Raw genomic sequence first — 115,044 nt, 5'->3', positions numbered from 1 at the left:
GAACAGACCCTGCCCTGCTGTGCCCTACTAGCGCTGCTGGGGCCGGTCTCCATGGCAACCCTGCCCCTGGGCTGCCATGGCACCACCACTGCTGGGGTCAGCATGGAAACCTGCCACAGTGAAATGGGCAGGGGCTGCTGGGAAATGGTGCCTGGCCACCAGCTGGATCCACAAGTTCTCCCACCCCTGGTCTAAAGAGAAACGCTTCTTGGGAAAGAATGGGGACCATGGACAGGAGCCATCTCTGAGGGGGCATTCGCAGGGTAGGAGATACTGCAGAGGGATGAGGTGGTGGTGGGGTGATCTCAGCTGAAGGATTAAGGAGGCTGTGTGGTCTGAATTAGCTGTCATCTTAGATTGCAGTCAGAGAGAACTGATCTCAGGACAACGATATATAAGGCTGCCCTCACATGAATGCCAGAAAAGCCTTCAGCCAATTGCAGCAGACACTGGTGGATGCACTCAATCCACATGGCATCAACCTTTGTGTACCGCCAATTGAAGAATTATTTATCGAGGGCTGTAATGTAAATAGGGTCTATCTAACAGAGCAAAATTCTTCCTTAGTCAGTCCCTAGAGATAGCTAAAAAGACTGTAACAAACAGCAAAATATCCCTTCTGCATAGGGCTTTCCTGGCGACAAAATTGTATTTGTGTTTAAATGTGATTGCAGAAATTGAAGTTAGCTGACACGGCTGGCCATGGCTGACTGGTAGGTGGACATCAGACCAAACTGTATTCTGCATTGTGTCAGCTAATCATGATTACTAACACAATACAAAACATGCTCGGCATCATTTCAGCTAACTCAACTCTTAGCAAACATATTCACATGCAGTAAGTTTTTCCAGTGAAAACAAATCCCCAGCGGAGTTAAAGTTCCTGGCACTTTAACACATGACCCCCCTAAACCCATCCCCAGAACCTTCACCATATTTCACACCAGAGGAAGAGACTTTGGGAGATCTAGGTGTAGCTCCTCAATTACCCTCCATGTGATTAAGGATTCCCTCTCAGTACCGAGGCAAAATAATTTGCATTTTTTAATTAGGACAAGTTCTAGAAAATACTATTAATTTTCCAATAACAGAATGAACCTCTGCAAAGAACTGCTAAGATGAAGTGTCTCCAAACATGCACACGCAATTTTACAGCCTCAAGCTGGTAATCTTTAAACCTTCCTTCCCATCCTGTGCACCAAGTACTTTGATACATATGTTTTAATTCTTTGAACTGTGCATAATCATAACTGATATTTTTATTTTAATTATTGACTGCTGCTTGTTGTATTTTTGCAATGCAAACTGAAGCTGGCCAAAAACATAGTTTAGTTTTCTTGTTCTTCTGCTGTCCTACATTTAAGCTACTGGAACGAAGGAGTAGAGTTTTACTGCTGTCATTTTCTATTTATATGTTTTACTTGATAAAAGTGATAGAGTCAGATTACCAAAGTGTACAGTGCAAGTTTTATTTGGTTTGCTGATTTTGCCTGGCCTTTTGTATTGGCAAGGAAAAAAAATGTTTATTAGAAATTTAAAGACCACACTTGCTTAGAATAACATCAAGCTGTGTACACATATATTTTTCTTTATTATATATTTGTAGCCTGGAAGGACTACTCTTCCCAGAGTACTGTTCTATATTCTCTATCTAGACAGAAATTGAGATGAAATGGTGACTGCTGGGACCTGTAGTCTGTGAAGGTATAAGAGCTGTAATAAAAGGGGCAGCTGCATGCCTCATTATACAACTTCCTCAGCACTGGATAATTTAACAAAGGTGAAGAATTATACAAAGATTTGTGTTCCTCTACATTGAATGATGAACTTCAGTAAATTAAGGGAAACAGCCTTAAAGCTACTTTTTTCTGTCTCGTTGTAGTTTCTGCTAAGAAATGTTTTCAGTCCCATTCCTGCCTAACTTCCTGCCATTTTTTCCCTATAAATGATATCTAATGAGAATATTTAACATACTAGAGAGCTAAGTCAGTCCCTATCTTTACTACAAAACCAGAATTCACTACCTACCAATGATGAGGGGGAATTGGTCCTGCTGATTTACTGGGACTGTAGAATTAGGAAGCTAGCACTTGTGTTAGTTAGGTTTAGGGCTGTTCTCTTGTCAATAAGTGTGATTAAGTATGTTGGCTACTAGGCTCATATGACAATTCAAATGAGTTTTAGAGCCATCTGAAGATTCCCCTTGTTAAAGACCCCTTATTCTGTGTCAACCTGGTTGAATCCCTGGGTGTCGGTATTGTCCAGTATTTTTTCTCATCCAGTGTTAGTAAGACTTGGCATCCTGGTTACATTTTTTATTCTCAAGCTGGTAATCTTTTCATTTTTTAGTGGATGCATTCAAACTGTTAAAAAAAAGGAAATCAGAGGTCTCAGATGTGGGATCACATTTTTTTTAGAAGGGCAATTTAGGACAAATAGTAACTATAATGTTAACATCATTCAAATCTGTTGATTCATAAATAACTGAGCTAAGCTTAGTCCAGGGACTCATATGGAAACTGCACTATAGGTCAGCAAATACAGGGTCTATTTTTGTAGCTTTCTTTTAGTAATAAATCCTTCTTTCTCTTCCAGCCTGCCAGTAGTGGGTGGCAGGGATGAGAAATACTGTGGTTGAAATTACACTGCATTCCAGAACCTTAGCATTAAAACCTATATGCTTTGGGTGCCAATACGAGACATTTGCATTTCCCTATATGACCTGTTAGGTCATTGTGAGAAATAAATGGGTTTTTTGCAGATCAAATCTAGAAGGTTGATGGCTATCAAAAAGTATGCCCCCGTCTTGCAACAAGCCTAGTTGTCTTCTTCTCAAAGGCCTAGAAGGTGATGATGTAGACCTGAGATTTTTTTTTTAAACTGCCTTCTGGTCATTCAGCAATATTTGCATAACTCTTCAATGCTTCTCTTACCATGCACTAGGACATCATATTATCAACATCTGGACTCTTTAAGTTTACATTGCAGTGTCCCTTTTGTATCCTTTTCACTACATCGTCTTACAGACACAGTCAGACTTCCGGATCTGGAGAGGTCCCTTTCCCTGCACAGAGGTTCAGACTGGATGTGGAACCCCTCATAAGTAACTGAGCCTGCTATGCCACGTGAGGTTGGATACAGTTTGCAGTTGTGAATCATCACCGGAGATCACTGTAGTTAGTTCTGGTTTCTGATATGAGTTCTGCAAGCCACTCACAATAGCTTCTGCATCATAGTGAACTTCTGGAAAACTTCAGTGATTAACAGGATCCTTTGACAAGCTGCCAGAAACCACTAAGAATTTCCCAGGTGCATATTTTACAGTAGGTTTAAATCACCTTGGCATCCAGGCAGCATTATGTCTAGAACTTTATATTAATGATATATGTGGCTTGTAGCATTATGCACCAGAAGTTACTGGGACCCTGTGAATATTATCTGTATCACCCATGCTTGTACGCTTGCCAAATATCCTCTATAAGGGTGTACCTAGTCATGGAATCTAAAAGCCATCTGGAACTATGCAGTACAGGCTTCCAGTCATCTCAGTCTAATTGCAGGAGCACCCTAGCAAGATCACATCTACAGGCATCTGCTGAAATAGCAGCACACTTGAAAACTTTACAGAATGCCTGCCCTGGGGATGTGGTTAATAGATTGTTAGGTCGTCAAAGGCATGCACTTGTGTTTTTTCCCCAGATCCAAATGGAGAGCTGAATCCAGGGGAGTGTAATGGCTTGGTTGCACCCCCACCCACCCCACTTCCACAGTCAGGATCATGTGCCAGCGGCTCCATTTCCCCATGCCTGTGTCCTCTGTGGTGCCTGAGGTACAGCTGGAGTCCTGGCCTGGAGTGGGACACCCAAGGTGACAAAACAGAGAGCAGGTGAGGAAGTAGGAGGACCCACTTACTGCCACTACTGTCCCCAGCTGACCTAGAAGTCAGGGATGCCCCAGAACCACTTCTTCCCTGCTCCAGCTGAGGGCTGCAGGCAACAGCTGCATGGAGTGCTGGGTCAGTGGCAGTGGGCAGGTCCCTGCTCCCTCCCCCTCCACCGGTCCGGCTGGGGGAGCAGCTGAGCAGAGTGCCAGGCAGGCCTGGGGACAGTGTCAGTAGGTGATACACCCTTTCAGGTGCTCTTGCTCATTGCCTAGCCCTGGGGGTCCCTTGCAGTCCCAGAGCAGGCACTGAAGTGGAGGGTTGCCCACTGACCCTTGGGTTAGGGTCAGCATTAGGGATTCGTGCCAGGGTGGGATACGCGTGCTCTGAGGACTGTGCATTAGCAAGGGGATTCAGGTCTGGGGAAGAGTCACAGCACCTGCTCAGAAGTAGGATTAGGAGTCAGCGAGACTCACGGATACAAGGGACCGGGTGTCTAATTCCCTTGGGACCCTCAGACCAATCCTACCCCATGACACAGAGTGTTCAATACCCAGGTGCTGCTGATTTCCATGACAGCTCCAACCAGCACTTGACTGGGCACTTGGGTGATGTTGCTGGAAGAGGAAGGTAAAAGTTCCTGTCTGTGTGGAAAGTGATCCCGAGGGAAGGATGCTCCACAATCAGTCCTGAGGAAGAAGCAGAGACTGGACGGCTCCAAAGAGACACTAGGACTGCTCTGGGGCTGGATCAGTGCCTAGCTTTGCTGTGAAGAGGAGGTAGAAGGAGAGTAAAGCTTGGGGTTCTGCTGTGAGGCAGGAGGCCTGGCCTCAGATCCCAGCCCTGCAGCACACCCATGGGGTAGGACCTCAGGGTGAGCCTCTCTGGGTCTCTGCACTCTTCCCAGCTGAGCAAGGGAGAGCCCCCCAGAGTAGGAATCAGTAATTTTCTTCTACCCAGTGGGGGGGTCTTTCCCTCCTCCCCCACAAAGCTTAAATACCAGCTTTATGCAGACATAGCAGTGAGTTAATATGCCATTTTATCTCAAGATTTATTTCAGTCCCAAGTTATTTTCTCTCTCTTTTACTCCCACCATTAGATCACACCTTGCTACAAACATTTGCCATCTAAAGCTCGCACATGTTCTGCTACAGCTTGGGAAAGTCACTGCGCTGGTGGCCCTATATCAAACAAGGCTGATGATGTTTCTAAGGAAGGCATTTTAATGAAGGGCCTTAAAAGAGTTTTTAGTCAGTGATGGAGTCGAAGGCTAAATGGAAACCAGCCCGGCCCCAAGAAGATGAGTGCATTAACATCACACAATGCATCTCCAGCAGCTCTGACTAGATACCAGCTACAGGAATGGGCTGCGTGGGGGCTGGGTTCAGCAGCAGCAGGAAAGTGGGTCTCCCTTCCTGCCCGGACTCTTGGGGGCAGAGGCAGGAAAGGAGAAGCCCTTCTGCCTATAGCTTCTGCTGCTGCCCCTGCCCCCAGCTGAGCCTGGCCCCCCACAGCCCAGCTGGTGGGGCAGGGGTGGCACTGATGCTTTCCCCACTCCTGAGACAGCAGGGAAAGCAGACGTGGCAGGCGGAGGAGTGGGGAAGGAGAGGGGATGCAATGTGCCTCTGAGCACACAGGGGGGTTTATTACCTACTTTGGGGACTTAAGTCCTCTGAGGTTCCCTCTGAGAAGTCTGCCATAACAATGTGGGGGGCGGGGGGCACAGGAGTTCAGCCACCCCTAACATTTTGGCCACCCTGAGTGAAGGTCTGCCCTTCAATGCTATTTTTAAAATGCAAATCTTTTAATTTTGTTTTTACAAAAAATCCAAAGTGGATTTGAACTCCAAGAGGACTTGAAAAACCAATCATAATACCCAGACTAAGACTATTCAGTCTGAAACAACATGTGCACTGTTTCAGTAGGAAAATTTTAATTCACATTTTTAATAGTGAACAAGAATTTAGGTATGACGTTAATGAGCTATTCCCTGTCATTGCAGTGGCAGTGGCAGGGCAGTGGCAGTACCCTTGTCTCCCCTGCATTTACCTTACCTGTGGCATGCTGTAGGATGTTCTTGGTGTTTTCGGATATTGTTATTGAAACAAATGTGTAACTGGAAGGGGTATAGACAAGCATTGAGATAACACTGTACCCTTCCTCAGGTCTAAGGAGGGATAACCTTTATTTCAAAGGTAGTGAAGTGCTTTATGCTGGTTCTATCTGGCTCCTGCTGGGTTTTTTTGTTTATCAGTCACCATTACCAATCATTTTCACTGTAATATATACATATATATCCCCACACCCCCGTCCGCACGCGCACGCGCGCACACACACACACACACACGAAGCCATATATGAACATATTGAATGGTTGAATGGTATTAATTCAGCCAGTAGAAAATTTTTGTATAAAGTGACAGAGACTCAGTATGCATTATTCTTGATAGCATTTCCTGAGCTCAACATTCTTATTACTAGTATTTGGATAACTAAGGAATATTAAGTTAACCAAGTTTAGGAATACTATATTGAAAAGTCAGGTAGCAATAGCAGAACCAGAAGATAACTTGCTTACTATTCAAACTTTAGGCAGCTTTCAAGTACTTACAGAGGTTGGGTTCAGTTCAGAGCAGGATGGTACTTCATGATGGTACCCTGCCTCTGAGATGCAAAGGAAGATGTTTGCCAAGACTATCAGAATTCTCAGCTGTCAGGAATGAACATTTGTAATGTCTGTCAGTCCAGCTGGTAGAAGGCTTGTTTGATTCAGAAGACTTTTTCACTACCAGGTCATGGTAGAAGAGCTTTGCAGAAGAGAACGTGTTCTACCAGTTCAAGCTTTAGGCCTTACGTCCCATATTTTCTTGCATACAGCACACCCCTGCATATAATACATGCCTGGTTTTTCAAAAACAGCATGAAGAAGAGACAATCTTCCTTGTAGTAACCGGGTGCATCTAGACGAGATCTTTACTGCAGTTGCCTAATTAGCTCCATAGTAAACATCTCAGCGTCTACATGTGCAGTGTTATTAGGACGGAGTAAACTGAATAACTCCACCTTAGGCTAGTACTTGTAAATACAAGTACCGGCCTATGGTGGAGTTTCTTACTCCATGGCAATGCACATGTAGATGCTAACAGGGCTGGCTGGAGTATGAGGGCGCTTCAGTACAGGGGCTGCCTGCTTGGCTAGCCCCACACTGGAGCACCTTTGTGCCCCAGCCAGCCCCTCTGCAGCACATTGAGCCAGGTTGGAGCAGCCCTGGGCTGGTAGGCTGATCTCTGGGTCCCCTGCCAGCCAGGGATGCTGGACCTTGGCTCAACATGCTGAGGTCCTGGGCACACATTCCAATATAGCACCTGGGAGCAACAAACTCTGATGTGAACTGCGCCAGAGTTTATTGCTGTGAATTAATTGCATGTGTAAATGTGCCCACTGAGTAGCAGTGGCTTGAGTGCCAAGCCTGCTCCAAGCCTGCTGCCAGCCCTGTGCACTGGATGGGGCCTGTAGACTGACCATATGCACTGGGTCTGGGTCCATGTGCTGAATGTGACCCCATGCGCTTGGTCTAGCCCCATCCACTGACCTGATTTGGCACATGAGGCCATGGCATCCAGCTAGGGGGCTTCCAATGGGTTGAGAAACTTGCCAGCTTTGGGAGGCACAGCAATTAATGCTGCCCCTGCTCCCCCATCACCACATTTCCGGGCCTGTGGTGGGCCATATTTCTCACAAATAACACGCCCCACAATTTTCACCAGCTAGTTTTGAGGGAGAGGTGTGGTTTATATGTGAAAAAATACAATAATTCATCTGATGGTTACTATGTGCCAGAAATCAGAGTTTATATAAGCCATTGATTTTACTTATTATCTGGAGTTGGTGCACAAGTGCCTGGATTATATGTTCATTGAAATATTCTCACTTCAGTGGTTCAGAATCAAGTCTTTGGTCATTATCATCCTTGAGGGTGTAATAAGGTTGTAGTCCAAGCCAGTTTTTTTGGAAGCCCTGCTACTACTGTCATTCTATTTAGGCAAAAAATTAACTCTGTTGATTCTTCTTCAGACAAAGATAAAAGTATTTGTGAGAAATCATTGGCACATAATAACACTTCTGATTGAGTCATCAAAACCTTATTACATTCTCATCTTCTTTTATGTGAGTTAATTTTAAACCAAGAGATTGAAATTTTATAAAAATTAGAATTCCCCAAAGAGTACTGATGAGTTCAGAGAAGAGGGTAGGACTTTACCTTGTTAAATAAAGTTTCTTGTATGACTAGTTTTCTTCTTTGAATGCTGATTCTGATTGTTATCTTTGTAATTTTGTAACAGATTTGTTTTTACTGCATTTATGTAAATCTAATAAATCACTTCTATTTAATGTGGAGCTTGTTAGCTCCAACCCAGCTAATGAGACCATTTTTTAAATTAAATAGTTAACTAGAGATGAAATAATATTTGGAGAACTTTGAAATCTGAGCCTTCTTTGACATCCACTAAGTAGCTGATGGGCTGCACCAAAATTTCTCCACACTCTTGAATTTAGGGAGTGTTCATAACCTGGGACTGGGTGTTGCCACCTGAGACCTTCTTTAGTTACAACATTGCTAAGGTTAAAATTAGGTTTGGTGATTTTGCGCTGGTCGGTATGACCACCTCAGGAAATAAAGGCAATGTTAATGTCTGTTGGCAGACAGGCCACAGTAGACAGAAAGTGGGTGTTGGGTCAAATTGATATGTATAGGACTTCTTTGAAAAGAACAACTCCAGCACATTGGATTCTTGGCATAGTTATTTTCTCCTTTTGTTTCCTCTCCTGTTCTCTTTCTCATGTAATAAATATGCTGTGCAACCTGCATGATTAAGTGTTTGTGTTTCTTTGGGGATAGAGTGGAACAAAATACTAGCAAAGCACAAATGGAAAGTGCTTATGGAAACAGTACAAAGTCAATAGACCAGGATGAGGTGATTTATCAGATGAGGAAACCCTCATAACCCAGGACGTATTATTCCAGGTTCTGAACCAAGCCATTTTACAGAAACAGACAATCTTATAATGAAGTACACCATATATTCCACTGCTTCTAGCCACATGGGCTACACCCCTTAGAAAGAACCTGATTCTCCGCAAAGAACAGGTCGTGATAGTTGTCTCTCCTCATGAAATTTCAACCAGGCCATTATATGAGAAGACTAAGAAACTCCTGAAAGACATCGGACTGTATTTCCCACACCTTGGAAGCCATCTCTTGCAGAAGGCCAATATGGACAAAGAAATCCAGCATCAACTTAAATTTGCAAGTGCAGCCTTCAGATGCTTGAGGAAATAGGTGTTTGAAGATCTCAATATCCGATCCAAAACCAAGCTCAAGATTTATCAAGCAGTCATGATCCCCATCTCAGAGCTGAGATATGGACAACATACAGGAGTCACTTCAAGTCACTGGAGAAATACCATCCACGCTTTCTGCAGAAGACCTTTTGAATCTGGTGGGAAGACAAATGCACTAATATTAGCATTCTCTTGCAAGCAAACATCATGAGCATTGAAGCGATGATCATCCAACATAAACTTCACTGGGCCAGCCACATCATCTAGATGGTTGACTCCAGACACCCAAAGCAAGTTATATTCTCCCAGCTCAGTCAAGATGTACGCTCAAGAGGAGAGTAGAAAAAGGACTTCAAGAGCGTTCTCAAGGCCAACTTGAAAAAATGTGACATCAACATCAGCTCATGGAACACTATTGCCAAGGACTGTCCCAAATGGAGGAAGAGTCTGCTGCAAGGATCTCAGTACTTTGACACCTTACAACAGGAGATGGAAAAGCAGGAGTGGCAGAAACAGTGTGTTGTGGACCAGATTAAGAATCCAGAGCCACCCACCATGTGCAGAAATGTGTGCCCAAGTTGCAGCAGAATCTGTTGATCCTGGATACATCTTCTGACACACAGATAAAGCAATCATGGAAGACAATCATCCTCAACTGTGTGGGATTGCATAAATATATATATATATATAAAATAACTGTTCCCTTGCAGTGGTTTATTCCCTTGCAGTGGTTATTATTAACATTCAAAACCAATTTGATCATTCTTTTAAGAAGATCAACCTGGGGCAAAAGTTTTTTGTCTTCTCAGTGGTGACACGTAGGGGGTGCACAGGGGGTGCACGTGCACCCCATGAAAGCAGTGGTGCCCCCCCTAACAGCCAGTGTTCCCAGGCAGGGGACAGTGCGGGTGCCCTCCACGAGGGTGCTAGCCGGGGGGTGGGGGCAGCAAGAGAAGCAGTTCCCCCACAGCCGATTGCGCTCACCCAGAAGTGGCAGCAGTGCACCAGCAGGTCTGCGGGATTGGCTGCAGAAGGATTCTCCCCCCACCCCAGTCTGTGGGATTGGCTGTGGGGGGACCCCCACCCTGGGTTGCTGACTGTCCGCTGGGGGGGGGGGGCAAGTGCCCCCCCCGACTCAGGAGGCACCAGTTGCCCGTGTGTCTTATAAAGACATAAAAGAAATAATTACATTAGAAAAGTGAAGTATTGATAACGTTGGAAATCTCCATCCCCTGAGAACTAGACCAAAAACTCAACACACTGGACAAAGCTGCCTTTGGATAGCTCAATTTATAGTCACTGCATATGATGCCTGCACTTGAAAGGAGCAGTTGGAACTGGATCCTTCCTAAAAATGAAAGGCTCTTTACTGATATGAGAGGGAAAATACAAATGGTAATAAAAGTACAACCTTAACAGCAAAGCAATTCATATCTTTAAAATACAAAGCAGACACTAGATACTGCATGCAGTTACTCTCACACTCTTGTTCAGTTTAGTGTGAATAAAGGGGAAAGCTGGAAAGCTTCTATCTCTTCTTCTGACTGCAAAAGTAACTTGTAATAATAACTGTGGGGAGGGGAGGGACTCATTAATGCAACTTGATAACATGAGCTATTAAACTAGATTTCAGTAACTTTTCTGGAAGCATCTCTTATAGGGCCAATTTCACTGTCCTCCTGAGGTCAGCCCTAGTGCTGCTGTTGATTCCAGTGCAGCTGGATCAGGACAGCTTTTTACACTGGGCTGGGGAAAACATTAACACTGCCAAGATGATTTTCATTACTAGGGTCTGGGTCAGTTCTTGAACAATCAGATAGTCAACCAGCAGTGCTGCCTATCCTATGCTTTTATTTAAACACCCCTGGAAAACATGATTAAATGCTTGTCTGCTTTTGAGCTGAGTAAAGTGATTTTTTTGCATAATTAAAAACCTCAGCAAGTTCTTTTATTCACTTCATGAGAAGCATAGCCTTGCTATTTTATGCATCTCTCCTTAACCTATTGAACTTGGCATGTAGGCTCCTGGAGAGCCTGCTCCATCTTTGCTGCAAGCTACAGCAGCCTTGAGTCACTTTAACTTGTTTCAGTTGCAACAGCCCCCCAGAGACCATGCAATGAGCACAGGCTCATAGAAGCAAAAGGTGTTCCAACCCCATCCCTGCTCATCACCTGCCCCTTGCATACTTAGTGGAGTCAGGAATATCTGACATAAGGTTTTCTATCCCTAAATTGGCTGTTTAAGACAACGCCCTGCCTTTTTCGCCTGCATCTGGTACCCATACTTCATATCATTATTTCCTTACCTCTCTACCTCCTTCAAAATATATATTTGTACCTACACAGGCCCACTCATGGGCAGATCTAGGATTTCAAAAAGTGGGGTGTGGCTGATGAGACTGGAATAATGGGGATACTCCCCCCATCTCTCCCCAGGCAGATCACACAGTAGCAGCATCTGCTGGGAGCTTTTATGAGTCCCCAAAGCAGGTATGACTCCCCTGCCCCCTCCTCCCTGGCTCTGGGCACCCCTTCCCTGCCCCTCCCCAGCAGAAGTTGCCTCTGGGTGCCTGAAGGAGGGGCCTGCACTGTCCCTGGCTGGCCCAGGGCAGGAGAAGTCCCAGAGCTGTTCCTGTTGTAAGGTGCCAGACTCAGTCAGGGACAATTGTGGTGTGAGCAAGTGCCCCTTTCAGCACCTGCTCCCTGCCCAGACCCCCTGTGCATCTCCCACTGACTGGGAGCAGGCACTGGAAGGGGAGACCATGCACTGATGTCAACACCCCTAACCCTGCCTGGCACCCTGCATGGCTGCTCCCCACAACTGGAGCCCCCAGTCAGCAGCGTAAACCTGGGAGACAGGGTACAGGTACCCACTTGCTGCTGCTGAGCCCAGCAACTCATGCAGCTGCTGCCACAGCCCCTGGCTAGAGTGGGGCACGCGTGGCGTAGGGCTTCTACCACCCCCCATCAACTGGGGACAGCGGTGGCAGGGGAAGATCCCCCCTTCCTCACCTGCTTCCTGCTTAGTCTCCTGGGTATTCCCCATCAGCCCAGGGCTCAAGCCATGCCTCTGACTCTGCAAGGAACAAAAAGCATCTGCAGCTGATGGACCCTGGAGTCACTAGCAGGTGATTTACACTGTTGAAGGGGGTGCAACCATGCCACTGCACCCCACCCCACCCCGATCCACCCCTGAGCCCACTGCCCCAGTGCATATTCCTGTCTCTTGTTGGCATATGCAGAGGAAGTCATAGTTTCATAGTTTCAAGGGTCAGAAGGGACCTGAAGAGATCATCAAGTCCAACCCCCAAAGTCAGAAAACTTTGAGAACCTGCCTATAATCCCATAATAATATGTGGGATGACAATCTCAGACCCTGTTCAGAACACGATTGGCTTCTTGCCTGAGAAATCCAATAAATTCACAGCTTTCATTCCCTTCAGTTCATTATGCTGCTGAGTATTGTTTTTAAAAAGGCCCTACTGTTCACACATCAGAAGTGATCTTTCTAAGTTAACTCTGGGAGCGAAACTCCTGTAGACTGAACGTAGGGATATTTCTGTTGAAATCCATCACCTGATTTGTGCTCTCGCATGGACACGCCAGCAGAGGGTGCACAAGTTAGCTAATGAACCACATTCTCAGATTTGTGCTGACATTATTGACCATGCTGGTGCACAAAAAAGGAAGTAAACAGGAAAGCCGCATGGATTTAGTGTTCCAGCTGAAACAAAGGGGAATAAATCAATGAAAATGAAAGGAAGAAAAAAAAAGCTGGCCAGGAGAGAGACTTTATTAACAGACTTTGAGAAAAGCATTACTAACAAAGTTGTTAGTAATTGTTGATTTTTTTTCAATTCACAAAAATATCATACATGTTAGACATTGAAAAGGTATTTTAGTCATCTAATTCTGTCCCTGCCTTCCCTCAGCCCCTAGAGGATTGCTCCTGTCACGTATCAGTTCACGTGATCAGTTTTAAATGGCTAAAGAGGAGGTTTCCACGACTTCCTATGGAAAATTATTAACAGTCTTGGCACTGTTATATATTATTCTTTGTATATTCACTAGAGGATCAAATTGCATTATATTATGCCTCCTGGTACTTGTAAAATGAGACCGTTCTGGAGAACTCCTGAGGTCTCCAATCAGTGAGTTTTCCTCTGAACTCGGAATTGAATTAATTACTGCTATACTCATTTTTGAGATGAGAAAACTGATGCACAAGAAAGTCTCTCCATTGACTCTAATGATCAGTGATCCCTTAGCAATCTGCTCTGTTACAAGCAAACTGTACCTTCAAACGTGGGAATCAACCTATGCATCTTAATTCTCAGATGACAGTGATGACTGGTTATTATTACTCCATATGGTTACCTATTGTAAGAGGAGGGTGAAATTATGTTCTCTCATGCCATTCCAAAGACGATTTAGTTCAGTAGTTCCCGAGTGTTACAGACAAAAGGACTGCTGTGAGCCTTTACCATTCCTTGTGGATCACCCCATGCTCTTATCCCCAAACCTTTGATTAAAAAGGGGCGTGGGTGGAGTTTGCGCTACCCATGAACTACTTACCATGGCCTCGCGCACCGTGCAGGGTCTCTAGATCACAATACACTAGATATCTGCGCTCTAGTCTATTACTCATGGTAAGTTTCCTGAGAAAACGCTCATCTGACTTTTGTAAATTGACCCATTCACATACTCCACTAAAGAATCGTAAAGAATTCCTTGGCAATGTTGTGACACAAGCAAAAATCTGTTATCATCAGAGGATGTTTTATGCAATGAACTTATACTCTGTCCTTTTCATATTTATATAAACACAGATGGTTTAGTTACAGCCATAATGTAAACTGAAGACAGTGTGTTATGAACGGAAAATGTATGATGTCACTTCAGAGCTTCTGGTTTCCATCACTTTATGAGTCATAAACATACCTGATCTTTATATAAATTGTCCATCTTTTTAGATGCTTAGAATTTTCCTGGATATTTTTATTTTTCTATGACTAGGGCTACACGTGTATGTTATGCCAATAAACTGGGAACATTGTTGAAGGCATTGTGGTCTGAAGAAATAGTTTCATAGTTTCATATTTAGTAGGGTTGGAAGGGACCTCAGCAGATCATCAAGTCCGACCCCCTGCCATGGCAGGAAAGAGTACTGGGGTCAAACGACCCCAGCAAGATGTTCACCTAACCTCCTTTTAAAACCCCCCAGGGTAGGGGCCAGCAACACTTCTCTTGGAAGCTGGTTCCAGACCCTAGCCGCCCTGACCGTGAAGTCGCGCCTCCTGATATCTAACCTAAACCTACCCTCTGCCAGCTTGTGACCGTTATTCCTGGTCACTCCTGGCAGTGCTCGGGGGAACAGGGACTCCCCCAACGCCTGCTGGTCCCCCCTGACTAGTTTGTAACAGGCCACAAGATCCCCCCTCAGCCTTCTCTTGTGGAGGCTGAACAGGTTCAGGTCCCATCGCCTCTCCTCACAGGGCCTGCCCTGCTGCCCCCTGATCATGCGAGTGGCCTCCTCTGGACCCTCTCCATGCTGCCCACATCCCTCCTGAAGTGCGGCACCCAGAACTGGACGCAGTACTCCAGCTGCGGCCTGACCAGTGCCCCATGGAGGGGGAGGATCACCTCCTTGGACCTGCTCGAGATGCATCTGTGGATGCATGACAAGGTGCGGTTGGCCTTCCTGACCGCATCCCCACACTGCCGGCCCATGGTCATCTTGGCATCAGTGATGACTCCAAGATCCTTTTCTGCCTCTGCCCTGACAAGAAGGGAGTTCCCCAACCTGTAGGTATGCTGCTGGTTCTTCCTCCCCAGGTGCAGCACCTTGCACTTGTTGGTGTTGAATCCCATCCTGTTCTCATCCGCCCACCCCTGTAACCTGTCCAGGTCTAATTGCAGCCTATTCCTCCCTTCTAGCGTGCCCACATCCCCCCACATCTTAGTGTAATCAGAAAATTTGAACAGGGTGCTTTTTACCCCCTCGTCCAAGTCGCTGATGAAGATGTTGAACAGTGTGGGCCCAAGGACCGAGCCCTGGGGGACCCCACTATGAAATCCAGCCTGTACCTTCAAGCAATTTTAATTTCACTTTAGGGTGAAATTTGCCATTCAGATGACTTCCATAAAGCATATGCATTGCTTAAGTCCCATATAAACCCTCCAATAGAGCTTAAAGGAGATTTAAGATGTTCATAACCCTTGTAGATGTCTTCTGCATAGGGATCAGTTTCCTCTCAGTGAGCCCCCAACAACTTCATATTAAAAACACATTCAATCATCAATTATACAGGACTAGTAAGATAGGACCAAAAGCATGTCAAGTCCTTTAGAAAGAAGAAGAAGGACAGCATCCCTGCTCCAAGCAGTTTGCAATTTAAATGAAACAATATACAGGCAAAGCGTGGAGGAAAAGGCAAGGGAATAAGCAGTGGCCGGGCACATCTATGCATGCGCTTTAATGAACAGTAGCTTATTTTAATGCTCATTAAAGGGTGCGTCGACACATGACGATACATTGTCATAGCAACATGCTATGGTGACGTAGCATCTGCAGGTGTCTACACATGACTAACAGCTACTTTACTGTAGCACCGTGCTCACCAGGTGAGCAGTGTAGTGTGTCACTGCAGCAAAGTAGCTGCTAAAAATAATCGTGCGCCATGCAAACGGTACAATATGGGCTGTTACTGCTCTGTGACTTAGTACTTTGTTTTGGCTATCCTTTTTGCAGTTCCTTTTGGCAGTAACAATGTCGCCATAGTGACATATGTAGACATACCCAAAGCACAACTAAAAAAAGTGCTATTTAGTTAATGCGCATTAAAACAGGCTAATGTGCATTAAGCATCACTTAAAAACCATGCTCTTTAGTTAATGCAATTTAAAACAGACTCATGCACGTTTTCCTAGTACCTCACAATGGAGGGCATTTATACACGCGGTCCGGGAATGGGGGAGTGGGGCACTTTATTTAGAGCAGCTTTGAGAGCCGCTCTAGTTAAAGCACCCAGAACATCTCATGTATCAGTGTCCCTGTGCTGAAAAATGGCAGCAGGAGACTCCAGCAGACTCAATTAATTGAGTCTGCTCTGACACACTATAATTACAGCATGTCAGAGCAGCCACGCTGCATGTATATAGGCACATGGCGGTACTAGATTTAATGCACATTTACTAAACCACGATAATGCACATGTGGATACGCCTGGCATGTATCTCCCTTACGAAGCACTTAACACTGTAGTTTCCCTGGCTGGCTCCTTTTGTGGTTGGTACATTTTTGCATTACTACTTTTTGTATATCAGTTTTATATTTTGTCACTTAGCAGGGATTTGTATTTTGTTTTTTTTATACTGGGGAATAAAAATGAAGGAGAATGGCCTGTGCACAGCATTGCACCAGTTTAATTAAAACTTTGATTAGTTAAGCCTGTGCAAACCCTCATGGGGATACTTAGTCTGGTGTAAAAGTGACTTTTTTGGTATTGATTAAGTTGATTGGAAACAAAACAGTTTAAACTAAGGGTGTCCATCAGGAGCCTTTAGCTGGTTAATTATAGTGGTTTCAAATTGACTAAAGTTAAACCTAAGCTCTGTTGACTGTAGTAGGGCACTAGGGTGCCTGCTACTGATAGTAGTAATATGGGCTCAGCTGCCACTCACCAGGGCAGCACAGGTGGGTTGCTAAGACAACCAAGTGGGTCAGCTGACCAGAAGGGGGCAGGGCCTGGCCTTTATAAACAGCAAGGCGGAGGCTAGAGCCAGTCCCCCGCTGGCAGTCTGAGGAGTGGGAGCTCTGCTAGGGCAAGCAGGGTCAGCTCAGTAAGGAAGCTGGATGGCTTGAGCAGTGTTGGCATGGTCATATGGGGTGGAGAGGACCCTGATGGATATGGATGAAGGATAGCCAGGTTGGCTTAAGATTTGTGTTATGGCCAAGGGGCTTTGTGTCTTCTGTTTTTGGTTGTGTATAAGACCGGAGGACTGGGTGAGGCTGTAGGGGTGGAGGAGGCCTCATAGGAGCTCCCCAGCAGTGGGGGGGGGGGTTCCTAGTGCCTGAGAGGGTGCTGTGTTTTGGGGTGTCCTGACCCCAGCCCCAGTGTGGGTGATTATTGGGAGGAGCCCAGTGTGGGCACTGGTGAAAGGCCCCAGTGGGGCACAAGACCCAGGAAAGGGTCTGGGGGCCAGGTAAGGCTGAGGCTGCCTGAGCCCCAATTGGGAGAAACCCAGTGGGCGTAGGACCTGAGGAAGGGGTCTGGGGCCAGGTAAGGCCGAGGCCACCTGAGCCCCGATTTGCAGGGAGCGCGAGCAAGGCCCCAGCGCGGGCAGGGCCCAGAGTGGGCGGCGGTATAAGGGCAAGGGTCCGGTGCAGGCTACAAGAGCTGTGGGAGACAGGCCCCAGTGTGGGCGAGAGCCCGGGAGACGGGCCCCGGTGTGACGAGGGCCGTGAGAGAAGCAAGGGGGCACCTGTGAGGGCGCAGGCAGGCAATTGGACAGAGCTCCGGTACAGCAAGGCAGGCACCATGCCAAGGAGGGCAGGAAGGCAGCCTCCCTTTGATATTTACCAGCAAGATGTGGTGGGTGAGAGAGGGTGCATTCGGGACCTGATTTGGCACGGTAGGTAAGGGCACTAGGGGAGGTCATGTCAATGTGGCAGGGATGACCTAGGGGTGCCAACTCCTAACTGATTTTAGGTAAACTAGGGCAAGTTCTCTGTGTAGACAAGTCCAAAGGATTTTGGGACAAGTATGAACACCATGTGCCCCCAGAGGCTGGGGGGGCACGGCAAGCTCCCACAGGTGGTGGTGGCGCTGTTGGTGGCAGGAGCATGGTGGTGGGAAGGAGGGAGCTCGCGCAGGCAGCTACAGTGCTGTCAGCAGCGGGGGGTGGGGGGGTGGCGAGCACTGACCAGTGGCTGGCGACCACCTGCAGATGCCGCTGGCAGCATTGGCAACAGCAAGTAGTGATCGCGGATGCTTGCAGATGACGCCAGTGGTGTCAGCAGTGAGGTAGCGAGCAACGACCACCCCCAGGCACCGCCGGCACTGTCAGCAGCCCCTTTATGCTGGGGGTGCACAACCATGCTCAGGGGGTACACATGCACCCACATGTCCCCATTGGCAAGGCGTAGGGGGTGCAAGGAAGGAGTTGAAGAAAGAGAGGATGGAGGCCTGGTAGACTAAGCAAACAAACAGAAAGGTGGGGTTGTGTGGGAAAAAGATAGGGAGAAGGTAGGTTGTCACATAAGTCGGGTGGGGCAAAGTGGTATTGGAGGTAATTAAAGGATGAGGGCAGAGAAGGACAGGTAGAGCTCACCTGGGTAGGTTATTGAACCCTAGCACCAGAGGGAAGTAATTATTTCCCTCTGTTCTGCGCTGATGAGACCAAATCTGGTGTACTCTGTTCGGTTTTGGGTCCCCCACTACAGACAGGATGTGGACAAATTAGAGAGAGTTCACTGAAGGGCAATAAAAATGGTTCAGGGGCTGGGGGACATGAATTATGAGGACAGGTGGAGGGAACTGGGCTTATTTAGTCTGGAGAATACAAGATTTGATAGCAGGATAGGAGATTTGATAGCAACCTTCAGCTCCCTGCAGGGTGGTACAAAGAGGCTGGAGCTGGACTGTTTTCAGTGGTGGCAGATGACAGAACAAGGAGCAATGGGCTCCAGTTGCAGCAAGGGGAGTTTAGGTTGCCCATGAAGAAAAACTGTATCACTAGGAGGGTAGTACAGCACTGGAACAGGTTACCCAGAGAAGTGGGGGAATCTCCATTCCTGGAGGTTTTTAAGGTCCAGTTCAATAAAGCCCTGGCTGGGATGCTATAGTTGGGGCTGGTCCTGCTTTGAGCAGGGGGTAGGACTAGATGTGACCTCCTGAGGTCCCTTCCAACCTGAATTTTCTGTGATTCTAAATTTAAACCTGCTCCCACTGAAGTCACTAGCAAAACTCCCATTGACTTCAATGACAGCAGCGCTGTACCCCAAATCAACCCCTGAAAAATAAGTTATTCCTTCAGGGGACCCCAAATGAGCATCAGCTAGCTGTAGTGTGTTTCAGTTTTAATTATTTCCTAAAAATGCTAATGGGGCCACAGCTTAATTACAAAACTGAGCATTTATTAACTTTATAATCTGTAGTTGATGTTGATTATTAAAAATAAAGACCAAATGCCTCAAGGTCTGGCTAGATATCTTATTACAAAAGTGTGTGTGTGTGTGTGTGTGTGTGTGTGTTCCTAGCAACACTACAACAGTAAAGCATAGGTAACATAGCAAACCTAACAGCACTAAGGCAATATTGGCCTCTTTCCCCATTGGCTCTTGCTTTCAGATGGACTTGGTCTAAAATTATATGTATTCTTAATCTAAGCAACGATATTTTCTCCTTGGATAAACTGCTCTGTTTTCATCACAATACTATGAGGAAATACAGGACTGCTCTACTTGCTCGATACCCACTTTAATCTTGGTGATCCTGTCAAAATACAGGAAATAGATGGCAAGCTTGATTTGCACCGTATAAACTAACCAAAGTGTGCGCGTGCCTACCTCATCTGCCTGTGCTATATCACAAGCTTTTCTGGGCTGGAGCTGACTTCAGCAGCTGCTGTGAAAGGACATGCACAAAGCTGCGTAATAAGGAGAAAGAAATGTGAATACAAAAGCAGAAGGGAGGGGAAGGGAGAGGGGAGCAGCGTTGGGAGAGGCAAGCAATAATCCCATCTGAATGAAAGGAGTCACAAAAGCGAATCCAGGTAATTGGATAAGAATCCCATAGTCCCTGTTTACACCGATTTTAACACAAAGCAAGATGAGTTCTCAAACTTGTGTTGCCACAGGCACAGAGCTGGATTAACCCTTTAGTGGGCAAACTCTTGTGGGCAGGATATGGGGTGAGGAGCAAGTGGCACCAGCAGGACCAGGGGGTTGTGGATCGGGAGTTAGGAGCACCAGCACAGCTGGGGGGGGGCGGGCTGTGGCTTGGGTGTGAGGGGCAACAGCATGGGCAGGGGGAGGGCACCGGCATATCAGTGCTGCTCAGTGCCACAGAGTGGGGAGGGGGGGACAGTCGCAGCTGGACCCACATCCTGGTGAGCAAAGGAGGTGGCGGGAGCTCTGATTTTCTGATTAAAAAAACTAAAACCAAACACCAAAATCCAGTAAAGCTTCTGTTAACCAGCATCTTATAAGCCGGCATGCTCAATTAACTGGTATGCTGACTTGTAAGATAAAGTAAAACCAGAAGTGCCCACCATGGCACTTCTGGCTTCTCCAAGCCCCCACGGCTTGGGGCGAAGCGACCTGCGCTGCCGAGCCCCCACGACCCCAGGGCATAACAGGCTGTGCAGGGCCCACTTCCCTGTCCCGCAGGGCCCGCAGGCTGCAGGAGGGGTGGAGGGAGAAGCGGTGGCCCAGGCCACTCAGTTAGCCGGCATATTTTGTTATTTGGCATCCTCCATTCCCAGGGGATGCCAGATAACAGAGCTTTTACTGTATATAGGTATTTAGAATTCATTTTATTATAATGATTGAGGCACTGGTAGGCTTTCATGTTGCTTTAAAATTGTAAATATATCAATAAAACTTTGTGTTCAACTGATACCTATATGTATAGTGGTGTTTCATTTTAATCACAGAAAAACACGGATTTTGAAATCAGAGAATCTGTGATTTTTAAACAGAGGAAACCAGGTTCTCTTGTTATGACAACAGAAGTAGAACAGAAAACCAGATTGCATTTATTTAGGCATCTGGCTGTAGGTGTCAATAAAGCTAGCGATTTATATTGATATCACAGGATAATAATGTAAGTTATGACAATGCAGCTTTTATTCCTGCACGATTTTGTAGCAGTACAAGCGTAGCAAAACCGCTGCACTTTTAATCCTGCTTCATTCAGTGTCAAAGCTAGTCGATTTAGTTCATTTGCACAGCTACAGGATTGTGCAAATGTAAGTCAGATCGTAACTAGGGACCTACTGAATTTGGTGCGGCTGCCCCCAGATTTTGCAATCTGAGTGTAATGCCGTTTTCACGGAAAAGCACGGTGGGCCTCCAGACCTCTGACTGGCCAAGGAGCCCCAGAAGTCCTACCCCTCCATGGAGACTGGCAGATGTCTGGGGAGGGGTGGAACTGCAGGAGCTTCTCGGCCCATCAGAGTTGTGGGGGAGGCCGCCGTGTTCAGCTACGAAAATCTTCCCTACCCCCATGCTTCAGGACGCCAGGGCTTTCCACCCTTTTCTGTTTTTGTATCTCTCTTATTTTTTCCCCCAGTTGCTGCCGATTTCATGTCTCTCCATGGTCCCTGCATATTTTTGCAGGGACCAGCCTTTTTCATGGGTACCAGTTGAACTTGCCATTTCTGCAAGCATTGCAAAATCGCAAATCCGGCTGGTCCCGAATAGTAACAGCTGATGTGCGCTCTCCCTCCCCTTTTAAAGCAGCTAAAATGTACATTTGTCTGTTCCCTCTGATTTAACTATGAATTGCCAAGTCTCAGTACCATGGTTTGAAAATCCTGGGTCTTTTTATTTACTGTGTTCCATTTACCAAGCAAAGCATTAATCAGAAGAAACTATTTCACAAAGTCTTGCTCTGTTACCATAGCAGCCAGTATTGCTTGAGATAGTCAAATTAATATTTTCATGTATTTATACAACAGCATATCTAGGGACAGCCTTTGAAAAGTGAGAAAATGAAAAAAAACAACAACAGTGGATCTGGGAAAGAATATAGAATGCCGTATCATCAGCTCCTAACTCAGAGTGTTATGATTATGGCTATAGGAACTCTGCTAAAACCATCTGTATTTAAGAAATATGTACTCTTTTATGCACCAAAATTAGCTCTACTTTGATATACTATGTGCAATGATACTCTTTACCAGTACAGAAATATTTATATATGACAGTGGAGTATACTTACTCATTTCTTTTGAGCAGCTGAACATTAGATATGTTGGGTGTTGTTCTGGTCTGGTTGTCTGCATGGCCAGTGGGTCATCCACATGATATCTTTGGCACTTATATACAGGGTGGAAATCTATTCCTGGACGCATATTCCTGGCCACTTAAGATGACTATGTACGCTCCTGGGAATAGGCACTAGCCATAAAATGGAGGAGGGGAGCCTTGCCATCTTCTGCTCCCAATAGCTAAGTAGTTGCAGATCTTCAAATAATGATTGGGATCTGAAGAATTTTGTGCCCTATCCCAAAAATTGTGCATCCCACCATGCCAGACATGCAAGGCAGGATGTGCAATGTTTGGGATGGGACTTAAAAGTCCTCAGGACCCAATCACACCACTACAAGGCTGCAGATTGGGCAGGAGGTAGCTCTGTCCTGGACTCTGTGATAGCCCTGTCCCTGATCCCCATGCAGAGGTGATGCATAAGTGTTGACAGTGGGGTGCACAACTCAACAGTTGCTGGCCCCACTTGCCGAGCACTGGCTCTGACCAGGCTCCAGCCCCACGCCTGGTGGTCAGTGCAGAAGTTGCACCACTGATGCTGCCACCCCCCACTACTGCCAGGCCCCATTTCTGGCTGGGCTGCAGCCCTGTGCCCCACCATCAATGCAGAAATCTGGGGGGGCACATGCCTTCCCCCTCCCGACCTGTCACCTGTGTCCCCATGCTTAGAAAAGGGTAGCCCTGTGTCTCAGTTCAGGACTTAGAGCTACTCCCAACCCAATCTTCTGATCCCTAGGACCCAGGGCTGTTGAGGGCCCATGCAGACAATCAGATGACTGTTAGCCCTGATCCCAAACAGTGTCAGGTCCTGTTCCAGATCTGGGGCTGTCCAGGGTTGATGCTGACAATCACCTTATTGCCCTCATGTTATGATCACCCTTTTTGCCCTCCCCCAGAGGGAATGAGAGGAACAGGAAAACAAAGCAAAGTTCTTGAGGACCAAACTTAACCAAACTTTTATTTGAACAATATAGCAATGCCCCCATTGTCAGTAAACCATTGGGGTGCAGCTCAGTTGAGTGAGGAAGCCTCACTTTCTGCTGGGAGGGCCTGGTGAGGAGGTACCAGTTATAACAGGATGCCCTCCAGGGGTGGCCATGAAGCTCCTGGAGTCCCTTCGCCCTCACCCACTCTTGTCTCTGTGGGCAGTCACCCCTTCATTTGCCCATCATGCCTTTATGTCTTTGCTTTATATAAGGGAGGCTGCCCCAGGGCTTCCCCAGTCTGCTGTCTTTCTAATGACCACCAGGTGTCTGTGGTCATTTCCTTATGGGTTCATTGCGTGGCTCCATCTTTCCCTACACCACACCCCATGCCTCTCAGATGTCATCACTCACTGATATTCTCTTTCTACACTCTCAGCCCTGCTCCAGACTGTCAGACCTTCAGGTCCCACACTCAGTCTGCCTTGGGTTCTTGGACCCCCTGGTCCCTCACTCAGCCCTTCTCTGGGCACTCAGACCCCTTGATCTCTCACTTAGCCCCTCTCTGGGCTCACTGGGCCCACATTCAGCCCCACTCTGGGCTTCTGGACCCGTTGGTCCCACTTATAGCCTCTTTCTGGGCTCTGACCCCCTAAATGGTCTCCTAGGGACCTCTGCCACCCCTTAGTCCCTTCCCAAACCTCAAAACTGCTGCTGGCTTTACTCTCCACTTTGGCATTCTGGAGTAGCAGCCATCCTGCTTAAGAGATGTTCCCTCAGCAGCCTCCAGAATTTTACTGTCTGTTCAACTCAGGGTCTGGGCTTACATCTTGTCTAAGCCCAGCCCTCTCCTAGTCAGGTGGGGCTCTCATTAGCCCCCTCCCTCCTTACCACCTGCAGGCTGCTTTTCCCGCTGCCTCTCCTTTTAAACTGCCAGACATACTAAGTGTCCTGCCACACCAGTTGCAGCCTGAGCTTCCTTCTTCTCAGGAACCAACTTCCTGCTTGACATTACTTACCTAATGCAATGAGAACATAATGTTGGACCTAAGGTCCACAACCTATCCAATAAAATAAAATATAACATAATGAACAGCCAATCAGAGAGCATGCACAAGGGTTCATTAAGTCACAGATGTTAGAGTCGGATGGGACCTCAGTAGGTCATCGAGTCCGACCCCCTGCCCTGGGCAGGAAAGAGCACTTGGGTCAGACACCCCCAGCTAGGTGCTTGTCCAATCTCCTCTTGAAGACCCCCAGGGTAGGGGAGAGCACCACCTCCCTTGGAAGCCTGTTCCAGATTCTGGCAACCCTTACTGTGAAGAAATTCTTTCTGATGTTCAACCTAAATCTGATGTCTGTCAATTTGTGGCCATTGTTCCTAGTTACTCCAGGGGGTGCCCTTGTAAACAGAACATCTCCTATTCCCTGCTGTTCCCCCCACCCCCGATGAATTTACAGGCAGCCACAAGATCACCTCTCAGCCTTCTCTTGTGAAGGCTGAAGAGATCTAGGTCTCTCAGTCTCTCCTTGTAGGGCCTTGCCTGCAGGCCTCTGACCACATGAGTAGCCTCCTCCAAACGCTCTCAATATTCTCCGCATCCCTCTTGAAGTGCGGCACCCAGAACTGGATGCAGTACTCGGAGTGTGGCCTGACCAGTGCCACATACAAGGGAAGCATGACCTCCCTGGACCTGTTCATCACGCATCTGCTAATGCATGATAAAGTGTGGTTAGCCATGTTGATCACTTCATCACATTGACAACTCATGTTCGTCTTGGAGTCACCTATGCTCCAAGATCCCTTTTTGCTGCTGTGCTACTGAGAAAGTGATCCCCCAGCCTGGAAGTGTGTTGGTGGGGTGGGGGGGTGGGGGTTGCCCAGCACTTTGCACTTGTCTTTGTTGAACTGCATCCTATTTCGTTCTGCCCATTTTTCCAACTTGTCCAGATCTGCCCGGATCCGTTCCCTACCTTCTGCTGTGTTAATTTGCCCCATAATTTGGTATCATCTGTGAACTTGGACAGGGTGCTCTCCACATCCTCGTCCAAGTCACTGATGAAGACGTTGAATAGCGCCAGTCAGAGGACCGAGCCTTGCAGGACTCCACTGCCCGCATCTTTCCAGGTCGATATTGACCCATTCACCACCACTCTCCAGGTGCGATCCCTAAGCCAATTTGCCACCCACCTGACTGTGTAATCATCTACATCACAGCCTGTCAGTTTATTTACAAGAACAGAATGAGACACCATATCAAAGGCCTTCTTAAAGTCTAGGCAGATGACATCTACCTCAACTCCTGCATCTAAGCATTTTGTAACCTGGTCAAAAAAAACAAACAAGGTTAGTCAGGCAGGATCTACCTGCAATGAATCTGTGCTGATTTCCTTTCAGCATTTTTTCCCCTGCTGGGCTCCCACAAATGTGGTCCTTAATGATTTTTTCCAGAGTTTTCCCAAGGATAGAGATGAGACTAACTGGTCTATAGTTTCCTGATTCCTCCTTCTTCCCCTTCTTGAAAATAGGGACCACATTGGCCCTTTTCCAATCCTCTGGTACCATGAGTGCTCAAACAGCCGTGCCAGCAGCTCTGCTATGACACTGGCCAATTCCTTCAGCACCCTTGGATGAAGTTCATCTTGGCCCGCTGATTTGAACACATCCAGCCCCTCCAAGTGCCCCTTCACAAAGTCTGCGCTAACAGTTGGTGGACTGGTGTCCCTCCTGTGTCTATGTATGGTCCAATTGGGAGATTTGTCTTGGTCTGTGTCTAGGAATACAGATGCAAAGAACTCATTGAAGAGCTCATCTTTGTCCCCTGTCTCTGTCACCAATTGCTCTAGTTTGCCCTGTAGGGGTCCTATGCTACCCTGCACCTTCCTTTTGCTTCCTATATACCTGAAAAAAGATTTTTTGTTGTCCTTAATTTTTGCCGCCCCCCTAAGTTCTAATCCTGCTTTGGCCTTCCTAACTGATTCCCTGAAAGTGCAAACCAGGGAGGTATACTCCTCCTTGGTAGCTACCACCTGTTTCCACGGTCTGTGTACCTCTTTTTTGCTCTTAGGCTTTCCTGGACTTCCCTATTCAGCCAAGATGACTTCTTGGCCCCTTTGCCCCTTTTTATGTTCAATGGGATTGTCTCCTTCTGAGCCCGTAGGCTCACTCCCTTGAGGAACGAACCCCCCCCCCCTTCCTGGACCCCCATTTCACCAATGCTCTTGAGCTTTATGAAATAGTTTCTTCTTAGTTAGCCTCACTAACTAATCTCCTGAGCACACTGAAGTTAGCCTTTCTGAAGTCTAGCACTTCAGCCCTGCTGGTTAGTTTACCCACCCTTCACCGGATAGTGAATTCAATCAATTGGTGGTCACTATCCCCTAGGTTACCTTGTACCTGCAGATTCCCCACCAGGTCATCACTGTAGCTAACACCAAGTCCAGCAAGGCGTTTCCCCTTATGGGATTGTATACCTCCTGCATTGGGTGGAGGTCGTGTATGCAGGTTAAGAACCTACATAAGCAGTTAGATTTGGCCCACTGCTTCTCCCAGCAGATGTCAGGGTAGTTTAGGTCATCCATGACAACCATATCTCTTGACCATATAGTCTCTGAGAGCTGTCTGGAGAATTCTAGGTCCAGCTCATCCTCCTGGTGTGGCGGTCTATAGTAGACCCCCACTACCAAGTCCCTTTCCCCCCAACCCCTTGTACCTAACCCTCGGTACCTCAGTTTGCCCCTGCTCTGATCCCGTCTTGATTATGGAGGATGTATGTTGTTCCTTAACATAGAGAGCAACCCCTGCTTTTTCCCCCCGCTTTTTCCCCCCTCTATTCCATCTGTACGACTGGTAACCCTCAATGCCTACTGCCCAATCGTGAGTAGGGTTAGTTTACATGCCCAGACTATCCATACCCCTCCCCTCCCCAGGAGGTGAGAAGGACACTTATGTGACCTATTTAACTAACAGAATGCACAATACAACCTAGGATGTAACTTAAGACAGACAGATACAGAGCACTGCCCTAGAGGCTTATACGCACACACACAGGGGCCTTTTCCTGGGCCCAAGAGCATCTCAGGTGCAGCCTGCCAGGAGGGTCTCCTGACACCTTACACCCATCAACCCCAAACAGCCCCAGTCCAGTCTGGTTTTGGATCTGAGGCTGTCTTCAGCTAATGTCAACAATCAATTGATTGTTGTATTGGTGGGACAGCCCCATCTGGAACACAACACATGCCATACAATATTTACATACAACAAATTTAAGATGCCACATAAACCAGCCACAAAATGCTCTACATTACATGTGGAGCACCTTTGTGGCTGGTTTGCCATTTTATGGTGCTATAAGTTGGCTGAACATATGGAATGTTGTGATTTATGGCACAGTTAATATGTTAACACGCCATAATGCCTGCCAATGTTTGGCCTAGGCCCAAAAATATAGTCAGACAAAAGAAGACTGGAAAGCCATGAGTTCTAGTTGACCTCCTCTGGTGGACTTTAAACTAAGCTCATCGGGGGATAGGGATCCACAGGAGCAAGAGATAACTCAACCAGGTGTAGGACCTGCCTAGGTAAGAGCTCAGGTATATACCAAGGGGCCAGCTGTCTCTCAGGAAGGGGGGGTGCCCAGGGCTCCCACAGGGGGGTTAAGGTGTCTCTTCACTAATGCAAGAAGCATGGGGAACAAGTAGGAGGAGCTTTCTCTCCTGCTTGCAAGTAGTAAAATCGACCTGGTTGGCTTAGTGGAGACATGGTGGGATGAAACTTTTGACTAGGCAGTAGACATAGAGGGCTATAGGTTGTTTAGAAGAGATAGGAAGGGAAAAAAAGGTGTGGGGGGGTTGTGCTCTATGTTAGGGAACAGTATACCAGTTCCACCTTCCAAGTGGGACCAGAGGAAGGTTTAACTGAGACCCTGTGGGTCAAACTTCAAGAAGGGCAGGGGGAAAGGGATCTGGTGGTAGGGGTTTACTACAGGTCACCACATCAGTAGGAAAAGCTGGATCTGGAATTCTCCAGGCAGCTGGGGGAGGCCATGCATGCAAAGGATGTTGTGCTCATGGGTGATATAAATTACCCTGACATCAACTGGGAGGAGCAGTCAGCCAGGTCTAGCCACTCACGAAGGTTCCTGACGTGTGTACAGGACCTACACCTCGTGCAGGAGGTACTCGTCCCCACTAGGCAAAACGCCATACTGGATCTGGTGTTAGCCTCTAGGGACAACCTGGTGGGGGAGGTGCTAGTACAAGGGAGGCTAGGGGACAGTGATCACGAAATGATTCAGTTTGCTATTCAGAGAAAGGTGGGGAGGGTAACTAGCACAGTGCAAATGCTTGACTTTAGGAAAGCCAACTTTGATGTGCTCAGGGCAGTAGTCAGGGAGGCACTCGGAGCCTAGAGAGTAGCTAATATGGGGGTCCAGGAAAGGTGGTCCTTCCTCAAGGGGCTATCCTTGGGGCGCAGCAGGACGCAATTCCTCTATGCAGGAAAGCGGGAAAAGGGTCCAAGAAACCTTCATGGCTGAGCATGGATATCCAGGCTGGCCTGAAGGCAAAGAAAAAAGCGTACTGGCAGTGGAAGCAGGGGGCAGGGACAAAGGAGGAGTATACCTCCCTGACCCGAGCTTGTAGGGATTTGGTGAGGAAGGCTAAAGCAGCACTGGAGCTTAGATTAGCTTCTGGGATTAAGGATAACAAAAAGTCCTTTTTATCATAGAATCATAGAATCAGTGAGTCGGAAGGGACCTAGACAGATCATCGACTCTGACCCCCTGCCATGGGCAGGAAGGAGCACTGGGGGTGGCAGGGGTCATAAGACCCCAGCCAGGTGCCTGTCCAGTCTCCTCTTGAAGATCTCCAGGGAAGGTGAGAGCACCACTTCTCTGGGAAGCCTATTCCAGGCTCTGGCCACTCTTACAGTGAAGTAGTTCTTCCTAATATCTAACCTAAAAGTATAGGTATATAGGTAGCAAGAAGAAGTGCCGGGGTAACACTGGACCCCTACGGGGCAGGGCAGGGCAGGGCAGGGCAGGGCAGGGCAGGGCAGTTGGTGACGGACGCGCGAGAGAAGGCACAACTCTTCAACAAGTTCTTTGCCTCCGTGTTCCTGTCCGCTGACAATGGGGTGCTCTCAGCGTAGAGAGGCCCAGGAAGGATGCAAGTCCCCCGACTGTTAGTTCAGACCTAGTTAAGGACTACCTGGAGGGCTTAGATGTGTCCAAGTCAGTGGGCCTGGATGACCTTCATCCGGGAGTGCTGAGGAAATTGGCTGGTGTCATTGCAGAGCCATTGGCATGGCTGTTCGAGGACACCTGATGCTCAGGCCAAGTCCTTGAGGACTGGAAAAGGGCCAATGTGGTCCCTATTTTCAAGAAGGGGAGGAAGGAAGAGCCTGGCAACTACAGGCCAGTCAGCCTCACTTCTATCCTGGGGAAGGTCTTTGAAAAAATTATCAAGGCCCACATTTGTGAGAGCCCTGCAGGGGAAGAGATGTTGAGGGGCAACCAGCATGGGTTCGTGCAAGGCCGATCCTGCCTGACTAACCTGGTCTCTTTCTATGACCAGGTAACAAAGAGCTTAGATGGGAAGGAGGAAGTCGATGTCATCTTCTTGGACTTCCAGAAGGCCTTCGACACAGTGTCCCACCCAACTCTGGTGGGCAAGCTGAGGGGCTGCGGCATTGGTGAATGCACGGTCACATAGGTGGCAAACTGGTTCCAGGGGCGAACCCGGAGGGTGGTGGTGGACGGGTTGATGTCGACCCGGGAGGGTGTGGGCAGCGGAGTCCCCCAGGCTCAGTCCTTGGGCCGGTGCTGTTCAACATCTTCATTAGCGACCTGGACGAGGGGGTGGAGAGCACCCTGTTCAAGTTCGCTGATGACACCAAGCTGTGGGGTGAAGTGAACACACCGGGAGGCAGGGACCGCATCCAGGCAGACCTGGATAGGTTGGAGAAGTGGGCAGATCTGAACAGGATGCGGTTCAACAAGGACAAGTGCAGGGTGCTGCACCTGGGGAGAGGGAACCAGCATTATGGTTATAGGTTAGGGGCTGCCCCTCTCAGCAGCACAGAGGCAGAGAGGGATCTTGGAGTCAGGATTGACTCCAGGATGAATATGAGTCACCAATGTGACGAAGCAAATAGGCAGAGCCAACTGCACCCTATCATACATCAACGGGGGCATCACTAACAGGTCCAGAGAGGTCTTGCTCCCCCTCTACGCGGCGCTGGTCAGGCCGCAGCTGGAGTCCTGTGTCCAGGTCCAGATGCCACACTTCAGAAAGGACGTGGAGAATGTGGAGAGGGTCCAGAGGAGGCCACTCGTATGGCTGAGGGCCTCCATGGCCAGCCCTATGAGGAGAGGCTGAGGGACCTGAATCTCTTCAGTCTCCGCAAGAGGGGACTGAGGGGGGATCTTGTGGCTGCCTACAACTTTATCAGGGGCCAGCAGCAGGGACTCAGGGAAAGTCTGTTCACCAGGGCCCCCCTTGGAGTCACCAGGAACAATGGCCACAAGCTGAGGGAGGAGAGGTTTAGGTTAGATATTAGGAAGAACTACTTCACTGTAAGGGTGGCCAGAGCCTGGAACAGGCTTCCCAGAGAGGTGGTGCTCTCACCTTCCCTGGAAATCTTCAAGAGGAGACTGGACAGGCACCTGGCTGGGGTCTTATGACCCCTGCCCCCCCAGTGCTCCTTCCTGCCCATGGCAGGGGGTCGGAGTCGATGATCTGTCTAGGTCCCTCCCGATGCATTGACTCTGTGATTCTATGATTCTAGATCCCTCCCAGAGAAGGTGCAAAGCTGAATGTATCTGACTTCCCGGCATCATGTTCAAACCAACATGCCACAAGTCAGGCATTACCCAGCCCCTTCTCTGAAGTCTCTTTTGAAGCTGACTGCCTGGGCAGCTACAAGAGGGAGGTATGCAGGAGATATCTGAGACCAGGAGGAACAGAAAGTATCAGAGGGTATATGGCTCAATGAGCTGGCTCTTGGCCTAGCAGGGAAGGGCCTTGGTCCTAACCTGGCCCCTCCCCATGAGACAGAAGCATCCCTCCCCCTTAGATAACATTACATGGCTAGAAGGGATGTTCGTACATAGCTGGGAACATGTACAGCCAACATGCAGCCTACTGCACACACCTAATCTGCATGCATATGTAGTCGTCTACATACTACATAGGTTTGTAGACATTTTTCCTTCCCCATTTAGCAGTATTAATAACCTCATAAAGAAATTATCCATGAGTAAAAAGCATGGCTAGAGAGGTTATATTATCCAGACAAACCACAAGGCCTTGAATACTATGTAATAATTTCAAAACAAAAATTAATACACAGAAAACAATTATCTAACAAAACCCACCGTGCATTTTTTACTTATTTCTTTAATAGCATGAACCAATTTGGCTCCATTTTGCTTAGATTCTTTCCTTCCATTATTGCCATTAGTGAACTTTTCTAATACAGCATGTTATTGTGTTATTTTTATCTTGACCTTCATTAATTATCTGCTGTTGCAGAGCCAGCAGGGGGAGCTCACTAGTTCACCCCAGCCATGTGGGATGTAGCATGTGCAACACAAGTTGCTATTTGTCATTCTATTTTCCCAAGCTTGCACTAAATTCCCTGTCTTTCTGATGCTTTTTCCTGCCACACTTCTGGGTTCTTTGTGAAGTCATTAATATGTGCCTACAGGGCACATCTAGACATGACCCCCACAGCACAGTTGTTACTGTACCACCATTTATTATGTGCTTTGCCATTACTCCACTGTCCCAGCAGTGCACAGTTATTTTTAGCAGCTACATCACCATAGTGACACGTTGTAGCAAGGTAGCTCATTGCTATTACAATGTAGCATTGGAGTCACAGTTTGTGCCCACCGATGTTACATAGCCGTAGTCATGAGCTATGTCACTGTAGTGTGTCCCTACGGTGATGTAATGTCAGATGTAGATGTGCCCACTGATCTCTAAAGTGCTTGGTGCACCCTGTGCAGAGTTGCCAAATTCCTGTAAATTTATGAATGCTCCATAAAATCAAGCCTAAAAACACGTGTCAGTAAAATCTGTAAGAAAATTATGCCATCTGTAAAAGCAAGACGCCAGCAGAGCTTCAGTCAAGTTCCCTGGTCAGAAAAAATCTGGACATAGATGGAGCACAGCATTTCCACCTGGTGTCTGAGCAGAAGCACAGCACCCTAAAGGGAGCTCTTCCCAGGGCTTTGTCAGTTGTGGGATTCTCCACAGCTTTCTGTCCCTCCTCCCAAACGATGTGCTCTTGCCTCTTCTGCATCCCCTTTGCCCGTAATATCTCATTTCTCATAGGTAGGCAATCAGTTGCCGTTCATTGGGATAGAGAAGATGGGCTGGTGAGGGTAAAGCTAGGGTGCTGAGGGGGGAAGCATGGTGTGGTGTGTTATTATGGAGTATCAGGGTCTGGGAATGAGTAGGAGATACCTGGTGGGGTGGGGGAGAATGATATAAAACCACATCAGGCACAGTTGCCACCCCCACCTTTTTTCTTTTACTGACCATCTGCAAAACTTTTTACTAGTGACTAATTATTTTTATTGTGTTAGATATTAAACCCTTAAATTTGAATGCAGGGTCTGGTGAAGGGTTACATTTACATTATGTAAAACACATGTTGGTAAAAAAGTTTGACTGTTAGTAAAAACCTTGTAGATTGTCAGTAAAACATCTTACATTGGGTTGGCAACCCTGACCTTGTCCAACAGAATTGTCACATTGGTGACATTCAGCCTGACTTAGGATGCCTCCTGGCTTCCATCCTTGTTAATGTTTTTCAGTGTTATGTGTCATGGTCTGTGAACATTAGTTCCATATGGGTGTCATTGTCCAGGGCTAGACCATTTGTCCCTCAGCATGCTGCCATCTTGTGCACAGTAAGCCACTACATTATGGATACCCAAATTAATAACATCAATTTCTTGAGCTGAAGGAAAAAAAGAACCAGCATGAGATTTGCAAAGGAATTAAGGTGCCTGAAATGGGATGTAAGCGCCTGAATGAGCTCCACCGAAAACCTTGCCTAACTTGTGTAGGCACTTGAGATCCTGCAGGCTCCTACATTTGCTGGCAAACTGACCTTAGGCACCTAAAATTCTGCTATGACACAGGCCAGAGGTACCATTATCTTGGCTGAGCTGAGTCTCTAGATATCAGTATCTGAGCTCAGGTCATTTGTGATTTACAAAGTAAGGGTATTTATACATGTGCTTCAGGAGTAGGGGCTGGTGGAGGTGGTTTAATTAGAGCAGCTCTGAGAGCCACTGTCAGCAAAGCACCCAGAGTGTCACCTGTATCAGTGTCCCTGCACTCAAAAATGGTGGCGGGGGCACTTTAACTAAAATTTGTCGATCAAGCTTTAGTTAAAGTGCTCCTGCTGCTATTTTTCAGCATGGGGACGCTGATACACATGCTACTGGAGTCTGCTGGAGTGCAGTAATTACCACGCTTCAGCAGACTTGATTAATCAAGTCTGCTCCAAAGCGCCTATACACATGCTGCCTTGCTGCATGTGTATAGGCGCCATAAGTGGCTCTGTGCATTGGTTCCCTGGCAGACCCAGATAAGCAGGTATTCTCCATGCACACATAACATTGACTGACAGCTTGGAGTGCAGCACCCAGAGTCACTATTATTGGGAAACAGTGGTGGCAGTTCCCACCTTTTACACAATGGCCTAATAGTGCTCACTCAAGAAGTGGGACACCTGGACTCAAGGCCTTCTTCAGCCTCGGGGGGCTTATCCCCAACATCCCTGCCAAATGCCTAACAGCAGGCTAAGGCCTACGTTGTGCTGAGGTCACCCTCACTCCTTCCTGTTGAAGCTGGCCTGCTCTATACATTGATTCAATTTTATCCCTGTCCCAAGGACTGATTATGTGTTTTATCAGATGTATAATGTTGCCCTCAGCCCAGCCTCATCCATAATCTTGGCTTGGGTATGTCTGGAGGTTCCTGGCCCGAGGGTCTTGCCCCTCTACTCAGGGTCAGACCAGTGCCATATTTGGGGTCAAGAATAAATTTTACTTCATGGTCAGATTGGCATGCACTGTGTGGGGTTTTGCTGCTTTCTGTAGTGGGGGACAGAGAGCGTGGCCCCCTCCCTGGGATCTCTTGAGCATATTTTAACAACCTTTTATAGAAGCAAGACATTGGCTGATGTGGTCCCCCTCTTTACCTGTGGCAGGTTTGGGGGTTATGTCCTGTGTCGTGTCAGGGTTAATGGTAGTTTTCCAAAGAGTTTAGATGATGGATTGTACAAGGTGGCTTGGATAAGGGGTTGGACTAGATGACCTCTGGAGGTCCCTTCCAACCCTATTTCTCTATGATTTCTATGATTTCCCTGGGACATAGGAGATGCCTGTTTGGATTCCTTCAGGCTGGGGAGAATATGGACTCTAGGTCTCACTTTCATGATGAAAACTTTAACCATTAAGTTATTTGGCAAAATGGATCACAACTTAGATGTGCGAGTCTAAGAGGCAGTTTCACACAAGTGCCTAACACTCTGCAGGGAGGTGCTGAGAAGCACCCAAAAGCCATCTAAAGTCTGAGAAAGAGGTGAGATTTCAACACACTCCTCTCTTCAATGCTTCCTTTTGGCTGACAGAGGCATCTCCCTGCTTAGTGCACAGAGTTGTGAAACTTTATTCTAGGTGTCTAACTCTGTTTAGAACCAGTATCTACTCTTCTGCACACAGCTATGTACCACGCTACCAGCCGTTGTACAGTATTTTGAGTGGTGGTGGTGCTCCTAATTTAAAAGGGAGCAAGTGTTTGTCTCTTTGTCCTAAAACTGTATGCTTCCTTCCACTCCAGGCATTAAGTGAGGGATGCCTTTGCTGAGCTGTGAACCTGCTACTCTTCCTTACTATTTCTTCATTTACAATATGATATTTTGTGGATGGCCCAGTCGGGTTTCAGTCTCTGTTGTCTGCCTCTACAAATAATCCCTGGATCACAGCCGTTGCAATCCAAGTACAGGACAAGAGATGGCAGGTGGGCACAGCAAACAGCTGTGGTCAGCCAAAGAAAAGAATGAGGAATGAATGTGCCCTAAGCTCCTTTTAAATCCCTACTAAGACCCACTTCCATTCTGAGTTTCCAAAGAAATTAGTCTATTTGTGATGTGGCTTCAGGGCTACTTAAACACAGGTACTGTCTACCAAAACAAACAAGGAAAATATATTGATAGCAAATTTTCATGCCTCTTTTCTACCTTTGTCTTATAATTTTTGTAGAGTGCAAGTACTTTAGGGGACGGACTGTGTTTTCCTATGTTTGGTCAGCACCTAGCACAACGTGGGCCCAACCATGAAAATTTATACCAGTTGTGAGTGCAGGTGGGGAAGGTGTTTCGTTCCATGCCCCCCATCTCATTTCCCACTGCAGAAGATTTAGAAAGAGCAGCAGTGGGCACATCTGCACGTGAAGTTAATGTGCCACAATAAACTCCAGCGCATAGTGCGCTGGAGTTTATTGCTCCTAGGCACTGCAGGGTTTTTTGGTTTTTTTTCAAATTTTATGTATCCCAGGCCAAATTAGCCAAAATTAATTCCAAATCCAAGAGTCCAGAACCAGAAGTGAACCCACTACCAGTACACATCCTCCACCCCCATCTGGGGCCTCAGATGTTTCCCAAAACTTTGGTGGGCATCCTACTTCCAGGCCCATGCCCAGAGGCTTGGAGTTCGGATGTCTCCAAGTTTCACTTGCCCTCAGCCGTAAGGCCCCAGGAGCAGGCTAGGGAGGAGTCTCCCATTTCCGCAAAGTGGGCAGAAAGCCAAGATTAACTATGCATTACCTACACAGGTACTATCCCATGCCACCAGAGTGGTCTTTCCTGGGTTTGACCAGGAAGCCCTTGTGGTGATCACAGTATTTCCCCTAGGCAAGCATAAACTATGCTTGATCTGAGCCTTCAAGAGGCCGTGAAGACCACTATGTGTAATCTTAGCCTAAGAAAGGCCAAGACGTGCACCTGGGATTGCAGCATGTCGAGCCAGGTCGGAGCAGCCCCAGCTGACAGGGCGTCTGGGGGGTCAGCCTGCCAGCCCCGGCTTGCTCCGACTGGGCTCAGCGCGCTGCAGAGGGGCTGGCTGGGGCACGAGGGTGATGGGGACAGAGTTAGCCTGCAGGCAGCCCCCGCACTGAAGCACCCTCGTGCCCCAGCCAGCTCCATCAGCGTCTACGTGTGCACCGCTGCACGCTGAAGAACGCAGCCGTAGGACAATACTTGTTTTTATGAGTACTAACCTACTGCCGAGTTATTTAATTGACTGTGGCCTAATAGGGCTGCACGTGTAGATGCCAAGACTTGACCGAGGAGCTAATGAGGCAGCTCTGCAGTAAACGTCTTGTGTAGACGCTCCCACAGAGGCCAGAATTTTCAGACCCACGTGTATAAAATCAGGCAATTGATTCAATGAAGAGAAATCTAAATCAAAGCAATCTGATTTCCAGCAATGCTGCAATTGTGTTCTGCAACTGTCTGGCATCCCTTGATTTAACAGTCTAACTTAAGTATCCAAACTTCCCTGCCTACATATGGCTCTAAAAACCAGAAATGAGGGCACAGGGAGGCGGGCCCGCGACTTGCACCTAGTATTCCCGCCTGGATACGGGGTGTAGGCGAGCCCCCAAACCAGTGGGACTGGGAGGGAGGAGACTACCCTGGTTATAGCTTATGGACTTCTTGAAACACGGTTTCGAGCCTGGCAGGTCAATAGTGGACAGGACGGGAGGTGCCGCGGCCGGCTGGACGTCCTTGGACACGAGGGTGACTTGCGTGGGGAGCTGCTGGTGTGGAGCAAGTGGGTGGAAACCCTGGGGCTGGGCTTCTCGGCCTCTCCTGGGCCAAGACGGAGCGCAGGAGGAAGCAGCTGAAGTCCCGGCCCGGAGAGCCTGGGCTGGCGGGTGGCGGCTGCCTGTGGCTCCTGTCGCTCCCGAGTCCCGCGGCTTGGGGCGGCGGCGAAGCCCCCGGGGCGGCTGCAGGGACGGGCCCGCACCACCCACCCGGCTGCGCCATCCACGTGATTTGACCCAAAACACGAAACCTACCATTACTTTTTTTAACAGCCCCCGGGGCGGCGGGGCGGGGCGGGGCCGAGGGGCGGGGCCAGGCGGCGGCGCTAGAAAAGCGGCGGGAGCGGAGGCGGCGCGGCCGTGGCGGCCATGGCCTGGGACTGCGGCTGGGGCTGCGTCGTGGCCCCGCTGCTGGGCGCCGCCGCGCTGCTGTGGCTGGCGCTGCGCTGGCTGCGGGCCGACGGCGACCTGACCCTGCTGTGGGCCGACTGGCGGGGCCGGCGCCCAGGTAACGCGGCCCGGGGGCGGCCCCCCGCGCTTCTCCTCACGGCTGCCCGAGGGGTGCCCGCAGCGCCTGTGGGGCCTCTCACCCCTGGGTGCTGAGCCGTCGCCCCCTTGTGGGGTCCCAAACCCCTGCCCCCCATACATGGTGCCCCCCGGGGTGCTGAGCCCGGCCCCCCCGTGTCCCATGCCTGCTGTTCCTAACCCGAGCGCGTGCAGGGTTTAACCACGAGGCTGTCTGCCACATCCGCCCCAAAGCGTTTTTTCCTCCTCCTCTGCTTTGCGGCCTCCACGTTGGGCTGCCAGGGGCCCCATCCCATCACCGCTGTGGCGCCCTGGAGCCCGGGCTGCTTTTGCGTCCGAACGGGAGCGTGCTGCGCCTTCAGGCTAGGTGCAGACGTTCAAAAAGCCCATGGTGGAATCGGTCTCAGTTGCGCCGTTTTCTGTAAGCAGCGTAATTTAGGCAGTGAACGCATCGTGCATTTATCTGTGGGGGTGGGTTCTGCCATGTCTAGACCAGTCTGTGCGCCACTTGTGTGTGGCGGGTACAGACTGGCTTCCAGTCGGTGGTAGTGGTGGAAGAGTGGTGTCAGTACCTGGCCTGTGCTGGAGGCTGCCAAGGGGGAAATGGTGCTCAGACCCAGCTCGCTTTCCCGTCCCGCGTCCGCTCTCCACCCCTGTGATCTGACCCAGTTGATGGCCGTTCATATGGCAGTTGCTGCATCCCTCTCCTTGGCTGACTGCTGTTGGGGTTTCCATAGTTTTCTGTAGCTTCACAGGACCTTCATTTTCTGTCTTCCAAAGCGCGTAGGCTGTCGAAACGGCCTGTCTGCTCTTGAGGAGGTCCGACCAACATAGTCTCAGTTATTTGATTAGAAATGACTTTTTCTGCAGGCCTTTGTAGGAAGCTCTGGTATCACAAACTTGCTTTTCCAAAAAGACTCGGAAGGTAATGGGAATGCAGTCTAGTTCCTGGGGCAACAAGCTGATTACTTGAGACCTCAGTTTGGCAGACAGCTCCGCATGCTTTACAAAGGAAAGCTTGTGCTTTGCAATTATCTTAGTTGGTCTGTAAGGTGCATATCTACCCTGAGTGTGCAGAGCCCACCAAAGACAGGAGTACTACAGGGGCAGAAAATACTGCTGTTTGGCGTGTCTTGCAGGTGCATGGCCTATAAAGATAAGAGACAAGATGCCACTGGTGAGTAGAGAAGTAAAGGTCAAACTGATGATTCAGGAAGAGAATTGCAGGTGATTTAACAGTAATTTGTTTAACTTCAGGTTCGCTTTGCCTACTATTAAAGACTTCTTTAAGGATAAAGGACACGCCCCATTTCAACATGAACCAAGGTCTCTTTCCTGCTGTAAACATCCACATTAGTATGTACATCAGGCATGTTTCAGCTTTGAGGAATTTGTCCAAAGGCAAAATAATGGTCCACTCCCATAAGTGAATATTTTTGGGGGTATATAATTTAAATACCTGGATGCATGAATAATCAGGGAAACAAAAGGGGCCCGTCTTTTCGGAGCTCCTGAGACTTCTCTGGGTGTACTGATGAACAGACTCTCTGGCTCTGACAGGAGTTGCAGTGTGCAGGATCTAGGAAAACTCAAGGGGAAGGAGGAGGACCTGGGAAACTATAGACCAGTTAGCCTTACCTAGATCCTAGGCAAGCTGTTTGAGAAAATTATGCTGGCACACATCCAGGAGGGGCCAGCAGGGGACTGCATGCTTAGGGGCAACCAACATGGGTTCATCAGTGGCAGGTCCTGTCAGACCAACCTGGTGGCCTTTTATGATCGGATAACTAAATTATTAGATGCAGGGGTAGCAGTGAACATAGTCTTCCTGGATTTCTGGAAGGCTTTTGACACTGTCTCTCACCCCGTTCTCATTAAGAGACTGGGGGGCTGTGGTGTCGACACGTACCCAGTCAAATGGGTCGCCAACTGGCTGGAGGGCCGCACCCAGAGAGTGGTGGTGGATGGGTCCTTCTCAGCCTGGAAGGACGTGGGCAGTGGGGTCCCCCAGGGCTCGGTCCTTGGGCCCGCACTGTTCAACTTCTTCACTTGGATGAGGGGGTACAAAGCACCCTGTTCAAATTTGCTGATGACACTAAGATGTGGGGGGATGTGGGCACGCTAGAAGGAAGCAACAGGCTACAATCGGACCTAGACAGGTTACAGGGGTGGGTGAATGAGAATAGGATGGGATTCAACACTGACAAGTGCAAGGTGCTGCACCTGGGGAGGAACAACCAGCACCATACCTACAGGTTAGGGAACTCCCCTCTTGTCAGCACTGAGGTGGAAAAGGATCTTGGAGTCATCATTGACTCCAAGATGACCATGGGCCGGCAGTGTGGGGACACGGTCAGGAAGGCCAACTGCACCTTGTCATGTATCCATAGATGCATCTTGAGCAGGTCCAGGGAGGTGATCCTCCCCCTCTATGCGGCACTGGTCAGGCCGCAGCTGGAGGACTGCGTCCAGTTCTGGGTGCCACACTTCAAGAGGGATGTGGGCAGCATGGAGAGGGTCCAGAGGAGGCCACTTGAATGGTCAGGGGGCAGCAGGGCAGGCCCTGTGAGGAGAGGCTGCAGGACCTGAACCTGTTCAGCCTCCACAAGAGAAGGCTGAGGGGGGATCTAGTGGCCTGTTACAAACTAGTCAGAGGGGACCAGCAGGCATTGGGGGAGTCCCAGTTCCTCCGAGCACTCCCAGGAGTGACCAGGAATAACGGGCACAAGCTGGCAGAGGGGAGATTCAAGCTAGACATCAGGAGGCACTACTTCATGGTCAGGGCGGCTAGGGTTTGGAACCAACTTCCAAGAGAAGTGGTGCAGGCTCCTACCCTGGGGGTTTTTAAGAGGAGCTTAGATGAACACCTTGCTGGAGTCGTTTGACCCCAGTACTCTTTCCTGCCATGGCAGGGGGTCGGACTAGATGATCTACTTGGGCCCCTTCCAACCCTAGAAACTATGAAACTAAGGTTTTTTGCACCCTACATACAACTTTGAGGCTTAACTCTAAGGCTGCAAAATGCTGTATATCTGATCTGATGTGGTATGAAAATTGACTAGAAACACTGAAGCACAAAACTTTACTTGCCTAATAACACTGATTTTTAAATTATTTTAAACGCTAGAGCGATATTGCACATACTATGCTTGTTTATCCCACTGGGGAGGTGTTTTGTGGATCTTTCTTCTATTTCAGCTGGCAGAGGCCAGGAGCCAGTTACAGCTCCCTGCTAGACAAGCCTAGCCCTTCAGTTCAAGCTGTAGCAGCTCATTCTCTTCATCCTGGGAGTCTCCAGTTCAGTCCCCAGTCTGTTGTCCCAAACGGTAGCTGTAACTAGAGGTGCACCGATACATCAGTCCATATCGTATTGGCACTGATAAAAGGAAAATTGACATTATCAGCAATTGACCTTTTTTTGGCTGATGTGGCTAATAATGTCACCGATTTTTTTTTAAATGCCTTGTGCCTCTTTTAAGCTACTAGCTCTCATTTGGTAGTATCAGTGGCTCAACTACTGACTCAAGTCTGTGTGCTTTCTTTTTGGAAAGCACACGCTCTGTTTTTGATGCTGGAAACAGTCATGTATTAGATTACATGAAGGTCTGATCTACTTAGAAATGTTCTACTAGAAAAATGTACTGTATGACGTGTATAGCCCTGTGTTTGAAATATCACACCACAGATTTAAAAAAACATTCATTTTTGTATTTCCACTAGATTTATGAAAAGCAGAACTTTTGGCTGCATGCTTCTCTCTGATATTAAGCCAGGCAACAAATGCAATGTCAACATAAAATGCATAGTTCTTCTACAGTAAAGTCCGTTCAGTAATGATGCCTGTATGTTTAAAAGGATTTGGAATGTACAAGGAAAAGCTGTGAGAAGAGATAATGGGGAAGAGGGGCAACCCCTTTTCTAGCTGGAGGGACAAGGTTTTTTTGGGGTAAATCTGATAGCTTTTATTAGACCAACTCAGATAGCTGGAAAAACTCTTCTTTGCAACCTTTTTGGGTGTAAATGCCCTTCGTCAGACTGGGGAAGCCTCTGCAGTTGATGAACACTTTTCCTGGATGAAAGAATAGTTTTGGTGGATATATTGTCACTTTCCGTGAGTAATTTGGATTACAACTCAACGTGTATAACCTATGAGAGGGGAAACCAGATGCAAGGGACAACTATGACTGTCACACTTAAGATATGACTATGCAACTTTAGAGCCATCAGGGTTGGGGTGGGTGGAGGTGTGTTGCAGTGCTGTGCCTCTGGCATTCCCCTCCTCCCCACACTGTGCAGATGCCCTTGCTTAGCAGCAGACTTCCTGGGACCCTTGAGATGGGCAGGAGGTAGAAGCCAGAGGAGGGAGGGAGAGTCCAGAGACCCCCAGGGGAAGCAGCAGTTGGAGCAGTGGGGGAATTGGTACATGGGTGGGAGCCTGTGGGCTGCAGATTGGACAGCCCTAACTAAACAGATGTACACTCCATCTTGGTCTGTAGTCTTTGAGGCATTTAGGAGCTGTTCTGCTCCTGAAGCTTGCCAGGTTGAATCACTAAAATGTGCATGGAACAGGCTATGCTGAGACCTTCGCCCAAATAGTTGTAAACTGTAGCATGTAGATATCTGTTGCCAGCTTCTTCCTTCCTATCCCTCTTTTTATCAAGGAGCCATCATCTAGCAGAAACAAGAACTTAACCCTGGGTAGTGGGAAAGACTAATGCAAAACACAGTCCAATAAACTGACTTTTAGGCTCTCTGTCCTGCTAAAAGTTCAGAAGTCTCTTTGTGCATCTCTCTCTACCCCACCTTTTGTCAAATGTTTTGCTAAAGTCAAGGAGTATCAGACACTGCTCTCTTCTCATCCATGAAGCCCATCACTTTCTCATAGGAGGAGATCAGGTAGGTCAGGCATGACTTGCTATAGATCAGGATGTCAAATTTGCCCTGGTCTGGATCCAGATGGAGGGGGGGGCTCCTCCCAGGGTGGATCCATAGGGCCAGTGGAAGAAGTGGTGATCCAGGGGACTGGTGAGGTGTCCGGTAAGGGCAGGAGCAGTGGCAGAGGTCTGGGTAACAGAGCGGGGAGAATCTGGCAGTGGTGGGGTCTCGCAAGTGCAGGGCAAGCAAGGTCTTCATCTGCACAGCTCTTGCACGTCCATTTCTGCTGGTCGCCATTCAGGGATTCTGAATTCTGCAGCAGCCTTGCCCCTAGGTTCTGTTAGTTTTGCAGGCTGGATGGCAGGGCTCTTCTGGTCCTATTTGGCCTCCAGGCCATATGTTTGTGACAGCCCTACTGTCCCCATATGTTTGGCAGCCCTACTGGTGCTGCCTGTTCCTTGGTCTTCTCCAGGTGCCTAGAAATAGATGCTTTAATGATCTGTTCTGTGATCTGTCGGGGTACTGAGATCAGACTGACCAGTCTGTAGTTGCACTTTCATAAAGATGGGCACTACATTTGCCCTTTTCTAGTCATCCACGACCTCGCCCAATCTCCCTGAATGCTCAAAAATGATAGCTAGTGGCTGTGTCTACATGAGATGCTGACTGCACAGTTGTTACTATGCAGTCATTTAGTACTTGTAGACGCAGGTACTAAATATCACTGAACAGCTTTTAGGTGATGTTGACAGCAGCGAATCATAACTACTGCTCAGTAGTGTTGCGACGAACTTTGTGCCATGTGACAGTACTGAGCCACAGTAACGAGCTACCATTCAGTCAGTGTCTCATGTAGATGCGGCTTGTGGCTCTGAAGTTGCCTCGGCTAACTCCTTGAGTATCCTAGGGTGCATCCCATCTGGCCCTGCTGACATAAGCAGGCAGTTTCTCTAAGCAACCCTTAACCTGTTCTTCTACTACTGCTAGGCTGCTTATCTCCTCCCTTACCTTTGCTGTCATTTTGCATTTCTCATCTGGTAGCTGCTTTATGTGGGAAGACTGAAGGAAAAAAGTCATTAAATACTTCAGCCTTCTCTGCATTACCAGTTACTAGATTGCCTTCTGCATTCAGGAAGTGTTCTCCATTTTCTTTCATCTCCCTCTTGCTTCTGACATATCTGTATAATGCTTTATCATTGCTTTCTATATCTGTGGCTAGTTGCATCTCGCTTCTTGCCTTGACCCTCCTGACATGTGTTTGCCCCCTGTGTGCCTCTGCAATACTCTGACTTACTTTTTGTAAGATCCCATTTAGAGTTTTCAGCTTGCTGAAGAGCTCAGTTTAGCCAGTTCAGCCTCCTCCTGTGCTGCTTTTGCATCAGCATAGCTTGCTCCTCCATCCATAATCTGGCCTCCAAGGTACATCCAGTCTCCTGGACCTATTTTTCCCTTTCAGACGTGCCTTCCATGGGATTCAGTGCACCAATTCTCCAAGTTTGTCATCTTTTATGAAGTCCAGTGTCTCTGTTCTGATGCTCTTTCCTTCCCTGAGGATCTTGAACTTTCATTTCATGGTTGTTGTCATCAAAGTTACCTTCCACCTTCATATTTTAGAAACAATTCTTCCCTATTTCTGTATAACAAACATAGCTATTGGAGGAAAGAGACCTTCCTGTAGCAGGCAGTGATTAATTATCCTTCAGGTCTTTCAAACTGCTTGAAAATCCCTATCTATCCTAATATAGGGAGTGCAACATCATTTAAGATGCCCTTGGCACCTGGCATGATCCAGAAGGCAGGCAGCTGAGTTTTTAAGTGTCTAATCCTTTAAGTATTGTGCAGTCATTCTCAAGTGTGGGGCAGATAAACGGTGCCATCTGAAGGCTGCAGAGTCACGGAGTACTTTGTCTTGGCTGTCAGCTGAAAGATAAAGTGACAGGTCTCCTACCAGTCACAGAGGAGGAAATGTAACTTCAGCAACCAAAATCAGCGTCTGGAAACAGCGGTCCAAATCCTTGTTCCCTCTGCATGCCTCAGTTTTTTGGCACCCTGGTTTTGATTGCAGTATTGCCCAGCATGCTCAGTAATGCTGCATTGTTTCCATGCGGCCTCCTAGGTGTACACAGAGGGGTGGCAGGTCCCAGAATTGTACCTGAGCAAAAATCATGGCTGGTGGAAGGAGGAGAAGGTCTCTTCTTGGGCCAGTGGCATACTGGTTAGGGGATTATGCCTGGGGTAAGAGGGGTTATAAGCTTCCCACTGCCCAGAGGGGGTTTGAACCTGCTTCTCAGCCAAGAACTGGAGCCACTGGGTTATGGACAGGCAGTGTCAGTCTTGTCTCCAGCCCTTCTCTCGAAGCTGACCCACTGGGCAGCCCAGAGAGGAAGATATGTGGGGTCAGGAGGAAGTGAATTGGTGTTGCCCTAGAAGGGAAGAACATGGGATCTGGGCCTCTTCCTTCTGGGGCAGGAACTTTTCCCAGTGCATATAAGATGCAGTGAGCTGGCTTCAAGGAGAGAGCTGGGCAGTGCCTGGCACAGGCTGTGGCTAGGGCACTTTGGGAAGCAGGAGATGCAGGTTGAAATCCCATCTGGGTGAGGTAAGCCCAGAACCCAGGTCACCCACTCCTTGGGCAAGTCCCTCGCCGCAGGGCTGAAAGGTGGGAGGGCTCTTTGTTCTCTTCCCCTAGTTGGCAGGCCCATGTGGAGGGTGGGTCTGTTTTGCCACAGGATGAAATAGGCTCCCAATGGCGTCAGTGCCAAAAACTGCAGTTCAGCAGCGACTTAAGTTTGGCTGCGTTTCATGAAATAGGATTTAGCCCAGCATGTCCAGGAGAACTCCCAAGCTCCTAAGTTACCAGGACTGCGGGAAAGCAGGTTTGTCAGAGGCCCCATGTCACAGAAAATATGTTGGTTGGGGCTAACTCAGTGTTTTCTACTATTCTCCCTTGCCTGCTTGGGGTTAACTTCAGCCAGCTGTTTTTCATTCCACTGCTGGATTTTTGCGTGGCTGACTCACCCCTGAGCCAGCAATTTGTTGATGGCTTTTTTTTTTGTCCAAGTGGGGAATGAAGCTTTCTGCTGTCTATGCATTGATATAGGAGACCTTGCTCTATCATCTATGGGGCCAGTAGCACTTGCCATAAAGGTTCTTTAATGCAGCTCATTAACCCACAGTGTAAAATGCTAGGCACTGCATAACTTGAAATGCAGGTTACAATTTTTCCATGCCTGGTGTCTCCCTCAGGCTGGCTTTCTTTTTCCCCCCCTTCCCTGCTCTGGAAAATATTCGGCTTTAAACTTTTACACTCCTACTAGAGAAGAAAATATGTGCTTTGCCCATGTCAGAAATAAGAAAACTTTTGATGCCTTTTTCTGTGGAGCAGCTCTGCTTACCCCACACTTTGGAGGAGAAGCTTGGTATGTAGCAATAGGTGGGGAGGGCCTGTGTCTTATTCAAACTTGGCTAATAGAGTTTGAAAAATTGTAGTGTGCACATGCTCAGGAGGGATCTCTTAGTCTGGCAGCCAAAAATATGTGAAGATCCCACCCTTGCTAAACAGCTGCAGCTGTAGCTGTGGGCTGCTGGCTGGAAGGCTGGGTGACCTGACCTATGCTCCTACTGACACTTTCCCCATATCCCTAGCCAGCCAGCCTCAGCTGCAGAGGGGAAGGAAGACGTATGAAGAAACTAGAGCTGGACCTGCTGGGGTGGGGTGGAAAGCTGGAACTAGGAGTTGTGCTCACAGGGGGAGAGGGGACAAAAAGCAGGGGTGTGGATGGGTTTGGCACTAGAGACCAGAGGTTTTTTGGAGTGAGAACTGGATAAAAAGCCAAGCAGGGCAACTGAGATTAGCTGAAAGAAAAAACTGGGAAGGGGTGAAAAGCTTATGATGTGGGGCAAGGAACTGGAGGTGAGGATGTGGGAGACTGGGTCATGTGGGGAAAGGGGTAGAAGAGCCTGTGCCCACTAGTGCCCATTCCAGATGTGGAAAGAACCCAGGAGTTGGGCCTCACCATTTCCCTGCTCTCAGTAATGAATTATTAAAGCCACTGGCAGAGTCTCTGCTCTTCTTTCCAGTGCTGGCCCACATGGAAGATGACAAGCTATTATTGCTTCAGGCTCTTCTGTTGGCCCAAGTGTGTGTGTGTGTGTGTGGTGCATCTAACAGTATGTGATTATGCAGCTAAAGGTCATCATCCTGCACACATGCCAGTAGGTGACTTAATTGTGGCATTTCCTTATTTTGAAGCATTTGATTTGGTATCTTCGTAGTGTTCTCCTAATGAAGATTGTTTTTGGAGCTGGGGTTTTTGTTTGTTTGTTTTTTGGATGCAAGATGACATGGAGCCCCTGATAAGTGGTCTCTGAGCAGAGGAGGTGTCCTTATTTCCTGAATGCAGTCCCAAATGAAGGATCTCTTCACCTTGAGTGTGTTTTTGTTTTGAAACTTCTATTATGACATCAGAGCAGAATAATGGCACAGCGTGGCCAATAATATCAATATCCAGTCAGATGTAGGAACAGACGGTCTTCTCTTAATAGATAAGGGCAGGTCATCCATCAGTATAAAAATGGCACTCCATTCCATGGCCTGGTGATAAATGTGTGCCCCAAGATCTGGGTACTTGTGGCTGTAACTGGAGATGAACCAAGTCTCTCTCAGTCACTCGCTCACTCACAGACGTGTGCACGCACGTGTGTGTGCGTGCACGCCCAAAAAAAAAGTTTGCTCAGAAAATGGAGGTTGGCTGCCAAGCTGGGTTAGTTAGCTTATTTGGTATGGGCTATCTCATTGCATCCTCCTGGGTAGGTGGTAGAAGTTGTTCTGCTTAATGCCATGAAAGGTATGGGCCCGAGTTGTGCATTGGGGCTCAGATCTTAGTACTTCAAGGGTGTCTTTCCTAGATTTTCTAAGTTTCTGTCCTGTAGCTTTGTTTGCTGAGAGGGATGAGGTAGAACACCCTAAGTAGCTCCACATTGAAAAGAACTGTTGAAAGAACAATAACTTGGCACAGTTATTTGATGAAAATCTAAGAAATGTAAAGTCCACATTGCATGTGCAGTCCTCTCTTGCCCTCTACATATGAGCTGTAACTAGGGGTGACTATACATTCCTCTTTGCCCAAAATGGTCCTGGATTTCAAAGGCCAGTCTTTGCCAGATGTTGAAATTTTTAAAATGAGTCCTGGAATTGCTGAGGCCTGGGGCACAGTCTGGCAGGGAAGTAGAGCAGCATGGTGCACTAGGCAGCTCTGCCTCCGCGCCAGACCGCACCTGTGCCCCTGCCCACCGGCCTCTGCCACTGCCTGCAGCAGCAGCACCACTGACTTCGGGGAGCCAGGGGGGAAAAGGGGCAGTGTCCCAGATGTCCCCAACTTCTTCCTAGTCACCCTAGCTGTAACAGAATTCACTTATACTGTAATTCTAACATGACACCTCATCTTACTTTAAAGACTAATAATAGCCTGGATTAATATTGGATTTATTGTGCCTCTGATCTGCATATTGGGGCATTGGTGCAAAGTACTTGGAAGGTGGATTTAAAAATCATATTTAGGGAGGAAGGTTTGCATATTTTGGTCTTGCCTAACTTCTGATTCTTCTGCAGACCTCAGCAGGGTAGGATTGTCTTAATCTACTTGCAAGAGAAAGCAAAGGAAGGAAATGCTCTCCTCCAGCTTGGTTAAAGAGTCAGAGGCCACGTCTTCACAGGCAGCTCATCTCTGGGTGGAGTTCATTTGGTGGGGGACAACTACTGTTCATTAACTGCATTGTCAAAAAAAATCTTAGTGGAGATGAGGCATTTCTGCTTTATTTTTGAAGCCAAGTATAGAGCTGACTGCACAGAGGTGTCTTGCAGTAAATGCTGCAAAGGTTTGTCTCTGTTTAGAGCTTTATAGGAAATAACTGATTTTCATGACCATTTGCTGGCTGTACAACCCAATAGAAACCAGAAAAAACCCTTGCCACTGAAGTCTAAGGCCTGACACAACCACTCTTTTTCTCTCTTCAGTTTCCCAAAAATTCAAGTCCTTTGAGCTAGGTAAGTTCCTCTGATATATGCCTGGCTTATCGGAGGCAAACGCTCCTTGCAAGTGTATTTACTCAGTTCTTGCTGGTTATCATACCAGGCAACCCACCCAGTCCACAGTGACTTTTGTGAAGGCCATCTGTCGCATGTTGTTCCACCATCCCAGTTAAACTGGTTTTATGAAGCTCTTTGGTGAACTTTACAAAGGACATCCATTCTGTGGTGGACTTCCACATTTATAGTGGCAAGATGCACGTTTTTGTCCCCAATATCGATCCTTCTTTCTGAAAACTTCTCCTATTTTATGGAAGATCAGCTATTAGCAGATAATAGAGCTTCTGTCATGGTTGAAAATGGACAGACCCTCAATAAACAATAAAATGGTCAGTGCTCCCTACCAAAGGCTTTTTGAATGGTTAAACTGCCTCTTCTTTTGGGCATACCGCTTCCAGTCAGCTAGGTTTAACTTTTGTGTACTGTGAATCAGATGGTCAGCTGCTGTTAATCAGAACAGCTCCAGGGAAACCAATACCAGTTGAGGTTGTCTTGACATGGGGAAGAAAAAGAATGTCAGCGTTTACCAAACTCCTGCAGTATCAGACTGGAGACCATGTATAAGCGATGTTTCGGGATGTTTTGAGTGAAACCAAGTGCTGTGAGTAAAGTTCTGGTCTTTAATGTGTGTAAAGCACAGTGTTCAGCTATAAACAAGGGCGGAAACCATACTTAAAAAGTGTCTTGGGCTTTAACATTCTTATCTATACTATCCAGTGCTGAGTATAAATGGAGGGTGGAAGTAGAGTTAAAAACACTTTTACAGTCCTGATAATTTTGTGGGAGTTTTGTTCCATAGATGCAGTTCATACAAAAACCCGTGTCGGACCCCCTTGTTTGGTTTTGCATGTTGAGTTCAGGATGGCCTTTATCAGACTTTCGTCAGATAAGATGGTTGGAGTCTTGGGAAACAGAAATCTAGGACCTCTTCTCATTGCTCCCTCGCATAAGATTGTGTAGCAAATCCTTATCCCTGCTATTGGGGGAATTATGTTAGTAAGACTTGCTGAAGTCTTATTGGGAATATGATCCTACTGTTTGAAAGGCTACTTTTGTTAAGAGAGTGAAGTTCTTCCAAAAGGGTTGTATATTCAACTTTCTCTATACAGGAAGCTGCAAAATGCTGTGGCAAGAAGCACTTCCTAAACTGTAAATAAGGATTACATGTGAAATCTGTAACTAAAAATGGCATTTGAGTTGCCTCCCATGACTCCCTTGCAACCTATTAAGAGGCAGGAGAGTACAGGCTCAACACTGAATCCTAAGGCAGTGTCCATTCCTTGTTGCCAGCCAAATGACCCCAAAAGACACCTTCTTAATTATCTTTCTAATAACATTTCTTGGACAGGAACTGCAATGCAATGTATTATAATGCAGTGATACAGACATAGTATATAGCATCAGTACAAAATAACTGATGCACCTGGGACTAGATTTTTATTAGAAATAGACCTACCGGTATCTGTCATCCTTTCTCTAAGGTATGGTCACCTCTATAACCACAGCAGCATTGGGCACCTATACATTAGGGCTGTGTGAAGCTTCAGTCCTCTGATTCGATTCGGTAGCTGAATCTCTGAATCAAATCAGAGGACCCTTTTAATCTCTCTGAATCAATTCAGACATGGAAATGGCTTTAAATGTGTGGGGGTTTTTGTTTTTGTTTTGTTTTGTTTTTTTCTACGTGCCTCTAGGTAGCACAAGCTCATGAGTGCTGTGATGCTGGGGTCCATCAAGCATCCCAAAAAAGCGTGGGGGGAGAGGGGTTCCCAGTGCACTCGGCAGCAGACCCGGAAGTAGACCAGAAGCACTTCCAGTGCATCATTTACTTCAAAGAGGATCTCTTTTAGCCTCATCTCTTCCCATATAGTACCTTTGCTATTAGAACAGTTATACCATCCTACTCTTCTCCCATGCTTATATAGTAAATTAAACCACTTTTAAAAGAGCAATGCTTGTTCAGGAAAACAATTCATTTGGGCTAAAACGCACAGGTTGTCACAACTGCTGCTTGGTTCCCCTTACACTAAACCCTGCGCTATCTGCAGTGGTTCCTCGGGGGGGGGGGGGTGTCCTTCTAGATTTTTAAACTACCCAAAACAATTAGGGAAGCGGGGCCTAGGGATATCTCTTTAAAAATTCTACAAGGGATATCAAGGGTATTGTTCTCACTTTATATGTATAGCTTTTAACATAATTTGTTTTATGCAATTACTTTATTTTAAAAGATGCTTGGCTTTTATTCCTGTTCCTTTCTGTGAAATGAAAGGGGAAAAGGTGAGAAGGCACACTTAACTACACTGTAAGCCAGTGGCTCCACATTCAGGGAAGTTTTTGGAGGGGTGCCTGGAGTCTAAAAAGGTTGAGAATCACTGCTTTAGACTAACTGATGCAGGGAGGCTGAGCTGTCATAGGCAATTACCTACTTGGCATTCGTTGCTTATGAAAAAATATGGCTCTGACACAGTCTCTGAGGTGCCAGCCTGCCTTGTCTTCTGCCTGGCTTCAGACTAATATGGCTAACTACCTTTTTCAAGCACTTTGTCATAGCCAACTGTCCTGTATTATGCTGTTTTAAGCTTTCTTGCTGCAGGGTTATACCACAATAGTTAATGGTTAACACCATTATGACTGTAACTCGGTGGGTTTGGGGTTTTTTTTCATTTTAAACACTGCTTAAAAATTAACCATTAAGCTTTTCTGAGTAAGAACACTTGTACTAAAGCAAATGAGGTGTTGCATACCTGAACTGCAAAACTTTTCTTTTTTTTTTTTTTAGTCCAAGTTCTTTATAGAAAGCAAAACCCAGTAGATCGAAGCACTTGGCATCGATACAGTACCTCAATATTGGCAGACTATTGCCTTGCCTCAGCTGGCTTTCATTGTGGAAGGCATGCCTCCTGAACAGGCCCCGGGAATTGATTTTAAGTAGCTTTTGAGATGGGAGCTATGATCAGTAGGACAGAAATGGGATTCATTTGCAGTAGCGAAGGGGTGGAAAACAGAAGTGCATCCATGTTGGGAGGACAAATGTAATGTCCTTTCCCCTTCAAATAGTGTTAATTAGACTTTAAAAAGTGGTGTGCTGTAGAATGAATTGTGTACCCATTATAGCTAATAAAAGGAGTTTTGAGCTGGGGCATATTGGGATTACATATCATAAAGAACATTATGGTGCAGCCTTTAGATTTGTGAGTAGGAGGGAGCAGTGGTGAAGGTGTCTTGCTACAGCTCCAGGAGCATTCATTGAAACTCTGCTCTGCCTTCCTGCCAAAGGCTGTCCCCCAGTCAACCCAGCAAGCAAGGACCTGGTCACTTGGGCTGGGACATTTTGCTGGGGCTGGATGTGGTACTAGTCAACAGTCCTTTGTATGCTATTGGCTACAGAAACTAGCATGCCTTAGCCATCTGTGCTGGCTCGATGGGCCACTAATGGCCCATCTAAACATTGCTGTACAGGGACGTGGCTATAGCACCATGCTTTAGTACTTTCTTTTGGAAGTACTAAAGCAGGGTGCAGTACAGGTGATGTACTGTGCAGTGTGTGGTTGGATTTCACTGCTATGTTGTCATAGTGCCACTATACTGGGAGAGCACACTGCTGCGGTAACATAGCTGATGATCATGTTTAGGCCCACATGATCACTATATCACTGTAGTGTGCTGTACAGCAATGTAGTACAACGCTATGGCAATGTGTAGATACTTCCTAAGTATAGGAAGAGTTTCAATCAGTGTGTGCAAAAGGGCAAAATCTTAAGGTTGTGTGTACTCTTTTAAGCGCTTCTCTCTGTAACTTGAACATAGGGCTGTAATTTGAAAAAAGACTATTGCAATGTTCCGTGTTTGGGGGGGGGTTGGTAATTTTAAAGTTTATTCATTTTTGTGCAGTCTGCTCACAGTTAATTTACTGGGGAGCTTCAGTGGGTTTGAACAGTTGCAACTCGAACACAATGAACACACCTGTCTGAAGGTGTAACCCAGCTCATGGGTCTACTTCTGCTGCATTGACCCTCCAGACAAGAATTGGTTTGCTGTTTTCAGATGATCCCTTTCCAGAATGAGATCGCACTTCTGTTTCAAAGAAGCCCCTGTTAGTGAAACTGGGACAATTTAACTCGAGTCTTTACCTGTGTAATATCTGTGTGGCTAAAAACTATTGCAGTGCCCTGTTCAGTGCCTGCTCGTAGAGATGCCAGGGAGCGTCTGTCAGGTCCTGAGTGGTGGAGTCCTGTATCCACCAACACCAAACAGTTGCTAGCAGCACATGACAGATGTGAATCAGTGTCTAATGTGCTGCTGGAAGGCACATAGATGCTGTGGGGACCAGCCTGGTATAAGAACTTCCAGAGGACAGGAGGCTGATGGCCAGCTCATGCCCAGTGGGTTTTCCTATGACTTGTGAATATCCCATTCATTCAGCAGCATCTCTGGATGCTGGAATATTTCTGAAAACTTGGCCTTGAAGGCCGGATTCTGGTGCTCCTTTACGTGACCTAGTAAAACTCCTCTCATTGACTTCAGTAGCTGAGGAGTAAGCAACTGAACGGTGCAGGGCTCCTGGCTGCATCAGATTCAGACTGAGGCAGGTAAACTCCCACCCTGCCTACATTGAGTAGCCTCCTTTGGCCAGTTTTTTTTTGTCTCTATAGATATGAAAAGAGGATCCAGGATTAGGAAGAAATTATTAGCCTGAAGTGTCCAGTTGGCCTTTTCTTCCGTTCTGTGCTGTCACTTGTAGAGCCTGCCTTTTGATGTTTCCAAGAGCTTTTTTTGCTGCTTGCTTCTGAGTTCACTCTTGTCCTTGGAAGCCGTTCATGAATAGACCTGCCCAAAACAGGTTCCTAGAGGCAAGTTTTGTTATCGGGTACAAAAATATTGATGTTTAGCCCCAGTGGCCTTTGAACATCCTGTTCAAACTATAAAGAAAACGGGACAAATGTCACAGCTGCTTTGGACACCCCCCCCCCACTCCCTTTTTTTCACCCCCACCATAACTGTTATAGAAAAATTCAGCAGCTTATCCTAAACCTCAAACATTGTTTTTGTGAATGTCTAGCCCCTGAGTTTATTCTGTTGTGGGTTTTTTTCTAATTTTTTTGCCAGAAAAAGAGCTGCCTGGCAAGGTTGTCTGGGTGACCGGAGCCTCAAGTGGAATCGGAGAGGAGTTGGCCTACCAGCTAGCAAAGATAGGAGCTCTGTTGGCTTTGTCTGCAAGAAGACAGGATGAACTGGAAAGGGTGAAGAAGAGGTGTCTGGGTATGTATTCTTTATACTCCTGATCTTTTGTGACTCCTGCCATGGTAGCGTTGCCATACCAAGGTCAATACTTGCATCAGGAATACATTCCATAATCAAATTGGAAGTGGTTTTTCTATATTGACCTCAGCAACATTCCTGCTCAGAGCAGGGAAGTTGGACTTGATGATCTGTCTAGGTCTTTTCCAGCCCTTAATTTTGACTATTTCTATGTTACAACTTGATAGCTGATCTCTAACTTGTTATATATTCCTAGGACTTTTTGTTTGTTGGTTTTTTTTGGGTGGGTGTTTTTGTTTTTTGTGTGTGTTTTTGTTTTTTTAATAAGGAAGCTTCTTCTGAAGGTGGCAGTGTTATCACAGCAGTAAATTTAGGCACACAGTAAGATCAAATCTATAACTGTTGTACAACTAGCTTTCGGGTACTTCAGCAATACCTGGTATGATTGGAAGCTAGTTGTAAGTACTGGTTCCAAAACGACTGAATATTTGACCAGTCTTACCAGGATTCTTTCTAGCCAGGTCTCTAAATCTGAGACACTGACCAGTATGAGGGGGGGAAAAACAGATGGGATTGGGAGAGAGGCCCTTTGAAGGAAAATATAGCAATTGAGCCTGATTATCTCCCCCACTCCATTCTGGCTCCTACAAGTGGTACATATAAAGAGTCTGTTCTCCCATCCTGCTGTGTGTGGTTTCTACTTCATGGCCTTCCTAGTGCCAAAAATAATTGGTTAGATCTTGCTAGAGGAGTAGCAGAATGAAATGGATTAGATTCTTGTGTGACTGCAGTGTTACCTGTAGTGTTGTGCACAGCAGGTAAGCTTTGGCATTGCTGTCAAGAACTACATTAACTTTTCATTTCTGCAAAAATAAATAAGAAATTTTTCAGGTTGGCTGTGCTTGGATTAATGGGGCCACATGACTTTTAGGAGTCTTAGCCAAATTACAGCAAAATCAGTCTCAAATGATTCTGAAGATTTCCTGTTTGTGATTAGGCAGAGAGTTTGCTCTTCTCAGCTAGCAATTGGACATAATCATGCCTTGACTGCAGTTAATATTTGACTGATCACTTTCATTAATCAAATACCATTTAATAATCTGATGAAAATCAGTTAATTGCAGATCTGTGGAAGCAAATCTTAAACAGGCCTTTACATGTATTATGTGTAGTTTAGTTGCAAATGTTCCTACTTGTTTTTTTTTATTTTTATTTTTTTCTTTTGTTCCCCTTGTACCTACCAAGGTCATTTATAACCCTTATTTTTCCTGCCATTTCTCAGTACCAGTAGTCAGTGCATTTTTTTTTTCCGCTCAAACCGATAAAAGGAACTCCTCTTTGGCTCTAATTTTATATTCCTTCCTATCTGTTTCCCCTCTGTGGTGGACTTTAAAAACAATACTTGTGTTGACATTTCACATGGAGTAACAGCCTGGGAATAACCAGGACTTGTTTGAAAAGGGAATCTGTAGATATGGATACCATGAGAGAGGCTCCCTGGGCCAGCAATGCCAGCTGGAAGTAGGGTCCACAAAGACACCCCATAGTCCAAAGCAGCTCTGGATTTGCGAAGCTGTCCCTCTAGTTCTGTGGTCGGTGTAGGTGGGGTGCTGAAACTGTTCTGGGCAATAATGATCTAATTGGACATGGGATCCTTCAATCAAGTGGTTTCACAAGTGACATGTAGAACTGTACCCTTGGTTGGTATAAATCAGCAGAGCTCCTCAGACTGCCTCACTGGTCGTCTGTAGCTGAAGACTAGGTCTGCGTGGGTTTGTAAAACTACCCTGAAATGAGATTAAATATTACTCCTGAGAATCAAGAATAGTGGATTGAAGCAAAGCGAACTTGCTCCTCCCTGGCATATGTGGTACTTGCAGCTCAGTCCCAGGCAGTGAGTTGGGCAACCGCTTGCAAAATAGTATTTAAATACTATGGAGCAGCTGAGGGTGGGCTGCCTGCTTGCCAAGTGAGGGTCTGCAACAAAATAAGCTATTGGTTTGATAAAGCAGTTGGCATAAGAAGAGCCAAGAGCAACTGCAGGAGGTGGGTTGGAACCCCAAATCGGAGCAGCGCTTAATACAAACCTGAGGCTCTTTGCCAATGTGTAAACAGACTCTGTCACCCTTGGGGAAGCTTCAGTGCTGTGTTCCCCAGCCTGGCACGTGTAGTGCAGGAGTGGGTTTGTGGAGCATGCTGGAGAGCTGCATTCCCAGCAATGCTGCGGAAGTTGTGGAGGCGTAGTGTTACTTGGAACAACTTTGTTTTGAAATGGATAGCTCGGGATTATATTATATTTTGGCTCTGCACAGTGGAAGGATTGGCCAAGAGGGAACTATAGCTCTAACGAGCTGTTAAAAATCAGTGGTAAGTTCTTGCCAGTAGCCTGAGATGAGACTTAAGTTATAATAATGGGCACTTAAGAGAGAGGCAGTGTAGCTGCTGGTTTTGAATGGTCTGGCCAGAAATGCCCAGAAATATTTAACTAAGGCTCTTCTTGGCGTATATTTCTGCTTTGCTTGATCTCCTGTGGACCCTGTATATGGCACATCCTGCAGACAGACTTGCAAAAGGGGCTCCTGTTCAGGGAGTCTCCTTGGTGCCAGGTTTGCTCACCTACAGCAGATTTCTGCATGAAATGGATGAGTTCCCCATCTGTGAGCTTGCTGTCGCTGCTGGATTCTAGGCAAGCTTTGCAAATATCTCTCTTGCATGGGACTGGATGGGGCCTTCTGGGGCTTCATGCCTAACCCAAGCCTTCGCTGGCAGCATCACTGTATACTCTTGTTCACAGATGTATCAAGCTGGACCTTTAAAACTATATGCATTTCTTGATCCAGCCTGTTTGAGATCCTCCTTTTCTCTGATGCTTAATACTCCCCTTCTCTTTTTCAGCCTAACCTTACTCCTAACCAGTCTGTATCCATGTCTGTCTCATGCCAGCTGGGTAGCTAGCACTTAAAACCAAAACAAAAACTCTACTGCAAAGACAATTTTTAAAGCCACACAGGAGTTTAGGCAGTAGCTGACTTGCAATCTATATTACAGATGGGTGCAAGGGATAAAATTTGGATCTGGAGCCTATATTACAGTCTTAAGTCTGTGGCTTCAGAGCGTAGTAAGCTACATTGCATTTACTGCCTATTAAGACTGTTTCCAGAGTAGCTGGTGGGCTGCAAGTTCACACCTAACCTTAGTCTACACTAGCTTCTCAATGGAGATGCACACCCATTGCTTTGTGGAACTGTTACACCTGGAATACTCCAATGCTTCCTTAAAGAGGAAATGAGTTTGGACTGCACTTACAGGGGAGGCTGCTGTAGGGAGCTGGGGAATTTGAAGTTTTAGAGGAAGTCAAAAAGAAATACTTGAGGGAGGTTGGGTACCAGAAGCTGGCTACATTTAAAGCTTGCTAGGGTGACTATGTACCTTGCTGCAGAAAGCAGTATAGACTCATGAAGGAGACCTATGGGGCAGTTAAAGAAATGTTCAGACTTGGAAATGAGGAAGAAGTTGTTGGACTAGTTGAGGAGTAGGGGGGATGGAGGAAGGAAGAGATGCAGAGTTGGAGTCATGGAGACCTTGAGCTCCTGAGTAGAAGAACCTTGGATTCCAAATCCAGTTCTTTCTGAAAGCTACACAAAATGCCACCTTCCTATTCCACACACTCCTCCAGGTCAGATATGCTTGTAGTAACAAAATGAAATATTTGCTGTCTCTTCTTGCTCTTATTTTCTAATGCAGCCAAATGAATCATGGTCCCTAACTCTGCAATCAACAGCAGAAGTGGTCAAAGTTCTGCCTGGTTGCTCCTGCCCACACCTATTGCAGGCAGGGCAATAGCATATGTGTTTTTAGGAATGTAGTCTAGCCCACAAACTTTCTGATGTGGAATGGAAAAACCCAGTTGGGTGCTACCAACAGTAATTTTACAATGCACAAAATGGGGGTTATTGCCTAGTGGGTTATTACTCCAAGTGCACAAACACTCTTGCAACCTTTGCCACAAATGCTACTCATGCAATTCAGGAGCCTGTACTAAGGGCATAACTGGTTCAATACTGTTTGTCCAGCACTGTGAAAACAAGGTTTAGCTCTGTCTGGATATAGGATAAATACAGATGTAATCATTAACAAATCATGTTGCAGCCCTGGACTTTTGAACTGAAGAGTGCTGTTGAGGGAAGAAAAGATCCATGCATCTGCTATGTCCAAGAAACCTGGCTGAGACTATCCAGGATCCAAATAAGATGTTAAAGGAGCATGTGGTGGTGTCTAATTCAAAACACTTCATTCTCCCATCTTAATTTGTGTTTTTTATCTTCTCAGTGTTTCCCAAGCAGCAAGGGCAACAGGTAATTATTTGGGACGCCAGACTCAGTACCACACTTGGACAGGTCAGTTGTTCAAAACCACTAGAACAGCTAAACCTTGGCATGAACACATGCACTGATGGCATCTGGCTCTGATTTAATATGCTGTTAGATTTGGAGGACTTCATAAAAGAAGGAAAACGGATATCCAATGTAATACTTCATCTTATGAGAGGGTGTTAAACCTTTTATAAATCCCTTTCTCCAATGGTACTGTATTGGATCACCATAAAAATATATTGTCAACAGAAAAGGTGACTTGACAGCAAATGAAGGCCTGGCAATGGAAGATGGCCAGGTCCAGCTGATGGAACTGCATAGACTAGTAGGTCCATCCTGAGGTCTCTGAGCTGGCCTGGAAAAAAAACTTTGGCCAGGTCTACACTAAATCCTTCAGCTGCCAAACTGCATGGCTTGAAGTGTTTGCCTGCTTGTCATACTTGCCATGGATGTGACACTTTCACCACTGAGGTCCCTTTTTGTTGGAACCACCTTCTTAAGCAGGTTTTCTTCTTGCCCCTTAAGATAAGAAAATGCAAACTCTCACCAGTATTAAGGTTAGCCAATCAAAATCCTCATGGGGTATGGGCAGATGAGCCAATTGTATCAATATTAAAGGGTGCTGACATGAACTTAGGAGCAGTTCTGTCTTCATGACTGTAGACACAAGTGTAGCAGAGTTAAAACCAGAGCAGTTCTGCTTCATTTGGAGGGTGTGGACACGCATAACAATATCTTGGTTAGAATTGGTTCACAATGGTCTGAAGTACAGGCAGTCCTTACACTTACGGCGGGTTATGTTCCTACAAAAGTTGCTGTAAGTTGAAACTATGCAAGTCCAATCTGTGTCTTGTTTGTTTTTTTCCCCCCATAGAAACAGTGTTATAATAGGGGGTTACATTTCTGACCAAGGGCCTGATGCCCAACTTTTTATGGAAATGACCATAAACACCGTATTTAAATCAACTATAAATGATATACAGTGTACAGTACAAAGCTTTCTGAAGTGTACTGTGTACAAATCGATTAAACAAGGCAATACAGTAACTAATCGCATAATTTTATTTAATTGGAAGGTGAAGGAACACCTTCATCAGGGTCATGGCATTCAGAAGGGCTTCTCTGGGGAGATTTTGGGGAGACTTAGGGCCACTTGATGGCTTTTTGAGAAACTGATCCAGGGATGTTTGCTTTGCTGCCCTGCCTTTCTGGTTGTGAATTTCCCTGTGGTGCCATAAATGCGAGGATCCAGCACCGTAAGTAATAACATGGGTATAAATGGCAGAGCACCGCAAGTGCGAATTGTTGCAAGTCAAGGACTGCCTGCACTGTGGCTCTCCCACCAGGGGTGGGAGAGAGCACCCAGCCCAGCAAGCCTTGCAGTGTGGGGGAGGGGCAGTAATTGCAGCTATGTTTTGGGGAGATCGTGCTTTGAGTGACGTGGTTGGTTTTTTGTTTTGTTTTGTGTTTTTCTGTTTTTGTTTGTTTTGTTTTCTGCTTTCCCTCCTCTGCTAAACAGGAGTTCAGCAGCCTTCAATAGCCTGCACATGGCCAATGTCTGCAGTGCGCTTCTCTGACTTGGGGGCGGGAGGGTAGTGTTTGGACCCATGCTTCTTGATTCGCAGGGGCTAGGGGGACACGAAGAGAGGCTTCAGTCAAGGGAGTGAGGACGTAGCTGGCTGTTTGAGCAAGTATTGCAAAGGAGCTTGGGTTTAAAAAGGGTGGGAAAGGGCCAGTAGAGTCCTGGCCATATATCAGAGTGGCCAGTTACAGCAGTAGGGGGTGGGGGAGGAGCAAAGCAGTGTTGGGGACCTGGAGGACCAACAAGACCCTTGTCATAACTGATGCGCACTCCTGATCAGCAGCTCCCTCTCTCCACTGAAAGCAACATAAAGGTGGGTTTGCTGGTGCCCATGCAAGCCTTGCTGCATCTGTGTTTACAGTTCACTGTGCAAAGGGTCCTCCCTTTTGTTCGTGATGGATATCTTGGAGCACTCAATGGCCTCCTGATCCTTTCCCTTCCTTCTGAGAAGGACTTGTGATTTAGTTCTGTGTTTTACAAGTGTAGACATTAAAAATACCCCTGAAACTTGCATTAAACCTACTGTCCTCACTTTCTGTCTCTCTGTTTATAGTAGTGAGTCGCTATAAAGCTCACAAGCGCATCGTGGCTGTTACATACTTGGCTTTTCCACTGTTCCTCTTAATTTTCATGACTAAAACTTTTTATTTTGTTTTTATAAATCCATTAAAGTATTGAGTTAAATCAAACTGGCTGCCTTCTGGCCATGACGGGATACATGAGGCATCCTTACTTGTTTAACTCTCAAACACGATTCTGCTGACATGCACAGATCTTATTTTAATCCTTCCTGTGCCTTGGGGAACACTTTCTGTAGTTGGATGGCAACAAACATTCAGCTGCAGTGTCTAGACTTTGCCTAAAGCCTTGGCAAAATGCTAGCAGTGCCCACCCCATGGCAACCCAGAGTGCAGTCGCAGTCTGGCCACAGCTGAACAATTAACCTGCAGTCTACATGGAAAAGATCACATTTGCACTTTGTTCTTTTGAAGGGTTTGGCTATAATCTCCACCTCAATCCTATTGCAGTGCCTAAGAAATATGCAACTTCCTAATGGAACAAAGCAGTTACCCAGAGCCACAGCAGCCCAGCTCCGTAAAAGGATCTCATGGCTCCCCTGTTGAGAGTCGGTGGTTTGGAGAATGCGGTGCTGTAACAGTTAGCTCAAAAGCTCTCGGAGCTGAGGTGCAGCTTTTTGACTCTGCCCTTGAACAGGCATTATGATAGGGCTCCATGACCTGATACTGCTTCTTAGAAAATGAGTTCTCTGCTTAGCTCACAGGGCTTTAAAAAACAAAACAAAACAAAAACTATGCTCATGGTGAGGAACTGGGCATCACAGAGCCGTTGAATCATTCACGTTGTGCTTAATCTTCAATCACCTCCTTAATTTCAGAAATCAGCAGCTTGAGTGACAAAGATATCCTTGTTCTGCGCCTTGACCTGACTGAGCGAAGCTCTCATGAAGCTGCAACCAAGGCTGTTCTTCAACATTTTGGTAGAGTAAGTTGCCTGTTTGCACTGAGGTTTTCCCTGGCAAATGCTCCCACTGTTCTGCCTTCAATTTTGGTAGCAAATCAATTCATTTGACACGATCCACATTAAATGGGCAGAGAAGCACATGAGCCCTTGATCCTGCAGTGTTCACGGGGTGGATTTGATTTAAATGGGTGAATTTGACTTGAATCATTATTTAAATCACTGGCCAGGAAACTCAATTTAATTGCTTTTTTTTTTTCTACAAAAAGTGCATTCTTGTTGTTTGATATAACTTTCATTACAATATGCCTAACCACAGGGTCTCTTTTATAGCCTTGCAAGCCTGCTGCCGTGATAGGTTTTCCCTTCTACCGTACCACTCCCACACTAGATCCCAAATCAATGGAGAGGCTATACTCAGAAACTTATCCCTCAAGACTTCTGGAATAGTCTGCTTAAAATGTTTCTCTTTGGTCTCTACTGCCCCTCCTCCTTGCATTTGTTTCCACACTCCTCCTTGCTTGGATCTACTCCACCCCCAACAATCCTCTGTTCATTTAACTTCTTGAAACTGTTCTTTTAGAGAGAGGTGAGGGCTTGACTCTCTGTACGCAAACTTACAGAGACCCAATAGGGCTGATTGGGTAAGTAATCGGGTCTGTTATCTCATCTCCATATGCTGCTGTTAACAAGGATGTTATTTCTGGAGACCCAAATCCAGTTTGGGAACTGAAATGAAGCATCACAGAGATACTTAATGAGATCTAGACTGAGCACCGAGTCCCATTGGGTACAGTGGTTTTCTTTAATCTTTACTAATCTGTAGAGCAGCCTCTGGGAACCCCATAAGATTGAGCCCCAATATAGTCCATGACCTTTTGTGACTTTTCTGAGAAGGTTGCATGAAAACGGTCTCTAATAGTATGTAAAGTCTGTAATTAGAAGTTATAATCCCTATTCCATGATGATATCTTTGAGCTCTAACCCATCTTAAATTAAAACTGTCTTTATATAGCTGAATTTTTTAAAGCTTCTTGGCAAAAAAAAACTGGAAAAAAAATATCCAATTTAAATCTTCAAATAATTGTTAATTTTTTATCCACTGTATGGGTTCACCATTGGGTTCAGTGATATGATACACGGGTGCAAGAATGAGCTAGTGACTTCTGGCTAATGGTCTGAGAGTTCAAGGATTCAGTTGACTGTGACTCACACTCAGTTGATTGTACAATATAGCCAATGACATAACCATTCAATTGGTTATGGTGGAATTTTTAACTCTTTGTTGAGGCCCACTGAAAATGCAACACACTTACCGTGTCATCCATTTGATGTTTTTGAATGAAAAATGCAAGTTTAAAGTTTCATGTCCTATCTCCAGCATTATCTTTTATTCTAATTCCAACTGTGGTGGAAATGTAGATGAGACAAAGTTAACTGAACACACTTGTTCTTGGTGTGTAGCTGTTCTACTCCAAATGGGCAGTTCTGGGTATGAAACCAAAGGGGCGACAGCAGTCGAATCCAGTCAGTTAAGAATTGAGTGCAAAGTTTCAGGCCACAACTCCAGCCCCCCCTTGCCAGTTTTGCACACTTGCTACCTGTTTCTGTCTACTACAGTAATGCCCCACGTAGGCAGAAGGGTTTGCTTACAAAGATCATCATGCGGTAGGTACTGGGTGTTGGATGTTACTTGTTACAGTGGTGCTTAGAAATGGTGGGGCCAACATGTAGTTTTCCATCTGACCAGTGTTTCTCTAACAGTCTGATTGTTGCTGGTTAACATACAAGTTGCGTTCAAAATGAGCTGAACCACAGTTTAGACTTTAACCCTAATCCTGAAATGGTTTGAATGCTTGAGTGTCCTCTTTAGCAGTAAATACTGGCTCAGTGCTACAAAGCTAGAAGATACTAAGGGCTGGGGGTGAACTGGGTCAAGTCTGCACTGCATCTGCAGATACTAGTTTCCAAAGGAAACAGGTTTGACTTGTTGCTGCTGCTTTCCCAAAGATCGATGTTTTGGTGAACAATGGAGGTCGCTCCCAGCGCTCCCTGTTTGTGGATACGAGCGTGGACGTCTACAGTGCCATTATGGAGCTTAATTACCTGGGCACCATCTCCTTAACAAAGCACGTCTTGAATCACATGATCGAAAGGAAGAAAGGGAAGATCGTCACTGTGAGCAGTGTCATGGGTATCATGGGAGCCCCCCTTGCCACCGGGTACTGTGCTAGCAAGCATGCCTTGCAGGTAAGATTAACTCCAGGAGCTTTCGTCCTGTTTGTGCATAGAGTAAGGTTGTAGCTTAATGTCTGGCTCAGTGTTTGCAGCAAAAGATTTGTAATTGGCACAGACTAGCGAGACAGAGACCCTCATGAGAAGAGTTTGAGCAAGAGTTTATACTCGCTGTGGGCTTTTTTTTTTTTTTTCTGGTCTTCAAATCTCCTTGGGTTGGTTATGTAAGAAACCACTTCTCCCATTGTCTGTACAAGCAAACACCCATCGCTGTCCTATTCTTTTCTTCTGTGGATATTGAACAGCTGACTCTGGGAATTCGTAGGAACTCATGCACAGCTAACAAATGGACTGTTCCCTTTTATTAAAGAGAAAGTGAGGTGGCATTAAGATCCGATAGTCACAACCTAGACTTCGAAAATGACACCTCCAGTCTCCTTTTAAAGCTTCCTTTGCTTTTAGGGGATTTATTTCTCTGCTTTCCAATGCATTTTTTATATTCTTTCTCCACAACCATGAGGGAAGGAGACCGTAAAATGAAAGCTGAGTCTGTCGTAATCACTGATTCCAGGAGCTGAGGCTTCAAGGAGAACACGGTAGTCACAGAGCAGGTGTGACCCTTTGTCAAGGGGCATGATGAAATCCCCAAAATGCAAACAGGGTACAGAAGAGCCAGTTACACCCTCCTGCCCTTGCCAGGCTTTACATACCAGTGTAAAACTAAACCTGTTGCACTGAAACCCTGGGCTGCGCAGAACTCGCAGGGTTTTGAAAGCAATGTGAACTCGCACAGTGTCCATTTCCAGTGCAGGTTTTTCCTGTTTTACATTTTGGAATCAGAATAGCAAAGTGGACACACACACTTCACAAATCCCACCCCCAACTGTTCTTAAGAGCCATGTCAGAAAAGCCCATATTCCATAATCAACCAAACTCGTGGATCCTGGTTGTGCAGGTGCAAGGGGCAGAAGAACCACACTCTGCCCTGGACCTTTTTAGGTTTGGTCACAATGAGTACATGTTTGCCTCCCTTGCTCACTACATGCACGCAGGGTAACAGTGCTGAGCTGGGAGACGGGGGCTGGCAATCTGCGGCCAGACTGGACTCGCAGCAGGGTGGGTTAGTTGACTGTACATTTCCCTGCCTGGGGCAGCTAACCGGGCTTGCCTACCAATGGCATGGGGCTCCTACTTCCGAGCTGCAATGCAGCTCTTTGGTATCCCTCAGGCATTTTGGAGCCTTTCTCTGAGCTTTTGAGGGCTTCCAAAGGTTGAATTCTCCCTCCAGCACCTACTGAAGCGTGGGGAGTCTTCACCAGAACCCCATAAAACAGCCCTAGCATGTCCCACTGCAGTTGCCATTGGCATCTTCCTACTGAGGCCAGCTCTTAACTTGTGACCTAGAAAACCATGACACTTCATCATCAGATATATATTTCCCTAATATGCGGAAAGACAGCTTGAGTAGATGCTAGAGTGCTTTTTCTTTTTTCTCATGCTTGTTAGCTCAGATCTCAGCCAGAGGCAAAATACTCTTGCAAAATCCCCAAATGTACACATCCCTAGTAATAATCCCAAGTAACATCAAACAAGGAATTATTTCAAATAAGAATGAGACGTCTGGTCTGGTCTGGTCTGATGTACTTCAGTAAAAGAGAGACTGTGAAAGGTGCAATAGCTCCTTGAGGAATTCAAGTTTTGTCTTGCGGCAGGAGTATCTGAAGGAACTCTGAAAGCCACGAGTATCGAGAGCGCTCGCATTGGTAGGGCCAGAGAGTATTAGTGCCACAAAATACTTCTCACAATGAACCTACCAGACATCTGCATCCTGCCCTTCTGTCTCAACATGCCTTGCAACAAACTGGGGGGGTGGGGTTTTTTGCTCTCTCTTCTCACCAACATGGCCACTGTTTCTTGATCCCTGGCTGGCTGGCTGCAGCTGGTTTTTTGGCGACTACTTGTGAATAGATGCGATCTGGATTTTAACATTGTTCTGTGAATTCCTGTTAACACACAGCAGTGATTTGGGAGCTTAAACTGCAATTCTGGTCGGTGATGCTAAAAAATGGTGCTTCATTCAACTCCTGACTCAGACGCACAAGTGACTTTGCTTCGCTTCCTGACCCAGAACTGCTTGTTCCCTTAACATGTGCAAGTGGCCAGTACTGTGAAAACAGCACAGCTTTGGAAGAATAAACCAGACTCTAGTGACAACACAACAGAGCATGGCCAGTGATTAGATTACCCGGAGCTCTTGGCCAATGTACGTATTGGACAGTGCTGTTGAAACAGACCCCACCCATGTGCTCCCGCTTCTTCAGTGCCTAAGGCAACAAAAGGCCGAAGGCTTCACTCTGAGCACATTTAAGGCAGAGGGAGGAGGCGCACGCTCCCTGCATAGTAAACTGACAGTTACACAGTAAAGGGGGAGTCCCCATCCCACAGACTTACTATACAAAATAGTAAAGCTACCCTATAAAAACTTGTGTAGTAACTTTTACCATGTGGGACAGTTCCTACCTGGGCTGCCTTGTGGGTTCACTCCCCTACCCCATTTCAGTGGCTGTTGCTGGGTGCAAACTAGCTCTTTCACCCCTTAGTGGCATAGTGCTATAACAGCACCTGCTAGAAGTTGACTTGGGAGAAGTAGCTATGTGCATGCTCCTTGCAACAGAAGAGCACATCCAGCACTTTCCCAACAGAGGTAACCTCTGGGGTAAGCTATTTTGTACCAGCAATGTCACTTCTGCTCCATGAGGGCCTGTGAGTAGTGCTGTACGGCCAGAAAGTGACCATGGGTTTTTTTGCCCTTTGACAGGCATGGAGGGGTCTATTTTCTTGGTGTTCCCTAGCATGGCTGACGTGATGGTAATTTATTGTGGTGATCAAACCAGACTATAGCAGGGGTAGGCAACCTGCAGCATGCATGCCAGAGTGTGGTGCGCACAGGCGTTTTGCCTGGTGAAGGAGCTGGGGCTGCATGGCCACAACAAGGATCGGACCCCTGGCATCTCCCCTGCCACCCGCCCCAGCATACCAACCTCTTGCATGTTGAGGATGTGGGTGTTTTTGGCACTCTGCCCAAAAACATCGCCCCCTGCTCAGTAGCTCTTAATGCCTGGATCTTGCAGATCTCCGTTAGACAAGCTGCCTTTTGGCTTCAGCTCTGATTTGATTTTGAAGCAAGCATAAGAATAAATGCGGGTTTCCCCCACCTACCAGGCTGCTAGTAATCTTTGTGACATGGTTTTTTGTCTAAACCCACTTCATCCATTGTGCAATACTATGAACACTCACAGTGCGCTCTTAATCCCTAGGCGTAATTTGGCTAAGATGCTGTGAAGGTTGAGTAAATTGGTATCTTTAAAAAATAAAAAGCTTTGCAAGCAGCTCTTAGTTCTGTTAAAATAAAGAAACGCAGGATCCTTGGAAATGAACAATTAAGCCACTAACATGGCCTTAACATTGCCTTGAAATCATGTGGGGCCAAACTTTTTGGAAGGTGCAGCACGAGACACTCTCTCCTCAGTGCTACTCTGATCCTCTTTCCCCACCTGATCTGCTCTTCCTTCTGCTCCCTGCCCTATTTGCTGCGATACTCTCTGCTCCCTCCATGATCTGCTACACGCCACACACAACATGCATGCCGTTGGCAACCCCTGCCTTAGTGTGCTGCCAGACTCCAGGGTTTCTTCTTTCCTGGTTCTAAAATCTGCTCCTCAAATAACCCATTGCAAGGCTTCAGGATGGGGGTCCCTTATTTTATAAAGGGGGGGGGGGTGTTTAGAGAAAAGACTTTAACAAGTTCAGCCTTGAGTTAGAAAGAAAACTGAACTGAAACCTTTTCACATCCTGTGAAGGTAGAGGCTGGTTTGAGGGGGAGGGGGTTGAAATCTCATACTTTCCTAGTCTACACTTGGATGAGTGCAAGACCCTTCAATGCCCTTGTATGTTTTTTAATAATCCTGAATTTAGAAGCACACGCATGCCTCCCAACACGCACCATGCCTAAACAGCCAGCAGCTGGTGCTCAGGGCAGATCCTTGAACCTGGGCTTCCTGCACCTTAGGCAGGCATGCCTTTTTGCAAGGGTCTCTGACATTTTTGAGCAGAAATTTTATCCTGGATCTGGGGATCATGTCCTGTGGAAAGTTTCATGCTGTGTTCCCAGGGGAAGCTTCACTTGTGACAAATCAGCATTTTTTCCAACAGAGCTTACTAGAAAATCCTCTCTGTCCAGTTGTGGATATCCTCTGTCCTGCCCTTGCCCTTTTCCACATTTATAAAATGAACCAACTTTCGGTTTGGAGGAGGTCGTATACTAGTATAGATTGTAAAGCTCTGTATATAGCAGGCTTGCCAGGGTGGTGACAAAGCCTCAGTTCTTAGCTCTTGAATAGCTGTGGCTTCTGAGACTACGAAGTATGTGCAATAGTCCTTTATTTACTGATACTTGTTCAGTTGGCAGCATGCAGCATTTCAGTCAAGAATTGGGAATAATGGATTTGAGTGTGTGATTCTATAATTCATATAATTATGAATTACCGGCTACCAATTCATATAATTACTAGCACATGGAGTCTCGTGGGGTGGGGAGAAGAGGAGCATGACCTTCAGTGCTCTGGTTAATGGGGAGTCTGTGCACCTGGTACATAGACCTGCCGTGAAGACAGAGCAATGAAGTCTTCACACACTCCTTATATGATCAGCAACTTCTACCTCTGTTGACTTTAGTAGACAAAAGCAAGTTACCTGAGCTTCCCCTGAGCTGGAAATTGTGAACCTTTCATTTCTGGAGCAGACACCCCTCTGCCATGGGAGTTGGGGAACCCTACAAGCCCCTCCCTAGAGCCTGGAAGGCCATTCCAGTATTTCTGGGCCTCCTGAGCTGTCCTGAAGTCCAAACGCTGAGGTTTTTGTGGGTCTTCTGTGCTTCCAGAACCTACGGGTCCTGGACGTCCTGGGGTCCCCGGCCATGCTGCAGCATTCCTCAGAGCTGAGACAGTCTCATGAAACGTGTGGCATTTTGATCTGTTGGTATCTTCAGGCATTGCAGTGTTCATCTGAGCTCTGTTCATGTGCCCAAGAGATGGTTTAGGTTGCTGGTGGCCTAACAAAAGTGGGGGGAGAATGAGGGACCCAGGCATGGGAGCCGAGGGGGTGGGTGATGCACAGATCCCCAGGCAGAAGGGGTGATGGACCTTTCAGGGACTCCCCAGAATGGATGGGGGTGGCTCACAGAGTGAGCAGGAATCCTGGGGGCCCTGATATGTGCTATGAGCTTGGCCTATGGTGTCTGTGAAGGCTGCAGCCCTCTGGTGAAATAGCTCTGTAGCTTTAAAGAAAGCAACACTGCCCAAACCAGTTTCCAGATGCTCCTTTACAGCCCGGACCCTGGGGTCTGGCCAGCCTTAGCTGTCGTTTGGCCTAGATGCTAAGGGCTGGGCTCACAAAGGAGGCTGGGGCTCAACTGTTCAGCTCACCATCCTGCTTTTGAGGGGCCTGGTAGCACCCGCAGCCCTGAGTTAAATCCCCAGGACCCCTGTGCAATGCATGGGGCAGGGTAGGTGCCTAGGAAGAGCGCACACAGAAGCCAGCACTGAGCAGACAGCTGCATCAGTTAGCTAACAGGAATTGCCAGGAAAAAAAAACCCCTGGGACTCACCGCTCCTGCAGCGGGCTCAGGGCTTCAGGGGGCTTGTGGAAGAGCCACGGGGCAGTGGGGATTGCCCCCCACCAGGCAGGAACAGCGAGTCTGTGGGTTTTCTCAGGTTTTTTTTCCTTAGAGGGTTGGAGCTGGGGCGGGCAGGGCTAGGACGGCAGGGGCAGGGGGCTCGTGCAAAGTCCCCCATGCAGCATGGGGGCAGCAGGGATCACCCTGGTTTTCCAGCAGCACCCAGTGAATCAGGGCTTTTTTTTTTTCCCCAAATACCAGGGGCTGGGGCAGGTGGGCAGCCATTGCGGGGCTGGGAGAGCAGGGGGGGTGGGCCTGGCTGATTTGCAGATTCAGTAGCAGTTGAATCTCCGAATCAGATTTGGCCAGATCAGTTCAGGACAATGATTCAAGTCAGCGAATTGAATCGCTGTCCCCCGAATCGGCCGTATCCGAAGTGAATGCTAGCTGCTTCGCACAGGCCTACGGAGAAGCGCCTTCATGGAACGTCCCAGCGTTCAAATCCGTCCTGGGAGACTTGCACTCTCCCTGTCATACAAGCTGGCTACCCCCTACTTCAAAGCCTCATACCTGCTCTTGCTACTTTGTCACGCGGAGAGGGAGCTGAGGAAGGGGGTAGGTGTTTTAATGCAATGGCCTGCTTCTTCCTATGCTATTGCAGTCCTTTTTCTCTTGACATGATTCACTAAGCTGTGAGCACCAGTGGACTCCAGATGGGAGTTACAGATACTCAGTGCCATTCAAATTCGCACCCCTGGGGCGCTTAGTCCATGGGAGATGGGCAGACAAAGGGCCCTGGGTGCAGGGAAGGGCATTGTGCAGCTGACAGTGCAAGGGGGAAAAGCATCCATGATTTCAGCTAATCTCATCCTAGCTAAACACATTTGGACCCAGAAAAGCCTTTAGGTCGGTTGCTAAACATGAAAGATGAAGGAAAGTTGCGGTAATTGCATTTAATGTAGTAGCTGGAGCTTGCACAGCACATGCCTAGAGCTCCAGGCTTCATTAGTGATGCCTCTTGGGTTTAATCAGTTCACTCTAGGGAGCTGCGTAAGTGTTATCTTCACGCTGTAGCTGGGGTAGACAAGACGCAGGGAAATAACAAGGTTTTCGCTTCCTTTCTTCTAGGGTTTCTTTAACTCTCTTCGGCCAGAGCTTGGGGAGTACCCAGGAATTGTCATTACCAACATCTGCCCGGGCCCTGTCCAGTCAAAGATCATAGATAACGTCTTTACTGAAGAGCTCTCAAAGGTAAGGCGCAGACGTGGCTCCCCTGAGACTGGGCTACAGGAAATGCTGAGCCTTAGGCCCAGGGAATCCTGAATCGATGCTTCTGGTTCAGACCCTGCCAGCCCCTCTGTGCCAGCAAACTTGAAACTGCTGGCTGCAAAAGCTGTCTGATTAGCACAGCCAGCTAGAGGGTGAACTGAGACTAGCTGCCTAACTTCTTAGGAGCCCCTGCCCTTCCTGAGCTCAGTACTTGAAAGCTCTGTGCCTTGCCTTCCCCTGCATCTGGAAGGGTGTTGAAGTGCCTCAGCTGCATTGGCTGGTGTGCACCGCTCTGCATGGGGCCGCTTGGGATCTGGCACCATGAACCTTTTGGACAGGGTGGGATATATGTGCTGTCAAACCTCCACACCATTCGCTTTGTATGGCAGAAGGACCCGTTCTTCTGCCCAGCTGCTCTTTGCAGCTATGGGGAAAGGGCATGGAGTTCTCCACCACAGTTTTGCAATGCTGAATACGTAGACAACTGTTTGTTCCTCTCACAGATGTTCCCTGTGCAGTTGACTGTGGTGCAATTGTTGGCGTCGCTGCTAGATTCAACAGGGCCAAGACGGGCATCTCATTTCCTGTTGGAGGCCAAAGGGGAGGGAGAAAGCCTCCTTCCACTTCAAAAGCGCTCATAGTAAAAACTAGCAAAAACCAGCAGTGGGGGTTGAACATGTTGTCAGTGTGTCCACTAACTACCCCCACCTAGGCTGAGTCCATGCTGGGCAGATTCTCTCCCCTTCGTATTTTCATAAGAAATAAAACAGCCTTGTTTTTAAAGCTCTTGGCATAATTGAAACCCCATAAAGAGCAAAACTCTACTGACTGGTATTTTCACTTCACTTGAAAACCTGGCTCCTTGATGGCAAAAGGTCTCGCTGCTGGGGGTGGGATCTGCCCAGGAGAAGCGGCCTGCCCCATGATGCTTTTCACTTGAGGCTTTGAAGAGCACAGTCTCAGGAGCTTGCACTTAAGCAAAACCTGGTGTTGGGTATCCTGCCTCAGGCACACTTAGCTTTGGGGTTAGCAGACTTAAATGAATGCACTCTGGATCTGGAAGAGGGTGTTGGGTTTATAGCAGATTATGAACCGTGGTTAAGCAGGTCAGATTTGGGACTCCGACAAGTTAGGCAGTGCTTTTGTTCTGAAGTTGAGGCCTGTTGAGGAGTTTCTCTTTGGAAGGCAAATGAAATCGTTCTGATGAAACGCACTCAAACCTGTCCATCCCAGCCATGAAAAACAGCATCTACAGCAGCTTACTAGTTGTACCCATGCCACAGTGAGGGGAGGCTAGGGGGCAGGGGGAGCAGCAGTGGCAGTAAGGACACAGCTGGAAGCTGTCAAGCGCTCATGCAGCTCGCCTTGGCATGGGTGTGTAGTTCAGCTCTGTGGACTGGATATAGCGGCGCTGTTGGCTGGATCTGGCCCACGGTGTATATATTGCTGACCTGTGCTCAAGTCTACTGTGCTAGAGCTACGTTAGGTGCAGTGGTCGCAGGGATAAAGTAGCCTTTAGGGAGCAGCTCCAGTCACAGCAAGCTTCTGAGGAAAAATATAACTTCTTACAACAGACACCTGGCATTTCGGCTGGAGCTGCCCCAGGACTAGGGCCCAGGTTACATGGCAAACATCATTTGACCAAAATTCCAGAAAGCCAGTACACAAAAACTAAAACAAAGGATTGTCCTCTGCACACTCTACTTTCCAGGAGATGCGCTAGGGCTCACGTGCACGACACTTTAAAGCAGACTAAATGCTTTTTCAGTTTTAATGGTGCCAGTGTTTGCACGCCTTAGTGGCATATCACGCATTAATTCCAGCCGCTGTAGGAAATTCCGCAGCGTAACGCGCCTGAAATAACTTGGGGTGCAGCAAACTAAAGCTCCTCCAAGGAGTTTTAGTTTACTGCCCCTACAGTTGCGGAGCAAAGCACCGGGCTCTGTGTATTGCTATCTTATTACACTCAGAAAAAGATGCAATAAACTGTGATCCATGCAGATGAACAAGGTAGAACAGCTACTTTGGGATGTGAGACGAACAAGGGAGCAAGGAAATACTGTCCAATCTGTGTTCTTACTGGGTTGCTTTCATGCACATTGGAAACTCGCCAGCAGCATTTTTTTTCCAGGCAAAAATTCATCCCAACTCCTCACCTCCTTTGTTTCTTCCTAGTCCCTAGAAAAGCCAGGTGATCAATCCCACAAGATGCCAACTGACCGCTGCGTTCGGCTCATCTTGGTCAGCATTGTCAACGACCTGAAAGAAGCCTGGATCAGCGACAACCCATACCTGGCAGTCTGCTACCTCTGGCAATATGCACCCACCTGGGCATGGTGGCTGTTGGGCAAGATGGGCAAGAAAAGAATACAGAACTTCAAGAGCGGAGTGGTAAGCCAGCCTGGCCAGCCTTCCTTGGCGCACACTTGCTGCACATGAACGCTAGCCGTAGTTTCTGTGCCTAACAACTCTCACAAGGGCTCCTGGAACAACTTCAGGAGCTAATTGAGCAATACTACCCATACTTCTCAGGTCCTCTATATACTTCCATCCTACCCCCCAGGGGATGCAGTGTATGCAGCAAAGCCTTTTGTTTTACTAACATTGCTTGGCAAGTGTTGTGCTTCTCTCAGATTTAACTTACAGTGACCCTGTCCTAGGTATAGGAACCTGTTAAGAGAACAGGAGTTAGGCACTCCAGTCACAAGGGAAAGTTTGAGGCAGTCTTTGCAACCTTCATACCACCCTTCCTGCCCATGTGCACAGGAATGGTCTGATCACAGGCCGTTTCAAGTGAAACACGAGTCTTTTGGGCAAAAGTTTTCCAAAGTGCAGAAAAAAATCAGGAAGTGGAGAATATCTAAATGGAAGTGCTATGTTCTCATTGCAGGATGCTGATGTCTCTTATTATCAAAAGAAGGCAGCTTGAAGAAGGACCTGCTCAATGTCTACTTGGAGCTGGGGCTGAGGGCATCTTTTCTCTTGTAACACTTCAAGTGGCGGCCTTGCTTTTTTAATCCATAGCACTTTTGTCATCATGTACCTTGACAAAAGTAATAAATACAACTCTAAGCACATGTACTTAAAGAAAAACATATTTCTAAACACTTCTATACAGTCCTTCCATGGGCTTACCACAGCAATAACGGATCAGGAGGCGTTATCTCCCTGCTGTCTTGAATTTCCTGTTTTGATCGGGGTGACCAAGATATGGCCCCCATGGACCAAATGCAGCCCCTAGAGCTATGTCATCAGCCTGTGGGGCTCCCCATGACTCTGGAAATTTGGCAGTGGGGGACCCATGGCATTAATTACGGCATTAATTACCAGAGCAGGGCCACAGACCAACCTAGCACACAAGATTCAGCCCACAGACCAGCATGGTATTATATGGCATCTACCATACTACAAGAGCTAGCTACCTCAGTCTGGGGACCACAGACTTAGCATCCTGTGTGTAAAGTTTCAAGTCCACAGTGATGTACGATGGCATCACATGGGCTGATCTGCTCAGGAGAGAAGGGAAATGTCCGTGCTGGTTGTGGGCATTGTTCTTCTTTCTGGGCTACTTTCACCTCTGCAAGTGTCACTGAAGCTGCTGTGGAGAGGCTGGTCTTTGTGGGTGCATTTTAAGTCCACAAGGGGATGGGTGTGTCACAAGATGGCATTGTGGTATCTAACTTCTAGGGCACTGCTCCCACAGCAGAGCCCACAGCCCTGCTTAAGCCCTGTCTTGGGCAGCAGGAGATGGGCCTGCTGCCATTCTCCTCTTAGTAAACAGATCCTGGACTAGTGCTCCCATTACTGAGCTGGGACATCTGGGTTCATTTCCCTTTGTGCAAACTCCAACCCATGTTTCCCAGCTTCCAGGCCCTTTCACTAACCCCTAGCTTGCAACCAAAGCTGGAGGAAGATGTGTGACTTAAACTCCACTGGCTGAAGCTGTTTTCCTTCACAAGATGCAAGGGAAATGTTATTATAAACACCTGGAGCGCTGGGGCAGCGATCTCCCATCTCTAGTAGGAGCACAACAGCTACACTCCTGTAACATAAAAGAGCTTAACTTTGATTTCAGGGGAATTAGACACTGGAGGTATCTGCACTGCAAAAATTTCCCCTGAAATCAGAGATGAATATCCATGCAAGTCTACAGGGTGAGCGCCAGAAGCATCCAATATAGAAGTAGTTGGGCTGTGTGCCTGGAAAAGCAGTCTCAGGGCACCTATGCAGAACCAGGGTTAAAGCCAAAGCGTCCCAGTTAGCAATCTATCACTCACAAGGCCATCCTCCCTCCTTAGTGGTATGACACTGCTGAGAAGGGGAACATCACCTGCCAAAGTAGTGACTGAATCACAGTCCTAAGCACTAGAGCTTTGCAAAATTTGCCTGCTGTTTCACTTTGAAGCGGTTTCAATGCATTTCAAGCTCGAAACAGTGAAATTGAAAGGAAACGGAAGTCTTCAAAACAAAAGAAGGGCACTGAAAACGTTTCAAAAGTTTAAAGACCAGCCCCAGCACCAATCCTACCTGCCCTGGATAGAGCAGCGCCGTTGGTGGCAGTGCCAGCAGTGGAGGTGGGGAGTGGCTAGACGCTAAGCTGGCGGCGGTGCAGTCACCACAGCTACTCTGCCCAGCTCTAGGAGGCCCCACAAAGCATGGGCCCCAGGGCAGTTGCCCCAGTTTGCTGCCCTCCCCCCCAGCCTCCTGTGATCCGGCTCGCAGATCGTGGGTCCTGCACTCCCTGGAGCAGTCCGGCACAGCCCCCACAGCGGTGCGGGCAGGCCCCGAGCTGCCTGCCAAATGCCAGGAGGCTGCTGCTGCTGGCCGAGGCCAGCAGCAGCACCAGTCTTCCTGGCGCTGGGTGCAGGCTGTGCCCATTGCTGTCCCAGGGGGCAGGAGCAGTCTCCTGTGATCCAGCAGGCAGATCAGGACCACCCCCCTTCCCTCTGCACACTCCGGGAGGAGTCAGTAGAGCCCTGCAGCCCTCCTGGGAGTGAGGGGGATCCTTGATCTGCCTGCCAGATCACAGGAGGCTGCTCCTGCCACCTGCGAGAGCTAGGTGCTGCCCACGCCCAGCACCAGGAAGATTGAGGCTGCCACCCATCCCAGATGGCAGAAGCAGCCTCCTGTGATCCAGCAGGCAGATTGAGGACCCGCACTTGCAGGAGGGCTGCAGGGTTCTGCCGGACTCCTCCCAGGGGTGCGGGCAGGCCCCCAATCTGCCAGCCAAATCACCAGAGGCTGGTGCTGCCAGCTGGGACTGGCGCTGAGCACAGCCCACGCCAGGAAGATTGGTGCTGCTGCTAGCCCCAGCTGGCAGCATCGGTCTCCTGTGATCCGGCAGGCAGATTGGGGGCTTGCCCATACCGCTGGGAGGGCTGCGCTGGACTTCTCCCGGGGGTGACGGCCCCTGATCCGCCTGTTGGATCACAGGAGGTTGGTGCTGCCAGCTAGGGCCAGCGGCAGCACCAATCTTCCTGATGCTGGGTCCGGAATAGCATACGGGTGAAACGTCAAAACTGTTTTGCTGTTTCGGTGCTTTCGAAATGAAATGAAACGAAACAGCATTCTACTGAAACATCAAAATGGAAGCTGAAGCAGAACAGTGCTGTTTCGTGCTACCTATTGAGCACTTGCATCTGAACCTCCACCCCTGATTGGGAGTGCTACACTTGTGGCTGCCTACCACTACAAATTACTGTGCAGGAAAATAACCAACATGGAGTGTTTCTGTGGTTGATGCTGTTCTCAAAGAATGGATGGCTTAACTCGGTTCACTGATGTAAAACTCCATATTCCAGAGCCTTCCAATGCCACAACACTTACCGGTATATAATATTAACGTACCATCTTCAAAGGAAAGGTGTTGAAGCTCTGATCCAGTGCTTCTAGACTCCAGGCACCCTTTGGAAAGTGCCAGCCTTTAGTTTTCAGTTTTGTGCATGTAGAAAAAACACTAGAGCAATTCTTCTGTCACAAAGAATTCATAAAGACCACAGCTGGTCTAGTGGGACTCCTACCTGAAATCTCTAGGTTTATGCTGTACCCGTGTTTGCACACCTTAGTGTTAACACTGCACAGCACCCTGCAGCCCCCTTGCAAAAACCAATACACCCCAAGGTACTGTGGCAGCCTAACTGAGAATCACTGTTTGAAATGGGTAATACAACAAAGTAATCATCATAACCGTTTTCATAATATCAGTCACTTTTCCAGCCTCTTAACTTTTCTGCTTTTTTCACCTCAGACAATTTGCCTGTTGTTATATTAGCATGAAGTCTGTAATGCTATTACAATTTGTGCAAAAACTGCTGGAGATGAACTGGACACTGGCTTGTAAAGCTGGTGCCTACTTGCACCAATGCTCGCAGTGCAGTCTGTTAAACATGTAGTAATAGGCTGTGGTCAACCCACATAATTGAATACAATTAGCTGTGTGCTGCACATATGCAGATGATTTTCACATAATACTAGTGGCTTCCATTTTCTGGAGCACTTGCTGGTGGCTGGTGAGAACTGGCAGGTTGTGAGCTAGCTTTCCAATTTGTTTCCAGATGTCTACAAATGTTTTTCATAAAAAAAAAAAAGTATCAAGCTATAAATTCACTTATGGCAAAGGAGAAACTAGCTCAGCAGCTTTGTAAGTAGGACCTCTCTTAGAAGACAGTCCTTGCAGAAACTTGTGTTGTTTCCTTTAGTGAGAAAAGGGAACTAAGCACAGAGAGGAGCAGATTAGAGACCAAGGGGCAGAGAGAAAAGGGCAAACATTTCAGGGTACAAAACGAGGAGGAACAGAGAGGCAAAATTAGTAAGTTATTCCGTAAGAGGACAAAGCACATTTCATCATAAGAAACCCATGTTCCTAAATCCTTCTAGACCACATAGATAGCTGCTACCCCTTCCCCAGCAATATGCAAGCATAAGTGGGGTGGAGGCAGTCCAAGCAACACTGAAACTCAGTTTGCCCCATGGGAAGAATGAAAATCACTGTTTTGTCCCCAAAATGCTGGCAGGAGAAGAACTGAACACATCCAACCTTTTTTAAACAACTTTTTTCCTGGGGTTGAAGACAATTTCCATTACCTAGCTAGAAAGCTTCTGGTGATCATTTCTATGTCCCGAACATCTCATTCTATAATCCACCTGCCATCCCAGAGGTGAGCAAGACATGGGCTTCACCCATTTTAAGTAACTCAAAATTTCTCTCTTAAAAAAGTTACTTTTCTGAAAGTTGAATAAGAAATCAGAGTCTGAAGCAGATTTAATGTTCCATGTGTAGGGCTGACTGTGAATGTTAGAAGATCACATCATGGGTTTACAACAGGAACCTCCTTAATACTTCCAAGATCTCTTATAAATATTTGTACCCTTTAAACTCTGTTTAACAAGCACATGGCTTGCATAATCTGCTAATATAACTACATGATTGCCTAAAGGGATTAACTGAAAGGTATGCCTCTTCTCCTTGCATCAGCAAATTCAGCAGCAGGCTGGCCTCTGTTCAGTCTTTGCTGATACGAGAAAAGACTTAAAGGTCAGTGATGCACACCGAATGATCAGTGTTGTGTAATATTAAGACTGAAGACACTGAAGTACAAATAATTTCCACATGAAACTGATCTGATTTAAATTCACTTTAGAGAAAAAAGGCAATTACTTACATCTTGGTGAATAATAGCTAACAGCTCCACCATAATTGCTTAAGTTGGGGGGGGGGGGGCAGGGGGTGACTTACCAAGTAACTACTGGCAAATGGCAGCAGTGGTATTTCAGTTTTATCTAATACAGACCACTATATGAATAATTTGAACAAGTCACTTGAGACATGTTAAGTGGCCCAAAAGTGTTTTCAAAGATACTAGTACTACTATGAAGGAACTGACTGCCAAATCTATACCAGGAAGGGCCTAGGAATAGTTAAATGAAAGCAGTAACTCTGGAATAAAAAGTAGAGAAAGTTCTTCTAAAAAGGTTTCAAGCTTCCCCTGTTGTTGTCGTCAAGGAATAATGCAAGATAAAAACACATTTTATAAAAAGTACAATTTTCACAAATGCTACCCTGAGAAAACTAATCCTCTTGGAGCCAACACCGGGTTTCCTTTTTACTTATGTGGTCTTCCCATCAGCAGAATCACATAGACCAGAGATAGGCAACCTTTTCTGCCTGCTGGCCAGGATGATCACCCAAGGTCAGAGGCAGGTGGGCTGGCGTTTATCCCTGTGGTAGCATGGGGTGCATGCTGCCACTGGTACTCCACCCTGCGGCAGCATGGGGAGCACACTCACTGCCAAAACCTCACGTTTCTGAGCCGGGTCCGATCCAGCCTGCAGGCCATACTGCTGCCAACCCCTAACACACGAGAGTCTTTCAGAAACTAACAGCAAAATGGCTGCCCACGTGGCATGCCTTGTAGCAAAGTGGGAACTATGCAGCAGCAGGGAACACTGACGGTGGCATTGTTGAATGCACCCATGGTTTATGACTGTAGAGAAGTGATGCGGCTCAGAAAATGATCGCCGCACAAAAATGGGGTTTTATTGCAGTATTGCTGTTACTTTCTGAAACACCCCTCGTAGATTGTTTTTAGTAAAATGGCAAGATTCAGGTTGCTAATTTACAAAACCTTTCTTGCCCTCATATGTGTACATTTCTGTAAAAATACTTCTTCCAGACTTCCCTTATTATATAGCAGCTGGTAGCACACTACAATTAAGGATGATATTTACAGCCATATATTTTAAACAAGTGCTAAAATTAAACTCAATTGTATATATAAAATGATCAGAATAAAAAAATACATATAAATAGTTGTATGTACACTTTGGTGACCAACTCTGTGGTTTGCTGTACTATAATGAGCTGTAACCTGCCTACTCATGCAAGTCACCTGTCAGACTAGTAAAAAAGAAAAGGAAAAAAAAAAAATCAGAATGTACCATAAGGAGTTAATGGCCAGAATTATGTCTCTTCTGTGAATTGGAAATCAGGGCATCTTGAAGCAGTGGCTTCTTGTCCTGACAGCAACAAAGGAGATGGTATTTTGAAAAACAGGTTGCCTGCTGTAGAATTTGCCTCTGGCTAGCACCGTTTCTGTGCAAATCAGTCCTTATTGGTTCAGCACAGCCATCCAGTGCCACTTCGAGAGCAGGATCTTCATACTTCTAGTGTAAAATGCAGCATTGCTTTTTGCTTCCCCACATGCAGCACAAAGTCTAAAACAAAGGCACATGCAGAGGTTCTGATGAATAGACGGGATAGCCGAGGGGTGGGTCGGCCGCCTGCACAGTCAGGTTCCTCAGGAGGACCGGGTGCGCTTGTATGCTGTAGCGTTCCTCATCATCGTTGGTAGCGTACAGCAGCTCCCAGGAAAGGTTTGCCCATTGACCTCGGACAGCATCACCATTTAACTTTCCCACCTGCACTAGCAGCTCCTGAAGGGTGAGCACTCTCCCAGTGTAAACTCCCTTAAAAAAGTAAAACCATACTTAGGAATGCTTGGCACATGTTCTAGTCAGCGTTAACACAGAAATTTCTGGTATGAAGTGAAAAACAGAGCTTGCATGCTGAGCACTGAGCCGTAACACTGACTCCTTGGAAATTTTCAATGACAACACAGGAAACAGAGGAGACTGTATAAAAGTAGCAAGGGTCAGGTTTTCAATTTGGCAATGCTTTGATCCCAAAATGTCACATATACTAAACAGTGGGAACGGATCACTGGAAAATGAAAGGGGTATAGGACTCTAGACTACACTGCTGCATATTATCTGCGCAGAGGAAGGCTTATTATTAACAAGACTCAAGTCCTAGCTGCTCTGTCCTTGTACAGAGGAATATCACAGCAGAGTCAGCAAATACTGCTGCATCTGCTGAACAGCTGCCTGGCAATTTCAAAGAATAGGCACACAGGAGTCAGTCGAGCACTAACTAATTCTTTGAGTGCAAAGCTCTCGTATCTTGTAAGGCAGGCAGACTAAGAAATAAGCAGAGGAAAAAATACTTTAATCCTGCTCATCAGCAAAATTTTCCTCTTACCATGTTAGGATCATGCCCCAAGGAAAAGAGATATGGCTTTTCTTTTAAAATTGCTTGTTGCCACTCAATATCAGATACCAAACCAATGTACCAGTCATTTTCATATTCTTCTAGATAGTTAACCAGCTCTTTGAAGCTCTCTACTGGACCCAAGCTTGCTTGGTCAACCATGAGTTTAAATGTATATCTGAAAGACACACAAACACACATACACTGCAGAACATGATTTAAAATACAAAGCCACTCAAGCCATTTAAAAGGTTGTTACATTGTTTCAATTACATCAAACATATGAACTAGTTATTGATAATGGGAGCTAAAATATTTAATTTCAATATCAGTACAGATTTGTATATACTATTTGGACACTAAATAAGGTCGCTCTTTCACTTAATAAAGCTGATTCAAAATTGTACATTACAAAGATGCAAGTATACTCTTAAGCATAAATGCTCATTTTTGCAGGTGTGCTTGTGTTATACTCCGAGTTAGTTCTTACCTGAATGCTTTCAGTGCAAGCTGGAACAGCTCTGGTTTTCCAGTCAGCCAATCCAAGCCAACAGACCAAGGGATACCCCCAGTGTAGGCTCTAAATACATGACTAGGAGCAGGAACTGTACTGTCTAGTCCAAACAAACCAAAACAACATGACAATACACCATGGATATACAAGTCTTTCAAAGTTTTGTCTTTAGCAAGGTCTTCAAGTAAACTGGCAGGCTTTTCTTCCAAATGAAAAAAATCCAGTTGACTCAAAATGAAATGGTACCACTCTTCTGGAAACCTCTGCCTCATCTCATTGAGTTTGGAAGCAGGGATGGGTGCTGTTCTCCATTCTTCAGGTATGCTTAGCAGCTCCGAATAGGAGCAGCTAAATTCAAGTGACGGTAGTCTTAACACTTCCTGCTTTTTTCCTTTATCTAGAGCAGGAAGTCCAAGTACAATGGGTCTGTATAGTTTATCTTCAAGTGGTGTCTTTTGTAGAGCACCATCTCTGCTTTGCATTTCTACAGTTGATCCTGGAATAGACAAATGCATTCTTGGTGCAGTTGCTGCTGGTCCCATTTCTTTTCTCTCTCTCATTCTCCCAGTGGGCTCAAGATCAAAAAGATCACTATCATCAGTCCAGTCCTCAATTGTCTCTACACTAAAGCTATCTTCATCCCTTACAGACCTGGGTCTTTCCACTGTATTGTTAAATGCTTGTTTGTTTATTGGAAATGATTCATCTGTGTCCTTGTCTGCTTTGTCCAGCTTCTCACATGTTTTCGATTTATTATAGAAATACTGGACAAGCACCCACACAAGCACTTTAACAAAATCATCTTTCAGCTGCTTTAAGTTTTCATGAGAATCAATTATTCCAGACAAGACATTTTTGGCATCAGAATACAGCCTCACAGGCAGAGCTGTGCAAGGGGTTAAAATGTTTCCAAAATGATGATTGAGAGAGAGAGTCTTTGCATGCTCCTCATGCTCAAAGGCCATTGCAAAAATGTCATCAACTCTGTGAGCTTCTGCAGTGTGACAGGAGGTTTCTTGCAACTCTAGCCCCTACAGCACAAGTGGAAACAATTCAGCTTTACTCTGCATATGAACAAGCCTTTAAAAACTAACAGGCCTTTTTTTCTTGCAACAACTATTTCCAGCAAATGAAACTATGCCCAGTATTTCCAATATTTCTGGAACTAACAGAGCAATCACTTACAATTTTAATAGCACTCAGGATCTTATTTGATGGACTGACTAACAGTACTTCATGCAATACTACCACTTCTGAACTTGCTTTAGAGCCATTTGGTTCCATCTGCCACAATCTTCAGTCCTCACAGATACCCACTTTAAGTTTTAAAGTCTTATACCACAAGCCAATTCAAAATATATAGCACTTCTGTGCTTGTAGAAACTGGATGCGTCTACACAAAACGCTTAATGCGTAGTAGACCGACTGACTGCATTACAGCATCACAGCAAAGACCATGCTATTAAGCTAATGTGCAGTAGTATTAGTCTACTGAGTATTAACCGTTCAAAACAAAGCATGCGATCAAACTAACGCACAGCAGAGCAGCCTACTAAGCATTTATATAGTACTTCCTCTTGCAAGTACTAAATTTAATACACAGTAGGCACTGCACATTAATGAATGTGTAGATGTGCCCACTATTTCTTGATTTGCAGGTTCTGGTACAATTTGTCTATGCCCTTCAGATGGTTTTAAAGATTATGTTATGGTCTTAATATTGAGAAAAACCCTTTTACTTACAAAATTAAACCAGATCAGGTAATATAACCAGTACAGAGTCTTAGTCTTATAGAATGTAAGTACTTTTGCTTGTTCTGTTGGGAGGAAATAACAGAAAAGGATTTGCATGTTTCCAAAGCAAAGTTTTCAGTAAATATTCACCTTAATATTAACACAACAGTATGTGAAGCCTCTTTCTATCACCAATATCCATATCAGTCTGTCCTGAAAACGGCACAAGTAGTGTGATCCAGGTAAAAAGAGACCTAAAAACAGCAGAAAAAGAACCTTAAATTTTTACTGCAGCGTTTTGTTGATTACTTTTTTTCTTCTAAACAAAAGAAAGGAAGCCACTATGGAGACACTTCCAGCATGAAATCAACTGAACTGGTCTAATAACTTCTATCTTAAAATAACTCATTGAACAGCAATCTGAACTACTTAATTTTAAACAATTCATGGAAAAAAATCAGAGAACTTCCAAAAAGATAAGAGGATTAAATTTAGGAACACATTTTTCAAACAAGGTAAAAGATGATCCAAGGGACTATACACTTGTTAGCTTAATACCTATCTGCTCCACATAAAATAATACAATAGTTATTTTGAGCTTTACCAACAAAATTTAGAGGGTTGTACAAATCAACATGGAAGTTAATCTTATTAAACAAACCTGCTGTCTTTTTCTGACTTTTTTTTTTTTTTTTTTTTTTTTTTTTTTACAGGCCTGGTTGATAAAAACAACTATGCTAATGCAGCATACTTGGACTGCTGCAAGGCATATGACTTAGTACCGTGTAATACTTGGATTTAAAAGCTTGTGTTATGTGAAATGAACAAGGCACATATTAGACTAAAACCTGGCCTACTGACAGATCTTAAAATGTGTTGGCTAATAGGGAAATATCAATGACCAGGGCTGCTTCTACTCTAATTCAAAAACAATGTATTATTTTTAACAATAAACGATACAAAAATCTTTAAAAATCTTTGCTGGTAAATTTTGCAGGGGACACAAAAATTGATGAGGTATCAAATAATAAAGGGGGGCAGCATTACACATGTAAGTTATTGGAAAAAAATTCATAAAGCAGCAAAGATAAAAACCAGGGCTCTCTGCTTTCAAGGAGAATGCTCTCATTGCTGGGCATCCTCTCCCTTTGGTCCCACGAGTCCCTTATTCTTGGAGGTGGAAAGTGAACCCGCCACCCCCCCAGCCTAGCGTGCAGTCTGGTGGTCAGGGCGTTCTCCTGGGAGGCAGTAGTTATGGATCTGAACTCCCTCGCAAGGGCACAGAACCAAGGCTCTCCTCTTCCTGGGCAGTTGCCCTAACAACCACCTTACAGGGAAGACAGTCACAAACACTTGTGTTTTAATACAAAGGGACGTGTCAGTAATCCACCCCAAAAGAGAAAACATAGGCACTTAAATCCAGGAGAGGACTTTGGACTGTGAATCCTGATCTCACATAAACACCTAACCTGGGGCTGCAGACTTTACATCTGGAGGGGAATTTCTTCTTTTTGACACGTCCTTTTGGCTACACCACCCCCACCCCAGCTCTGTCCCATTCAACATGCTGAATGCTGTGAACCCCATTCATAGATACCTAAATCTCCCCACTGCATTGCACAGGAATCTTAGGCTCCAACCTGGGCCAGCTAATTCCACTCCAGGGAGTAAAAGCAAAAAATGATAATAGTCAGTCCCACTACACTGAAGCCCCTTTGTGGATTGGAGTCGAAATGCTTAAAGGATCCTCTCTCATCATTTTCCTGTCATAATTTCCATATACCAAGTGACTTTAGAATATGCAAAATAAAATTATAAAACCAAAAAAAAGGACTTCTGGCTCATAGATGCCATATCGGCCCTCCCAGCCAAATAGTTCATAGCATATATGTTAAGGGACAAGTTAAGAGTAATTGAAAAGGCCACAGTACATGCACTATCAGGTCCTAAATTACCAAACTTACACTTGGGAACCAAGAATTTTTAAAGCATATCAACTGTCGCTACTTGCTCAGCTAAAAGGCACCAAGCTTCATCAAGACAACTGCATTTTTATCTTTGCAGTTTTCTCAGTTCAATTTGGAAAAGCCTTATTGTTTATGGATTTCAATTTCTCTGCAGTGCTCATCATACTATTCAAGAACTGATTTATTACCGCCTCAGAAATACTCATTGATGATCCTATGCATTGTTATTCAAGGATCTCCAAATACTTTCAAATCTCAGTTTACCTGTGAGGCATAGTGGCTATCTGCAGAGACAATAAGGTCAGTTTTCAAGAGCATCCAGTTTTGGGTATCCAACTTGCCAGACTCACAGATTAGTTTCAGAGGTACAGAGCAACCATAACCCAAACGGAGTTTCCTGTTCCTCAGCATCACTTGGACAAGCCCTACCTGTCAAAGTGGATACCTTAAAATAATTGAGTATCAAATTTAAATGGGCTTTTAGAATTAGTGTAAGGGCCCAATTCAAACTGATCTTGTAGGCTCTTCCATTTAAGAGTTATTATTGAGGCCTTGTCCAGGAAGGTGACCCAAACTGGCATGGTTAAGCAACTCCCTACAGCAAACAGGAAAACTTAGGTAGCTCCCAGGTGGGTACTGAGTAGATGTGCTTACAGGTAGCTAATAGAAAATGCTGGACACTGGGGTCTGTTTGAATTCCTCCTCCTCCTTGGACCACAGGCATCTGACTCAGGGCAGCATGAGCTTTCTGTTTTTATAACCAAAGGCTATCTAACTGGTAACCAGGTGGCCAATCTGGCTTACTTCAGAGAAGGCACAGCAGTCCAAGGCTTTCAGCCAAAATGGAAGTGCCTAAAGAATCTATATGCTTAAGTGATTTGGTGGGCACAGAACGGGGTGATGAAGATTGCTTTTTGTGCCTTCGGTGCTTATATGGTTGATTAAGATTTGCCCCCTAAATAATTTGTCCACAGTCACATAACAAATTAAGGGCAATGCTAATACTCAGGAGTCCTTCCACATCAAACTTTCTGCTCTGGCCATTAGACCTCCCCGACTCACACAGAAGTACCCCATCAGTTTGCTCCTGCCCCCTTCTACTCAGAAGTAAAGGGGCAAAGCCAAATAAGTAACCAAACTGCTGTTCTTCTCTCAGCCTTAGGTTAAAGCCTACTATTATTTCACCAACACATCTAAAATCTTCCTAAATGTGGCAAAGTATGTATGCTACTAGCACATTGCTCATATGCATCATCTTTAACTTAAATGATGAATTTTGGTTTCATAGTGCAGCAAGATATAATTGTGAAAGCAAGCATTCAGTCATAGTCAACATTTAAAACAAGCTTTTATATTGCACCATGCTAATAAAGTGTACTTCCTTGCGAACATTTTGCATTTTTTTAATTGCGATTTTTGGTAACTGCCCAGCTGCTGTTATGAAAATGCTCTTACATGTTCTCTTATTGCCTGGCACAGTGGACTTAAAGTGAGGCTTCTCTTTTTTCCTGAGAAAACTTGCTAAAATTACTTTACTTCACACATCTTTGGCACTGATACTTAAGACACTGAATATAACTTGGCGAAAGTCTCTGCATCTCTTCTTCAATTGAGTGACTAAACCTTATATCTACTGCCTCTAAATCCCAAGACCTCTCCAACTCTGCCTCTTGACATAGGATGCCATCTAGGTTTCTTAGATAAACACTTATCCTTTACCAGTACGCTAAAACACACAATTATTCCCCAGGTTACCAATTCAGGCTCAACTGGTAGAGACTGCAGAGGGTCTTGCCATCTTCCTTGGATCTGTCAAACATATTTTAACAACCTTGCACTGGCTACCCCTGTCCCTCTGCCTTATCTGTTGCAGGTTAGGGTGTTTTGTTTTATGGTTGCATCAGGGTTGACTTTAGTTAACTAATAACTTAGAAAATGGCTTTGTATAGGATGGTTTAGAAAAGAATGATTCTGCCTCTGGTGGAGGGTTGGACTAGACAATCTGCAGAGGTCCCTTCCAGCCCTACTTTTCTATGATTCTGGTTACAAGCATGGTAAGTGTTTCTCAGAAAAATTCTTGCCATTTCAGAGATTGTTTTGTCTTCAAATGGGAAAACAAGACCTAGTAAATCTTTTTTTTCACCTCTGTACAATTAAAAAAGAAACAGAAGCAGCTTCTCATACATTTTAAGACACAAAAAGGATCATTATGAGGCTCTAGTCTAACCTCCTACATAAATATGGAATGCCAGCAAGTGGCTCCTGCCCATAACTTACAACTAAACTAGTACCTATTCTCTAGAAACCCATCTGGTGCACACAACTCATCTGGTGGTTACCTGCTAAGGAATAAGAGATGGGTCTTTACTGCAGAACAGCTAAGGGGTGGTAACTGCCCATGTACAGGCTCCTACACTATAACAGATGAAGGCTAAAAGGCTGTGTTACCACCGTTTTCTAGGTTTGTGAAATCCAGTCTAGGGGACAAATGGCAATGAAGGGCCTCAACACACTTACAAGATTTAGATGTCATCTCCCACAGGCAATTACCAGGGAGCAACTGATACACAGCAGAGCCCCAGCCCTTTTACTTCAGGAAGACTAGTTCTTATTCAATATATACAAATATCAAGAGCAATATTCTCTCACCACTACACTGGTCATTAAAATACAGCATTCTGTTAGGAGAATGCAATAAACACACACACACAAACACACTCACTCTCTCTCTCATTTTCAATAAGCCCTACAAAATACAGTGTTGAAATTTTAACCTAGGTAGCAAAGCAAGTTATTTAAATCAGATGCAACAATTCTCCAGTAAGACTGTATACATTAAAGTACTAAGTGATCTTATCTGCAAATTCTTTTACAACCTGCTTTGCTTATCTACCTACCTAAGCTACCAGCTGCTAGTGCAGATTGCAGTGCAGCAGCCAGACTTGGAACCATCTGCTTGTAGTACACGGTATCGGAACAAACAGATGCTGTCGCACCCACAGATCCTGGCCAGCTTCGGATTGGTCTGGGAAACCCGATCAAAAATATCGGAAGAGTGAAGAGAGGCAGCAAGGGGGAAGACAGCACCGCAGAAACAGCAATGAAGGCCAATACAACAGGGAAGAAAACAACGTTGAGCGTAATTAATGTGGTGGAGGATTTACGACGTTGCTTTTTTTCGGTCCACGATGTCAAGAGAACAGTTAATGCAAACTGCAGCTTTGAGATAAACTGAAGTAGTCGATCCCGAACAACACCAACCTGTTGATAGCAAAAATATTTTTCTATTATACATCTTGGCACATTCAGCATTGCTAGATATCTTTCAGCCTTACACAGAAAAATTCTATGGGTTAAGTGAAACTGTCATTTACTGTTGTGGTAAGAGCAGTTCTGCGTGTGCAGAACGCGTCTCCATTCCCACAAGTCCTGAGCCCCAATTTTAGAAAAAGCAGAAAAGAACAGACTAGGAAACAATAAAATAATAAAACAAGAACTACCTGCTTAGTTAAAAAAGAACGTTTACCAGTAAGAGTCTGATTCCTGTATCCAGGCTCCTGTTCCACCATACATCTGTATTAACCACCAGCATTTGTACTATTGACACCACCACTATGTCCAGCATGGCATTCTCTGTATTTTGCCAGACCTAGGACAGAGACTGATTACTTGTGGTACCAGGAATCTACCCTTTCTCCCGCTTCTTGACCTGGAGTATATTGTAAGTCCTTATTACTTTAGGGAAAAAATATCTTCTACATATTAAAAATATGTCAAATTACCATTCTAAAGATTCTTGTGAATCCAATGCAAACAGACACAGAATGAAGATTTTGTAGGGAACAGTCTAGTGAAATAAATGCTATCATAACAAATGGAGACACTGCAATGAAAAAGAGAGACGTCAATAATTTTCTTTGTAAAATTCCTACAAAAGCCTACAGTTTTATGAAGGGTACATTGCAGAATGGAAATCTTAGCTCGTCCCAATCAAGCCATTAGTAATCATCACAAAGTCCTTTCCCACCCTGCTCCTGAAACATTAAAATAAGATGGCATATTCTTATCCAGGGCCAAACCCTGCAAACTGAATATTCCAATTAACTTCAGAAAACAATCATGAATTAAGGTAAATACTTAAGATAAATGATGTGAAAAGTGCTTCTGGATCATGTCTCCAAAACTGTTGCATCTACAAAAACAAGCTCATTTTGGACTAAATACCATCTACTCTGAAGCAAGTGGAAAATCCATCATGTACTTCAGTAAAAGCAAGGCTGGACCTTGTATTAAAAGACTGCAAGGAACAAACATTTTAACTGATGTCCATTCTCTCAATTCAATTTTGTTTTGGTACTGTTTTATCAAAAATGAGAGCAAAGGTTTTAAAAAAGTGACCAGCAATTTTCAGGTGCCAAGCTTAAGACCCTCTAGGAAGTCCTACTGCTAGAAAGTACCGAGCACTCACATTCTAAAGACCCTTTTAAGGTGCCTTGTGCTGAGCACCCAAAAAACCACAAACACACAACATGCCACTGGTCACTTTCAAAAACCTTGGCATGTTACTTATAATTCTGAATGCACAACTGCACAAAAATCTTAATGCAAATTTTCAGCCACTTAATTCTTCTTAGAACGTATATTTTAACTCCCACACAGAGAAAATGTTACTATCATGTTAATCTCCCCTAATTATCTTGCAAAAAGCAGATAGTGGAATTCCTACCTAGTGTTAGTAAAATCCTCCTGACAACACCAACTTTCATAAGCCTTCTTTGCTTCTCCATGAACACAGTCACAGTCCTGATATCCTTTGGATAAAAGGGATTTCGGAAGACTCCAAACAAGTATACTCTCTGAATCTCTCTAAGAATCCACATAATTAGGAGTAATATGATCAGAAAGTAACTCACTATAGCTTGGGGACTGTCTTTGGAAAATGCTGTAAAACCAGCAAAGTGATGCAGCAGGCTAGCTTCTACGAGAGCAAATGTCAACACAGTCAAATAGAAAATGAATTCCCTTCGCCCAAACTGTATCCTAGGGCCACTGGATAGAGTCTTAGATTTGCTGGAAGCTAAATGGCTGCTTATAGTGTCCTTGAAGGAAAAAACAATCTCACTTAGGTTAAGACTCAGTATGAACCCAAATCCAGTCATGAAGAGGACCACACCAAAAGTGCTGGGAATGAAATACGATGCTATAGCTGTTCCAGCAGAAATGAGAAACATGACTAATAACCTGTGAAGGAGAAGAAAAAAAGATTTGCTTGAAAAGAAAAGGGTTAGAGATTATACTGTTACATTTATCATTATAGAAATAAAGTTTACTTTGTGTTACTCGACATGGGTGAACCTCCTAAGACAAACTCCAACACTTGTTCCATTCCCCACAGAAAAAGTGCATCAAGCAGAGGCAGAATTCCCAATGCCCATAAGAATGGCAGAAACAGAAATAAGATGTGCAAGATCTGGTTTGTCTGCTCTAGGACGGGTATGTTACCAGCAAACCTGGATGAAAGAAAAAAACATATCTGACTTCTACGAAAGGAAATATGAACAGATACTGTATGTATAGAGGCAAGTTTAAAATTTATGCACCCATATTCAACTGCCAGAATCTTCAGACTTTTGTTGATAAGCTAGATATTTAAAATGAACGCTTGGGATATTATCACACTATAAGCATCATAACATATATGACTTTTTATGCCAAAGATACAGAACTCCCAGAATACTGTGACAGTCCAAAATAAAGAATGCTTCAAAATTAGGAAATTTTATACCAAAATGGCAAGCACAAAACAAGGAGCCAAAGATTTTACTAAAGTCTTGTTTAAATGTAAAATGTAAAGACGTTATTTTAAACCAATGTAAGTTAAATCACTGCAACATTTTTCTTATATGCAAAGCCTCTTAAATTAATTTAAATGAGTAACTAAATTCTCCTTAAAAGTGAATTCAGATGTTGACTAAGTCACAATGTATTTTTGTACAGAAAAACTATAAAAGCCTTTTGTAAATATACAAACATACAAAAAACCTATAGATAAAAAACTGATATTAAGAAGTCTGCATAACTTAACTAACATACTAAGAAGCCTGTGGTAATTATCTTAAAAATCACATGCTAAAAGATTTTTAAAATATTTGGTTTGTTCCCTTTTTGCTGTGAAAACAGGCTTGGAAGTTTTGGCTTACAAATATCAGGAATCTCAGAAATCTAATCTTCCTTCATTTGGATGGAAAACCTGTTTAGGGTCTAGAAAGTATGTACTGTAAAAGGTATTACTTTAACTCAAGGAACAATGTGGTCTGAATCCTGAAGAAAAAATAATTAAGTGCAAAACTAGAAGAATAGTAGAATTAAGTTCTGTGTTTTTAATACACGTAATTTACTTAAAGAATGAGACGTAGCCTGCCAAATTGATATAACTGACACCTAACAAGGAGCACATGAAAAGGAACTAAAAAGTACATTTTTACCCTAAGACACTTTGCAAATACCTTGGCTGAGAGAGAGAGATCTTAAGAGGAGAATATAAATATATGTTCTATTTTCTAATCTAGACCACTACAAAAGCGTTTAGCAATCCAAGGCTAAATTTCATATGGATCATAACTCATGAGTTTCAGAGTTTCCAACTTCTGGACCTACTACAATTTATGCAAAGTCTCTTCTATGCAGCTTCATTTTGGTTTTGTTGAAACCCTTTTACATGGGTTAAATTAAAGAAGTGCTGAAGTACAATATTTGTATCCAGATCACAACTTTCTGGAATGTGCAGTGTTTAGACCTGTAGTTTCATGGCAGGTTCACTTCTCATTTAAAAGTAGCAAATTTGATATATATTTAGAAAAAATAAAATGAAGACATTTAAAATCCGTAATATATTGCTTGATAATAGATCCCTAAAAGAATAAGGATTCAAATACTTAAGGCTACTTTACTGGGTTTGTGATTGAAGATGACAACTTTAACTATGCAAGACAAAACTTTTGAATCTCTTAACTTCTCTTGAAAAGCTACACAATTCCAAAATTTCTGCATGCAAAGTAAAAACACGAGTTTCTACTGTAAGCATGCCAGGCTTTTTCCAGTTGGATAACATCTCTACAACTTTTTCAAGAGTTATTTCACAGCATCCACCAAGGTATCTGCATATGTTAATCAACATTAAATTACATAAACATTAACTTAGGTTTACCTGTATGCAACATCCACTGCAATAAAGACAAAAATATAGAAAGGTCTCATCAAAGCAGTAATTTCGTAAGTATCCAGTGCTTGGAAAGCAGCTGTCTCTGTAGCCGTATTTATGATTAATGAATATTCTCCTATACATATAGTCACCCATCCAAACACAAAGATCATAACAGTTCCTCCAACGTTATCATACAGCAAAGTTATTCTGTTTGGTAGCAAATACCAAGTGCCCAAACCACACATGACCCCAGCAACAAAGGAATGAAAAACGGTGTTCACTATATACTTCTTGCCTGGAATAATAAATTTTACTGTCTCTGAACCTAAACAGCTAGAAAATTCATACTCGTCTTCATCTGTTAGGGTATTTGGAACCTGCATTCTTTCTACTGTCACCGTTCTCTGTCTCGCATGCAGATTTGTCAACTGGAGAATAAGTGCTGTAACAAGCATCAGTCCTCCTGAAAGTGCTGCAGTGTAATAGTCTTTCATAATATCTAACTGGTACAAAAGTGTTCCTACTCCCCCCAAAACCCATGGTGTTAGGAAAAGAATAATCTGATTCACATATATGTAAGGAGGGGCACAATAGCCTAATTTAAATCGGGGACCTCCCAGGACAGTCTGTGGAAAGCGCTTCAAGAAGAACTCCTGCTTGTAATCATTTAGTAGTGGTACATCTGGACCCATTCTTATTATTCAGGAATCTTGGATGTGTTTCATTTTTCCTGTAGTGAAACAACGAAAGGAAAAAGAAAAAAAGAAAAAACCAATGTCACTAAATGCAACTCAAAACTTCACTATAAGATAAAATTGCTTTGCCCTTTTTTTATAGAGCCACAGAGTTCCACCAGGTTTTGCTAAACTGCATGACTATTAGCAAACTTTAAAATGGGAAAACATTATTGTATAGTTTATAATATATTTCTAAATAAAAAATATACTAATTTGCCCAACCAAAGGACAAGAGGCAGGACTTCTTAAACTAAGGACTGTAGTAGAAAACAGGACTGAGAACAAAAGAGCCTAGTAGCAGTCACTTTTTAAAAAACATATCTGGGGATAAAACTAGAATTCAATGAAAGAAGGATTTTAATCCTAATTGCCTTCTACCAGACATGTACTGTCAGCCTTATATTTGATTATTATCGCTACAAGTGTCGCAAGAAAAGAAGGCATTAATGCAATGGATTTGCCAAGCCTGTGTCCTCCTACTAGAATATTTAATACTTAAGTGCTTGAGTGAACAAGATACAGCTTATATTCATGGAGGGAATAATCACATAGTCTGCAAGTACGTACTGGGACACAGCACTGCATTAGAAACAATGGAGATGAGACTTATGCAGAATTTTTGCATCCATGTGACTGGCCAATAGTAGGCATTTTCTCCAATTGATATTTGCTTTCACATTCCTTTAAACTAATGCACAATGCTCTGTGATAAAATATAAAGTTGTAATATACTGTCCTTATAATGAGCTGTCACGATAGAAGAAAGAAATATAATTTTCCATAACTACTGTGATACCTGCATTTCTTGTAACCAAGGTGAAAAAAACAATTAAATGTGTAATGTGGAAACACTACCAACATACACATATTGGAGAGGGCTGTTCATTCCAATAAGGTCTACAGTTTGTAACTGTAATATAGATACACTTCCTAGTAAAATTTTCTAACAGCATATCTGAAAAAAAATCTGTTTGCATGCAAGACACTGGAATCATGTAAATAAAAAGGAATAGCATTTTTAAGTACTGCATATGCAATGATGCCAGATTTTAAAAAAACATACCCAAAAACTTTGTTGTACAAAAACTGCACTCAAGTGCATATAAAGAACCTGGTTTTAAAAGAAACAAATCAGGGGTGAAACTCAAAGACAAAATGCTGGCAGCTGTATTTTTGCTGGGTTTTTTATTGTTTGCTTAGCTTTAGTCTGTATTCTCTTTTCTAAATTTATATTTTTTCAAACGCACACATAATATTAATCAATAAAACATATTTAGACTACAAGTCCTGTGTAAACAACAGGCATATTTGAGTGAAACCCAAAATATGATTCTTCTACTTGGGTGCAATCCAAAGCAACAGTAGATATTATAAAGGCACCATAAAGCCATAAAAATATTTACATAAGAAATCAGAGACTTAAAATAACACATATGGGAACCAAGCAATCTTAAACATTTTTATCTGACCTCAAAATGGATATGTTAGGTCTGGACCCTCAAAAAAAGGTTGAGCATGTCCTAGCAACGGCACTACACAGAACACAGCTCTCCTGCATGACTGGCAGTTCCAGACTGGGATCTTGCCTGGTTACCAGGCTGGGCTGGATGGTAACAGTTTGTTATTGCCAGACAAGGTTTACATACATCTATGCATCTTAGATCCTATGACAACAGGGGTGATGTACATTTCTTAACCTCACAAAGTCTTTCAGTACAATTATACTTGTGAAATAGGAAAGGGAAAATACTATTCCTGTTTTACAGATGGGGAACTGAGGCACAGTGAGACTTTACCCAAGGTCACAGAGAAAAGCCACAGCAGGGGCAGAAATCTTGGTTTCACAAATTCTGCTCTAGTGCCCTAACTATGAAACCATCCTTGTTCTCTACAGATAGGAGACTGCGAACTATAATTTGAAGTTCTTGGAGCTGCTGATGGGATGGCTTTTGAAGGAAACCCCTAATTTTGATACAGGCAGTCCTCAGACTTACGACACAATTGGTTCCTGCAAACTGCATCTTAAGTCGAAAGGTAACTTGGAACCAATTTTCTCAAAAGAAACAATGTTATAAATGGGGGATTGGTTCCTGAACCAAGGCCCGATTACCCTATTTTCACCAAAAATGCCCCAGAATTTTGTACTTGATCAATTATAGATGAGTAATATAGCTGCATTAATGTATTTATACTGTAAATAGCAATCTTGTTGATTTGGAAGGATCCTTTCAGGTGACTTTGCTGGACTTTTTGAAGGGCTCTTGGCTGGAGTCTTCTCAGGAGTCTCGGCTGCAGGTTTTTCTGGAGTCTTGTCCTTAAAGAAAGTGTCCAAGGAAGTTTGGACAGATGTTCTCCAGGGGGATGAGTGATGCAGCGAACTTGTTCGCTGGTGTGGCATCACATCTGATCAAGCGTTGTAAGTCGAAACTGATGTCATAAAGTTGAAATTTATAAACGTTGTAAGTACAAAATGCTGTAAGCCGAGGACTGCCTGTATTTCAGAGCACAGTATGGAATGCGAACTGTATACTTCTCATTTACTGAAATTATGATGCCATAACATATGGCAGTGGTCTCCAAACTTTTTTGATTGTGCACCCCTATCAGTAGAAAATTTTTGAGCACGCACCCCCAATATATGCATATTTATTTCTTTGACATACGGACCGAGTGAGGGCGCCAGTGTAAATCCGTATATTAAATATTAGTAAAGCTTAATTTCTTTCTTATTTTTTTAGATAAAAAAAATAACTATAAATAGAAGTTCTAATATTTTCTTCCTGTACCCCAATAGATCGTCTTCCGCACCCCACTTTGGACAGCACTGACATATGGGATTATGAGTTATCACCATAATGAGTTAACATAGTAATTAACCATCTGCTAATACAAGCAGAACCAGAAAAATACAGGCCTCAAATTTCCAATGAAAACCATGTAGGTGTCTTTCTGCTCAAGCAAGTGCAGCAGACACCATCACATAAATACACCTGGCAGTGTGTTTGAACATAATTAGCTTCACAAAACACTACAGCAATCTGTTCTAATCAGCAAGGAAAACATTATTAGCTTTTCCTTCATGGATTAAGACTGAGTTACATCAAACACCAGTTTTCAATCTACGGACCACACACTCCAGGGCAGCAACACAAAGGACAAAACCCAGGATGAACTGGGCAAAAGCTGAGGGATAAAGCCATCGTGGTTGCTGTGATGCAAGGAGGGAGAGGCCTTCCAGAAGAGATTAGACAAACGACAAGTCTCAGCTTTAGGAAATGTTGCAAAACCTGTGCTTAAACCTTTCCACTGTAATGCTATACCTGTCACTCCCGCCCTTGACTAAAAGGCATCAAGAGGATTAACAAAACGACAGAAAAAAAAAAAGTGCCTCTCCCCTCCAGCCAGAATTGTTACCTCAGAAAGAAGGAAGAGGCATAGACTCTACTAAGCCCATAGGGATCTTAACTATTACTCTCAAGCTTCACGATCATGAAAGTCAATCAAGTCCAGCTCTACAGGGTGGTAACACCAGGCATGGCAGGGGTAGTTAAGCCCAAACACCAGCTGCTCTCAGTGACGCATCTACCGAAGCCAATAGGAGACCGCTGTTGCAGCACCTGTGACCGCACAGACCTACCTCTGCAGAAAGAAAACAGAGACAACCATGCTACAGACCAGTCGTTTTCAGCCTGGCTGGACTCAAGTCCCCCCGCTGCAACAGGGCCCCCTCCATCCCATCACACGTGTGAACTGACTGATGTCCCATTTCAAAGCTAGTCTCTGTAATACAGCGAGGCCAAAGTCCTTATTCCTGGTTCCCTATTCCCAGTTCTTTATCCCCAGCTCCAGCTATGCTACAGCGCTTCCCTCCTTGCAGAGGGGCCAGGCATGGAGAGCCTGCACCTTCCTTCTCTGCTCATCTCATCACCTCTTGGATAAGATCCAGGGCGCCCAGGGGTACCTGAACACCAGGATTTCTGAGCCTGGGATCTGCCTGTAGCATGCCAGCCTGGATACCAAGTCAGGGACCAGCTGAACTCCCAGGCCTACAGGTCTCCATGTATCAATGCGTCTTAGATACTATGATAACAAAAATGAGGCACATTTCTTAGGCCCTTGCAACACATGATGTATCTACTGCAATTGACAGGTGAATCGCACAATAAATGTAGACCAGTCACACATGCACTTAATGGGAGGATTGCGCAATAAATGTAGATCGGCCACATGTACGAAGCAATGAACATGCACTTAACAGGCAAATTGTACAATAAATGTAGATCGGCCACATGTGCCAAGCAGTGATCATGCACCTAATGAGTGAATCACACAATAAATGTAGACCGGCCACACGCGCCAAGCAAATATTATGTACTTAATGGGCGAATCGCGCAATAAACCTAGATGGGCCACACGCGCCAAGCAACAATCATGCACTTAACATTTATTGCACGATTCGCCGGTGAACCCCACGATTGCCGCTTCGCACGATTCGCCTGTGGAGCGGCCCCGCCCCAAGCACCGGACACGCGTTTACGGGCCAATCGCGCCATAAACGCAGACCGGCCGCGACGACCCCCTTGAGCAGGACGTGCTACCGACGCCGCCCGGGTCCCTTCACGGCGCCAAGGCCTTCCGCGTTGACACTCGTCACGTTTACCTCCAGGGAAGGGGCCAGCGGCCGCCGAGGGGGGCGGCGTCGCGGACGGTGGAGGGGTGCAGTCCCCTCAAGCCCCCTCCGCGTGGGCGTTGGGGCCCCTCCGGGAAGCGCGGCACTGCGGGCCCCGGGGCCGGGGCCGGGAGGGTGGCGCTACCCCCATTTTACACACGGGGCAACTGAGGCCGGTTCGTGCCGGGGCCCGACAACGACCTACCGGGGGCGCGAACCGCCCTCCCCCGCCGCCATCTTGCCCCCTGGCGGGAGCGGCGAGGCGCGGAGCTGCATGGCGGACCCGCCTCCCCGTGGGCGGGGCCCCGCACAAGATGGCGGCTGCTCTCTCAGGACGGGGCGCGGCCGTCGCGTCCGGTCCGCTCCGCTCCTCTCCCCTTGCGGGGGTACGGCCTCTACCCGCCCGAGGCCCCGCGCGTGTGAGAGGGTCCGCAAGCAGCCCCGACCTGCCGGCGACGGGGCCACGCGCGGAGAAATCCTCCGAGGACTTTGAGTCGGTGGAAGAAACAATACCGGCTTTGCCCCCGTGTCCCTAGGGCGAGCGCGTCGCCATTAGCGCTTCGTAACCCTTTCCTCACGGCGCCCCTCGAGCGTCGCTTCCGAGCGGACGGGCGACGGGCTCCTGCGCGGGCAGGGGTGTGCCGAGGGCCCATCCCGCCCCAGCAGCCAGGAACCGATGGAAGTGAGCCGGCCTCTCGTAGGGAAGCTCCTCCAGACCCGGGGTGGCCGTCGAGGAACCTCGAGAATAGGGGTGCCGTCGGAAGGACTGGTGTCCCCCCTGACAGGGTCGGTGGCTACTGCGGGTGTCCCTCTCCCCCCCAGATCCAGGAGGTGCCAGTCACTGGCGGGGGTAGTGCCTCTGTCCCCGCTGCCATGAACGTGGCAGGGTGGGGGACAGCGAGATCCCGTGGGTGGTGGTGGCCGGGCGGGCACCAGGGAGCAGGGAGTCCTGCAGGCGGCAGTGGGGCAGGGCGGTGCTGAGCAGGGAAAAATAGAGGATGTAAAGGTGTCCGGTTTCATATGGATAGAGGACAGAGGACCAGAAAACCAAACTGTCCATAAAATGGGGGACAAATGACCCCCCTCTCCACACTGATCATCCTGGTTGCCCTTTGCTAGTTCCTCCATCTCCTTTTTGAGAGCTGGGCTCCAGGTTTAAGGTGTGGATGCACCATGGATTTAGAAGGAGGCATGTTGTGATACTTCCCTTTGGGTTTATAATTCCCTTCTTAGTAATCCGGTGCCTCGCACCGGGCAGGGTCTGCTGGCTCGGACTCATTCAAGGGCAGTCAGCACTGGCAGGTGTGCTCTGCTTGGTGTCCCTCTCTGGAGCACTTGCTATCAACCTCTCACTTGTCCCTGTTATTAAGTTGTCCCAAGCAATTGGGGCGCACACCTGATAGCCCCTCTAACAACAGAGTGGAGCCATTGCCGTTCCTGTGCGGGCACGTGCCCGTGATCGTTCTATGTACCAAATAGGCCTGTGTCTCAGAGGCAGCCAGCAAATGCCAAAAGGCAGAGTGGCTGGTCGTAGCCAGGGTTTTCTCCCTGTTCTCATTGGCAGCTGCCAGCATTTAGGGCTTAAGAAGCTCTGGCTCCCATGCTCAATAGCTACTGATGCACCTTTTCTCCAAGAATGTCAGATCCCTTTTTAAACCTGGCTTCCACAACATCTGGCGGCCACGAGTTTCACACTTGAATGACATGCTGTATGAAAAAGGAACTTCCTTTTGTTCATTTTCAACTTACGACCTACTCATTTCATTGTATGACTCCTAGTTCTTGTGTTCTTAAGGGTGTGACTGAGAGCAGTCAGGGACTGGGACCTTGCAGCGCCAAGCACAAAGCACAGCACCAGCCCCACAGAGCGTACAGTGAGATCAGTGGTGGGTGCAGACCCGTGATTCTCAAGCAGGGGGTTGTGGCACGATCCTTTCATTGCCAAGTGTGAGAACTTGTTACACCAGAGAGCTGCTTGAGTCCAAAAAGGTTGAGAACCACTGGTATAGACACACACTCAGTGGTTGTTCCCAAAATACTTAAAAACTGGTTAGACCAGTGGTTCTCAACTGGGTAGAAGGCACAAAAACTAGCCGTGGTGCTGCAATGCTGGCATCGCCACAGCAGAGCGAAACTGCCCCATGCACCTCAGATTTCAGGAGGCACATGGAAGCCAAGTTGGATGTTCGTCTTGCATCCTGTGCTGAGGTTCACATAGGCAAATGTTCTAAGGCAGGGGTTTCCAAACGTGGTATGCAAGACATCTCTGGGGGGTACATGGGAGAAATTGTGAAATGGCAGATTTAATTTTCATTATTACTATATTATGATATAGGCATTTAAGTGGTTAAAATATAAAACGTGCTGATAGAGGTGTGCGGGCAGCTGGCAAATCTGGAAGGGAGTATGCAATAAGACAAGGTTTGGGAACCTCTGTTCTAAGGATCCTACCTCTTAGAAATTACTCTGCATTTTGGGTAAGGACCTCTAGGCAGGTTGACCACCTGTCAGGACTTTTAGGATTTGGAATTTTAGATTATACTATATTGTAAGACAGCTTAGTTCTGTTAACTTTATAATCAGTTATGGAGTATATCTAGATATATTTGTGTAATGCATTATCTATATTGCATTCTTATTAGTTTGCTTGCTATATTAATTTTTGCAGAAGTTGAATGACGTTTGCTGTATGATCACTTCATTGAAATTTTTCTCTGCTGGGTACAAAAGGATTGGTTTAACATTGTTCCTTGGAAGTTGGAGGGGGAAGAGGCTTGAGGGACAGGACACAATAGGGGCGGAGCAGATGACCTCCTGAGTTCCTAGCCCAACATTTCTGTGAAGCATGAGAAGAATGAGATACTCGTTGCCCTCATTATCCCTGTTGGCTACATAAAAATGCCTGTTGGTGCCCCCCTGCCTGCTCCCCTCGAGGCTGCCTGCGGCCGCCCCCTCACACCACACTCCCTCCACTGCCCACAGCTGGCAGGCACTCCCTGAGCAAGGAGGCAAGGCCACAGAGTGCTGCACAGGAAGCTGGCACAGGGAGTGCCCCCCACACGGTTGGGGGGGTGGGGGCAGCAGGCAGCGGGGTGTAGGCAGCGCCTGCTGAATGCATCACATGGCCTTGGGGTGGGGTGTGTCCCCCTTGCACGCTCCCTGCAGACATGCGCCATGCCCTTCCCGTGCCAGGAGCACCTGGTGTGCCTGGGTATGTGTGTGTGTGGTGTGTGGCTGAGTGAGTGGGTATGTGTGTGGCATGTGGCAGGGGAGTGTGGCTGGGTGTGTGTGTGCATGTGGCTAGGTGGGTGTGGCTGTGGTGTGTGGCTGTGTCAGTGCATGGGTGGCATGGGTCTGGGTGGGTGTGGTGTGTGGCATGTAGCTGGGTGGGTGTGGTGTGTGGCATGTAGCTGGGTGGGTGTGGTGTGTGGATGGGTGTGGCGTATGGCTGGATGGTGTATGTGGCTAGGTGAGTGGGTGTGTGTGGCTGGGTGTGTGTGGTGTGTGGCTTGGGTGTGTGTGTGCATGTGGAATGTGGCATGTGGCTGGGTGTGTGTGTGGGGATGTGTGGCATATGGGTTGGTGGCATGTAGCTGGGTGGGTGAGGGTGTGGCTGGGCATGTGGCGTTGCACACAACCGGATGCAGAGCGGCGGCAGCACAGGGCGGTAGGTGGTAGCGCTCCGTCCCTGCCACCCACCCATCATTCTTGACAGGCACTTTGCTAGTCCAGATATAAAAAGAGCCAACCAACTATAAAGTTAGTGCTTGAAAATGTGTAACAACTCTATAGCTGGTTTCTATCCAGCTTTAATTTGAACATGTAGCAGGGCCCTATCTCTTGGAAAATGGCTGTACAGACACCGGATTTTTTTATGGCTGCATAGCATAAACAGGACAAGAGCTGTTGTATTTAATTCTTAGAAAAAAAGTAGCATACTAAAGAACATCATTCTCCATTCATCTTTAAGAGTCCTTGTGTTCATCTCCTAAATTTATGTAAGGCACTTATCACTGTGGTATCCAATCACTAATTGAATTAGTGCATCAGTGCATGTGTGTCTATGTATGAAAACGCCTTAGGCCCAGATTATGAAGTGTGACATAGAAACAATTTAGGTGGGCTGACAAATCATAAATGTGTAAGTTGCTTTATACATAGATAGCTATACCAGTAAAAGATTTTCTTTATATTTAAAAATTTTGCATTTTACACTGCAGACTTTTTTAAAGTTCATTAGAATGATGGAAGAAGATTACTCAAAATTTTATTCTGCTACTGGCCTTTTATTTTAAAAGGTAACCATCATAGTCTGAATTTCTGAAGCATGTCAGAGAGTCTTGTACACAGACATGACAACTGTAACAATATTGTTGTCTGATTCTGCCTGTCTTTCATCTCCTAATTAGGAGTGTGGCATGTTTCTGTGAAAGGGCCATTTTCAAAACAGTGAACACCACCTAATTTTACAATAAAATTAACAAAGATAAAACTATTAAATAACTTTAACGCATAAGACTCATATAAGGAAATCAAAATAAATAGAAGGAACAAATACATATTATTTATGAGTTTGGGTCTACTCAAATGGAGGCAACTGGTAGATTTCATGGGCAGATTGTGGGGTCAGCCGCCATTTTCACGGGCTTATTGCAGTGGGCCCATACCCATGCTTCTGATTGAGTGAGGAGCCCAGTGACCCCTCTCCTTTGATTGGTTGCGAGGGCTGTCCATTAAATGGCTCTGTTCCTTGCTGTCAGTTGGTGGAGACAGGCAAGGCTGCAAAACAGCAGCAGCATGGTAAGGTTGGCCAACATTTTGTGTTCCCATAGGCGGATTATTGCATGGGCCCTTGGGGTCTGGGCCCAGGGGCCCCTGCCATTCAGGGACCCGTGGATGTCTGGGTTCCCTCAGGAAGTGGTGGGTTTTCCCTTGCGGGTGGGCAGCGTTCCAGCCTACAAGGGGTCCTGCTTGGGGCTGCTGGGAACAGGACAGGGTGCTTTTTGCATGCGCACGGCCGGAATGCAACCGGGCAGTGTGGAGAGTAGCTCTTTGCAGGTAGGTCTATGGAGCAGAAGGGGTATGGGGGCAGCAGCAGATTGAGGTCCCTAGGCCCCATGGCAGGTAGGGGCTGGGAGCGCTGCCCAGTCATGGAGGTGCATGGGACCCAGGGCTGGGGCAGGGAGCAGTACAAAGCCACACAGGGAGGCATGGGGTGGAGGGGCATGTGCCCCCCCATATTTGTGCACAAGGTGGATGCAGGCTGCCCACTGTGGGCTCCAGGCTCTTTGCTTTCCTGCCTGGCAGCAGTGGCAAAGTGTAGGGCGTGCATGCGGGTGTACATGCACCCCCTGAGTGTTGCAGTGCACCCCCTACAAAAAGGGGGCTTACCGTCACTGTGCTCCTGCCACTGCTGCCGCACTCCCACCGCCATGCCCCCACAACTGCCAGGGGCACACGTCGTTCATGGCAGTGGGGGTGATGAGTTGTGCCTTCTGCTGCCAGGTGGGCAAGGGGGTGCATGGCTGGTGCAGGGTCCCCAGGGCAAAGGCAGCAGGGTGGACAGCCCTGAGTCCACAGTGGGCAGCCCTGAGTCCAAGCGGGGCAGTGGGCATCTACCCTGCTTGGCCCTTCTCCGCTCCAGCTGTGGTAAGGGGCAGAGAGGGCTGGGAGCAGTAAGGAGAGGTGGACAAGTGCCACCCTACCCCCAGCCTAGCAGAGTCTACCCAGCCTCCCCCACAGGGCACAGAGACCTGCCCTGCCCTTGGCAGCAGCTGCAGCATCAGGAGGGAAAGTCCACCCCCACCCGTCACCACCACTGGTGTCCCTGCTGGGGTGTGGGGGGCCCCCAATTTTCTGCTTGCCCACAGCCCCAGTATATCTTAATCCGCCACTGTGGGTTCCCCTTTGTGCCAGCAGTCCCCCCAGACCATAGCAGCCATGAGGACTGCTGACTTCTGGGAAGCCAGCATTTTATTTTCAGTACAGTTTTGTGTTCTGCAGATTTCGCAGGCATTGCCCGATTTTGTGGGCAATGCCAGATTTCACAATTTCCACAAAGCACAGTTTGAGTAGGTCCCTATTTATGAGCCTGTCTCAGGGATTTGATCTCACATTGTACTACTATGAATTATTTTTTCATGCCTTAGGGAATGCCAACCAAATAAATAAGAAATTTAACTTCAGTAAACATGCATTTAATAAAAATAACCTGATAAAGTTGCCTAAGTAGTGAAGAATATGCAAAGGAGTTACAAATCAAGGGGTATGCGTACAAGACAAAGGACAACATAATTATCATTTAAACAACCAGTAATCAAATACTACTAACAGCATGCAGTATCTATTTTTTTAAATTCATAAAAATTAAATTAGACACTAAACATGCTAAATTAAAATTTTTTAACTGAAATTAAACATTCAAATGTGATTATAATGTAAGAAAGAATCAATGTGAATAGCTTAGGTTCATAGCAACATAATATAATGGGTTTAATAGAATGGAAGTATTAATATTCAGTAATATCAGGGAGGTAAAACAGAAGCCAGTATCTAAAAAAGGGGCCATCTAAAAACTTAACAAAATACCTTGATGAAATTATATAATTCAAATTAATTAACAGAATAAGCTTTAGTCAAACTGTTAGTGAGGATACATGTAAAGATAGTATACACATTACAAGATAAATTAAAAAATCCCAAAACCTGCATCTTCTTTTCAGATGTAATTCAACAAAGTTAAGCTAATCACAACCTATTTTACATAAAAAACGGAAAGACAAGTGTCAAAATAATGGGTTCGCATATGATAAGGGGACTTTTATTAGTAAGTGATATTGAAAAGAACCAGTAGCCAAGATAAAAGCATTGTCTAAGTATTGGTAGCCTATACACACAATATCAAAGCTGAGACAAAGTTCAACAAAAACAATATTTCTCTCTTTCCAAAACAGATCATCACTGCACAAGCTAAGAGGGGAGAGAAAAGAGAAACGTGGAGATGTGCATGTATATGTCTCACACACAAGCATTAATAAAACTGTGGGAAGAAGTTGAGCGTAAGACATGAAAAGGTTATTACACATCAGACAGGAGACTAGTGACCAACTGTGCTGGGACTTTTACTACAGTTCCAAAATAAGCTGATTTGACAAGATGATAAAATGCAATGTAGGTAAACACAACAGCTGTTGTTTGCAAGTTTAAATCATTGTGTAAGGGTATATAATACAGCAGAATGACTGTGTTAATGCTTTTTTAAGAAAACAGCCACTTCACTTGAAGAGCATTCTGGTGGCCACCTTGGCCTTAAAACACCCCAAAAGACAAGTGGTCTCCGCAAAGATGCACTAGGTTTGTTAAAACAGCCATTGAGCAATACACAGCACAGCTTTACTCCCTGGAGTCCTGTGATTCAGATTTATTGCTATCTTACTAAAAGTTTCCTGACTTGAACATGGTTAAATGCACTTTATGTCTTTCTTGCCTTTAGATGGCTCTTCTTTTGTAATTTGGAACAGAATATTTAGTCAGTGTTTTTGGAGGTTGCCTAGGTTATTACATTAATACTCCCCCTAGAATTTAAATCTTTGCCAGCACAAAGGATGGCTTTAAGCAACAATTTTTCTGTAAAGTAATACTTTCCATTCTCAAAGGCAAAAATCCTGCTTTTCTTTCAGAGTACCAGGTTTACTTGCAATACTAGTCAGGTTTATTGAACAATATTGGTTTTCTCAATCTCCCTGTACTTAAGGAAGACAAGACAATATTAACCTCAACTGCTGTCCATAGTTTCTCATGTGGAAGTTGATAGTTTCTTGGGGCCATGACAGACATTAGACTTTACAACTCGATAATGTGTTACAACCTGTAATATGATGCACCTGCATGGGGTTATATCTCATTTAGGCCCAATCATCACGTGATAACTAAAGCTCGATAGACATAGTTTAGCAGAACCGTAGGTAGTTAAACCAGGTTCTGCAACTGGTTTTGTAATCTCTATCACATTAGGGTCTGTCTGTTTTGAGAGTTATGTAGTTCGTCCACCAGGTATGGCTCCAGAGCCTGTAATTTTTTTATCTCCACACTTCCTTGGTGTGGAATGGGTGCAAGTGAGGTTAAATCAGGGGTGGGCAAAATGCAGCCTGCGGGCTGAATGCGGCCTGCCAGGCCGTTCTAAAAATTTTAGAAAATTAATATTTATCTGCCCCTGGCTACCTGTCACGTGGCCCTCAACAGCTTGCCAAAACTTAGTAAGTGGCCCTCTGCCTGAAATAACTGCCCACCTCTAGGTTAAATAGATAAAACAGATTCTGCTGGTTTTCCTGGAAATGCAAAGTAGTCAATTATCACCTGGGGATTTGCCAACTTGAAAATTCAAGTAGTCATTTGAGCTAGTTGGTTTTAGCGGTGGGATCCTGGACAGTCCTAAAGCTATGTGTCTTCAGGAAAGTTTCATAGGGTCGTATCAATGAAGGATTCAGTTAAAAACAATCTTTCTCTGGGAAAGGAAGATTCTCTCTCATTTCTGCTTCTGCAGGACATGAATAAGGGCTGTCTGGAAAAACTTTTAGATAACTTTCTGTTGCTACTCGCTCTACCTTATTACAGATAAGAGTAATCTCTTGTGCTTGTTTTTTTCCATTTAGCTCCACTGATGTTTTTGGACCATCTCCTTTGGATCAGCTTCTGATATTGGCCATTTACCATTAGGCAAAGGAACATAGGTTGTCAATTTGCTTCTTAAGAAAAAACACTATAATCTTTCTGTGGTTTTTATTCTTCAGAAAGTGCATCTACACATTGCCCAATGGCAACATGGCGGTGCGCTATGGCACTGTATGGCATGCTACAGCAACATAGCAATCACGTGGGTCTACATGTGATTGGCAGCTATGTTGATGTAGCAGCATGCTCCCCCGGGATAGTGTGCCACTACAATGACGCAGTGGCAAAATCTAATCATGCACGGCACGTGTGGCACAGTAGGGGGGTTACTGCACCATGATTTAGTACTTCTAAAAATACTTCCTTTTAGAAGTACTGCCTGTGGCTATGTGTAGACACACCCAAAGATGCAAAAAGGGCACTTACACTAACTCCAAACCTTGAAAACCTCATCAAAAAACTATTTAATTGATTTACTTTTTACTATGTGTCTTTTTAAATGAGGGACATGGTACAGGTAACGTAAAGAATCCAGTTTTTTTGGGACAAGTAAAAATTATCTCAGAACAACCTTTTTTTTTTAACCTTAACATTACTTGCATTTAGTTTCTCCAACAGCCCTGACTAAGATTTATTTACAACCTTGTGAGGTATGACTTTAGCAAACATAAGAGAGAGAATTACTTGTTTGTATGGCTAGGTTATGGTATTCTTTTAACATTTCTATACAATATATTAAAGATCTATAGCAAACACATCTTTGTGCATTGTGCTTGACAAATTACATCCCATCCCAATTTACCGATATAATTTTATATTCTTATGAAAATATTGATTCCTTCCCATTCTAATTGCTGTTATTTGTAAAACATAAATAAAAACAGTGGGCTGAGACAAAAAGTTTTTTTTTTTCCTTTGCATTCCTTGTAGCTGAGGTTTGAAGACTGGGAACATAATTGTCTGTTCTCCTTTCACACAATTCATTTCCTGTTCAAAAGGATAGATAAGGACTCCAGTCTGTGTAAATCAGCAAGCAAATTACCTGAAAGGGAACAACATTATAATTTATTCTTCTGAGGTCCACCCAGAGGTTTCTTTGGCCTTACATAAAATGTGGGCCATCTAAGAGGATGGATGATTTCAGATAAATGCTGTCAGACACTAATAAATTTTGGTTCCAAACCTTCCAAGTCTTATACAGGTGCTTAACTTTAAGCCTATGAGCAATTCATGGGATTGCTTTTGTACTTAAAGGTAAGCATGTAAAATCAGAGAAAAATAGGGCTGGAGGGACCTCAAAACCCCCTATTAAAGGCAATATCTTACCTGTCCAAAACATCCCAGAAAAATGCAAGTCTTGAACATACATAAAAAAACTTCCAGGGTTGGAAATGGCAAACTCTCTAGGTAATCTGTTCCAGTGCTTAATCATCTTCATAAATGGAAACATCTTCATAACATCTAACCTAAATTTCCATAGTTGCAATTTTAGCACATTGCTTCTTGTCCTGCTCCTGGTGGGCACAGAAAGCAGATGTTCAACATCTTGTTTACAAAAGCTCTTTTTGTCTTTATAAATTGGTATTAAATCCCCCCACAATCTTCTCTTTGTAAGGGTGGCATAACACATTCAACTCAAACTATGAGTGGCTTATCTTTAAAACATTTAGAGGGTACTTATGATGGGTCAACACCCTTTAACAGGGGAAAAGGTGCTCTGTTTTTAGTGCCTTTATGATGCTGTAAAGGTAACCTGTAAAATGACCTTACTAAGGGCAGTTAAAACTCAAACATATGCAAGTTCAAGCAGTTTAGCACATGTTAAATGCTCTCACATAGATTAGTAAATGAGAAAATAAGGTTGCTTACAACTTTTTTTTCAACGACACTAAAATCCTATTTTGTAATCTGCCAGCTGATGTTGCTGAGCAGAGGTGAGTAAAACCAAGATAGACAGCAACTCTGATTAGTTCCCATTTTATAGACTTTCTTTTCTGGCTCCTTTGCTCACCTCCCCTTGTCTTTGTGTACCATTTTGGGAAGGTGAACTTGCCTGGACCTATGGATATGAGCTATGCTTACCTGTACTTCTACCACTGTGAACAAATGCCTTTAGACAAGGTGGCTCTGGGCACTGGGAGAATGAGGCTTACTAGAAGGATAGTTTCTTTCCAGCTGAATTTCTTCCATTAAAATAAACTTGCCTACAAACTCATCCTGACAAGCTTGTCCCCTTATACTGCCTGAGCATAAAAACTGGGTTGTTTTGTAGTTCACCTCTAACTAATCTATGCAAAATAGAAATATAAACTAAATAGTATCTGTTACATCAAACAAAATTATAAATTAGTCAGTCTGGATTTCACAAACATAAATATACTGTATTTTCCTAAATGCAGGATGACTTTGAATTCAAGATGAGCCCTCAGTAATTAGATTCTATAGATGGAAAATGTATGAATGTATCATAATTTTCCATATATTTTTTTAGAATCTAATTATGGAACAGTCGTCTTAAATTTGCACCCTTCCCCCCTCCACATTGCTTCAGCAGAGAAAGTGGTGGCAAGGGGCAGGCCAGCAGGGGCACCTGACCTTGTCCTTTGGCCCCTACCCCCATCAGTTGTCCCCTCTGATGCCTAATACCCCATTACCTGTGCACCCTGCTGTCTGCACTTGTGCCCCCGACAGTGTCCGTACCGTATGCTACCTGGTCCCCTCCACGGTACTTGCACCCTCTGCTTCCTGCTCCCTGCCCTCTCCCCCCCGCCTGCCCCCTCCATGCCTGCACCTTTCAGTGCTTGCCCCCACCCCACAGTATCTGCACCCCCCTATGCCTACCTCCCACAGATTCTGTCAATCCTCCCCCCACCACCACTTACCATCGGTCACGGGCGACTTTGGCCCCACTCCGGCCTGGGCCAAGGAGCAATGGGTAATTCTGACTCTGGCCATGCAGTTGCAGTGGCAGCAGCTCTGGTTTGGAAAGCTGGAGCTGCTGCCACTACTGTTGTGGTGTGGCTGAGTCAGGGCCACAGCTACAACGTGCTCAAAGCCCTGGGCTGGAATGGGGCTAAAACCATGACTGGTGGTGGCAGGGGGAGCAAAAGCATGGGGGGGGCAGAGGTGGTAGGGGACAGGTGTCTGCTGTGGCTCCAACTCTGGTCCTGGGTCAGGACTAGAGTCAGAGCTGCAGCTGTTGCCTTCCCCTCCCCACTCCCCACCTTGTACTCAAACCCAAGATGAGGGCCTTTTAACCCCTACATTGAATGGATAAAAACCTTATCTTGGATTTAAGTAAATACTGTATCTAGATCCATCTGTGCAGAAGGAGAAAACACGCCCCAGCAATTTACTACCTTCAAGATATTAAATTAAGCCCGAAAAGGGAATGCACAACAGGGTTTAAAATGATAACAATGGAGAGGAAAAAAACCAGAATAATATACGGCCAGAGTTGTAAAAAAGTTTGAGGTAATACGGACAAAAAGATATACCTCTCCCCCACTTACCTCCCCCCACCCCTCTTACTGTCAGGACCAAGCATCTGTAAGTAGGGTGAAAAAGTGAGAATACCGTGAGCAACAAATCCAAACCTCCCCTCACAAGTACCAGTGCCATTCTGAACTTTCTGTAAGACTGTTAGAAATAACAGGAAGCCCACGGATAGTGTAGGTCCTTTAGTGAATGGGAGGTATCATGGATGATGCAGAGAATGCTAAAGTGTTCACTGCATTTTTAGTGTAGTCATCTCAAAAAAATGTCAGATGATAAGCACAGTTTTCAGCAACGACAGGAGAACAGATACTCAACCTAGCGTAGTGAAAGAACAGGATTTGATGAGATTCGTCTCAGAGCGCTCAAGGAATTGGCTGAAGTAATTGCAGAGCCATTGGTTATTATCTCTGAGAACTCATGGAGATCAGGCAAGAGGATCAGAAAAGGGCAATATAGTGGCTACCTTTAAAAAGAGGAAAAGGGAAAACCCAGAAAATGTAGAGAGTGGTCAATTTAACTTCAATACTTGGAAAGATACCAGAGTAGATCATGAATGAATTTATAGGCAGCTGAAGATAAATATAGTGATAATTAACAGACAAGATTTGTCAAGAGCAAGACATGCCTAACTAACTCGGTTTCCTCCTATGACAAGGCTTTGTGGATGGGAGAGGCCAATGGTAAGGTTGGTAATAGTAAGGTTTTTGACACTTGCTCATAACGTTCTTATATAGAAGTTAAGGAAACAGTCTTGATGAAACTGCAGTGAGGTGGGTTCATAATTAATTGGAAAATCATGCTAAAAAAGTAAGTGATTGATGGCTTAATGTCAAACTGCGAGGAGGTATCAAGTGGGGTCCCCCAGGAGCCGGTTCTGAGTGCAGTACTGTTCAATGTCATAATTCAAGACTTAGAGAATGGAACTGTGTGTGTGTTAACACTAAATGTGCATATAACACTAAGCTGGGTGGACATTTCTGAAGACAAGATGAGGATTCAAAATGATCTTGATAAATTGGAAAAGTGGTCTGAAATAAAATGAATTTCAGTAAGACTAAGTGCAAAATAAATACTATAGGACCGAACAATCAAGTGCACAAATACAACATGGGAAACAACTGGTAAAGTTGCCGTATTCCAGAAAGAATTTGGGGAATTGCGATCTGAATATGGGTCAGCAACGTAACTCTATTGTATACAAAGCTAATAGCATACTGGAGGCAGCAGAGTAGGGTCACAGCCAGGCACACAGGGCACGGGCAGTGGTGACTTCCAGCTGCCACTATGATATGTCATTGAGTGGGGGACTGTATGCGAGTCATGAGAAGTGATTTTCCTACTCCGTTCAGCCCTACTGAGGTCTCAGCTGCAGTACTGCATCCAGCTGCTAGGCACCCCACTTCAAGAAAAAATGGACAAATTTAAAGCATCTAAAAGAGCAACAACAATGACTAGAGGTCTAGAAAACTGACATATGAGGAAAGCCTAGAAGAATTATGACTATTTAGTTTAAAGAAGAGAAAATGGAGGGTGGATTTGATAACGATCCTCAAATACCTTTACAGTTGCTACAAACGGTCTGTCTGGGTAAACCTAAATTCTGTTGAAGTGGGTGTGTCTACACATAGTAGTAATGTAAAGCAATAAATTCTGGCACAGTTTGTACACGTGTCCAGGATTGCCGCATGTTGAGCTGGGTCGGAGCAGTCCCAGCTGGCAGGCAGCTGCATGGGTCAGCCTGCCAGCCTGGGGCTGCTTTGACCCAGCTCAGTGTGCTGCAGAGGGGCTGGGGCACAAGGGTGCTACAGTGTGGGGCTGGCTGGCAAGCAGCCCCCCGCTGAAGCCCCTTGTGCTCCGTCAGCATTTACATGTGTGTTGTAGCAAAGTAAATAATGCCGCTGTAGGGTAGGACTTGTGTTGGGCAGTACTGTCCTAGGGTGGCATTCATTAGTTTACTGCAGCCTAATAGGGCTGCACATATAGCTACTGAGCTTTACTATGGAGCTAATTAATCGGGTCCTCAGTAAACATCTCATGTAGACGCACCCAGTCCCACCTATTTAGTGCTTTCAGAAACCAGTTGGATCTGGCCATATATGTTTTCCAGATAAGCATATAGGTAATACCACTGCCCTTTACCTAATGAAGTGCTCAAGGGTAAAAGATGTCACCCATGGTTCACAGGGCCCTTCATCATTGACCTCAGGAAATTTTGCTGTCCTCAAACACATTTATTTAGGTTGAAAGGGAGAAAAAAAACCAACGTTCCTGCAGTTTTGACCAAGGACAAGAGAAAGCTGGGAACCATTCAAATAAATTCTGATACTATAACAGCAGCTAGAAATTATCTTCACGTTCTAGTGGTAGAGATTGCGTTTCTGGAGCAGCATGTCACGTATTGTGTGTCTTCACTTGTAACCAGGAAAACTATGTGGCCATGAAATGAGGTATAAATGACAAGTGTGAAGTCTGTGCAGCCACAGGATTGTTACAGTCTGTCAAACTGAGGATACAGAATGTCCCATAGCCAATACGGGGTTGTCACTTGAGATTTCAGTAGCACGCAAACTAAACTTGCAATTCATAATTCTCTCTCTGTCTCCTTCCCAGATCAATGGTAGTTGCTCAAAACAGAAAAGCAATTGAAAAATACTTTGAAGACAGAAGAGCCCTTTCCAAAACAAAGTATTTAAATAAACTGCCTCCATAAAACTAGTAGTTTTTTGTACTCACTGAGCACATCTATACAAGACGCTTAATTCACAGTAGCCTAATAACACTGCACAGTAGCTTGCTGGGCAAAAACCATGCTAATACACTACTGCACAGTAGTATTAGGCTACTGCACAGTAAGCTTCACTGAAATCCATGCACTGACACTACCGCACAGTAACACTAGTTACTGTGCATTTAGTTAGTACTTTTTAAAGCAAGTACTAAATTAAATGCGCAGTAACGAACATGTAGACATACCCACTGGGTGCATCTAGACGAGATGCGTTACTGTGAAGTAGCATAGTCTACTGCACAGTAAGCATGTGTGTCTACACAGTAAACCTTGCTATCGCAAGTAAATTTACTACCTGCAAATACCAGTAGCAAATTTACTTACAGTTACTAACTGCGCAGTAGCATTCATGTAGATGCCTGACCAGGAGCAAATCTGTTCCCTGTCATTTGGCCACTAGGGGGCAAGATATTGCTCCCTGCCCCTGGTACCTGCCTGCTGCTGGGGCAGACTCTGCCACCAGAGCCTGGGTGGGGACCCCATTCCCCTGCCCTGGCAGCAGGGAGCTCCAAGCCCCCTGTTCTGAGATCACAGTTGGGGAGCAGAGGCTAGGAGAACCTTATCTCTGCAGAGGTTGTAGAGCCGGTGCTGGGAGGTCAGGATCTCCCAGTGCCAACCCCACTGTCGCAGAGCTGGTACTGGGAACTCCCTGCTGGCAGGGCCTGGGGAGCCTGTTTCCCACTCAGCTTCATGATCATGGAGATGAGCAGGGAATAAGTTCTCCAGCCTGTTCCCCTCCTACCTCCATGATCACAGAGCTGAGCAGGGAATGGGCTCTCCAACCCCTGCAATCGATCGTGGAGTAGGGGCTTGGAACTGTCCTGGTTAGTGGCAGGTCCCAGCCCCGTGCCATGATCGGGAGATCAAGGATCAGGGCTTGGAAAGAGCTGCAGGGTTGGGGCAGGTCCCAACCCCCTGCCCCGATCCACTGGTGGGGCAGCTGCTGGTGAGCCCTTGGCTGTGCGGGGACTCCCTGTTCAGCTGGGATCTTGCTATTAGCTGCCCTGCTGGCAGACCAGGGCAGGGGATGGGATCTGCCCCTCCCCTGAAGCTCTTTCCAAATCCCCTGCCCTGATCAGGGAGTTGGGGCTGGGAGCTCCCTGCTACTGGGGCAGGGGGACATTGTCCCTGCCCTGGCAGCAGGCAGCCAACCCCCAGGAGCAGGGAGCAATGTCCCAGCCCTGGCCAAGAAACAGCTGTCTCCTGGCCCAGTGCTCCCTACCAGCTTCTGGGCTAGCACCCAGGGGGAACCTAGAGCCTTGCAGGGCCCCAGAAAGAGAGAGCAGTTTACTGCTATTAGCAGCAAATCTGTTCCTGCTTCCCTACATGTGTATATGTCTACCTGGGAGCATTTACTTGTGAGTGTGTACTCACGAGTAAACTGCTCCTGGATCTAATACATGTGTAAACATACCTATTCAGCGCATCTACATGGGATGCTTAATGTGCAGTAGACTAATTCTCCTGCGCATTAGTGCATCATGGCAAAAAACCATGCTAATGTAATATTGCACAGTAGAATTAGTCTACTGTGGACTGAGCATCACGAAAAGACTGTGCACCTTGGCTACTGTGTGTTTATATAGTTCCTCATGTTAGAGGTACTAAACTTAATGTGCAGTAACAATGGCATATAAATGCCCATGCAGATGTGCCCACTGCAAGCAAGAAAAGAGAGAAAATCTAGTTCTGTAGTGAACAAAAAAAAAATCACTTAGCCCACTGCTCAAATGTATGATTTTAAAGAGCTAATGGAAACTGAGAAGTAGAAATGAAGATAGCTCCAAACGCATACGACTTAGAGATGTGCTCCCTTCAGCTGACAATAATAGTATTGGAGGCACAATACCAAGTAGTTATTTTTTTGGGGCAAAGGTCATAATTAGTCCTGACTAATCTCTTGTGATTATGTCCTCAAAACAAACAGGAGAATAGAGGTATGATCTCATCACAGTTCTTAACCGAAATTCCCACAACATTTAGGAGACGGAGCACTCCCCCAGAGCCCCCTTCAGGGTCTCCACCTGCTGTTATCAAATTAGCTCCATGAGCCTGGCTTGTCAATCCGAACTCCACCTAAAAACATTTTTCCGGTAACAACTAGAAGTCCTGTTACTCATCTGCTTTGCCATCTAGCCATCAAGGGAGGTCTAATCTGCTTTTACTCTACTAAAATTATGTTATTAGAGAATAAAACTGCAATGGGAAAAGATGGGAAGAGAATGAAGACAGTTGTTGTTCTAGAAACAGAGGAGCAAAAGAGTGTCATGTTTTCATGTGTCAGTGGTTGTGGGGGGCTATGGAGGGACAAAGAGGTCCTCTGCAACTCAGTGGGGAAGACATCACAATACTGGAGGGTTTGCTTGTTCACCACACAAAGTTCCTGAATAAGCAGGCTTCTTTAGGGGAGATGAAGGGGGTATCCCCACATTTTGTTGTGCATAATTGGGACCAAAAAGGGAAAACTCAACATGTATAATTTACCAAGCATTCATTGGTTATGCTCCGGTACTCATTGTACTATAAGGAGATGAAATAATCCTTGTCAGATTGTTTCCAGTCTTTTTCAATGTTGTCCTCTACTCTTAGAAACTTTCAAAACGGCACTTTCTGAGCAAGTGAATTTAAAATGGTTCTTCTTCAGTTCTTTGTGCGTTGCATCTCTAATAAGGTCAGACAGATTCTCACAGTTTCCATTGCTAATATGATTCTCAGCAAATAGAGCAGAAGGTTCAGGAGAACAAAAGAAGTGATCTAATTTTAGTAATGGTGCAGGCAGGGTCTATGTCATCTCGCTCTCTCTTTTATCCTCCAGCCCCGTTGAACGTCAGAACTTCTTCCAACAGTGCCTCTTTTCAGCTTGAATTG

At 45.8% G+C, this 115,044-nt stretch overlaps 2 protein-coding genes across 6 annotated transcripts; one reads left to right on the top strand and one right to left on the bottom strand.

Annotated features, from left to right (window-relative positions):
• Positions 1-37,313: 37,313 nt before the first annotated feature.
• Positions 37,314-83,585, top strand: DHRS7 (dehydrogenase/reductase 7). 2 transcript variants are annotated; one of them, XM_090034308.1, is made up of 7 exons: positions 37,314-37,499; positions 53,586-53,738; positions 61,090-61,196; positions 63,183-63,422; positions 70,210-70,332; positions 72,526-72,741; positions 83,357-83,585. In XM_090034308.1, exons 1-7 carry the CDS (start codon positions 37,361-37,363, stop codon positions 83,420-83,422), a joined length of 1,044 nt encoding a protein of 347 aa, XP_089890434.1. In that variant the 5' UTR covers positions 37,314-37,360; the 3' UTR covers positions 83,423-83,585. The 2 variants fall into 2 exon arrangements, with proteins under 2 accessions (XP_089890434.1, XP_089890436.1); XM_090034310.1 differs by lacking the exon at positions 83,357-83,585 and adding an exon at positions 73,241-73,427 and having other exon boundaries at positions 37,316-37,499.
• PCNX4 (pecanex 4) lies at positions 77,594-97,550 on the bottom strand. Of its 4 annotated transcripts, none has more exons than XM_090034305.1 (11): positions 97,426-97,550; positions 91,818-92,544; positions 89,941-90,120; positions 89,337-89,851; positions 88,393-88,493; positions 88,137-88,259; positions 87,508-87,871; positions 82,794-82,897; positions 80,886-81,940; positions 80,387-80,573; positions 77,594-79,815 (listed from the first exon to the last, which is right to left on the bottom strand). In XM_090034305.1, the coding sequence occupies exons 2-11, from the start codon at positions 92,504-92,506 to the stop codon at positions 79,564-79,566; spliced, it is 3,570 nt and encodes a 1,189-aa protein (XP_089890431.1). In that variant the 5' UTR covers positions 92,507-92,544; positions 97,426-97,550; the 3' UTR covers positions 77,594-79,563. The 4 variants fall into 4 exon arrangements, with proteins under 4 accessions (XP_089890431.1, XP_089890430.1, XP_089890432.1 ...); XM_090034304.1 differs by having other exon boundaries at positions 97,212-97,506; XM_090034306.1 differs by lacking the exon at positions 88,137-88,259 and having other exon boundaries at positions 97,212-97,506.
• Between the last annotated feature and the right edge of the window lie 17,494 nt (positions 97,551-115,044).

Source organism: Crocodylus siamensis, chromosome 2 (genome assembly GCF_052110815.1).
Source record: "Crocodylus siamensis isolate JL-2025a chromosome 2, ASM5211081v1, whole genome shotgun sequence".
In the NCBI taxonomy this organism is placed as follows: domain Eukaryota; kingdom Metazoa; phylum Chordata; order Crocodylia; family Crocodylidae; genus Crocodylus; species Crocodylus siamensis.
This window is presented reverse-complemented; position numbering and strand designations above follow the sequence as displayed.

Bases quoted from the DNA above. Each gene is read 5' to 3' on its own strand.
- DHRS7 (XM_090034308.1), top strand. From the start codon at position 37,361: ATGGCCTGGGACTGCGGCTGGGGCTGCGTCGTGGCCCCGCTGCTGGGC. The intron at 70,333-72,525 runs GTAAGGCGCAGA...GTTTCTTCCTAG, and splicing joins TTACTGAAGAGCTCTCAAAG to TCCCTAGAAAAGCCAGGTGA. The intron at 72,742-83,356 runs GTAAGCCAGCCT...TTTTTTTTACAG, and splicing joins AGAACTTCAAGAGCGGAGTG to GCCTGGTTGATAAAAACAAC.
- PCNX4 (XM_090034305.1), bottom strand. From the start codon at position 92,506: ATGGGTCCAGATGTACCACTACTAAATGATTACAAGCAGGAGTTCTTC. The intron at 89,852-89,940 runs GTAAACTTTATT...TCTCCTTCACAG, and splicing joins CCCATGTCGAGTAACACAAA to GTTATTAGTCATGTTTCTCA. The intron at 82,898-87,507 runs GTAGGTAGATAA...TGCTGTTTTTAG, and splicing joins ACTAGCAGCTGGTAGCTTAG to GTCTCTTTTTACCTGGATCA.